The sequence below is a fragment of the Perissodus microlepis genome, chromosome 14 (genome assembly GCF_051167445.1).
Source record: "Perissodus microlepis isolate ML-2025 ecotype Zambia chromosome 14, ASM5116744v1, whole genome shotgun sequence".
Taxonomy (NCBI): Eukaryota; Metazoa; Chordata; class Actinopteri; order Cichliformes; family Cichlidae; genus Perissodus; species Perissodus microlepis.
Window position 1 is genome coordinate 8,980,749 of NC_140474.1, and position 142,320 is coordinate 9,123,068.

The 142,320-nt window shown below is 38.8% G+C and overlaps 6 protein-coding genes across 21 annotated transcripts; 5 read left to right on the top strand and 1 right to left on the bottom strand.

Annotated features, from left to right (window-relative positions):
• Nucleotides 1-222: 222 nt before the first annotated feature.
• LOC146373399 (arfaptin-2-like) lies at nt 223-8,568 on the top strand. 6 transcript variants are annotated; one of them, XM_084951325.1, is made up of 10 exons: nt 223-328; nt 675-783; nt 1,462-1,570; nt 2,032-2,094; nt 3,026-3,112; nt 3,251-3,351; nt 3,483-3,704; nt 3,778-3,935; nt 4,024-4,198; nt 7,785-8,568. In XM_084951325.1, exons 2-10 carry the CDS (start codon nt 685-687, stop codon nt 7,938-7,940), a joined length of 1,170 nt encoding a protein of 389 aa, XP_084807451.1. In that variant the 5' UTR covers nt 223-328; nt 675-684; the 3' UTR covers nt 7,941-8,568. The 6 variants fall into 6 exon arrangements, with proteins under 6 accessions (XP_084807451.1, XP_084807448.1, XP_084807450.1 ...); XM_084951322.1 differs by having other exon boundaries at nt 287-587; XM_084951324.1 differs by having other exon boundaries at nt 287-524.
• A 3,055-nt stretch (nt 8,569-11,623) lies between these two features.
• On the top strand, nt 11,624-19,652 carry LOC146373400 (uncharacterized). Its single transcript, XM_084951843.1, has 12 exons — nt 11,624-11,774; nt 12,161-12,701; nt 13,580-13,641; nt 14,321-14,423; nt 14,545-14,630; nt 14,712-14,812; nt 14,911-14,981; nt 15,073-15,180; nt 15,276-15,346; nt 15,458-15,575; nt 15,660-15,824; nt 15,916-19,652. Exons 2-12 carry the CDS (start codon nt 12,354-12,356, stop codon nt 17,143-17,145), a joined length of 2,463 nt encoding a protein of 820 aa, XP_084807969.1. The 5' UTR covers nt 11,624-11,774; nt 12,161-12,353; the 3' UTR covers nt 17,146-19,652.
• A 1,161-nt stretch (nt 19,653-20,813) lies between these two features.
• On the top strand, nt 20,814-38,448 carry LOC146373401 (tripartite motif-containing protein 3-like). 2 transcript variants are annotated; one of them, XM_084949989.1, is made up of 13 exons: nt 20,815-20,994; nt 29,629-29,801; nt 30,293-30,533; nt 30,728-30,879; nt 31,002-31,182; nt 31,282-32,011; nt 32,202-32,305; nt 32,381-32,548; nt 32,655-32,823; nt 33,404-33,463; nt 33,691-33,761; nt 35,757-35,897; nt 35,988-38,448. In XM_084949989.1, exons 2-13 carry the CDS (start codon nt 29,656-29,658, stop codon nt 36,138-36,140), a joined length of 2,316 nt encoding a protein of 771 aa, XP_084806115.1. In that variant the 5' UTR covers nt 20,815-20,994; nt 29,629-29,655; the 3' UTR covers nt 36,141-38,448. The 2 variants fall into 2 exon arrangements, with proteins under 2 accessions (XP_084806116.1, XP_084806115.1); XM_084949990.1 differs by lacking the exon at nt 33,404-33,463 and having other exon boundaries at nt 20,814-20,994.
• A 253-nt stretch (nt 38,449-38,701) lies between these two features.
• frem2b (FRAS1 related extracellular matrix 2b) lies at nt 38,702-89,388 on the bottom strand. 2 transcript variants are annotated; one of them, XM_084949988.1, is made up of 24 exons: nt 84,192-89,388; nt 83,000-83,089; nt 66,104-66,250; nt 62,537-62,767; nt 60,251-60,376; nt 59,475-59,726; nt 51,721-51,870; nt 50,614-50,823; nt 50,332-50,529; nt 49,992-50,156; nt 49,619-49,801; nt 49,393-49,523; nt 49,114-49,269; nt 48,561-48,864; nt 48,297-48,428; nt 47,788-48,119; nt 46,012-46,204; nt 45,783-45,887; nt 45,426-45,553; nt 45,196-45,330; nt 42,751-42,877; nt 41,946-42,133; nt 41,709-41,855; nt 38,702-40,880 (listed from the first exon to the last, which is right to left on the bottom strand). In XM_084949988.1, the coding sequence occupies exons 1-24, from the start codon at nt 89,200-89,202 to the stop codon at nt 40,383-40,385; spliced, it is 9,339 nt and encodes a 3,112-aa protein (XP_084806114.1). In that variant the 5' UTR covers nt 89,203-89,388; the 3' UTR covers nt 38,702-40,382. The 2 variants fall into 2 exon arrangements, with proteins under 2 accessions (XP_084806114.1, XP_084806113.1); XM_084949987.1 differs by having other exon boundaries at nt 49,114-49,272.
• Nucleotides 89,389-101,361: 11,973 nt separating this feature from the next.
• trpc4b (transient receptor potential cation channel, subfamily C, member 4b) lies at nt 101,362-111,514 on the top strand. Of its 8 annotated transcripts, none has more exons than XM_084951238.1 (12): nt 101,362-101,840; nt 102,233-102,646; nt 103,523-104,041; nt 107,418-107,760; nt 107,943-108,082; nt 108,228-108,541; nt 108,646-108,841; nt 108,943-109,137; nt 109,394-109,435; nt 109,568-109,657; nt 109,760-109,832; nt 110,051-110,242. In XM_084951238.1, the coding sequence occupies exons 2-12, from the start codon at nt 102,269-102,271 to the stop codon at nt 110,128-110,130; spliced, it is 2,370 nt and encodes a 789-aa protein (XP_084807364.1). In that variant the 5' UTR covers nt 101,362-101,840; nt 102,233-102,268; the 3' UTR covers nt 110,131-110,242. The 8 variants fall into 8 exon arrangements, 6 of the variants coding, with proteins under 6 accessions (XP_084807364.1, XP_084807365.1, XP_084807366.1 ...); XM_084951239.1 differs by having other exon boundaries at nt 109,760-109,814; XR_014802230.1 differs by having other exon boundaries at nt 101,363-101,840; nt 109,742-109,814; nt 110,046-110,107.
• A 5,563-nt stretch (nt 111,515-117,077) lies between these two features.
• Nucleotides 117,078-129,655, top strand: postnb (periostin, osteoblast specific factor b). Of its 2 annotated transcripts, XM_084951308.1 has the most exons (21): nt 117,078-117,249; nt 117,651-117,749; nt 120,763-120,827; nt 121,027-121,184; nt 121,263-121,427; nt 121,507-121,653; nt 121,850-121,991; nt 122,689-122,901; nt 123,029-123,163; nt 123,821-123,969; nt 124,114-124,250; nt 124,440-124,570; nt 124,678-124,808; nt 125,129-125,231; nt 125,328-125,395; nt 125,685-125,730; nt 126,634-126,810; nt 126,884-126,931; nt 127,244-127,318; nt 127,413-127,451; nt 128,417-129,655. In XM_084951308.1, exons 1-21 carry the CDS (start codon nt 117,131-117,133, stop codon nt 128,443-128,445), a joined length of 2,376 nt encoding a protein of 791 aa, XP_084807434.1. In that variant the 5' UTR covers nt 117,078-117,130; the 3' UTR covers nt 128,446-129,655. The 2 variants fall into 2 exon arrangements, with proteins under 2 accessions (XP_084807434.1, XP_084807435.1); XM_084951309.1 differs by lacking the exon at nt 127,413-127,451 and having other exon boundaries at nt 117,079-117,249.
• The last annotated feature ends 12,665 nt before the right edge of the window (nt 129,656-142,320 follow it).

Here is a 142,320-nt window from a genome sequence, read left to right on the forward strand (position 1 = left end):
AAATCAGGTACTGCAGGTCAGAGGAAAACGCTACGTCAGCACCGCACGACGTGGAAGATGGGGGAGGCTTGACGACGATGATACGTTATTATTCTTCAAAATAAGAGCATCAAATTACAATATTCCTCTCAGCCTGCTTTTTGACCCATAAAATACATTTAAAAAACATACATTGTGCATTTCACTTGAAGCACAGTGCTTTTAAATGGAACCTAATGTGACGCACAACAAAAATAAAAATCACGAAAACCTTTATTCCGAAGTCGTACTATTAAAGCTGCGACCTGGCTGGATGCAGGGATTTTCTGTCTGAATTCTATGGAAGCAGGTAGATGATCATGTGAACGATTCAGGATGAGTAATCATGGATGTAGTATGGAATACTAAGTAAAAACAGCGGTGCCTCCGTTTAATTTATGTTATATTTCAAGTCTACTGCCCGCGCGACTTGTTTAGTCTTTCTGGCGACTGAAACTTGGCTCCAGTCTCAGCTACAGTGGTGAGGATTTGAAGCTAGCTGTCAGGTAGTAGCCCACTAGCAAGCCACATCAGCACCGTTGCTATTGGTCAATCACGTTAGCATCAGTGTAAGCCAGCTGTTATTCTGTGTCGATGTAGGCTAGCATTGTTCTGTTTTTCTCCCCCAGCTTTATGTGCTATTGTCTTTCTTGCAGAGATTTCATTATGGCAGACAGTATCATGAGCAAGGCTGCAACCATGGAGATCCCCATTAACAGCAATGGAGACACAGGCACTCTCCCAGAGGATGACAGTCTGGAGCAGGTCAGTGATGCTTCATCTCACCTCACTCACTGTGGAAATGAATAATGCTATTTTGCTTATAACAGTATCTGGTTTTCCTAAATTTTGCGCGATTGTACAGTCCAGGGCTGGTTAGGCCAAATGTTACCTAACCATGTAAAGGCCTGTAGCTAGGGACAGTAGATGTGTACCTCCAACCCGATAACGTTGAATCGTTCAGAGCACCTACAGGAGGAAACTGTGACATAAATGAGCGTTTGCATGACAAACTGTCAGTAAAATTAAAAGGTTGGTGCACCATTTGTAAAGCCCATTGGGATTAAGAAAGCTACACCAGCAATGACATTAGTAGCATTAGAATAAGCAATACTGAGGCCTCTATAATGAAATATACGACTACTACAAGTAATATTATTATTATTATTATTATTATTATTAGCTCATAATCAAATGTTTTGTATGTTATCTGTCTGCAGGTCAGCTTTACAAAAAATAGATTCTGTTCATTTTAACTAAAAGTTATGGATGACATACATTTATGTTTATGTTTAAGATTACAGCTTTGTGGGTCTGACCAAGATAAATAAAATTACATTGTTTCATAAAATTATCAAGTGTGCTCAGCATTTTTGTGCACCTTAACATCCATGCAGATACTTTGAAAAAGCTAATAAATTGTGTTTATCTGTTTTAACTCAGGATCTGCAGCAGGTGATGGTGTCTGGACCCAACCTGAATGAAACCAGTATTGTCTCTGGAGGTTATGGAGGACCTGCAGGGGGCATCATCCCGACCAGCAGTATCAAAGGTACTTTTAGCAAACCATGCTTCCATTCTCTGCAGGTATTGCTTTGTTGTTTATTCTTCTTAGTAATATCTGCAGGGATATTACAAATTTAAAGGTGCATTAAGTACAAGTTGCTGTTCAGTAAGTAATTTTCATGCTAAAACGCATTCATCAGTTGAACAGGATTTTTAATAAGTACAGTTGACCCGGCAACTCCTTTTCCAGGGGCTGACAGACACAAATACCCTTAAAGAGTTCAAAGAGATAAAGAGTTAAAGAGATTTTGTTTCACGATGTTCTGGCTGTTGTCAGGTAAAGGCTGTGTCAGAGATCAGTGCTTGTACTGTCTTTCAGTTACTGAAAGAGGTTGATACTTAGTGCACCTTTTAAGAAACAATAGCAGGAGCTTTTCTTTGTGTGTCACAAGAGAGCTGCTGACCTGCAGTCTGCTGGTTTATGTCACAAACATCCATATTCCTTAGGACCTGCAGTTTACTTCAACCCTGAGTATCTGGACAGAAGACAAGCCCCTGCACCAGGACCAGGTGGCTGTGTATTCTAATAACCCCTTTCTTTCTTATTTAACCTTGATATGTTGGTCTTATTTGGCCCCTTGTAAGAGGTTTTGAGGCTTGATGAGCGGACTTGTATGTAACCTTGCTTGTACCTACCGAACTCTGCCACTGAACAGCTTCAGCAAGAAGTAATGTTTTGGCACCTTTCAAAAATAGGAATGAACTAACCAGATATTACATTCAATGTTGTGTTGATGTCTAAAAAATCTGTTCTGTTCTGTACTTTGAAATGCACTTTGACCATTTTGCCAGTATTTGGTACTTGCATCTCATCCCATGAATTCCATTTTCATCTTCTTTTTTTAATGCTTTTATTGTGCATGTGAAGCCTGCCTGGTGGATTATTATTTACTTCAAAACCCCTCTAACCCTGCTCTTTATGTGTCCTCCACTGCAGAGCATAACAGTTTTTAAGCTCCTTTTGGACTTTCACTCCTTTCCCTTAACATGGGTGGCTTCATGTCTGAATGCACAGCGTATAGCCGCGCACTTTCTCCATGATCATTTACAAATCAAAGAAAGTGCACACATTTACACATGTTGTGTGAATGCAGTATGTCACATTTCATGACTTCAGTACCACTGACACAGGATTGATCTGGATATAAGAGCATTGTGTAACATAATATCCAGTCCAGTTACCATGGTTATTTCTACAAATATTGTGGGAATGCTTGAAGATTCACACAGAAGCTACCTATTTCTGAATGACTGAATTACTTCAACAGATTAATGAAGCCAGCAATTGTACAAATCCCATGTCAGAAAGGGGCTTCGGTCTTCATGCTCTGCTGTTCTGCGGCATATCTCACTCCCACGCTGCTCTGGCATGTTTCACTACAGTCATTTTTACATGTCTTCCTCTCATTCTTACTCTATATCACCGGCATGTTCATTTCAGACATTCGCATGAAATCCAGGGGTGTTAACTTGCCTAAAAGTCAATCTGCAGCAAGTCGACTTGCCCACCACACAGAGCAGCATCCAGGTATCACCATGCTCATCACCATGTCCGCACTGTCCTCACTTATTTTCTGTAAACCACGGCCTTAAAAACTTCTCTTCATAGAAGAAGCTCCAGTACTGTGTACACTGTGTTTATTTCTATCTTTTATGTTCTTTTTAGGGTCGTCGAACCATAACACAAATTCAACTGAAGAAGTTTCTCGTGGTGTAGCAGTGGAGAAACTGGACAGTGTGAAGAAATGGGGCATAAACACATACAAGGTATTCTGCACTAAGTGTGCATGCTGTGTTTTTAAAATGGAATAGATATGCTTGGATATGTCTATGTTCCAAAGACTACATCAGGTTGCGTTGACACTGTGTGCTAATCTCTGTTCATATTCATTGCGCAGTGTACAAAGCAGATGTTCTCAGAAAAGTTTGGCCGAGGCTCACGGACAGTAGACCTGGAACTTGAGGCTCAGATTGACGTGTTAAGAGACACGAAGAGCAAGTATGAAAACATCCTAAGACTGGCCACCGCTCTCACCGATCACTTTCAAAGAATTGTGCAGACGCAGCAGGCTCTAGGAGATGCCTTCACTGACCTCAGCCAGAAGTCCCCAGAGTTGCAGGTATAGTATTGCAGAATCTCCCCATATGACATGTCATGACATTGGCAGGTAAAACCTCTGTATTTCTCTGCAGGATGAGTTTGGGTATAATGCAGAAACACAAAAGCTGTTGTGTAAGAATGGCGAGGCTCTGCTCGGTGCCATCAACTTCTTCGTATCCAGTGTCAACACACTGGTCAACAAAACAATGGAAGATACTTTGATGACGATTAAGCAGTATGAAAATGCAAGGTATTGAACTAATAAGATGTACAACCATTAAGTGGTTAAACTTAATGGTTGCCAAGAAAATAACTCACAGTCTTGTGTTTGTGTTCAGACTTGAGTTTGATGCCTATCGCTCTGATCTGGAGGAACTGAGTTTGGGACCAAGGGATGCAGCTGGCGTGGTTCGCATTGAGATGGCTCAGCATGAGTACCAGATCCACAGAGACAAATATGAAAGGCTGCGTAGTGATGTCACCATCAAGCTTAAATTCCTGGAAGAAAACAAGGTTCAGATTACAGTCTAGTTTTATTCTTGAAATCCCTGCATGTTTAAAGAGTGCAGTCCTCTGAATTATTCTTTTTAGCTCTAGTAGTGAAAGATAGTGATATAAGTATAACTTCTTCACTTTTTTGGGCAAAGTTGGCACTTTTTTCCCCCTCAGATTTCCTCGTTACACTGCACATGCTGGTTCTATGTCCCAGACCATTTCAATTAATTTGGGTATTTTTTAAGTCATTATCTAAAGAAGTGCTTGAAGCATTTCAAGATCGCTGCTGAATAGCAAGCCTTGCTTCTAGGAGATAATCCCAGTGTCCACACTCAGAGACTTACCAACTTTGTGGCACATTTGTGCTAAAGCCTTTGAGGGCTTAAGGCTGCCCCACTGTCAAATCAAGCGCACGAGGGCTCTCTGGCAGATTTCTTGAGGTCTTATGCATACTTTCTGAATTTCTGCAGACTATACCTAAGGGTACCTTTAGGTTAAACTTAAAAAGAAAAGTATGAGGAAGCAACAAACAGACACACAGGACCAGGCAACCCAAAGGTTGCAATAATATTTAGATTTAAATCGGGGCAGTACAACCTCTCCTTTATTGCACACAAATTTAATTCATTAATCTTTTTTATAGTGTTTAAAATGCTGTCCCATTCCTTTTTTCATACCATTTTTATTCCTTGTGAAATTACACACTCAGGCTCTGCAGTTTTGCTTGCAGGTGATGACATTTACATTTTTGAGGGTTGAATACTTAGGAAGGGTACAGGGACTGATTTTGGCTCCAGTGATTTTTTTTTTTTACCTCCAATCATGCAGCATTGGTAACCACATGACATCAGTGTTGTTGACATCATTGTGGTTTCACATGAAGCAAAGCCTAGATTAAACCACACCCAAAGTCAGGGTTCATTCATGGAGGATGTGGTTTTGAAACAGGCTAGGCACTTGCAAACATTAAGGGCACAAACAACTGCCAGTATGATATGCCTCCTTAAAAACAGCTGCTCGTAATACTTTTGAGATGGTCATTCTGAACGTGGGAAAAAAAACACAAAAAAAAACCCCAATCATATTTAAAATATTTGGTACGGTACTGTGTCCTGCCAATGCCTCTTCTAACTTGCTTGAAGGATACCCATGTTACTGTGTTTAGTGAGCACAGTGTTGAATGTAACTGCTATCATTATACAGCAAAAAGAAAGAATCTTTTGCATTTCTGCTACTTTCAAGGTAAAACCTCAATTAGAACTTATATTAGCAGAAAAAAGAGCTGCCCTTACCGAGAGACTTAATCTCTCTAGTGTGTGCCTGCATCTGCCCAGGGGTCTCCTCTTGACAGGAATGACCAAAGCATCTCAACTATGAGATGTCCTAGTTGGATGCCCAAACGTCCTTAACTGGCTCCTTACTTGGAGGAGTGAAAGTAAAGCAAAGTAAAATTGAATATATAGCACCTTTAAAGATAAATATCACAAAGTGCTTCATCACAAAAACATAAAGTAAGTTTAAAAATTAGTTTTTAGCTGCTTTTTAAAAGAGACCGCAGAGTCCACAGATCTTAAGCTCAGTGAGAGAGTTCCCAGTGTCTGGGGAACACTGCTGAAAAACCTGAGTCACCTTTAGTTCTCAGTCTTTTGTGAAGCAAAACCAATAGACCCTGATCACATGACCTCAGAGACCTGCTGGTGATGTATGAATGTAAAATTTGACTCATGTACACTGATGCTTGATCATGCAGAGCTCTAAAAGTCAGCGCTAGAATCTTAAAGTGCACTCTGAAGGTTAATGGCGAGCCAGTATAACTGAATTAGTATCAGTGTGACGTTTGAGTACTTGGAAGACTCAGTCAGCAGTGTCGTAGCTGCATGCTGAGCAAGCTGCAGACATCTCCGGGAAGATTTGTTGAAACAAGTAAACACCGAATTGCAAAAATCTAAAAGTGATGAAATAAAGGCATGAGTATGAATTTCCAGTTTAGAGCCTGAAAGACTGAAACTCACCTGGGAAATTTTTCTCAACCGGTAAAAGCAAGAGCGAACCACGTCAGCTTCCAGGGACAAAGCTGAGTCAAAAATGACCTCAAGGTTCCTGATGGAAGATTTATCAGATGTGACAAGGGGACCTAGAATCTCCATTACCTTAAGCACAGATCTGACAGGGGCACAAACAAGGACTTCTGTTTCCTCTTCAGTAAGCTGGAGAAAATTGCCATCCATCCAACCTTTAATACAGTCTAATCATTTATGCAAGATGTCTAAGTTACAGTAGAAACATCTTGGGCTTAGAAGAGATATTTAACTGAAAGTCATCTGTGTAGCAGTGGTAATAAATGTCATTTAAAAGTGCTCAAAATATGCTGAAGATGGAACAGATAGACAAAATAAGAGCCCCATAACAGAACCTCGTGACACACAGCAGGCAAGAGAAGTGGAGAATCATGTCATGGTCAGCAGTATCAAAGGCAGAGGTCAGGTCCAGCATCAGCAAAACAACATTCTCCTGCATCGCTTTGCATAGAAATGTCACTGGAGACTAAAGAGAGCTGTTTTGGTGGAATGAGCTCTATGAAAGCCAGATTTAAATGTACCAAGAATGCTGCATTTGTCTAAAAGAGATGTATGCTACTTAGTCTCAACCTTTTCTAAACTGCTACCAATAAACAGTCATTTTTAGATTGGTGTATAACTTTGAGGATGAGAAGAGTCAAGTTTGTTTTTTTGTTTTTTTTAAGTGATTGAATGGCATCTTTCTTAAAATAAGCAGGGACTTGGCCGTGGAGCACTAGTTATATAGAGCACACGGGGGCCGATAGACTGAAAGACAGTTTTGAACAAAGATGCAGGTAAAATGTTGAGGATGCTTCGAATCAACTACTATAAATAGTGGCTCAAATTAGTGACCCATATTTTAGAACCCAGCAACTCTCCAGAAGAAGCTAATTTCTGCTACTTGTATTCACAGTCTCCTTCTTTCAGTCAATACTCCAAGGTTGGGTCCCTAGGTAAGGGTGGAAATGCACATCGATAGCTTTGCTTTCACACTTAGATCTCTCTTTACCACAACAGACTAGTACAGCGTCAATCTCCTGCACTACTCTTTCCTCACTCATGAACAAGACTCCCAGATACTTAAAACCACAGGGCCTGGATGGGCACAGCCCAAAAGCAGTACATCAGCAATCCCTCCTGTGGGGCCATCACTTGCAGAAAGGGGCTGTAGGAGTTCGGTGTTTTGTGGATCAGACAGTAGTTGTGGTGAAGGTCCTGGCACTCTGATCCCTGGTTAATAAATCTGGCTTTAGGAAAATGAAATGTCACTCATGACAAGAACTGTTAAAAAAAACATGGAAATTCTTGCCAGATAAATGTAAAATAGCAAATAAATTCAAGTTAAACTTAAGATGGTATTTTCTGAGATCTTTAAAACGGCCTGCTTGACTCCTGAGAATAGGCTTCAGAGGAATGTGCAAGTTATTTTTAGGAATGTATTCCGAGCAGTTAGTGATCCAAATAAATGTCTGCAGGCTTTGCTTTCATGTAAACACCTGAAACCATGTTTGTAATGTCATTTTCTCTCCTCTCTTTTCTTCTAGGTGAAGGTGATGCACAAGCAGCTGCTTCTCTTCCATAATGCCATCTCCGCTTATTTTGCTGGCAACCAGCAGCAGTTAGAACAAACTCTTATACAGTTCAATGTAAAGTTAAAGCCCCCAGGATCAGATAAGCCATCGTGGCTGGAGGAGCAGTAATATGCATCCAGGGTTCAGCATTTTGACATGTACAGTTTCATGCTGGCATTGTGGTTAGATGGCGAGGAATTTAAATGGATAAAGGAGTATATTGTAGAATAAGTAGCAGCCAGATATAGCTCTTTTGTAATGTTTTTCAGTATGATTTATTACATAGATGGACAACTTTTTAAGTTGTTCTTATGTTGTTTTATGTTAAATCACAAAATTACCCTATGTTATTTTCTTACTCTTTAGTTAGCACAATCATTTCCATCTCTTATATATGTACAGGATAGTCAACTATTGTCGAGATTCTCCTTTGCAGTTTGCACATGCATTATTTTGATGTATTTGTATTGTTGTGTAAGGTTCCCTTTTAATATTTCAGTGTACATCAAATAGGAGGAATTCTTAAAATCAGAATAGCAAGTCAGCAGGATACTGCTACAATGTTCAGAAATTATATTTATTTTCCTTATGCACATGTGATCATGAGATCAATTTTAACACTTTTGAGTCAAACACATCAGAATATAGATTCATTTTTAAAATTGCCCCACTATGTTTCTACTGTCACTGTTAAAATCCCTGCCTGAATGGTCAGTTTACAGTTTCCGTAGAGGGGGAATATATATATATATATATATATATATATATATATATATATATATATATATATATATATATATATATATATATATATATATATATATATATATATATATATATATATATATATATATATATATATATATATATATATATATAGCAAACGTGATTTTTCTCTAACCTAATATACAGTCATAATTATTTTACACCTAAATTTTGGATACAGTGTTAGATCAAGTCCAGCACCATTGCAACTATCTGTCTTTTTTACTCTGGAGTTTACACATGGAAACAAGCCTGAACAAACATGACATTTGTGTTTAACAGCAAATCCTCATCAATTCCTAATGATAAGATCTCAACAATCATAAAGAAATCCGTATCAAAACATGGCACGCAGCCAGTGTTGCAGTGACTGTAGGAGCTGGCATTGTGCAATTGCAAAACTTCCTTTTGAAATACTGAATGGGAATAGTGGATCAAGGTGCACTTTAGGTTACAGTACAAGTGTCAGCATCTTCAAAAACAGAATGTATGAGTGCATTTGTTATAGTTTGCATTATTTATTTACCTGTTTGTAACATAATTTGTATGTTACTTAGATTGTTTTAGTCAGCTGATTGTCTTTATCTTCTGCAAATCCAATAAAGTCTGCTGGATGTTTTGTTTCACTTAGATGTGCTTTCGACACGGGCTGTCAGTTTCGTATGGTTACAGTTCACAGTATGTATGTAAAGAAAACTCACAATATTCAGTATGTAATTTTAATTATGTACATGATAAAATATATCTGCAACATGCTTTCAGTGGATTACCTTATTTCTTATTCCTTAAAATACACTTTTTTTCTGAAAATGCGCTTAAGGTTTTTGATGTTGTTGGCTTGAAAGAATGAGACAGGGCGACAAGAAGTAGCCTAAAGAAACTGAATGTTTTCTTTGAGGTGGTATATCAGAATCAGAATCAGAATACTTTATTAATCCCGAAGGAAATTAGGGTTACAGCAGGCAGCACGCTAATGGCGCATGCGCACTTACAAAGGAACTTTCTGACCAACTTTACACAAACATCACATTGGGGAGACATGTCAGAAAGGTAGGCTGATAGGAAAAAACAACGAAAATACATAACATGAGGTAAGAGGAGGAGAAAAAAAACTCCACTCAGACTGAGCTCCTAGTGGGAGAACAGTTTGATAACAGAAAAAACACCTCAGCACAAAAAGCACATGACTATAAATACACCATAGAAACACAAGACAAGCAACAGGGGCGGGTAAAGGGTAAGAGAGAGCCGGTGTAGACAGCGCATCAGGTCCTGCAGCATGTCTGCGCTGGTCCAGTTGACTGCCATCTTCCCCGGTAGGGCACAAGCATCGAAGGCGTTTGGAAAGGGAGGGGGGATCACTGTGTGCATATCAGTGTATGTGTGTGTGTGTGTGTCCAGAGTTAAGCTGAGACAGTGTCCTTCGCCCCGTGAGGCTAAGTAAACAGTCTTCCAGCCAACCCAGGTGGCCTTGCATGGAATGGGGGGAACAGTCTAAACACAGTTGTTATCAGGGTGTTTTGTTCAGCTCCGGCCTTGAGGCCGCAGCTGGCGCCGAAGGGGTCTCCGCATGAAGTGATGATAGTTTTTACTTTAGTGCGAACAACTCATATGAATTTCCAAGCTGTTCTAACAGTCCAACACTGGTCATATGCAGTGAATAAAGCCATCAATCTGTCAATATTAGAATCACAGACATGATTGCTTTTTCAAGCTTCTCTGCCATTAATACAAATAGATTTTTAATGGTCACAGTGCTCTCAGATAAAATCAGAATAAGAGATTAAGGTTAAGAGATTAGATTATAACACACTCTTATCTAATCTTACCTTTATAAGTTATATAATATGATAGTTTGTTGTGGTCACACATTTGGTCTTGTAATTAAGTCTTAAATTTATTCTTTACTGTCAGTACCTTCAGACTTCCCTCAGTATAGCTTTCACTTCCTGCTTAAAATCTTATTTTATCCCAAAGGTAATTTTCCATTGGAAAAGGCAAACAACATGCAAGTTTTCCTCAGTATCTGAGAAAATCCCATGGCTTGCATACTAACACTGTTTAACGCATTGCAGACAATTTGCGGGATGATTTGAAGTATCGATCTTGAAAAATGTTTATGTCAATCATAATATGACTTGCAGTCCTGTTTTATTAATGGGACTAAAGTTTTTAAGTACCGAGTCCCCAGCTCAGGGGTCCGATTGCGTTGTACGGATTTCCTTATATGGTCATCAGAGCTCAAACTGAGGCATTTATTCGGAGGCGAAATCCTGTGGGATTTTGATAGATATACACCACGTAGAAAAAACAGTCGACTTAATTTGTATTACTGGTGTATTACTGGTGTGTTATTACACAAAAACAAATACACATTCTGGGCTTGTGACTGGTGAGCAATCCGTTATCGTTATCTGATAACGAGCATCTACGGAGCAAGGTTCAAGCAGTTTACCAAGAAGAAATGTTGGTGCTGGTCTCGGTCAAAATATGTACAGACAAATGTGAGAATTTAAGTTTTTCTTGTGCATTATAATGTGAAATTATGCTAAAAAAAAATGGAGGGGGTGGGACGGGGGTTGCGACGCCATCAAAGCGGCAAGTTATGTTTGCGGAAGTCAAACGACACGCAGCCAATCAGAGCTGGACTTATTATACAGCTTACCTTTGTGAGAGAACTCCCAATAATATAGAGTTAAAGCCTGAATATTAGTTGAAAATTAATCTATATAATGAATTCAAATCAATGACGGTCTCACCGCAGGAATATTTACTAAAGTATATAACATTTTTTTTAAGTTAATTTATTTTTAATTAAGTTGATAATGTATTTATTACATTTTAAATATGTTCAATGGGTTTTCTCTCTGAGTCAGAATATTTGTCATTCCAGTTGACCGCTTACTCACGCAACTCATTGACAGATGGATAGAAACGCAGCGCCTGCCCAAACTCCAAAGGGAAAAGAAAGAGAGAGAGAGAGAAAGAAAAAAGCCAATCCCAGAGTGCCTGGGAAGGTGTGGGCTGTCATGGATTTTAAGTGAGTTCACCTGGGCGTGTCATTTACACACAGGTAGTTTCGACACTCTATCCAGGCTGATGTCACTCTTTACTTTTGAAATTTCAGCAAGAGGACCATAAGAAAAGAAACAAAAAGGGAAGCGGAATGATGGGACTTATGCTGAGTCCAACACAAAGGTGAGTTGACTTTTAATTTCTTTAACTAAAAATAATGCTAAGTGTTTGAACAAACATTGGTTTTAGTAGTTTACCGATCACGGAGGACGAGCATAGCGCTGTACTGGATAAAACACCAGGAGCGTATAGATCTCCTAAAGTGACTGTTATGGCAGATTTAAAGTAGCCTCTATGTGTTTCCAAAGTGGATCATGAATTATTATAGTGTTTGCACAAGTTTTAGGAAACTTTTTATGAAAATAATCGGCGGCATCACTCCCATAATTAATCTTATGTACAGTAAAGAAAGTAAATTCTGTACTCTGTGCTAAACAAAGCTGCTCACTGTTGTAGAGTGTATGAAGATCTATAGCTTATGTGTCCCCACCCTGCTTTGTTTCTTTCAGTCGGAATGCATCATCCTAACTGACAACATTTTGAACAAGTCACTCCAGGACTGACTGTTGCACCACATTCCTGTAAAAACGACCAGAATCGCTTCTACATTCACTGCATTCCAATATATGCTGAAATTCAGCTTTTATGCATGAATATGAGTGTGGATGCATTCAAAACCTGCTGAGAGGTTCTTATTAAAAGATGCAGCCAGGAGGTCCTCCTGCACCCCCACCTCCACCCCCACCACCTCCACCTCCGCTTCCTCCGCCACCACCTCCTCCACCTCCATCCCTACATGGCCTGGGTCCAATTTCAAGGTTGGAGCGCCGGCGCTCCAAGATGCGCAACTTCAACTGGGAGACCCTACCCAAACACACAGTTATAGGAAAGCACAATATCTGGACAGCAGATAAGACTGATGGGGAATATGAGCTGGACACTGATCATATGGAGGAGCTGTTCAGCCACAAGCAGGCCCAGCAGCAAATCAAAGCTCTGAACCGTCAGAGTCTGAGGGGCCTGCCAAGTTCTGCCACAGCAGGGGAAATGGTGAGTGCAGCTAGCCAGACTATAAATGTGTCACTATCACCCGTTCATGTAGTGGAACTTTGACCCCCAAGGTTTGTACAATAGATTGAAAGGTTTTATATTCTTTCCTGTTTATTGCTGAGGTATGGAAGTTCTTTTGACCTGAATTGATCCCCCCCAAGCTTACATTTAAGAAAAAACAGACGTCCCTGCAATGTTTTCCTCTCCTAACATTTAAAACCAGAGTGACCGAAGTGGTGATTTTATGAACTGGGAATATAGTGATACTATAGGAACTTTATTACCCTTTATGTGGAACTCAAAATTGCAATTTACATTTGCTTATTTTACAATTTACATTTTATAGGCCCAACTTTGCAATATATAAATACAATAAATGACAACAATAGTATAATGTTTCTGTCAGAAACATTATGTATTGATGTAAAATCACTCAGTACAAGGGTGGAGTATTGTTATTTTCATTTGTTTGCTGAAGGAAGGTCTAATTGTGTTCTCACTGACATCACTCTGTTGTCCATGCTCTGTATTTAAGCTACCGTCCATAATAAACACCAGTAGATACATTTACTTAATGAAGTGTAGATCAATCATGGTTTGACTAACAACACATTTTAACTTTTTACTTTGACCTTTCACCTAGAATTTCGTAAGAGAAATGGTGAAAAGGTGCAAAAACTGCATCTTTGCCTGGAATGTTCAATACAATCAACTCAAAGAATTCTTAACCTTTGGATTCGACTGTCTCTTCGGAAAGTTGAGATGTCTGTGATACGAAAGACAGAGCTCAAGTCAACAATGAAACCATTTTAGCAGCTGACAAGCAGATTTTAATCCGGTCTCTGTTCTCCTTTTTTTTTTTTTTTTTTCCCCCACAGATTTCTGTCCTCAGCTCCAAGAGGAGCATGAACATTGGAATTTTCCTAAAGCAATTCAAGCGGTGAGTCAGTGGTAGCACTGTGAAGGTGTGAGTATTTTGCACAATAATCTTTCCATGTTACACTGTACTGAGGACAAGGTGAGGCAGGCAGATTTGTATGCAATAATACTGCATCATACTCACAAAATCTCTGAAAGCCGACATGTCCTGGCAGGTCTGATCTATACTAGACTGTTCTACAGCTCTAACAGGTTATCTCCCTGATGTAACTTACAGACACACTTTTGCGAGGTATTGTAAATCTATTGCCTAAAGCTAGTTGTCATAAACAACAGATCTTAAAAGGAATGAAAACAATCCTGTTACTGTTAACATCCCTAAAATGTTTGTGATCAAACTGCTGTGTCACCAGCAAAACAAGAGAACAACATATGGATACATTAATCTAACTACTTTTTTCTTTCTCATTCTGTTACCAAATATGTTTTTCTGCAATCTGAGCACATTTCCATTCCATCATTTTCATGTCCTGCACAGCATGTATTTTTCTGAGGGTTGAAATAAAGTGATTAGAGCAGGTAGAGGCTTGTACATGTCAGCAGCTTTTTTTTTTTTTCCAAGTTTTTCCAAGCATAGAAAAGTGTGATATGAAAGCAGACACCCAGAACTAATGAGATGTTTCAAAGCAACAGTAAAAACATAATTAAAGATAACTGATTCGCTTGACCTCTATTTACAGGTCTATAAAGGACATGATTGAGGATATCAAATCAGGAAATGGCCTGGGCTTTGGTACTGGAAAACTGCAGGAATTATGCAAGATGCTTCCGGATGAAGGGGAGGTACTTTAGTTGCTTTTTTTTTTTTTTTTTTTTTTTTTTTTTTTAAACATGTCTATTGCGTAATGTGACTCTAAACCTTTGTTTAAATACATAATCAGATTTTCTGATTTCACAAATGCAGGTAAAGCAGCTGGTTAATTTCACAGGTGACATGTCTGCTCTCCCTGAAGCAGATCAATTTATGTTACTGTTGGTCAAGATCCCCAGGTAAGCCACCTAAATGTAATTCAATGAAAAGCACATGTTAAATGTCAGTGGTGATAATGATGGAAACGTTTTGTCTTTTAGCTATGAAGAGCGTTTGAGCTGCTTGGTGCTGAAGGAGGAATTTTTTCCCCTTATGAATGAAGTAAAAGAATTCATCTGTACTTTGACCACTGCTGGAAGGGGTAATGTCTGCGTTCCTTGAGTTTGAAACATGAGACCCATTAAAGCAGAGTTGTACGCCCATTTGGAGTTGGAGTTAACAATATATGTTTTCTTTTAGAGCTGCTAGATTGCGATAATCTTCATGCTGTCATTCGCCTGGTCCTTAAGACTGGAAATTACATGAATGCTGTGAGTATATAATGATTGTGTTTGTGGAGTCTTGGATGACTTTTCTTTGTATTTATATTTGTTTGATCTAAATATGTTTATCTGATCATAGGGCGGCTACGCAGGCAATGCAGTTGGCTTCAAAATGTCTTCTCTGTTGAAACTAGTGGATACCAAAGCAAACAAACCTGGAATGAATCTTATGCACTATGTTGTGATGGCAAGTGGCTTTTACTTGTTTGAGAAGTCTGTGTTGCTCACCTTAAGATGAAATTGCATAATTAGATTTTCAACAAACTTTCTAATTCATCACAGCAAGCTCAGAAGGTGGACACAGCACTGCTTAAATTTCCAGAACAGCTCAAACACATTGAAGCTGCAGCAAGGTAAGCAATACCTTTTTAAAAGCCATATAGAAGTGTCTTGTATGCCTTTTTTCTTCTTGTATTGCTGTATCATCAGAATAAGAGAAGAAATGCTTTCAAAAATTCTTTTAGAATACATCAAGGTGACATTGAAGGGGAGTATCGAAAGCAAGTAAAGAAAGTGCAAGATGCCAATGCAAACACTTTAAAGCAGGAAGACCTAAAGGCACAGATGGAGGATTTTCTAATGGTGGGTGATTCGTTACTTGGTCCAGTTTGTGTGAATTTTAATAGAGAGTATATGCTCTAATGTTTTGGTTTTGGCTCCAATTAGGAAGTGGAGGTTTGCTTGAAAGAAGTAGAAACTGATCTTCAGGAGTTGCAGTCTGTAAGTGACAGAGTGGCACAGTACTTCTGTGAGGATGCCAAGAATTTTAAACTGGAGGAGTGTTGCTCCATTTTCAACTCCTTTTGTGAAAGATTTTTGCGAGCTATGCAGGTAATATACGCGCTATATGTGCTGGCATATTCCTTTACTGAGATAAAAGAAAACATTAAAGGGTTTGAACTGGGATTTTTTTTTCCTGCAGGAAAACAAAGCTAGAGAGACTACAGAGGTGAAACGGAGACACAGAGACAGACTGGAAATTGCAGCCAAGCGGAGATCCACAGCTACCTGCTCCAGTAGAGATAAGGAAATGGATAGTGTTGCATTAGAATCTGTGCTGCAAAACTTTGTCACCAAACGTGGTTCTAGGAGAAGAGCAGAAAAGCCCTCATCGACTCGTGGAAGCCCAACTAATGGTAGTCCCAATAACGGGAGCCTTTCAGAAATTACTTCTCAGGCAAACCTTCCCCCAGTAAATCAAAAGATTCAAGCCTCAATTAGAGCTAAGGACATGGGCAGAAAAGAGTGGAGTTCAGCAGTTGAACTCACTGCGAACTTGCACAAAGCCCAGTCAGACATCGAGGACACAATGGCAGAGAGTGAAAATTCTAATGAAGAAGAGATGAAAACTTCCAAAGAAGAGGACTCTAGAGGACTTAGGAACCCTTTCAAAAGGACTGTTAGACTTATGACCACAGTTAGATCTTTTGATGATAATGAGGAAGATCTGCAAGATAATAATGAGGAGGAGGCCCAAAAGCTGCGTGAAGCATCTAAAAAAGTTTTGCGTTTTCAGAACAGTTGTGGCAGCGTCTCATCTGGGGACTACTCTCTGGAAAATCAGAAGTCTCCTCCTCCAAATGCGCCCATACGCCGTCAGCTCACATTTGATGAGGAAGCGGATAGGTATCCTGATGACCCCAGCAATGAGGATTTGCTTCAAGTTTTGCTCAAACCTCAACCTTCCCCTAAACGTAACCTTGGACGCCGCCATACGCTGCCTACTAAAGTCCCAAAAACCGAGGCAGGGGAAAGTAATCGGTGGACTGAACTGCCCGTCAGAACTCCAAATCATGTGGCTAAAGAAAAAGGGACGATGCCAGAGCGAGAGGGCGCTGGACACCCTCCCTCCAAACCAGTGTTTGATTATACTGACATTTCTCACAACTTAAAACAATTAGGTGCTCAAGACACAAATGACACATCAGCAGAAAACACAATCAAGCCACCTGTTTCCTCAGCTCCTGTCATGCAGCCCACAGACAACGATGTACAGATAACTAGTGACACTGTTCCAGCAAGCAGCAAGCCTGTGGTGTTCAAAACTGAGACCACTGGACTATTTTTTAGTTTTTTAAAACGCCTCGGCGATATGAGCAAACTACAGAGCAGCAAGGACACTGTAAATAAGCCCACAGGCTCTGGTGTTTAGCCTTTGGGATATATTTTTACATGTATAAAAGATAATTTATGTAATTTAATGTTAATTGCAATTAATTCATGATGACAACAAAGTGTTAAGATTGTTCTATTTTGGTAGTTTTTCCTAAATTGTGAATATATTCAAGAAAGCTTTAAGCAAGTGAGGAAGGTTTCTTTGTTTAGGAGAAGGCATTTTGTATGTTGTACCACTAGATGGCAAAATATAGTTGGCTTAAAGTGGAGGTTTTCTGGTTGATGTAGAAAGATGGGCACATTCATTGTATTTGCATTTATATCCATATCCAATAAGACTATTTTGACTAAACTGTTCTCAAAAATGGGATAAATGGTTTAATGCCTACAGTGTGTGAACTTTGGAAGGATTGACGTGCAAAACGTGCAGAAGGTACTGAGAAGGTGTAGAGAGACAGAAAGAGAGAGAGACAGAGACACCAATGACTGTTTTCTACAGTCATTGAGAGAGAGAGAGAGAGAGACAGAGAGAGAGAATAAAATGGCTAAGAGGCTGTATTTAAATCCTGGTTAGATGTTTTTGTTTTTGAACTACGCGTGCTTGTAATGCATGCTTAAATACAGTATTTCCTTTTTTTGTTTTGTTTTTAACTGAGTATATTTGTATTGCTCTGTTTTCAACTCTTTTTGTGAAACATTCTTGTAATTTTTTTCCACATTATCACAGAAGTATGTCAAAAATGCAGAAGAGTGTGGTTGCTTTGAGGGTCTTACTCAATTCAACCATTGTTTGATCTTAAATGGGTCAGTGTTACAAAGGCAGCCTGTATTTGAGCAGAGCTGAACTATGGAAAGTCCAAATGAAGGGCGTTGATCCCAAATTAACTTAAGACATTACCACAGTTGAAGGCTCAGTACCTGGTGGCTGACAATGGTGGTACATTTCACTTATGGAAGACCCTCAGTACTTTCATTTTGTGGGAGCAGAGGCATTGGGTCACAGCTTGTACCATAACATTAGAGCTTGTTTATTCAACTACCGGCAACCAGTGCTCTGCATTTGATGCCAGAGTTGCATTAATTAGGTTTTTGGTACTCTGTCAGGCTGTCTGACTTGAAATAATGAAGTAATAAAAACAGCCTCTTCTATATACACAGACTGGTGTATTTCAAATGTTTTTGTTTTTTATAATTCTCTATGATAAAATATTTATAAGGCTAGCATGCATGGATATGGTAAAGGGTCAGTGATAAATATGTTTCAGTACAAGACTCAAACCAGGCAACTATATTTATACTCCATTTATGTTTACAAACAAATAATCAATAGCAATTCAAAATGCTAATCTGCTCAAGCCCTTAAAAGCTTGTGTTTGGGTATATAATAACAATCTGAAATGGACAGCTAATCTTTGATCACATTAAGTCCATATGTGTTTAGGCAATGACAACATTTTTGTAATTTTGCCTCTCACAGCACTAGTTGTAGATTTTAAATCAAAGAGCTTGATTTAAAGCGTGAGCTTGAACCGCTTTTGAATTTAAGCATTTTTTTTTAAACAAACATAGTCCCTCATTTTCACCAAAAGGACTGAAAGAACATGGTAGTCAGCTAGATTTTTCCCTTTTTTAATAAAGCCTTTCCCAACATCTAAGCTAGTCAAAAAACTCTCATTGAGGTAGGCGTACTATTGTCAAAGTCTGTCATTAGATGCCTTCAAAGATACAAAAACAGGGAATTTACAACAAGAACAAAAGACCAAACTGGATTTCTTTAGAAAACAAAAGTGCCTGCAGATTTCTGAAGAACAAAAATCTCTGGACAGAACCACCATGAACCAGAACAGTAAGGAAAGTGTGTAGAGAAATAGAGAAACAGCTCATGATCCAAGAAATTCCACATTATTTGTCAAGTAAACAGTAAATGCAATGTTATGGCATTAGCGTGTATGGTTGCCTAATTGGGTCACTAGTGTTTAATGATGATGTGCCTGCTGATACAAGCAGCAGGATGAGTTTTGAAGTGTGCATGGCTATATTCTCATTTTCAGCCACATTCTCCACTGAGAATGATCAGACTGTGCTTCCCAGGGCAAATGGATAACGACCCAAATCATTTTGCAAGACCCCAGAGTTTCTCAAGACAAAGGCATGAGAGATTCTTCATCAGGCAAGTCAGTCGTCTGATCTCAACACAACAGAGCTTTTCAGTTGTTAAATAACAAACTGAAAACAGACAGACCCACAAACAAGCATCAACTGAAGGCAGCTGCATTAAAGGCTTCTCAAGGGAGAAAATGCAGCATTTGGTGATGTTCATGGATTCTAGACTTCAGTCGGCCATTGACTGTAAATGATTTTCATCATCATTTTCATGAAAAACAATCCTTATTTAAACTTCTTATGCTGAACAGTGAAAAGGTCATAAAAACAGCGTCTGATGTGAAGAGCGGATGCACGGATAGATCTCTATTTATTATGCATTGAACCTGCTTTAAAGTTCTAGTGCAGTAATGGCTGTGTGATGGCTGCCTTGTTATTGTTGTTTTCATTGTTACATCATCCCTTCAAAGGGGAAGGGAAGTCATGCTGTTTATCATTTGACAGCATAATATTGACCTAGATTTCTCTTACTAAGTCAGTCATAAACAAATAAAAATACAGATCAGTTCAATGAAAATAAATCATTATTTATTTAAATGTTTGTAATAGATTACTTTAGGGTTGTGTTATTTTTTGTTGAATTATCTATTTTAAACCATGTTGAGAAAAGCACTGTCAGTGTTGTCAGTCTGACCTACATTATGTATATCTGTTATAATCACTGCTGCTGCCAGACTGCTGCAGCCATCTTGACTCAACTGGAAGCAGTCTCCATGGCAACTCCACCTTGCAGAATAAAACCAAGAGACAATTGTTTGCCCCTCACCCCCAAGCCCCCCCCAACAAACTCCTTATAGCCTGCAACACAACAGCCACCTAACACTGACGGCCTCCAGCATTTTATTATACAGTGACATCATTTTGTATTCAAAATTCTCAACCTGCATGAACACATACTCTCATTTCAAATAACCCCCCAAAGTGAAAGCTGTTGAATTCACTAGGAAAAAGCCCGAGTCTTTCTTTGTTCTCAAAAGCCTCTTCTAAGTGAAAACACACAGCATATCCCATTACATTTTCCATACTATACCACCACCTGGCCTCTAGAGTGCTGTATTACTAAAACTAGCAGGACTTCTGTTACTAAATGAACACACCCATCCCCTTCCATTCTCTAAAAAACAAACAAAAACAAAACAAAAAACCTCGTCAGCTTTCGGGCAGCATACTCTTTATAATAATTAGCATTTTACATGTTTAGCGATTTTTACAAAAGTCTCTGGAAGGAAGGTTTAGGGAAATGTAATATAATTAAATCACTATATTGCCGTCAGTTTTGTGCTTTTTCGTTTTACTCTGATCATTTTTGTGTTTACATCCCCAAAATTCAAAGGGTAAAGAAATAAACGTTGTGCTTTTAAAGGAAATGGGTGGTACCCAAGGAAGCCAAACCCCTTTGCAGTAGTCAGATTTATCCCTCAGTCAGTTCTCGAGATTTTCCACGTCTTTTGCATATCCCCTGCCTCCTCCATATGCTATTGGGTTCTTTAACTCCTCCCATTAGTCCTCTGACCAATGCTGCGCATAAACCACTCCCCTAATCTCCCCCTTTCCCTTGTCCTCTTCCTTACTGTCCCCTTCTTCTCCCAGACAGACCCTGCCCTTTCCTTTCTGTCGCCCTGTCTGTGGATTCTGTATTGGAGAGGTTTGGGACACTGACAATGGGAAGCTTTCTTTACGGCCTGCAATGCTGACACTCCTGTTCCTCCTGTTGGGAATTTATGTGAGTACAATGTAACCATTCACTTCTTTTTTATGGTGTCGAATTTCTGCTTTCTCATCCTGCTTGTTCCGTTATCCGGAGTCCTCAGAGATACAATGACTGGGCTATAAGCAGATGAATAATTGATTACTTCATCCCAGCAGCATCTGTGCACGGATAAATCATATCAGAGGGGGCTGTGCTTTAAAAAAACAAACAAAAAAACATGATGTCCCCCTCTTTTGTGCTTTTTTAAATTGCAACAATCAACCAACTTAAAGTCAACGCAATTAATTCCAGCACCGTTTAAGACAAACTGTTGCACAGAAATTCTCCATTGCTCTGATTTTTTTTAAAGCATTTTTTTTCATTGCTTCCTCTTTCAGCCCACACACTTCTCCATTTTAGCTCCTAGCTGGCTGCCGGCTGGCTGCCGGCTCAGTAGCAGGTGGGCATCTCTGCTGCAGTCTGAGGGCTGGGCTCTTTTAACCAAGCATACATGCTCGTTTGTTAGAGGATTAGTGATCTTCCGTTGGTTTTTCTCCTCTGAATATGTATGGAGTGTGCTGCTGAGAAGTTTTGTGAGCCACATGTGAATCGACATGCTGTTTTCTTGTGCCACTCTGTGGCTCCTTGTGTTGCACTGTACTGCAGCAACAGCAGCAGGCAATGCATCATTTTTGAAGACATTTTTTTTTTTTTAGTCTTCAGGCCTAGACTGTGAGCAGATGGTCCAGTGGTTTTGGTATTGATTGTCTTTGTTCTGAAAGGCTCGTTTTATATTTCTCATTTTAGGCTAAAAGTAATTTTTAAAATGAGTGCAGGTGATAGAGATGTTTGGCTCTGTTGGCTGCTTGCACTGGGTCACAGGGAGGGTGCAGGATGCTGCGCCAGAGGGCAGATTGTTAGCAGAGCTTAGAGAGTCAAATTATATCTGTGTTCTTAAGGTATACAGGACAGGGAACATGTGCAAGAGAACCAGGGGACCAACAAGGGCGTTGTGTGGGGTATACAGTACTACTCTGCAAATATTGAGCAACAGAGATTAAACTGTAGCTTAGAAGTGGCCAGAAACAGCAACAGCTTTTGAATACTAATTCGATCAAAGGCAGACATGTAGCATATATGCTATAGGCTATAGCCCTTACCTGCTAACAAAATCAGCCCCCAGTGCACCAACACAAGTGAGAGGATAGGGAACTTGATAAATATATTATAAAAAGATAGATTGCAGGATAATTCGATTTTTTGATGTTTCATATTCAATGATTTATTGACCTGCTTTCCATATTATTATATCAGTATTTAAATGAGACCCATGGCAGTGAGTCAGTTCTCCTGGGTTTATTTTTTTTAACCTAATTTGTGTAACAACATCAAATGGAAACGATCTAATGTAATATAATGCAATATCAGTTTATCTGGCTCCACTGTTAATTGCTAATCAGTGTATGATTAACCTGATTTAATATAATACACAAGTTGGATCGTTCGCCCTTTCTAATCTCTCCTAGTTGTCATCATGAGGTTTGTGGAAACCCCAATTCAGAATAAATAGATTACTGTAGGTAATAACTATAATAATTATAATTATGGTTTATAGCTCTAGCCAATTAGAAAGCACTTATTTTGGAGTTTAGGACAAAATATTTGAAGGTTTAATCTCCATGAAAATGATTGTGCATATTTTGTGTTATTAATTCATTTATTGGATCAGATTATTGCTCACTGATCAACAGAAGAATGACTGTAGATGAGCCAGAGTTTTGACTTGAGTCTAATTGTCAGCTGGTGTCCCTGGTCAGTTCCTGAAACGGCAATCTAAAATTAGAATATAATGACTTATCACAGCCGGTGCATGCTGATAGTACACAGGCTACAGATGACCATCAACCAGTACAAGGCACATCCACCAAACTACCAATACAACAACCACAATGAGGTCGACTACTTACAAAACAAAAGAAGGTAAAATGCTTGTGATTGGATCCTCTAATTCTGTACTTACGTTTGATCAGTCGGTCCTCCTTTGAATAGCACTTTTATTTTTTTTTATTTCTGTTTAGTGGTTTATGAGGCATCGTCAGCCTTTCATAAGACATCATCAAGAGGGATGCAGTCACATCAAGATTACTCGCTATAGATAATAAATATTAGATGAGACTTTCTGAAGCAGCAGAGTGGTTTATTTCAACTAAAAAAATAATCAATATTTTCTGGAAAATACCTTTACCAGTGGACATCTTTAAACCTTCAGCTACTGAACTAAAGTGCTGTTGTTTCTTTTATTGAACAACAGTGCAAAGTTCAGAGATGAACAAAATTTATAGATTACAGACTGAGGCATTCACCCTGTAAAACACGTGACAGCACAAAATAGTTAAGTCAATAAAAGTAAATATAGCACAATAAAGTCACAGTTTTTTTCTTTACCTATTATGATAACATAGCAGCTGAGCACTGGTACTGTTCATTTTATCAAACCAACATTTGTGCCGCTCGGCAAACTGCCAAGCCAAAACCACATTCAGTTTCTTAAATATTCTGAACACGAACTACATTTTCTTAACAAAGAGTAACCCCACTAATGCTTCACAGTGTCTGTGTATCTGCAAAGTACAGCGTGTATGAGACCGTATTTGAACTACTGAGTCATAGTATGAGACATCTCAGTCTTCTTACTGCAGGTGAATAAGCATTGCAGGCACCGCTTGTGCGCCGATCTACCTTTTGTTAAATCTGCAGTGCGTGTTGTGCCTGCAGACAGGCTGCCCTGCGTGCCGCATTGTCTTCTGACAATGTTTAGGAGTGTGGGCTCACAAGGCGAGACAAAAATCTGCTGCTGTCAGATCTTATCAATCTAAACACAAAACAAAATGATGAAAAACTGCCACAGTGTTAGTTTTTAGTAGTTCAGTGTCTAATTGCAATCAGTAAGTGTCTATGCTAGGCCATTATTAGGCATGCAAATGTGTCCCACTCTTATGCTGAGTGTATCATTCTCAATAGCCTTACATATAATATACAGACACTATTTTTCTTTTATGTAAAGCCCAGCGTTCCATGCTGTGACTGTTCTGTCAGAGATTGATGCATCGAGACAGATTTCTTCATCTGATGGAGTGTAAGGGGGGTGGGGTGGTGGTGGTGGTGGTGGTGGGGGGGGTGTATTAGTCTTAAGAAGTTTGTGTGAATAATGATTGATGAGTCATCACGGAGCCGGCATCTTTTCTGTCCCTAAAAACATATAAAACAGACCCTGTGCTTAGATCCAGCTGCCTGAGTATCTCATTCTTAGGTCCACATTAACTTTGGTGTTGTAAAGAGTGTAATTGCTCCACATTGTTATTCCTAGTGCAGATATAACTGTGTGAATAGTTATTCTTGACCTGTGTTCACCTGAAAGTGCTACAAATTGAGACAATGATCACAAATGTCTTCTGAACAAAGTTACAAACAATGAGACATTCGCTGTGATGTAGACAATAGTTCAGATGCTTTGTGATTATGTAATTTATGCTGTGTCTCTGGAGCATATGTTTTTCTCACTTCTACTCTTACTTGTCTTTTCTCTCTTTATATCTGAGTCAAGCATACAGATATTCCTTTGTAACAATCTACCTTGTTCCTCATAACCCAGAAAAATCTTTCAACAGTGTGTTGGGTTCATTCAAAATTACATTTCGGGTAATTCTGCTCAGCCTGTGAACAATTACTGTGTGTTGGCACATGAGGAAGGACACAACAGATGTAGCAGAAAACATAAACTACAGTCTATATTTAAACACAATCTGGAGAGCACATCACTGAGGGCCAACACTTCTCTCTTCAGGTCAGTGAGGCTTTCACCAGTGTTTGCTGGTCTAGTACATAAACAACTGCTGAAGACTCCTCTCTGCTGTGTCTCTTAAAACTGATATCACAAGATGGTAACACGGATACAAAGTCCGTTTTCCAAGAGATGCTGTATGCAATTGTAGTTCAATAATACTGAGCTGGCTAAGATAGTAATGCTTAAAATAGATTTGAAATATTGGATACCATTGGAGAAAAAGATACTTGTCTGTTACTCAAATAAGGAAAGAGGAAGGGAAGAGGAAAATACTTTATATGGCCACTGAAGCACAAACATCCTGGAATCCTGAATAGTCACTGTTAAGGAATGGTATTAACAATCTGTAAATTACAGCCTTCTTAAAGGGCCAGTTTCTGATTTCTCATTATGTAGATTGTAGTAAAAATTTGATTTGAACATCAACATCAGTCTTTCATTTTATTTATCATGAAAGTATCATTAATGGGATCTATGCTCTTATTTGCTCTTATATTCTCTATCCTACATATACTGTTAAAATAGTGCATGGTCATATTAAATATGGCCAAAACTTCAAATATTATTTATGTATAAGAAATAGAAATCGCCCAAAAGCTCCAGGCTGCTCTAAATGCTCAGAAGTTCAGAAAGGTTTTCTTCTACTTGGCTCATTATGATGTTAGTGGTGCCAGATATTTCTATGCAGTCATCTCAGACACGCAGCTGAGGCTGTGAGTACAATAGCTCCACCCATCCGCTGTCTAAACCTTCTGTTTGGGAGGGGCAGCCTATCAGAATAATCGATTGATCGGTAGGAGAGGTGAGGGGCTGTACCAAGGTACAGTATGGTTAGCATACCCAGTCCAAGCATTTGGTCATGTGACAGTTCCATTTTATTGGGCCAAATTCATTAGCTTATCATCTCCTGTATAAAAGAGTTTTTTTTTGTTTAACTGTGTCTCTCTTAGTCTGCATAGTCCAGAGATATTTGAATGAAACGTCTCCACCAAATACTTTTTCTAAGTTAACAACAGTTAAATGAATAAATTTCAGCCTGTTTGTAATGAATGACCGACTTTATGATCCGTTCATTTCTTTAATCAAAAGTCTTATTCAGTGTTGCACGAAGGCTGGAGCACATCCAGCTGTAACCAGGTGAGAGGCAGGGGTACACCCTGAGTACGTCACCAGTCTACTACAAGGCAATAGTTCACTATTCATTTGGAATCACGATTTAACTTAACGAGTATATATTGTGATTGTCGGAAATGGAGTACCTCGAGGAAATGCTTGTAAGCACACGTGGAACATGCAGACTCAACAGAGAAAGGCCTCGGGCATGTTTGAAACAAGAATTTTCTGCTGTTGGGAGGTAACGGTGCTAATCACTCCACCACAGGGCCGCTCTGTACTTGAAAATCACATGTTGACATGCTGACACTGATAGTTTTATCCTGGAAGCAAGCTGATTTATAACCATTAACTGAAATTCGACAAGTAAAGTTTAATAACTTTAGGGGCTTATTTTGAGTTATTATTTTTAAGGACTTTAACTTGCTCTCTGTCTCATTGACTATAACCAAGAGATGACATTTTGCATTAAATGTAATAATAGTTGGTCACATAACTGTGGGTCAAAGAAGAATAACATTATATTTTCCTCTATAACTGGAATTTTCCGTCTCATAAAAAAGTTGAAATTGCTCTTTCCACCCATTAAGCAAAACATGCCTATTTATTCCAATTTATAAAGGAGCAAAAAGCCCTGGATTAGGAAGCATGTGTCATTATTTTTGTTGTTGTTGTTTCCATTATAGAGGACAGCATAACCATAGTGATTTTTTATTTTTATTTTTTTTAAAAGCATCTACAGATATAAAAAGTAGCACTTCAATCGGTGGAGCAGTGAGAGGAGAGGAACCCTTACCTGCGCAACCGATTGAAATCTAAGCAGATTAAGCTGAGGGCAATGTTTTCTCTGAAGTGAGCTCCTGTTGCTAAAATCCAATTAAATCATTCATATTACATGTGCCTGTTTTCAAGAGAAAGGTTTTGAGCATACACACTTACTTCAAGCATGGAATACAGCTGTATCATCTTCAGACAGCTAGTGACTAGCCTTCATACTTTTATGTGGACATGAAGCATTTTCTTCAAAGCGAATTTGAAGTGACTGGGCATGATGGTGTCATCCGAATCTGTGAGACAGTAATCCAGATGGCAGACAGGACCTGACCCTGCAGGAGGAGATTAAGGCACTTAACAGTAATGCAGGGTGAGAGTGGCAAGTGACGTTTTGCAGTGAAACGGCTGACTTTGCAAACATTCGCGCCGTGATTTTCTGCAGTAAAAAGAGAGGAAAGGGACTATTGACCTCATCTGTATGAAGCGCTGACTGTGCACTTTTCATGACAAAGCCTTGTGATTGCTGTTTAATCACATGCTTCCTCAAACATTAGAGTAAACTGCAGATTGAAGTCTTTAGCCTGTGTTTAATTAAATATATTACTATTTATGTTGTACATTAGGTATTCTCTAAATTCACACAGGGAAAGAAGGTTTTTAATGAAAGATCTGTCTGTGGTGAGGTGAGTGGGAGTAACTGAGCCGAGGAGGGCTGCTTGAAGAACAGACAGACAGGCAGGGAGAAGGGAAGGTGGGGGAGACTGTTGCAATCCTAAAGACAGCGGCCAGACTGTCGAGAAGGGAGGAGCTTAGAGGTCTTGGCTCATCATACTTCCTCCTGATGTCACTGTTCAGCTGCTGCAATTCAGAGTCTATGTAAAGGGAGGACAGCCCAGGGAGGGGAGGGCTTTTTAGGGGAGACAAGGGAAGGGGAGGCATAGAGTTTTTTGCGAAGGGCTTGTTGTGAATGGGCTTGGCAGACCTCCTTAGTCAGTAGGCCTTCTAATCACTTGGGAAGAAACAACAATAGAGTCTGCGTGCTTGAGAAAATTCCCATCTGTCTGTGGCTGGGCTCAGGCATACTGATGTCATGAGTGCATTTATGTGGCCGAGAGAGAAAGAGAAAAATGACAGGATAATAAAAAAACAGGGAGAATGAGGGAGGGGAAGAGATGTGGGGCGCTGAGCTGTGAGCAGAGCTGAAATGCCATTGTTATTGCTCGCTGCTCTGTGTTGCAAAAAGGGACAGCTGCCGCCGAGGCCTGCTTGCTCATGTGAGGCAGAGAGCCCAGCTCACCGTGAATTTTTCCCCATCTCCCCTCAGACAGAGAGACAGGTGGTTCCTGAACTCAGCCTGCTAAGAGTCAAGGGAAGGAACTAGAAGGAATTTGGGGAGTGGCATTTCAAAGCTTCCTCTTTCCTCTCGTTTCTCTCAAAGAAAAGGGGCCTAGTTATATTTTTAAGGTGTCAGCTGAAAGACAAAGTGTTGTTTGGTGAGACATGTTATAGTGACGCAACAAGGAAACTGATAGTAAGCTCAAATAGAGTGAATCCTTCTTTTGTCCGGTCTGTGTGCATTGTTTTAAACTGCAAGGATGAGCAGGATGTTTTTACGCTCATAAACATGTTATACATTGTCAGTTACTCAGAATATGACATCTTGCATCAATGATGGTGTACTACATTCATTTACATATTTTGAACTGTAATCAGGTTTAAAATGACGGCTCAAGGTCAACTGTCAGGTTTCCCCGGCTCAAAGGTTCACTTTGATTAATAGCACCATAGCAATTAACCTTCTCATATAAGTATCAGATAGCTGTTTTAAGCTTTCTTGGGCATTAATGAAGCTATTGGGTATCCTAACTGTTCATGATCCTACATAACAAGAACATATCTTGCTAGTGTTACAAAGAAAATTGAAAGAAAAAGCAAAAGAAAATAAATTAATTGCCTTTGAGTTACTTTTCCCATGTAATTTGACATCTCAGTAGTCGTCACGGAAGTGACTTTGTCAGGGGGTAAATTCAGTTAATCTGTAATGAATTTTTTGAGCTTTAATTCAAGACGTACAATGCAGTGTCAAGGTTATTAGCGGATGGTGCATTACAGAAAATTATAAGGAGCCTAGAGTGTCAGTTACCTGACTGAAGGTGTTTTGCAGGACAGGAACTATAGAAGAAAAACTGAAAACAACAGGGCTCTTTACAGTGTTAGCCAAACCTAATGACAAAATACACCAATCCTCCTGCTGGAATTTTATTATCATATGAGTCACTCACTTTTGTAAGCGGTGTTTATTGACCAGCTTGTCTGTGTTTTTGGACTCCATGTAATCCTTTATGTGCTTATGTACACTATGACAGATGTACGGCACAACATTGGCATGCTAAGTTAATCCCTGCTTGACCCAGTGGTATAATTTCATGTAACAGCAACTCTGCCATCTGAACTGCAAGCCAGCAGGCATCTACTCATCTAGGAGTCATATTAAATAACAAAAGTGACACAATACATCGAAAAATATCACCAAGAGTAAAACATAAGCCATTTCTATTAGTGTCATGTTTTGATTGGCTTATACTGTGTATAACTTCTAACACTATAGCTGACAGCATAATTGTCTCCACTAAGAGTTCTACCCTGCGGTTTTAATCACATGTATATGTTTCTTTCCACTGTGTGAACTCAATTGGGGGTTTTCACTTATAAAGTTAAACAGCCTCTGGTGAAGGAACTCATACTACTGACATAGTTTGATAAACAAGACCATAAATTGCTCGCGGATACAGGATTTAGATGAGGTTTTATTGTGTTAGCGGGACTATGAGTCATTTCTTCCTTTGCTCAAGCAACTACACCCTGTTCACCCTGCCTGACTGTTTCCTCGAGGCTTTCTTGACCTTTCTTCTCTTTCTTTCACCTTGTTTGCACAGGTTAAGTGTTCCCAGTGTCCCCTTTGAATGTCTGTCATTATGGCGAAGCGTGAGACTGGCAGCACCAGCCCTGTGGTGAGGCAGATAGACAAGCAGTTCCTGGTCTGCAGCATCTGTTTGGACCATTATCACAACCCAAAGGTGCTACCCTGCCTGCACACCTTCTGTGAGAAGTAAGCTATGAATCACTTAGCTTTACAAGGTGATCGACACCAGGAGATCAAAGTGACAGTAAAGAGATAAGCAGACATAAAACATTTAGAAGCAAAATAAAAAGATGAGTCAGCGTTTGGCTATTATAGGATGCAGCGTGCTAGATTTTAGTGTACTTTAATGTCTTTTTTAGCAATTTCTAAATTTGGTATCACAGCTCCTCGCTTAAGCGAGCTATTCTGTCATCATCATGGTTTCTGCATGACGTAAGTCACCAGCTACTCTAAGCTTGGTCACAAGAAAAGCACTTTTTTTAGGGCACAGCTTTGGTAATAGCAAATACTGGTTTCCACAGCTGTGTTGCTACAGTAGTACTGTTTTTACATCGTTGTGCTTAGTAACCACTCAAATCACATTGTCCAGTCTTCTAATCAGGTCTCACCCTGAAATTGGTGCTTGACTGCAGCTTTATTCCTCTAACTGATTTCTTTAACATCTTATCTGATTGTAGATGTCTACAGAACTACATCCCTCCACAGTCTTTGACACTATCCTGCCCAGTGTGCAGACAGACTTCTATCTTGCCAGAGAAGGGTGTGGCAGCCCTGCAGAACAACTTCTTCATCACAAACCTAATGGAGGTGTTACAACGAGACCCAGAGTGCAGCCAGCCTGAGGCGGGCAATGTTCTTGAGTCAGCCAACGCAGCTACAACCTGTCAGCCCCTTTCTTGCCCTAATCACGAGGGCAAGGTAAGCTTAAAAAAACCAAAAAATGCTGATCAAAAATAGGTCAGAGCTATCAGACCTCATCTGCATGTTCATGACCAGGCTGCCGACTGTTATTGGATTAAAAAGAAATGCCTTCTGTATATATACATTTGAGCTTCTGAGCAATCTTGACCTCAGAAATGTGACCTTACTTGCCTCAACTGCACCATCTGCAGGTGATGGAGTTTTACTGCGAGTCATGTGAAACAGCCATGTGTCTGGAGTGTACAGAAGGAGAACACAGGGAACATGTGACGGTGCCTCTAAGGGATGTGCTCGAACAGCATAAGTCAGCCCTTAAAGGTCAGCTGGACACTGTTCGCAACAGGTACGATTTTCCACTGCTTTAACACATAATCTATTATGTGATTGCTTTTGGAAGACATTAGTAAAATTGGACGTGTAAAAGTATAAAGAGCTGTAATCTGCGTTTGTTTTTTGCTCTGGCAGACTACCTCAGCTGACAGCTGCCATTGACCTTGTGAATGACATCTCCAAGCAACTTACAGAAAGGAAAAATGACTCTGTGACAGAAATCAGTAATACTTTTGATGAGCTGGAGAAGGCCCTACACCAACGCAAGACTGCTCTCATTACTGAGGTGGAAAACATCTGCAGCACCAAGCAGAAGGTCAGCGATCTTATTCATTTTAAATGTGATGCATTAAAAAAAAAATCATGATATTTCACATTTTTTTACTAGCTCTGCTGACTTTCTCCATCTTCTTAGGTGCTTCAAACTCAGCTTACCTCTTTGCTTCAGGGCAGAGAGAACATTCAGAGTAGCTGTAACTTCACAGAGCATGCACTGAGCCATGGGAGCGCCACTGAAGTCCTTCTGGTCCAAAAACAAATGGGTGAGAGGGTGAGTGCTCTGGCAAGACACAGCTTTCCCGAGCATCCTCATGAAAACGGACATCTGGAATGCCAGGTGGAGACGGATGGATTGAGGCGCTCCATTCAGAATCTAGGAGTCCTGATCACAACGGGGGCTGTAGGCCATACCAGCGTTGCCACCGGTGAGGGTCTGCGACACGCACTAGTTGGCCAACACACCACTATCACAGTCACCACTAAAGACAAAGATGGAGAATTGGTGAAGACTGGTAACGCGGTTCTTAGGGCAGAGATCATCTCTGCGGATGGGGTGTGTACTGAAGCTGAGGTGGTGGACAACAAAAACGGCACCTACGAGGTTGGATACACCCTCCGCTCTGAGGGAGAATTCACCTTCTCTTTGCTGCTATATGAACAGCCTGTGAGGGGGAGTCCTTTCCGTTTGCGTGCTGTCAAACCGTCAGATGTCCTGCAGTCGCCAGACGATGTGAAGAGACGAGTGAAGTCCCCAAGCGGAGGAGGAGGTCATGTTCGCCAGAAGGCCGTGCGCAGGCCTTCCAGCATGTATAGCACCACCAAGAAAAAGGAAAATCCAATAGAGGACGAGCTGATATATAGAGTTGGTGAGTGAAAAAGCGTTATTTTGGATATTAATCGTACTGTTGACTGTTCTTACAATCTTCCATCCATGCATATTTTTATGCTTTTAGTGCTTTTAATTTACTTTTAGTGGCACAAAATGGTGACTTATCCTTAAAAGTTTTGATATTTTCATAGTGTTAAAAACATGGTGATGTTTTGTTGATTTGACAGGAACAAGAGGGAGAGATAAAGGAGAATTCACCAATCTTCAAGGCATCTCGGCCTCCAGTAATGGTCGGATTGTGGTAGCAGATAGCAACAACCAGTGCATACAGGTCAGTGGCTAACCTATTTAGCTTCAAAGAATTAATTTTTTGAAGTGTTTAATAATTTCTTTTCTTTTTTCATAGGTTTTCTCTAACGACGGCCAGTTTAAGATGAGGTTCGGGGTAAGAGGTCGTTCACCAGGCCAGCTGCAGCGCCCCACAGGAGTCACAGTAGACATGAACGGGGACATAATAGTAGCTGACTATGACAACAGATGGATTAGCATCTTCTCCTCGGATGGCAAGTTCAAGGTTGGCATTCCAGTCAGTAAAAGAAATGTATATTTGTTTGTTTGTTTTTAAACTGCACGATTATAAAGTGAAACTAGATTTTAAAACAAAACTTTGTTTGTAACAGAATAAGATTGGTGCTGGAAGATTAATGGGCCCCAAAGGTGTGGCTGTGGACAAGAATGGACACATTATCACGGTTGATAATAAGGCCTGCTGTGTCTTCATCTTCCAATCAAATGGGAAGTTGGTGACAAAGTTTGGCGCCAGAGGAACATCAGACAGACACTTTGCAGGTACTGAGTGATGTTAAATCAATAAATGGGATATTTTTATATATATATATATATATATATATATGATCATTTTATTAACAATGTGTCTTACAGAAAATGACAGAGATGAACACTTAATCAAGCTTCATGTATCAGGGCATGTGGTTGGGCCAGATTTACAAAATTGATTTCTGTTCCTTCACAGGAAAGTTGATTTGAACAGTGCTAGTGATCAGCATGTCTCTATGCACCCTTCATTTGTTTTAACTAATGAGTGCATGTATAGCTACTTGCTTAATTAGAGACATTAACACACAGTTAATGTTTTGGTTGTTGCACTGATTGTCCTAATTATAAATGATAAATTATACACCCTGTCATCATAGCACAGCTGGAGTCCGCAGTTCATGATGTACACTACTGCATGCCAAGTTTTGACGATCGTCCTTCCCTGTTGTTCAGATGTTGGGGGGGCGGGACTAATTTGCATGCTTTGCTGGAATCCCTCATTGATGCCGCTCCAGTTGTACAGCAATATTTAAGTTGAACTCACCCGTTCGTTCACTTTCATTTCTCACTTATAACTTTTCTTTTCTTTTAGAGAAAAGTGGTGCAAACATTGCACTGGATACAAAGATTAGTAAATCTGGCCCTGTTTTCAGTAAGTAATATATTCACTGTGACTGTGAGCTAAAAAAATGAATCTTTGTTCTCTTTTTCTACATGTTGGTGCTTCAGCCCTGTCATGTCTCAGCTCTGAGAGTTTCTCTGTGATCACTTGGTGTCTTGTTTTTGATGTCCAGAAATAGTATGCCGCTTCATCTCATACACTGTAAACGGACGGATGACTCATCTTTGCTGTTCCCTCCCCGTCTCCTCTGCTTTCAGGTCCTCACTTTGTGGCTGTAAATAACAAAAATGAGATTGTGGTAACAGACTTCCACAACCATTCAGTGAAGGTATGGCTTGTTGCAAGTATGTGCGAACATTATGTTTGAAAACCAGAAAGTGTGTTCAATAAACCTGAGTTGATTAGCTCTGAGATCAGCAAGTCTGAGTTTTCGGTTCCAGAGCAGCTGAATTAAGGGTGTACATGAGTAGAAAAAGAAAACCATCATCGGTAGTGCTCCAGTATCAGGACTCACCATGGCAACGGGTAAATAAAGAGCAAAGCCTCCATTTGAATCCAGTAAACTGAAAAATATGAACATGCGTCAGTGCTGACCATGGTATTTATCTCAAATGGATGGGCAGGAAAGAGTAACTTTAATCAGGTTGGTCTGCTCTGTCATCATCATAGGCAGACTGTGGTCATCAATATCCCAACTGGAATTTTCACTAGATAAATCTGTAATCCTGATTTTCAATTTGATTTTCAAATCTAATTATTCAGCCATAACCCGACAAGGGTAAAATATAAGTGAAAGAAACAAAAGAAAACAGACAGATTACTCATGGACCGGTGATATTAATTACCCAGATAGCAACAGACTACAGGGCAGATCTGCCTTCAGGGCATTTCGATTAATTAAATAAAAGCTGTTTTCCCTACAGGTGATGACCATTTCATTGTCTGAATGATTATTTAGTAAAAACTGAATCTCCTAATGGAGTGTAAAAAGCTTAATTTTTCATACAGAGAGTTTCATTATTTCTGAGATTACTGGATAAAAAAGTTTAATGAAATTTACAGAAAAACTCTGCTTTAATGTTCCCAGTTTAACCATTTATAATCTGATCTAATTTCAGCCTGCACTGATAGATGATGGCTTTTTTACAGTCATAGCAACGGTGTTTAGATGTTGCTGTTAATAGTAAAAGTTTAGTAATAGTTTCTAACATAATTGAAATGAATGTAAAGTTGTTGGGTTTTTTTGTAATTGCAAACAAGTTTAAATTTAAATGGCTTTTAAAAACATTATATTAGGATGAGGTGTTTTAAATAAAGGATGCAGATTATATCAGAATAAATTAAGCTGTTGAACTGATTCAGATGGATGAGCTGGGAAATGACTGGTGCCAAACTGAGTCTGGGTCTGATCCTTATCCATTTTGGATCCGTCCCGCTATGCAAGTGGACTCCAACATGGACACAGTTTGCTGATCTGTTACAGAGTATATGAATTTCAGACACTGTGCCTTTGACAGCATTTAATGACTGAAACGCAATCTGTGAACACATTTCTGAACATGAAACGCTCAGGACACAGGCTGTCTGTAGCTGCATTTAAAAACTCATGACTCAAAGGCCTAAAGAAAATAATTTCAGCCTCGTCTTCACTCAAATGTTCACATCCTCTAGAAGATCCAACTGTGACAGACATTTTTCACAGTGTGACCAATTACAGTGTGGGGAAAATGGCTGACAGTCTGACAGCTGCATTACTGTCTAGAGTGTGAGAGACAGAAAGATGGAGACTATAGATTTTAGTGTGAGCTGATTAAAAGTCCGAGTTGTAATCGCTGTCTCCATCCTTAACGGTTGACAAGGGAATGAATGAAAGTCTTTTTAACCACTGGTTGTTGTTAAGCTCAGAGTTCAAGTCAACTCTCTTTCTGGAGCCTAAAACCCAGACTTTCTCTTAATTCAGGTTTAACAAAGTCAGAGTTGTTAGCTAAACTCTCTTCCTACAATAGGACTGAAGTCACTTTAAGATACCAAAACTGAAGCAACCCTTTCCGATAGCCTCTTTATTTTGCAGGTTTTTTTAATCTTAAAATAGTGCTTAGCATTCTGATAAAGGCTGCATACCTGTTCCCCCCCATTGTTTTCAGCCATGCACTTGGACCGATTTTAAAATCAATCAGTTTCAACAGAACAAGAAAAGGCAGGCAGACTCAACCAAATATCACACACTGCTGTGCTTCTCATGCTGTGAGGATGTGACTGGCATTTTTCTTTACTTATCAGCATCATTCACCCATTTTCTTTTATGCTTAATCTTACCTGACAGGTGTACAATGCAGATGGGGAGTTCTTGTTTAAATTTGGCTCACACGGAGAGGGGAACGGCCAGTTTAATGCTCCAACGGGTGTGGCTGTGGATGCCAATGGAAATATCATTGTTGCTGATTGGGGAAACAGTCGGATCCAGGTTAGTTTGAGGAAATGAATAATTGGAACTGCGTTACACTTGCAGTAGTCACTCATCTAATCTGTCCTTCAATTCTCCATACCCATCCAGGTGTTTGACAGCTCAGGGTCTTTCCTCTCCTATATCAACACATCAGCGGACCCGCTTTATGGCCCCCAGGGCTTGGCTCTCACATCTGATGGCCACGTGGCGGTGGCAGACTCTGGGAACCACTGCTTCAAGGTCTACCGTTACCTACAGTAGATACCCGAGATAGCCATCTTAAACACCGCAAGCACTGACGACACAACCAATGTATTCCACAAGGTGCAATGATTTTTCCAGTACAGCCTTTTGTGTGTCGCCTCACCTTACCTTTATGATGTGAATTGACCATAGACAGCATAAAAGGTGGACGTCGCTACCGTGACATCATCAATCTCATTTCAAAATACCAGATGTGATGAGGAGGGGTGGGTTTAAATCTGAAACTGCTTGCTCATTGGCTAATGACTTACAAGTGGTTAGCCAATGATTGGGATAATCATAGCACATTAATCAACAGATAATGATCCTTTTTAAAACATTGTATGACCAAGATTTACAAAATAGACTTAATTTTTTATTCAGTGTGCCCCAAAATGAGTGACTAAGTCATAAGGGAAGGGTTTACAGAGGTCAAGACAGAAAGCCATTTTCCCATAAACTTCTATAGGGTCAAAGTCTTTTTGCAATTACATCTATTGCATTCTGATGGCCTTTAAGCTGCTGCTTGCACTGGCTTCCTTTTTGCTTACCTGGAAACTACGTCCATGTTTTATCCTGTCTGTGGAACTGACGGTTAACTTTAAAATTGAGTGACGTAGCGTAACTCGGAACAAGCGATGACTTGAAGCTATGGACTGGTTTTTGAAAATCTGCAAATACTGACGTGGATGGTATTCTTAAACAACACTTTGTGTGAGAGCAGACAGGGTAGGAGATAGTTGGAACTATTTAATCAGCCATAACTCGTCCAGATGCATGAAACTTTACTTTATCTTGATACCTAGACAACAACACAGTGCACCCATTAGTTGCTTTCTCATGAACTAGTTAATGCTTACAGTGAAATAAACAGCGCTATGCTTCTCCAGCAATGAAATGTAAAACTTCTCATTTACTGACATCTCACATAAGTGTCACCACCATCTGTGCATTGATTTGCTGTATGTACTGTATATACATGAATGTATATTGTGTATATTAGATCACTCCCTATGTATGTGCTATGATTTTTTTTTTTTTTTAAACACTCAGCCTTGTGGCAGTCCAGATCACAGGAGTCAAGGATTCCCGGATTTTAAACATGTGTATGGCAGCTGTTAAAGAGTGTGCTTTCAAACATACCCAGCACATGCTTAAATGAAGAATCGTCATATTTATTGCTATTGCAAGCAGCACAATGATCGTTTTTGTTATTATCTGTTATCTTGAAGGGGAAAAACAATGTAAAATGCTAATTTATTTTATTTTATACTAGCTCAGCATTTGCAAATTATTTTTCTAAATATTTTTTCTTTCTTTCAAGCTTCACACTTTCTCCCTTTCCCCAAATTAACCCCCTTAAAGCAGAATTCAGTATCCACCCGCATCTGGGAAACGTAGATCAGTGTTTGTGCACCTGGGCAGCTCTTTTCCAAAGCTACAACCCTATCTGGTTTTTATTTACAATAACAACAAAGAATATCAGTATTTAGGTTTCTGTGTTTAGGATTTGGGTTCATAGAAGCACTGGCTTGCCTTTAACAATTCAATAGCTTTTATTCAAGTGCTACCACCTGGATAGAAATAATACAGATATCTCAGGAAATCCATCCAAATTTCACAATATCAGTGGAAGAATATTAAATAGTTGTTTTTTTTTTTAAATATCATAAACTCATAGACATAGTAGTGGAACAGGCACATTGGGAGCTTTGCGAGAAAACTGTTAATTTGTGCAAATTTAATCTGAATCCAAGGTCATAGCTTATTGGGACGGAAGATGAATTCTGTTTTATTGTGTTTGTTGCTTTGTGGTTTTCATATTAGAAACTGTTACAGATGTATTACCAGAAATGACTGTTTATGAGAGGACATTGACTAGCAAGCACATTCACGCTTAAGAGTACACTATTTGTGATACTGTTCTAAGCTTTCTGTCAAATCTGAGTCTCTGCCTGGCTTCCATCATGCCATGACTCTAAATGAAGAACTCATTTGTTCATTCTATTTAATGTCAAACAAAAACATGGTGCCACGACAGAAGAAAGACCAGGTGCAAGTCTGACCTAATTAATCACAGTACCGTGCTCAACACCCAGACACTTCCATAACCTTTCAGTGTGGAGCTTTTCTGAGCTGCAGGATATGACTCAAATTCTACCAGTTAAGTCAGCTAGGAAGCTGTGGTTTTCATGCACCTCGACTCGTTGCCAAACAGGAGCAAAGACATGCTCATCTTTTTGAGATGTGTCTAAAGCATTTTATCCAACCCAGTCTTGTTTTCTCTATGAATATGCACTGGTAATAAAAGCACATGATTTACTGAGCTGCTGTGTATGTGTCTGACTAACATTTATGTTTGTTTGCTCTGCAGGGAATTTTTTTTTCTCCCCCACCATTTAAATAAAACCAAATCGTTTAACAGTAGTGAAAATGAAATTGTAATTTACACAGGCACTGAGGACACACATTTTGGGCTACAGTGGGTACAAATTTCAATTTCACTGACTTGTTATGACGCTGCTTTTCCCAATATTTCTATATTTATACAGATTTCATGAAATCATTAAGTTCAATGCTATTTTCTTGAAAAATTATTTATTTGCAGACCATGTTGTCTTCCTGGTCTATGTTACAAATACTTACAGCACATACAGTATGCATCTTTTAACAATAACTGTTCCCAAAACATCCAAATGGTATATTTATATGTAATACATATGTGTATATACATAGATACATCAATGTGCATAAAAAATGCACTCAGCGTATTAGAGTATAGTAAAAGAAGCACAGTACATTGATACAGTGTCAAACCTAGATTAGCAAGAAAAATGTGCACTGAAAAACAAAAAAATCATACTGTGGATAAACATTTCATCAAGGTATTTTATCACAGGTTGCATAGAATTGTTTTCAATTTCAAAATAAAAATAAAAAAGCAAACAAACTTGACATTTATAAAGTGATTATGAAGTTGATGGTTATTATAGGATACACAGCAGTATGAGGTAATCGGATTTTATGGCAACATAGATAACGTTTTTAGCGTTTTTTCTTTCAATGCAAACTGTTAATATCTACTGCAATATCACAATAATAAGCATGTCTTACCGTTTGAGAAAAAAAGATTTGATGAATCAAAATCAAAGGCGGAAAAGGATTGATTTGTGTCAACAGAACAATACTTGGAAAATAAATATATTTAAAACCAAAATATCAAAAAATCAAAGAGAGAATGATTGCAGATTAAACATTTCATTCCCTTTAAGTGAAATAAAGCATAAAAAAGCACAGTCAACATGTAGCCCTGTTGAGAAAGGGATTTAGCAAGCTCTACAAAGCTACAGTAGGCAACACTTACAATAGAATTTAAGCGTACCAGTTATGAATGTAGTTCCTGTTAAAAATAATGGATGTGAAACCATTACTACACTACACTGTACACTGCAGACCAGCTATCCCGAAAGCTGCTGTAACACCACAGGATCCTTTAAGAGAACTGTTTAAGTTCCCCTATCTGATTCAGTGTCATATGTTAACTAAGAGAAGAACAATAACCATTAGATAAATACAGTTTCTCATGGGATATACTGTAAAATACAAACATGTGGAAGTACAGTAGATCAGACACATTTGCCACAAGCCAGTTTAAATCAGCAGTGAGACTTTTTTAAAATCCTAAAGTACAAAAAGTAATTGCATGCAAGAACATAAGCACAAGAAAATTATATTCACTTGGATGATTTTCAATTGAGCGTTTTACTGAACACACGGGACACACATTTTACATCATAAAACCGTAAAGTCCTGTGACTTCTTAGGCACACACAGAATCGAATCATTCTCTGTAAGAACAGACAGGTTTTTCCAGTGAAAGCGTACTGTGGACAGTGTCAGCAAATGCAAAATATCCGGCCTCTAGACCTACTCAGCAAAACACCAAACACCATTCAAGGTAAGAGGCATCTTCTGTAGCACCTTTGGAAACTTAATAACATCTTTTTGGATCAAGTGGCATCAAAGGCCAATTAATAAGTGACAACTTGACAAGTGCCTTAAAACAACTACTAACACTGTCAGTTTCCTAGTGTCCAGACCACTCTCCAGCATGAGGAGTGATGCAATATTTCAAGTAGATTTCTGAATAGAATCAAAGCTCTTGTAGTTTGTGTTGTTTCACACGCAATCTTCAGTTTTTTTATGTAAATGTGAGGCACTTGCAACATAAAATAACTTTCTCGATCTTCAGTCTGTCAGTTAGACCTCTGAGCTGTCACTGATGTTTTGTGTCATCATGGGCTCTGCGCTGCTGGAGTTCCTGGGCACTTCTTTCTTCTCTTGTTTGGACCGAACTAGTAACACCACCACAATGATGACGAGAACGGTAAGTAGCAGCCCAACAAAGATACCAATCATCAAAACCAGGCTGTCGTCACCGTCCCTCTCTTTGAGCTCTCGAGGGATGTGTCCTTTGGTAAAGATCTCCCTGTCCGGGCTCGTCCTCTGTTGGCCACTGCGGTCCAGGGCGATGTGCAGGATGTTGGTGCCACGATTGTTACTCACACCAATGTCCTCTACTATATCTAGGACATCATTAGCTGATCTTCTGAGGCGATGTTGACTCTTCGGAAACAAATCAGTGTGCTGACTCATCACGTGGTACTCCAGGCTTCTCTTCCCTATGCCACGGTTAGCATTGTCCTTGGACCGGACAGTGTAGATGGTGTGTATGTACCACTCTCTTCCTGCAGCCACCTGAAATGAGCAACAGCTATTATTTTAATGTCCATCCATCCATGTGTCTCAAATTACCCAGGTAAAGAAAAGGACAGAATTGATAAAGTGGTTTTTGCCACCTCCTCCCCATATTTTAGTGGAAGGATAAAAGTATATCTATTCTCAGAGATCCTTAACTGCCAGCTTTATTAAACTATACCCATTAGAGTCAGATCTAACAGTTCTGTGCAGAGAGTAGTACGTATGTGCTATGAAACCTTTATTTTTTGACATTTTCTTGTAAGGAACAACTTCAGTTTTATTTTGTGATTAAAACAGAGCTAAACCTCACAGTCCAGTTCAGTCCAGTCACTGCATAAACTGAATAGAAAAGCACAAAACTTGTTTAACCATTGGAAAATGCCCTGCCAGTCTGCAGACTTAATGATACTGACTTTTCCTTGTTAACAAGCCAAGAAACATAGATTCCCTGACCAAAAGCAGCAATTTGGACATGGTGAAAAGTGGAGAGTGTGAGTCATACCAAAAATACATAACTCTGGTATCATAACCTCTATGAAAGCCAACCTAAGGAGCTTTTCATGAGGGCACAGACTGTGTCTGGTCATTAAGTCTTTTTCTCTATCAGCTTGTTAGGGATAAAATGTCAGCGGAATAAAAACCCATTAGTCTAGTGCTATTAGTCTGTGATCTCTACAGAGTGGGATACCATGCTCACACCATAAAGGCAGGTTAAGTTAGCTCTAAATAGTTTCAGTGTAATGTTTTCTCTGGAATGACTCATAGGTTTGTGATTTTAGATCGTATGAAGTATTTAGTGTGTGTTTTCAATTTGTTTTTACTGACCTGGAAAAGAGCTGTAGAATCCATTCTGAAACCATCTGAACCAGGTTGTCTCACCAGTGCTAAAGCACCGGGGTCATCCACTGCCAGGAAGGCATTAAAAGGTACATCACCAAATACCCGAGCCTGTGTCTCCGGCTGGGCCTTGTCCTGAAGTCAAAAAATTACACAGGAAACGATGAAGTTTGAATAGGCCCAGAGTACACGTGATACTATAAGAAATATTCTTTTATAACTTACAATGATCTTGAATCTGTAAAGCAGTGATGGAGCATCAGCCAGACAGCCGAACTCAAAATTGCTCGGGTTATATTTAGGGACGTATCCATCAGCTCCAGTGCACAGGAACACTTTTTCTATGTTACAAATAAAGGAGCTGCCCAAGTTCTGTACTGGATCCACCATCACTCTCCCATAAACTGCATCCCCTGATAAAAAAGAAATAAAGATTTCATCACGAGTAAAACATCAGTCATTACAAGCATAAATTTGATGGTTTAATGAAAAGTTAGTAAAAGTGGTTCTATTATGCCTGCAGATTCAGTTCTCTCAAATGACTGTACTTTGCTCAGCTATATAATAAGGAAAAACCACTAAAAGCCCAGCTAAAACCACTCTCACTCTCTACACTGACTCAGACAGCAGCTTCAAGGACTTTAAGTGTTTTAAGACCTTGTTGATGGACACAAAATGCAGGCATTCTCATAATTAGCCTGTTTAGGAAAAAGATGTGGAAATAGTCAGAATGGCACTTCATGAAGCCCTCATTTTCCTTTCATTTTGTTTTGTTGAGTTGTTGAGTCAGTAAATAATGGGGGACGTTTCTGCCAAATCAACAGAACCATTCATCACACAGGAATTTCTTTTTGATCTGTAGAATGAAGAGAAGTCCACGCAGCTGAGCAATGAAAACATTCACAGAAATATTTCGAGCTTGGAGCATATTTATTTCCTTTAATGTTATTTTTTCTTTTCATATTTTAATTTTTTTTTTTTTTTTTTTTTTTAAGATTTTCAAGGCGTTTTAGAAATGTTACAGTATTACCCTCTGAGAAAGCAGTGTCACTCTCCTGTCCAAAGCCCATGGAGCCGTCTGAGAGCCAGAGTGTCCGTTTAGAAAGTAAGATCATCTGTGTGTTTAGACTGAACTCAGCAGCCACTGGATCACTAACCTAAAAAGACACAGAAGACAGAAAACAAAAAACATATTTACTATTTATAGTTTAGATATTTAACTACCAAATGTGAAGATTTGAATGGTCTTCTTTTTTGTTTTTACATTCACAGGATACTTTGTTAGACTGACCCTACCAGTACCAGTAACATTTGCAGCCTTAGTTTCCTGTTCTTAGCTGACAGGAGTGGCACCTGGTGTGGTTTTCTGCTGCTGTAGCTGACAGGTTTGATGTGTTTTTGTGTTCAGAGATGATTGGCTCTTTGAGTTACTGTTGCCTTCCCATTCGTTTGGAGCAGTCTCTGACCTCTAACACCTAGAAAACTGCTGCTAACTGGATATTTTCTCATTTTTGGACCACTTTCTATAAACCCTGGAGATGTTTGTGTGGGGAAATCCCAGTACATTAATAGTTTGTGAAATATTCAAACCAGCCCATCTGACACCAACAAAGACCACGTTTATAGTCACTTAAACACCTTTCTTCCCCATTCTAACGTTAAATTTTGAGTTTCAGAAGGTCATCTTGACCATGTCTACCTGCATTAAGTTGCTGCCACATGATTGGATAGATATTTGGATCAGATATTTCTATAAATGCAGTTGACTGCAGTCAAACAGGTATACCTAATGAAGTGGCTGATCAGTGTATATTGTGAGTAAAATTGTGTTTTCATTCTGAAGATGATTATATGCTCGCATCAGCACCGGTGAAGAGATGCACTATAGCAACAGTGTGTGGACAAAATGAGAAGGTTGCTTAAAGACTTATGAGAGGAGAGTTACTGTTTTATGTGTACTTAATTAGATGGGGAGGACAGTTAAGGAATAACAGAGTCAGATATTTAACCAAGTAAGTAAATAGGATCCAAGCGACATGGCGTATATAAGTAATATAATGAGTAATGAGAAAACAGTGTAATGATCAGTGTTTAAAAATATATTTTTACTTATAATACAGTCTACATAAAAAGATATCTACATCCAAATATGGAGACTCTATAGGGGATCTAAAAGGGCAAGCTCTCTGTATGTAGTCCACTTTTAGCCCTATTGACCAATCACTCTTGCGTATACTTGGATGTATAAGTAGACAAACAGTAAATGTGGAGAGCAGAGGAGGGATTGTATTTTCTGAAATTCAATCTCCAAAACATGTGATGGTGATTAATTTTAATTTGCTTTTTTAAAAAAAAAAAAAAAAAATCTGCATTTGCAAACAATAGCCACAGAATTTAATCCAGAAACTGCAAAGACAAAATTATCCACTGGCACCATACTACCAAGTTCAGTATGCCACTTAATTAAGACATTTTTAAAAAAATAATTAGGGGTTTTGTAATAGTGTTTCATTGCTGTCACAGTAGTTAAAATGTTTATCACTTAAACAGTGTAGCCACTAAACACCAGTGTTGGTCAAGTTACTTGAAAAAAGTAATCGGTAACTAATTACTGATTACTTCCCCAAAAAAGTAATCCCGTTACTTTACTGATTACTTATTTTCAAAAGTAATTAATTACTTAGTTACTTAGTTACTTTTTAAAAACACGATTTACAACCTGAATAGGTGATAAAGCGACAGATCTTTCAGCCCAATTCTACTTTTTCTACTTAATCCATCATACAAAATGTAATCAAATGGAAAAGTCCCTTTTTAAAACTTGTTTTATTAGTTTTAATCTTTTAACTTTATGCATCAAGCAAAAATTTAATTATATGCAACATTCTCTGACTGGAAGAAATTTGTTTAATATTTAAACCTATTTTCTGCACATTCCAGCACATAAAATATTTCTTTGTGCGAGTTTCTCTGTGAATTTCCCATTACGTCATAGCGCACTCGGTGTTTGCTTGGAAGTTTAGGGGTTTTTTTCGCTGTAAAAAGAAGTTTTCTTCCCACGCACAACCGACGCTAATGTTTTTGTCACTTTTTATGGAATCAAACTCAAAGTAAGGTCAGTACTTCCACGCTTTAAATGCTGCACGCTCATACTCTCTCCCGCACTCGATATATTATCCATTGTTGACCTGCACACAGCTGTTGTCATGAAAGTCGCACTTGCTTACGTCATTGTCATGAGACATTCTCGCAAAAAAAATCACGGTTTTAGTAACGCAGTGTTCCTACGGGAAAGTAACGGTAATCTAATTACCGTTTTTGCAATAGTAATCCCTTACTTTACTCGTTACTTGAAAAAAGTAATCGGATTACAGTAACGTGTTACTGCCCATCTCTGCTAAACACAAATACATTTCATTCTGAATAAATGCTTAAATCTGATGCAGGCGTAACTTGTTAGACAAGGTGGAATTACCTGCTGAAAGCGGATATCCAGGTCGAAGGTGAGAGGCTCTCTGGGATTGCAGACAGGAGGGACTGCGTACTCCAGGCTGGGAGGGGACGTACAGGGGAGGAGCTTTACTGTGTACATGCCAGAGTAGTCACGCACCTGAGTGGAAAAATTAGATTAATTAAGAATAAAGTGTAAGAAAAATAAATGAGAAAACAAATGCGGCTGTTTTTAAAAGCAAACTCTCTCCTCACAGCAAAATCAGAGATGAATATCCACTGCTGGATAGGCTGGCTGTAAGTTGGCTCAGTCCTGACAAGGCTAAGGTTAAAGGTTAAACCAGGGTGTTCAGGACACATAACCATGGAGGTGAGTGGTGAAGCTGTTGGGAAAAAAGACATCAGTCATCAGAAGCAAACATAAAACAACCTTATTGGTTAATATCATTAGTTAAATATAAGCCACAGGTAAAATCTGCAAAGCCGTGGTCACCCTTTTTTACACTAAACATCTTCTAGAATCTGTTTATTTGACATTTTTGAAACATATTATGACGTGCTAAAGAGCAGCATTGCATTTAAACTGCATATTATATAACTGATGTGACATACCTGGATGTGAAAACACAAACAGGCCTCTGAATCGAGCTTCTGTGCGGAAGTTGACAACTAGTTGTCCTTGACTATTTATACGCATGCTGGTTGGGTAAAGGGCACCTGCAAAGACAGTGACAGACTACTTTAGGTTGCATACTTCATTAATTTACAGGGCCTTAGATTGTAGAAATGACATAAAAGTATTGTGTTAAATCTTTGTTGCAAACTGCAGCTCAAATCTTGCCTTGTAGTTCAGCTTCTGGCGGGCTACCGATTCCATCTCTCCATAAGATGGCAGTGTCGTACACAAATGTGAGCCTCAGCTCCGACTGTAAGTCAAAGTGCTGCCATCCTCCCGCTCCCACGGGGGAGTGAAAGACATATGACACATGTAATGGGACTCGTAGGGTCACAAAGGACTGGACCAGATTAAGCACCTGCAGTGACAAAGATTAAATTTAAACTTCAAAGGCGAACCTGGTCTTGTTCCTGAGGTTCAAAGACATAACAACATCACGAATACAGTGCACATAGAATAGCTCACAAAGAAAATGAGGGATAATATTCTGCCATTGTGGCTGTTTTAAGGTATATTTTGAAAATGCTTCATGTTATTGAAGTTAATAACACGCATGTAGTCATGTGTACAGTATATGTGTGTGCTGTGGACTTAAAGGACACTTTACAGGGAAATCTGACACCAACAAGTCCAGTTTAAGATCTATAGCAGTAAGATATGACTGCATTTTTATGCAGTTTTATAACTGTTATGTGGCTGCAATAATGCTCTACATATGTGATACTGCTGCTGGAGATACTGACTCACTGGAAACATTCCTGCTCTAAAAGAGCTGTCTTAAAATGGTCAAAGTGGTGAAAGTGGGAGCAGTCTCTGGTATCTGCACTTTCCTCTGACCTGTGAGCGGTACCTGCCTGCACTGGCTCTGTGTTCATGTGGAGACGTGCCTACGCCTCTGGGCATTTAGAGCTCAGGCAAACGATTTGCAGAATGGCCTTCTGACACAACCTGCTGGGCTCTAATAGATTCCTGTGGCCTGTTAGGCTGGGCACTAAGCCCTGCACTGTGACATGACAGTCGCCCCGGCCTGCACAGAGTTGTCTCCAATCAGCCAGCCTGCCCACTTAGAAGAGCACTTGGGTCACAGGGCAGCCACAAAAAAAGACTGTTCCTTTTTCCACTGATGCTCAAAGTGAACCTGTGAGGCCTGACTCTATACATTTATACACAGTACAAGTCCTGTATATAAATGTATACCAGTGAAAAAAACATCATTAATATCTTTTCCTAACTTATAAATGTATTGTTTGTTTTTTTAAATAATATCTCCAATAAATGTGGTCACTAATAAATAAAGAAATATGCAATCAAGTTTATGTTACTGGCAGCAGACTGCTTACTTGCTAAGACGTGTTTATTTCTGCTACGTTCACTTTTAGATCTCATAACTTAAGGCAACAAAGTTCCACTTGTTGAGAAAGGCTTTTATCGCCTGGGTGATGCCCTTGTTATTAAATAAACCCGGAGCTATGTAAAATAAGTATCTCCCATTATAATAGCAAACCAATATACAATTCGACATATCCTCAGAGCCAAAATATATTTGCAAGTGCTGTAGGGCATGAATTAATAATCATCAGCATGGATTGTAGAGGAGGTTTTTACCATGATTTGCCCCCCGTACGCTTCCAAACCATCTTTATCAACACTGTTTTAATTAACTGAACTTAAATTAAGAATATGTTGCCAAGGTGAAAAAAAGTGTTGATGCCTGTAAGGCATATGTGCCAATAGCAAAAAAAAGGAAAACGGGGAGACTTGCTACTTTAGCAAGACAAACCCCTGGTCCTCTCAGGAACTGAAGAGATCTCCAGACAATGTAGTCTTTATCTGCCAGGATTTACCTCATCTTCAAAGTAAAAAACAACTAGGCAAATGGACAAGGCTTGTTTTAGCCACGGGTTCAAAGGTGAGCCAGACCTCCAAGGCAGGACTGCTTACCTGTCCGTCAGTTCCGATGGTGCCTCCACAGTCGCTGAGCAGCTCAGACATGTCATAGTAGCTTGTGAATTCCCACAAACAAGCCTCCAAGTTAAGGTTTCTGTAGAATCGTAGTGTGCTGGATCCCCTGAGGGAAGTGCTGTACTGGTAAGGTGCAGTCTCGCCAATTACTTCTGGATTTTTGGTGGCATCAGAGAGGAAGCCATAGCGAGTCTTAACTTCAGTGTAGTCCAGCAAGTTGGAGCAGCGATGGTGCCCAACACGGGTACCGTCGGGGCTAAGCGTCAGCTCAAAGTTTGACAGAGGCCGTGTAGATACTACAGGCAACATACCTACAGGGACACACATGTAGCAGTTGGACAGCAGACACATTAATAATTGGTGAATAACTTAAGTAGCTTCTTATTAAAAGAATATGGTTGATCAGTGACACGAATGATGTTTCAAAACAACATTCTGTCTCTGCATGATTTCCTATTAGTCTTAATTTTTAGTCAGGAATTGCTTACCATCAATGTGAGGCATGGTGACAGTTAGTTTGATAAGATTGGGGTGGTCTGTGTCTTCTGCTCCACTGTATCGCAGCTTAGCAGAGAAGGGCTCGGCCCCCACTGTGCCTGCAACACGGGGCTGGCACATCCCTGCAACCATGACAAATACAAAGCAACATCAAATATTCTATTTCTCTAAAAAACAGTTCAAGCTTTTGTGATGGTTAACTCTTTTTATGAAAGACACTGAATGTTCAAAGTTAGCGAATGGACTAAACTCACCCTCGTCCGTGCTGATGGATACTATGGGGCTAGTGAGTTCTAGACCTTCATCTCCATTAGAGTTCACAGCTCTTGCTGCACACTGAACCCTAGAACCAGCCTGGAAATAGACTGAATCCAGAGTTATCATTTTAGACGAGGTGAAGAAGGTGTCAAAGTCAACTTCCCTCATCGGGCTGGTGACGCCGTCTGGACCAGTGGGGGCGCTGACGAGCCAACGATACCGAGTTAGGGTATTGTTGATGTTCTCGCTGACACAGATGGAGCCTGTTTTGTCGTAGTCTAGGTACTTAGGATTACAAGCCTGGAAATGGGAAAAGAAACAGTGCATTTAAGTGAAATTCACCACCAAAACCTACAGCAAAATTGTTTCTTTATGCCAGCGAGGAGCCCTGAAGGTAGCTCATAATAAACAAAGTGTGCACATCTGTTAAATACTACCTCATTAAGAGATTTCATCTGGACTTGTGAGACACAAAGCTTTGTTAAATTAACCATTAACACAGAAAATGACAACAATTATCTATTTATCATAGTATCAGTTAGAACATACAGTGACACAAATGACTGGGTATCCGGCCACAGGCAGAGAGCCCCTGGTTCCATCAGGGTCATCGTAATGCAGCAACGACACCACTCTGGGCACTGAGGGGAATGTCACATCTGCCATGCTGTTGGTCTCCTCAATATAAATTATGGCTTTACTCATCTGCTGATTGACAATAAGAGCAATTAAGAGAGGTTCTTAAACGGGAACAAATTACTGATTGCAAAGTGATAACGTGGTAATTAGATGCTTTAAAGGTAAACACTAATTTAGTTTGGCTTTCACCTTTGTCTCTGCCACCATGTTCTCATCAGGCTTCAGATGCACGGTGAACGCCTCCCTCATTTCTCTTACACCATCATATAAAATCTCCACCTCCACAAAATGGTCTCGGTCACCTTGTTTGAAAATAATTTCTGCAGAGAGAAAGGAGAGACACTTGACAAATATATTTTCGAGCAAATTTCAGAATTGTGCTAGAGGGATAAAAGTTCCTGGCAGTATTATTTACCCTCAGATATGGGATGGTAGTCCTCCCCAGAGGTAGCAGATCCATCTTTGGTGTGAACTCGGACAACAGAGACCTTGGATGTGTCTCCAGCACGCAGCACTGGGATCCTTACTACAGACACTTGGCCACTTTCCTTGGGCTCAGTCACACTGAATTTGGTCTCTCCAAAACTAATAATTGCCTCTGAAAAACCATGAAATATTGACAGTAAAGTATAACTGTGACATTTCCACATACCATATATTACAGTCACAGTGGGCACAACTTTTGTGATCTGTTAAAAACACTATTGTAGATCTAATCTAACTTTAAATGTGTTATAATGATATCAAAAGCCTTTACACTGTCTTTAGCCCAAAAAAAGGATTCTTACTGTCGCCATCATCTTTTATCTTGATCAGTGTTTCATTTTGCTCTCCAATGGATGCTCCAAATGGAGAGTCACTCTTAGGGCTTCCCAAAACAAGACGGAGCTCTTCCTCTTCCTCATGTTCAGTGTCATCAACCAAAACCAGTAAACAGGGTTTTTCAATTTCTCCTGAAAAAAAGTACAAATGAGTAATTAACCATTCCAGCTATATTTCAGAATTGAATGTTCCAATTTAATTCATTTTTTATATAGCACAAGGTGCTTTATAATACTATGGGCAGGTAAGAAATACACACACACACAAACCATGTAAGAGGACATGTGCAAGGTTTTACTACACAACCTGGTAAGAAGGTGATGATAGAAGCGTCTGTGTTAGGCCTCTCATTGAAGTCCATCATGACCTGTGCTGTTCCCTGTCTGCTATAACAGCGTACTGTGGACTTGTAACTGATATCACCGCTACGGTATACAGTGGCTGAGATCTGCCCCAAGTTCTCATTGCCCACATACGTAGCTTCACGGAACTGCACCTTTGGCACTAAATCCAAAAATCAGAAATAATACATAAAGATAAGTGTGGCCATGTTAATAAGCTCTCATTGCATCCCATATTTTCACTCACAGTCAGAAACTGAGTCGTTGATGATGATAGCAGTCTTGCTTGGCTCCCCGAGGATCCCATTCATTGGCATCCGTAGTACCAGTTCAAACTTCTCTGGCCCTTCCAGCATTGGCTGACCCAGATCATCCAGGATTGTCACACGAACTGTCTGCATTGTGACCCCTGGTGCAAAGTCTAGATTCCTGCTGATCCCCACGTAATCCACACCAGCTGCCCCACAACACAATATAGGTCAGACATGTTTCAAAGAACAGTGTTTATAAAACGTAGTGCATATAGCAAAAATCAACTACAGTACATGATCATATTTTTCTTGACAACAGCTCTCATGTTCATAATGCATTTGTGAATCTCAGGCTGCAAGCAAGTTGAAAAGTTCTATACTTCATGCTAGCAAAACGCCTGTTTCTATTTCATGTTTCATAGGCATGAACAATTGGAATTTGTTGTGATATTAAAGCAGCACTGCTAGAATCTGGACATCTCCCTGAGTGCTGACAGGTTATTCATCTGCTATTCCGTGAAGAGTCTGAGTACTGAGAGCTCAAACTTTGCCCTCAGGCTTTTTTCATGTACTTATGACCCACTTATGTGTGTAAGTGTGAGTCTGAATTTCTAACATGCTGCATATGATTAGATTTTGGTTATTTTTGCAGTTAAAAAGCAAGCAGGAGTAGAGATGTTAGGAATCTGGGCAAAGAAGAGAAGACTGCCTGGGGGAACCAGATAATAGACGCTATAGGGCAGACTTGAAGGGATAGCAACCAGTCTTACAGTCGAAAGTGGTTAGGAACAAGCAGAACAATTGGCATGCATTCCTGAAGCTCTATTCTCAGTCAGACTGTCATTATCCTCACAACAATGTGTAGATCCAGCGCGTATAAGACATGGTCCGAACAGAAAAGCCCTAGCTCCCCTCCCCCACCTTTAACCAGTGTTTACATTCCCCTAGGCCATGCACTCAACATATTCAGTGCTGAAATCTGTTTGCACAGTTGAGCTCAAAATGACTATCAATGTGACATCTTAAATCTTTTGTTTTCTGTGATTTACATTTATCTAAGAATAAACTAGACAACGGTGTTAGAGAAGGGGACCAGCAGATACCTTCAGCTGAGACAGGATCTGTCTTTCTGGAGCGCACTGTGACAGTTCCTCCTTTGGAAAGATCAGTCCCTGTCCTCCACACCTGCACCTCCACGTAGCCATCACTCTCATCCACGTGGTAGTCTGTGTTGCCAAAGTAGAAGACGGGATCTGGAAACGAGAGAAAAAAAACATGAGGAAAAGCACGTGGGAGAATGCAGACCATAATAACCTTCAACCTGAATCACAACAGGATATCTGAATGTCTGGTGTAATTGCTGAGTTGAATCTTTTAATAGGTAGCATAACCTGTAAAATTATCTCTGATTACAGGAGATTTTAAAGGAACATTTCCATTGAATAAGCAGCAGGTAGCGAACACAGTAATTGTAGACCTTAAATAGCGCTTTCTAACTTCCTGGCACGATGTTTTGGTGGCATTCCTATAACTGTGACAAGTATCCAAAGGGAAAAAAAGAAACCTGACAGCTGGTTTTGTACTGGTGGAGCTCACTTTGATAGCGATGGGTCTGAGAGCCAGACAGGAGGCCTGACAGAAGGTCTGGGGGGTTGTAAAGCTCCATACGCCAGCCCAGGCCTGCCTGACTGCAATTAGTGTTTCTATGAGCTGAGCTGAGATTCCACTGCAGCCAAACTCACCCACTGTTATTCTAGTTAACTCTTTCAGAACCAGTGTCCTCTCAATGATGTCCAGCATGTTATGCTGCAGGTGAAATGGTTGTGTAAGGGTTTGGACTTTGGTGGACATTCTCCTAAGAAAATGCTGTAAGAATTTTGGGGGGTTTAATACAGATTGCTGTAGACACTCCCTGTAGTACCGCTCACAACTGAACATACTGATAACGACATGAATGAACAAAAAGTTTTACATTTGGATTCCATAAGACCTTTTGCCACTCAGTCCAGTTCTTGTTTAACCTCCTAGGACCTGGCGTCCACATATGTGGACATAACATTTTGGGTTGTCTAGACCAAAATACAAATTTTTGCTCTACAAGGGCCTGATATCCACTTACAAGGACATTATACTGCCACTCTTCTATTAAAATTTTAAACAAATATCTTCATATGTGGCTCTCATTTTTCTTAAAAACAAAAATCAGGTAAAAAAAATTCCCCCATTTGTCCAGTTTGCTCACTGTTTTTAAGGACACACTGCACAGCATGTCAAGACATGCAATGTTTTCAGCTAATAGCTCTTTGGAAATCATCTTGTTGGTGCACAAATAATAGTTTGTTGCTGTCAAATGCCTGTGCAGACTGTTTTTGCAAAAAGGTGCTAGTAACAAAGTACCTAAAAATAAGTTTTGACAATGTAAATTGTTTCTTTGCCAAGCTGTCTGTTATGTGTAGATACAACAAAATATAAAGGAATGAGAGGTGGCTCAAGATTTTTGCACAGTACTGTAGTTAATATCACTAATGAGAGCCACAACTGAGCAGTAAAAACCTTGGGCTTTCAAAAGCTACTGTGACCAAATAATGAATAAATTAAGTGAATGTCAGTGGCCATGGGCAGAGTTGTGGTTTCCATGACAATACACCTACAAAAAGGTACTTAGCTGTTTCTCATCACACAGTATGGGGCAAAACTGAATATGTGGAACGGAGCGATAAACGCAACGAAAAAAAAAAAACCTAAACAAATCCATGCTGTTATGCGTTATGATTATGTTATCTAGTGAAACCAAAACGCAAGACCAAGGAAACAGAGAATTAGTGACAGAGATTAACTGTCAATAGTGCTGCCAGGCTCAATTACGGATCAGGGAAAAGTGTTTATTATTTTTCACCACATTATACTTCTAAGTAATCTGACTCTTAGAAGATCTTGAATATTTTGATGCAGTCTGCCTCGGCAGCAACTGCTCGATGTTAGCAAGAAAAGACAAGTTCAAAAAAGGAACGGGTCTTTTAAGCAAAGCCTGGGGTTTCATGGTTCTTAGAGAAACCATCTCTGCGATTGAAGTAATATTATTCCTAAGTGTAAGCAAAGGACATACGACTTTTATGCTTTAATCTGTTCTGAGAGCATGGCCAAGACAAAGAGTGGTGCATCAAGAGTCTTGCAGCTGCCAGAATTTCTACCCACAGAGAGAACAAACAAAGATGGTTTTGGCTGCCTGCAGTGGGACCCCAACTGGAAGAGTAATCAGATCTACTAACCTGAGGTTAGCAGCCAGCAACTCAGGCCCTGTTGTACTAGCCCAGTAATCAGATAAGGTTTGTGCAGCAGACAAACACTGAGCTTCAAAGAACTATGACTCATTAAATGAAAGGTAAGCCACCGTATCCTTGATTCACAAGCAGTAGCCTCCTATACCTCAAAGCACATCTAAGATTACATGGATGTTAGTGGTGATGATGCACATTTAGACCTATTTGTATTATGCAAAATCATGTAAACTATTGAAATCCCATATCTTTGTAAACAGAGGAACAAACTTTAAATGTGGAATAAAAGCAAAAAGCCACAGGGCTTCTTCTTTTGAAATTAAACATAAAAATGTAGATCAGAAGTAGGAGGCCCTTTGATTTAATCATTGTGCTCGTCCCATTATTGTGTAATATGCCGGAAACACAATAGCAAACAAAGAAATATCCTTACTGTTGCATATGAGTGAACATAGTATAAAAGAAGAGGCACAAGGAGAGACGCAGACATCCCTAAGGAGACTGTTTCGCTCCCACTGACTGCTTGATTTCACTTGAACTTTGCATGACATTCCCACAGCGTTAAGTGGCTTGTCTAATGGTGAGATTCAATTGAGCCCTGGCAAATGCACTTCTGCCCACTGTGTGCTAGACAAATCTCTCTGCAGCAGAAAATGCATACAAAATCAGCTCCATATTCAATACAGGAAAATCAACAACTTTAACAACGGCTGACAGCAATGCACGCTTGAAAATTCAAAGCAAGGTCTAGATTGGCCTCTTAAGGCCAACGACTGAAGTCAGCACTTCTCTGCTTAAGTGCTTTAAGACATCTGTTTATATCAGAACGAACGGGAATCCAGGTGAGACATAATGACAGGGTTTGAGAGGTCTTCCTCAATTCATCCCCATCCAGGATGTACAGCACATGCACTGAACCCGCCCATCTTTCAAACAGGTCATAATCATACCTTCAGAACCAGTGCAAAATTTACAGGCCAAGTGACACGAGATGATAAACACACCAGTCAAGTCTTGCTGTACAAGCATTCTCATGTCTTTCACTCCCAACCACCAAAATATTTTCCCGGATGCAAAGTCAATATCAAACAGCAATTACCGCTGCAAGAAAGGACAAGTTTCTCCGAACCATCACAGGAAAAGCCAGAGTGGAGTCTGTAAGGATGTGGCCGTTTATGCACAGATGGTCTACTGCTGGGAAAATAGCAGGTATTCTATGGTTTGCAGATGTTCCTGTTACTGCAGAATACCCAGACAGCTTGAAAACGTTAATCCCTTTCAGTGCTAATAATCTACAAGATTTAAATGTGTCCAGGAAAAGTAGTAATCATATATATTTATTGTAATTTATTGCTACAATCTATCTTATTGTTTAATATATGTGGTTTCCAACCAGAATATACATTTATTTTACTAATTAGCACACTTTCACCCACAGAGAGCGAGTGAGAGTAAGAGAAAACCACCAGACTAACATAGAAATATGTAAAATTGTAAAACTCCAGAGACCACCTGGGGAGACTTTAAGTGATGGATCAGTCAAATTTCCTTCAAAAACAAGAATATCAGTTTCTGTGCCGTCTCAGAGTCTGGCGGTATTGCCTTACTTTTATTCCCTCTCTGTGGGGGAAGGTGTGCTAATTAGTAAAATGAATATTTTGGTTGGAAAGAAAACATGTCTTCTCTCAGTGCCACAGGTCTTTAACAATAAGCTGACGTTTAACAATAAGCTCAGAGCCGAAAGGGATTTTTCCATTTTTTTATGACAGGGCAGTAGATCTGTAGTGTGTATTTTTTTTTTTTGCATCAGTGTGTATTTCTGTTGATGAGAAGAGAACAGAAAAGGATTGTGAAACGCTTTGCATTTAGATCTCAGTATAAGTAATAGAAACCACCTGAACCTTTCTGAGCATATGCAGGCACCGTTTCATGTTAATTACCGCGCTGCCTTTTAAATTTCTATAGAGCTTGTCAGTTTGTAGCTTCCCTTGTTGTTTACCATTTCCTTCATTGTTACGTTCTGCTGTCTTCTCTTGGCTTCAGTTTGCTAGTACAGTCTGTCCTCACTCGTTATTAGGACATTTTGGCTTCTGTTTAGCTTTTTAATTTGCTGCTCCTCAGTATCTGTTTCATTTTTATGAGTGATTTTTGTTGTTGTATTTCCACCTCTAGCCTGACAGTTTAATTGTTTCTGAAAGGGAGCCCGATGCCATTTGCACAGTACATGCATATTATATACATTGAATATATATATTTCTGTGCCATCTCTGCATCGGTGCTAATTAGTAAAATGATTTTTTTGGTCAGAAAGAAAACAGGTCTTCTCTCTGTGCCACGGGTCTTTAAACCTGGTTATTACTGCAGTAAACTTCACCTCATTTAGGCATAAAAGCTGTAGACTTAATCAATTTAGAATTCCAGAAACTGTCAGATTAATATCAGACTACTGGCAGACAATAGCAACTCCACCTTCTACAGCACATGTGGTTTCTTGCACATGCCACCGCAGTAGGTGGCCAGGATTGTGTTTGCACAGAGCAGGGAGTGCATATATTGGTGCGTGCTTCATATTTCACTGCAGCACTAAAGCTTTCCAGCTTGGAAAGAAGACAGATGCTTTTTTCCCCTCCTTTTTTTCTCTTCAGTTCTTTCTTTCTATTTTTTTTCTTTCTTTCTTTTTTTTTTGTGGAAATATCAGTAGTATATGTTTAATAACTGTCTGACCCCACAAGCTGGCGAACCTACTCTGAGCCCTCCTGGGAAGTCCTTGCGCGGACCTCTCACAGGCAGGGGCAGGTGGTTAGCCAGGATCTGACTCCTGCCTCCCTCCTATAGCACCCGCTTGACAGGCATTCCTACAAGAGGGATAACAAAGAAGGATGCGATGCTCCCATTTGCCTCAAGCTCTTATATACTGAAGCAAACCTGGATTGCATACTTGAATTTAATACCTAGCTAGAACAGCTAAATTTGAAGTGGAACTGAATCTCCCGCCGCCTCTCTGCTCTTTCAGATATTTCATTGGTCTTGTTCTGCTTGACTCAGAGCTACTTACCATTTACTTCTCCATCAATATTAAAGGCATTTAATAATCACCTCCTTCAGGCAGAAGTGAAAGGTCGACATGACCTTATTTCTCCCTGCTCTTCACGTTCCATTTATACAGTGGTTGCCGGTAACATTAGGTACCTAACCCTGAAATTATACTCGCTGTGCCTACTTTACACGTATTATGTGCATAAGCACCTTTTGTGTGTATTTGCATGTACAGGTGGTTGATCTGATGTCAGGTAATGGTATCATTGTAATAAGGTGCAAACCTGTCAGACAGCAGCTCCAGGCACTGTTTCGCTCCATGTGGCACTAAAAGATTCCACAGTAAGAACAAGATCTTAAGAATAACAGCAAAATGAACACAAAGGAACTTTCTTCAAAAGCGCGCTGTATACTGTACTCCATACAATTATGTTGTATAGGCGCACTACTGTGAGTTCATTGCTTTCTGACAACTGATATGCATAAGAATATTTTGACTGTCACAAGCCAGAGGCAAAGAGAACATGACAGCAGATAGAGCGCAGACTGTTAATTCTGGTTGTCAGTCTGAGTCGAGTTAATCCTATGATGCCCTGAGCATCCTTTTCTCCTTTTCTCTGTTTGATAATACACTGAGGACTTATAATGTAGGCAAAGGCATTGTTTTTTTGGATATTTTATAATGAGACCTCTGTTGGTGATACGAGAAAGAATTATTTAGGTAAGAGATGAGTTTGTAACAGCTAAGATAACACAAGCAAGATGGATAATTTCAAAGCCTTTCACAGCTTTCAGTAATGCACCAGCACAAACATGTTATTCATCAGTTATAAGAAGCTGTGCAGCACTAGAGAGCTTTGGTCTTTAGAGATCACTTCTAAAGCAAACTAAGTTTTCTTATCTTATCCTGTGTGATACCTGTTACAATCCAATTGCTTCATTTGCCACACAACCTGTTTTTTTATTTAAAAGACAAGCAACAGCATTATGAGACTTTTTCAGACAGTCAGTAAAAGACAGATATATTCTTTCTTGATCTCCAATCGGTAGACTCTCTGGTGGTTGTTAAGACATGTATGTCTCATACTGTTAGAGTCAAAGACGTCCACGAAGACTGTGACAGTGTAATTCAATAGCTGCAGTGAAAGAATATCCCTTTGTGAAGCAGGATGGCTGCTGTGAGGACTAACTGTTGTACATACAGTTAAAAATTTCTACCTCACAGCAAAAGGCAGTCTTGATTCAGTACCCACAAGCAGTAGAGGCCAAAATGCCTAGTGCTCACTCTCAGGTTACACCGTACACTGCTACAGTATAAAAACTTTTTAATTTAGTAACTTCCTCCATCCTCAAGGAGGTCAAAGAAACACACTTGAAGCGTGGCTGCCTCAGGTACCCTGGGAACTGAATGGGCGAAAAAGTCTTTGACACAGATTGAGGCTTTAAACTGAATTGAAAACTGCTGCTGGAGTCACCGTGACACAGGTTCATGCACTTGTTGGCAGCGATTTTTGGCCACGATCTAAAACAAAAACTACTACTTTTTTATTGTCGAGAAATGGAACACTGAATATTTCTGTGCTGCTAAACATTTGAGGTCACAGGTAATATTATTTCAGAAGCTGTCTAAACTAAAGTCAACAGCGTGAATGACAGGACTGTTATCAAACATAAAAAACATCCGGGTTTGAACGCATTTGAGGTTTCACTAATGGGAAATGAAACTAACTAAAATGAGTAGTAAAAGAAATCTCAGTGAAGCTAACTTTAGCCACACACAAAATAAAGGTTATTTCTCAATGGTTGGCTAAGAGTTTTCTGACTATTAGAATTCTGAATTGAATGTTACATCACATTTGCAATTACATGGCTTCAGATAAATTTTCATTCAAGGGAAGACCCTTCTGCAAATGTGCTGCTTTTTTTTCAGCTGCGGTGTTGCCTGCTTGGCATCTTAGAGTCTTGAATTCACAGCAGTGCTTGTGGAGATTGTTGAGCGATAGAGAACTGTGGATAAGGCCATCAGGTGTTGGGGAACAAAGAGGCGTCAGGAAGATATGGGAGACTATCAGACCTCCAGTCTGAGCCTGCAGATATGAGATAAAGGCTTTGCCTTCAGGAAGAAGGATCGCACACTCAAATGCTTTCTCTATGAGAGACTGGCAGGCAAGCACAAACACATACAGGGAAAAAAAAAAATCAAACACACGTTCACATCTATACCAGCATGTTTGCAACCTGCTTATCTGTTTGAATTTATCTTTTGGAATCAGTTTATGCAGTGAAAATTTGCATTTACAAATATTTTTTTAAATTAAAGTCCACAAATAAAAAACACACTGAAGATACAATAAAACTGAGTTAAGGAACAAATTCATGCTGACTTTTTTTTAGGCTTTAATTAGACGTGAAAAAGTGAAGATGAAAAACAGGCAGAAATTGCCTTAAACTGATTCCGCAGTCAAATTTCTCAACCTGCACTGACTATTTGAGACTGGATTGCATTCAATTGCATACTTACGACCAGTGTAATGTAATCTTACCATCATCCATATCAGGAATTATTGTGATTCTCGCCGTGGGAAACTCGGAGCCCAGACAGCCCCCCATGGGCATGCTGAGGGTGACATTGAAGCTCTCCTCGTCTTCGTACAGGGAGTCGTCGATGATGACAATGCGGCAGGATTTTTCTATCTCTCCCTTGTCAAAGCGCAGGATGCTGTGATGGTCCTCAGGCCTGGAGATGTAATCGGAGTAGGATAGCACGGTGGTGGGGATGGTGCCTGTTGCAGAAACTGAGCAGACAGAAAACAGAATTACAGGAAGAAAAATGACACAACATTGTACTTTTCGTCACATTAAAGATAATTATTTATGTATGATTTTCATAAACAATGGACCTAAGTTCAAACTAAGCTATAACAGAAGGCAGTGCCTTTCGACTTAATGTCACTGTTTAATGAAAACTTTTAATGCAACATTGATCTTCATCAAGTCAAGTCAGTGATTAAAAGCAGATCAGCATATGGCCTTTATTTTTCCTCTAATGCATTAAGTATCACATTGCACCCACTTTTGATGTGCAAGGAGGAAAGTCATTAGCACTCCAGATGTATTATCAATATGACAGCCTTCATCTTCTCCTTTAAAGATGCCATTTATAGATATTCAGCCTCAGCCTAAATTAGATTTCACCGAGAAGAGGTGATCAGACTGAGTACTGAGAACAGGGATCCTTCTGATGTGGAGGACAGCACTAACTCACTCGAGAAATGACACAATTTATCACAAACATTTCAACACAAAGTTATTGTGTTACCTTGCTGGGTGTAACATATGACCATGAGCTCCTGGCTGACATCCCCGCTTCTGCGTACAGGGATAAGCAGCTCACCTATGTCTTCCTCTATGTTGTAGACGGCGGAGGGTATAAACACTGTCGACTCTGTGTGTGAAAAAAAAAATCATCAATAAAGATATTAGATCATTACTCTGACACGGTGTTTTGTTATGATTTAAGCTAAGTAGCGTCAGAATTGATTTGAGGAAATCTCTTATGTATGATCTAAGCATGATAAGAATAATCTGAAGTGAAATAAAAATGCACTGGCGATAATGAAAGGGGAAACGCTTCAGAATATCAAAGTATGGTTTTGATTATTTGCATCAAAACCCTTCATTAGACAGACGTGTGCGCTGGGACCAACAACAGCTTTCATTACAGCTCTGCTGATGGTGCTTCCATCATGTTTTATCAGACGCTATTTGTTGTTTATCCGCAGTAAATATCTCACCTATAATTGGCTTCCACAGCATAATAAACAAACAGTTCTGTTTATTGACCTGGTAACTGATGCAGATGAATATGGAATTTGTTATGTGAAGAATTAAGCCGTTTAGAAAATAATAAGCCCGCATAAATTGGCTAGAAGACGTGAAAGTATAACCTTTTGTTTTCCTTTAAAGCATAGGTGTCAAACTCTGGCCCACGGGCCAAATTTGGCCCGCAGCCTAATGACATTTGGCCCGCGAAGCCATACCAAATTAGTATTAGAGCTGGCCTACTGGTATTATACAGCTAATATATATATTGTTTAGTATTAAGCTTTGCTTGTTCCATATTCAGTTTTTCAGCAAAACTTGTTTGAGTCCATAAGAAGAGATTCATTCTTAAATCTGGAGGAAGATTTTTTTTTCAATAAATATTAATGTTAGCCCGCGACCTTGTTCCAGTTTTGAATTTTGGCCCACTGTGTATTTGAGTTTGACACCCCTGCTTTAAAGTTTTACGGGCATCTCTCTATCTATTTCTCTCCATCTCTTAGCCATGTGTGACATTTAGTGAGGTAATGAGTTTTTATCATTTCGGCCATGAAATCCACAGACAAATGGTTTGTATTCTTCTCAGTAAGTGTCATGTTTGGCTACATTGAAAAGCTATTAGAACTTGAGCTGTCCTTTCCCTTCCTATGCAAACAGTTGCATTGGATTATGCGGTTGCTCTTCACCTCTCGTCCCTCTGAGCTATTTTAGTCAGTATGGTCTGAAATTATTTATTTTTCACCGATACAAGTGATTCAATCAGTGCCCTTGGGCTATAAAATTTTTCTGCTCTCAGTTAAAAGAAACATGAAATATAGTTTTATAAGCCCGCAGAGTATATTTGACCTTCAGAGATTAAAACACATATTAAAACTTTAGAAACCATGAACAGTGTAATGATATGATAATTGACATGGGCGTATGAAGACGAAGAAGATGTCTGTGCAAGGCATGAAGATACAAAAATAGAACTGCAGATAGATAGCTGTCAGTTTTTTGGAGGGTTTCTTCTTGTTTTTTCTTTGCTTTTTTTTGGGGGGGGGGGGGGGGGGGGGGGGGGATTGCCCTCTAGAGACACGAGTTTTGCAAAACAAGCTTCACCTAAACACGATCATTAGCTTACACTGTTGACAGCAAATGCTTTGCTTTCACTAGCTGAAGCCCTATGGGATCAGGAGAAACATTATCCATATTTATATCCACATTTGTATCATGCAGTTCTCCGTGTCATCTCTGTTACTGACAAGCTGTTTTAAGAAACATCTGTTCAGTTCTTTAGGCAGTGCCTCGCTCATATTTACAGTACGATAACGTCACATTCAGGTCAGTGCGGCCATCTCTATTTCATATCCCTCTGACACTATGTTACATCTCTAGTGGAAAGAATATACTTTTCTACTTTTTATTGTCTGCCAATCTTTATTTTTGATTCAAGATAGAGTTAGTTCATCTATAATTTCAGTGTACTTGAGATTAAATGCTACATTTAAAATGCTCTGATGTCTTTTTCCAGACCTTAAATTTCCTTTTTCATGTTCCAACCTGCAGAGAAAGGGTGCGTATTATTATGCGTTGCTATGTGGCCATCTAGTTTATCATGGGTGTGATCAACACAACCATGACAACCACGACATTATTTTTTCTCTGCAAAAATGACAGATCAGTGTTAATGTTCAGACACGTGACATCAAACACTCAGTTACATCAAACATTAATGAAAAATGTTCAGTCCCCCAAAAAAAGAAAGAAAGGAAGAATCTCTGGAAGTAAAATCAATACTGACCATCATCGGGGTCCAGGATCTCTACAGTAGCAACCTCTGGGAATTCAAGGGCTGCCATCACCGGCTCAGACAAAACAATCTGAAATGTCTCGGACACTTCATACTCCCCGTCTGACAGGATCCTGACCTTCCAGGTGGCTTTGGTCTGGCCTGGGTTAAACTGCACCTGTTTTTGAGATTTCCCCCGGAAATCTTTGTCCTTTTCTGCAGTGCCGTCCTTTGTGCCAATACCTTAGAAAGGGCATTACAAAGTTATTGTTAATTAACATTTGAAAATTCTGTAAAAATGACCTCACCATCTGCCGGCTTTTGTGTTTAATTTTAACATTTGGCTTTGTTTACTGCATGCCCATTTACAAATGTAAATATTTATGTGATTATGAATAGCTATATAAAAGCTGAAAAACCAAACAAACATACAATTAAACTGCTTTTCACCTCCCGTAACACCTGGAAAATCTCACACCCCAGTTGGTCTAACACAACAATATCTGTCCATATCCAGGGTGCAGTTTCCCGCCACCGTTCTTTGAGATGATCATGGTGGAAATAAACACCATTATCCCTCATGTCAGCCCAGCCTCAGCAGAAGTGGTTGGAGGCTGACTTGCACTGTCTGACCTTAAGCATGAGAGCTGTTTGATGGAGCTTACAGTCACTACTGCTGTGACACTGGCTGGATGCCTGTTGAGCAGGAGCGCTGAAGCTGGTGAAATGTCACACAGCCATTCCATTGTGTTTGCTAAATGGCCACACAACACACAGCAGGGTTCTGGCAATAAATGAAAAAAAAAAAAACCCTAAACAAAACAAGGAAGTCCTGCGAGCTGCTGTAAATGCAGAAAACCATATTATCACTGGAAATTGAACCTTTGGGATTACAGGAGTTTTTTTAAAAATACTGAGCAAAATAGAATTAGGAAAAATACAATTTCATGTAGTGTTTTTAAATGAAAATAATAAAGTAAAATGAGTGGATACAATGGAGAAAAAAAAGGTTTAGTGGATCCTGAAATATCGTCAACATTCAAAGAGTATGAAAAGAGACACAATGATGTACTGTTAAGTCAATCTCCTTCAAGCTGGATTGGTTGGTCCCATTCACAGCGGTCACTCTGAGCCTTCGCAGCAGCTGGGCTCACTGTAGCCTCCTAACTGGTGTGAACTGCACTGTGCACATTGGTTAGAGATGAAGCAGCCCATCCTTTGGGTTCTAAGATCAGTGTTCACTCATGCAGGGTTAGGCAAGATAAAATATGCTGTCTTCACTTGAAGGCACTGACCTAAGATCAGGTGGTATTTTATCACAATACCGAGGCAGAGAGTCTGAGGTGCCACATTGCTCTGGTGGCCTGCTTATGCCAGTTAATCCGAACAGTTTGCTACTTTTGCTCTGCAATCCTCACCACAGCAGAGGAGGCAGGAAACTACAAATGATCCCTGTAAGAATGACATGAATGCTCTGGGATTTTTTATGTTTTCCGTTATAAGGAAGGACACTACCTTTCTAAGACAGGATATTTGTTGTTACGTGTGTGCCTGGAGGCGGAATAGTGCAGAGATGTTGAAGCACCAGAATAACTGATGAATAAAATAAAAATAGATATTTTTAACCGAAAAATATAAAGTTCTAAATTGAAACCAATGGCAAGTGCGACAGCAAACCTTGTCATGGATGTTATTGTTGAGAGATGTCAATAAGGTTGTCTAAATGTCTGATGAACTTGAGGCTACCTATTTTTCTTTTTCATGGCTAGAAATTAAAAAACAGAAAATCCGTCCAGGACTATTTGATCAGACAAAAATAGAAGAGAAGATTGCAAATGTAAAGATATGGGAAACAGAGACCATAAATGATATATATTCAGTAAGAGAAACTATTGCTTTTAGTTCTCGTAATTTTTTCTGGGTATCATAAAAGCACGATGGCAAGCTTTGCCTGTACCTCTCTATAGAGAGGTACATCATCCTCTCCCGTTCATTATCATCCACCTTAATGCTGCAGCAGTAACAAGAAAACTTGTTTTTTAAAACCTTAGCACGCAATACCAATAACACAACAGCAATTTTGGACATAATGCAAGCCTTGTTTTCTTTAGGCAATGAAAACAGTGCATCCAAAGTTCAAAGGAGAACTTCTTTAATTGATAATGAAGTCATTAATAAATCAGCACCAGTGCTCCAGAAAATCAAAGCAAACAGCAACTATTTGATTGTTTGCCCAACCTCCTTATAAACACTATTTTACTTTGTTGTTTAAAATCATCCCACAGACAGATCACTATTGGGTTACCACACACACACAATCAGTTTTGCATCTTTTGTTCTGCATCTTATCAACATGAACAGGAAAATTACATTAATTCTTGTTATAAGCTTTAGATTTACTTCTTACGCTGAATCCTTATTTACCACATGTATCACATCTTCACTGCATGTTTTCTCCTCCTCCTTTTCTCACTCTACTGCACCTCTCTAATAAGCGCAAAAGGCCATAAAATAACATTACATAACATATACACATATACATTTTATGGCATTTAGCTTTATAATATAAAGATATTATATTTTTATTTCACTGAGTCCCTAAGGTAGAGCAGTTATGCCGTGCAGTGTGAGACACTGTAAAGGTCAGTAAAATTTGCATATCCCCTCAGAGATGTTTCATTAGTCTTGGGGCTCTTGAGCATACAAAGTTGCAGGGACGGTACAGTAAATGATCCTATGGGGTTTGACCTTCAGCATGAGGCCATTTAATTACACCTCATCTTTATGGACAGAATAAATGGCAGCACTAAAACAGGCTACTAGTGCCAGCTGTAAGAATTCCTGCCACTCATAAATGCTTACAGCAGCTCTTTTTTTAAAAACAGTGTTAACAGTTATTGCTCGTTTAGTTCTGTACACTAGATTGCCTCGACTAACATTTGGAGTGGCACCTCTCCATAGGCTCTAACTTCAGCTGACCTTTCTCATGAGCATGCAGAGTCCCTGAGGGAACATCCTCTGCTATTGTGTGACTGGAACATAAATACCGTCCAGAAAAGAGAGGTAAAAGGTCACAACCCGTGTGACCCTATTGGCTATCTAGGCCAGCTTTGCAATTGTCCTGAAATATAACAAAGCGCGTTCGTGTGGGCTTTTGAGTCGGTGAATGCTTGACGATATGGTGGCCTGCGACACTCAAGTAAACAGACTTAAACAAACGGGTGTTGAGAAAGTGAATATCTTCCAACAAGGGCTATATGTTTGCTTCCCTGTGTATTTGAATTTAACTGCAAAACAACTTAACAGACTCTGTGGAATTTGGTGAGTTAATCTTTAGTTAATCCTGGAGCGAAGCAGCAAGCAAATCATCAGTGGTTGACCAAAGAATGCATAAAGTATTTCACAAACACGTAACATGTTCAGCATTTATTCCTTTACTATTTTGAAAATATCCAGAATCAGAAAATGGGGAACATTTTTTGTTAAGATAAGATGAACATATTCAACTCTCATTGCTTTTTGGTAACAGTTAAGATGAATTAAGGAAATTTTAAGTGACTTGACGTAAAATCTGCTTACTGATGAATGATGTCTCTCCCAGGTAGCCCCTACGCTTCAGCACCACCTCCAGGAACTTGGCCTCCTCGTTCACCACGTAGTGTTGTTTCTCTAAGGAGATCCAAGCCCAGTTCAGACGGAACTGTTGGTTCTTCAGTTTGTTGCCGCCTGTTACAAAAAGAAAAAGTGTATTTTTTTCTTCATAAAGGACTACTGAGAAATCCTAATACAGAAACACAGAAGAAGACGAATTAAAAACCCTAACCAGGACTAAATGGTCCAAAAATGGGCACATCATTTTGATTCAGAGGTGATACAGAAATTTCAATACCCTCTATTAGGATGGGTTCTTGCATACCCCCAGGTTTTGACTTTGACTTCTAGCCTGCTCTCAGTGAGGGGTATGCGGTGTGCACAGCCCTTACGCAAAAGGAAAACAGTTTGTGCCATCTAATTGCTTCATTTCTGATTAAGATAAAAGGTGTCTGTTTCTTGTCTGAACTGGGTTTTTTCATCCATGCCTTTTGAAGCTGCACTCAAAGGGCGACGTTATAGTCCTGGAGGGCATGTCTGCAACTATTTGACCGTAAAGACTCAAAGCAGAACCGCATAGACAGGCATCAAACGCAGATACACAAACTCCGGCAGACCAAAATGGGCGCACATGCACGCACGGACTCATACAGGAACGCATTTTAATATGGTCATTTCCAGTGCGATGGCTGGGAGTCTAAATAATGAAACACAGGTTAATAAAAAATCCAAATGCATCCACCAGACTGCACAGTTAAATTGTCTGGCTGGTGCTGTAATGGTTGAGGATGGTGAGATGGAGATGCATGAGCCACAGAACATTTGGCAGTTCAGAAAGTAGTGAAATAAAAGTGAAATTGTCAGGAGGGTGCCGGGACATTGTTCAGAGATTTTAAACTGCTGCCTTTGCAGATGTTAGGCACAACTGAGAGTCTCAACTCCTCCCCATTCTTGTCGGTACAGCCAGTAAATCTGTCACGTCCAGCAGACCACTCTGCTGTGTCCATTTCCTTCCTAACTGTGAAGGGTAAAACCTATATACATTCACCCTGGGTGTTTTATTATGTGTGAGGGTGCATGCATTATGAGGTTCGGTGACTCTGTGCATGCTCGAGTGGGTGCGCGTACATATTAAATATTCTCTACACCTGTTACTTTGGGTGTTATTGTACATGTTTTCTCGCACTGAGCAACACCAGGCCTTTAATACCCATGTGTTAAATACCCATTTGACAATATGGGGCATTAACTGCTTGAAAGTATAAAAAGTCAGTGTGATGCATGAGGACAAGTAGCAAAAAATATTTCTTTTTCCCTCATCTCATAGAAAACTCGTTGTATTATTTATGTCATTAAAATATAATGAACACACTGATTTACTTTGATGTTTTCAACCAAACAGTGTGTTTAAAGTTAGATAAAGATGTCAGATAAAGAATGCAGTAAAATCCGAAAGAAGACAGAAGACAAAACAAGACAGATGCTGAGGTTCCTTAAAATTACAGATCCAGATGGAAAGGACTGAACTGTGAACCTTGAGTAGAAAGCAGATTTTCTCTGCCCATAACAGAGTATTTATTTCTCTGTTTGACAACAGGCATATCTAGTTGACACACAAGTTCAAAGCACGGCTGTTTCTCACCTCATTCTGATTCAGAATCACGTTTTAAAAGTTTATACTTTCAAATACTGTGGATTTCCCTCTGTGTTTAAATTATGCTTAAATATGAAAATTGTAGCTATCTAATATTGATCAAAAGGTCTATCTGGCAGTGTAATAACATTTAATCATTTTTTAATGCTAGCATTCACTCGTTTGTCTGCTCAGGCACCATGTCGCTGTGTCGCTTTTCTGTTTTAGTAGGCAAAGCCACCGGTGCTGATGACGAGATCAAGTAGCTCACAAGGTAAGTGCAAAACATTTGCACCACATTATGACAAAATTTCCATCACTGATCTCAAGACACAAATGACAATTCCAGAGTGAAAAGCTGTTTGGGAAGTCAATGTGGCATTAAATTTGAACTAATAAAATCAAGCTGTTCACCTCTGTTATGCTTCTCAGTACACTAGCAGTACAAAAAACAACATCATTTAAAATATAAAATTCTGTGTGCAGAGAAAACATGCTTTTAAAGAAAAATATTGCTGGCAAAATGTGTAACACATAACTTTTATTAAGTGACAGTACAACATCCTATGGGAACCTGACGCACATTCTTGAGGTCTACCACAGTGTAGGCTTTCTGCTTCCTGTGTGTTCCGCATTATTCTTCTGGAGACAGGTGACCTATGTATGACAGGGCCTCCCTACACTATTTGGATTAAAGCCAGCAGCATGTCACTCATGCCACCAATAAACACTGTGTGTGTGATCTCTGAGCTGTGGCGCCTGTGCTCCACGGAAGCAATGGAAGCAGAGGTTTTGGCTAGTCTTCTGCCACCATTTGTTTATCTGAACCTTACATTAGATAGAGTCTATGTAGGTATAGAACATGAAGGCAACAGATTATTTGCACACTAAAATATTCAGATAGAGAGTGGAACAGAATATAGTCAGATGCACACCAATTCATGTTCTGTTTTGCATAAGTATTCACATGACACTCAAAAAAGTGCCTACGCAACAAACCGAGCCTCAAGGAGGATTTTCTTCCCTTCTTTTTCAGGATCACTCACATTAAACACCTGTTCACCTTCAGCGTTATTCACAAACATGAATAAGCTCTATTAATTATTCACTTTCCCTATCCATAAGAGACCGAGGACGACACAGCACTGACCCGCACTTTCAAACATCAGAAGAAAAATATTTATGTTCACAGTTTATACCAGAGTATATTATAGGTAGAGTCCCAGAATGACATTAGACGTTAAGTTTAGCGTTCCTCAAGGTCTTGTTAAGCTTTAGTAACGGCTTCAGGGAGTGGAGGTGCTCATTTCCAGAAGACCACTTCACTCCCCTAGATTTCTTTCTAATTAAGATAAGCAGGGGTTGGACTAATTCCACTTCAAAGAGGCCCAAAGGAAAACATCCAAGTTAATCTTTAACTAGGTCTCACAGTAGTGAGACAGAATTTAGTGAATATCTGTATCACTTATGCTTGGCTCTGCTCTGCAGTGCTAGTCTTAGATTTAATATTAGACCATATTTCCACATTATCCTTATTTTTCCTGGATAATCTTAATGAATTCACCGGATTGACAAACTGCCTTTGTTCTGTCTTTGTTAGTTTCACACTATGCCTTTAAGCGCTGGCAGTGGATGTCACTCTAAATATTAGAGATAACTGTCAGACTCTGCAAACAAGCACTTAACTACAGCCAACCTCATACATGAACCATCTGACAAACCCTCTTGTACAGTTCATGTAGCTGCTGTCCGTTCACATAGTGGATGCGCGATGAAGGACAGAAGCCTTTTGAGTGGGGCCAAAGAATGTGAGCGGCTGCACTGTGCCAACTTACAAAATGGTCTCCTCCCTGCATACATGTTGCAGTCAGCCCTTATTTGGTCACTGTCAAGCATTGCAGGCCAGAGTGCCCCATGGATTCAGCCAGGCAGACAGATAGGCGGCTCTTTGCCCACAGAGTTGCACTGCACTGATTATGAAGGATAAACTGGGACTAACTGATGAATCTTTTTAGACTCAAAAGACAAAATGTATCTAAAAATACATGTACTCTAAATTCACTGTCATGTAATGGAATAGACTGGCATTTATACAGTACTTTTGAGGTGTTGCTGAGCAATTTACACTATAAGCCACATTCACCTTTTCACTCATATTCATAAGGCATTTTATTCTGTGTATTTAAGCACCAGCTGTGTCCATCTTACATGCACGTGGCTAATTTATAATCTAAGATGCAGATTTTGGAAGAAGCCAAAGGACCTGAGAGGACTCCAAAAGGGACATGAGGAACATGAAACGTCAACACAGACAGTCTGTGCTAATCAATCCTCCTTCTCTTTCATTCTGCACATTTCAGCACTGCAATGTTAATAAAAATATAGCTCGATAACTAATTGTGCACCAAACCTGCAAAATAATTTAAGTGTTTTGGTTTGCTGTGTTTCAAAGCTTTCGAGTGCAATTAGACCCCACTACAAGAAAAAGCCACAAGAGCTTTTCAATTTATTTATTTATTTTTAATTTATTAATAAATGCATGAAATAACTTGTAAAGTATAACTTCACAGCTCTGTGCAGCTATCAGAGACTGAAGGCAGAGCATGTTTAAGTGCAGAATAACATTTTATTTGACTTTTATGCATTTATATGTTGGAGAAAAGCCAAGAAATAAATATTTGAGGAATGAGTTCAAATGTATTTCATATGCAGATGTTTCCAACTACAAACTCTGCTTCAGTGTTGCACAGATAATGTTTTTCTATACTTCATTTGTTTGCGCTGATGTGGATAACAAAATGATGTTTCCGCACCTGCAGTGCGAGGCATAAAGTCTCCTGAAGCAATTTGCTAAACCAAATTCATTCATACTATTAATCAGCGCCTCTAAAACATTATCATACAGTCCTATTTTTCTTAAATCACCAGCAGCAAAAAAAAAAAGAAAGAAAAAAAAACAATAACATAAAAAACCCAACTACTGTTCGTGCCATCTTTTAATTAGCATCAAAAAATGTCGGTAAGTGTTAATCAGTCTGTCTATTCAACACGTGGATCATTAGCAAGACACCCCATCTAATGATCAGGCTGCCATCAAGCTTTGAGGTAATTGGTTACATTTGGTGAATATTCACGGTCACACTGAAAATTGCTTTGAATAATTTGGGTTGCTTTCTCAATCTTACAGCTAGGTTAAAATTTCATCAGAATCCAATGTGTCCTCAAAGATGTAATCATGCTATTTAGGGTCTCTAGTGTGTAATCGATTTTATGCATCCAGGGTTTTAGCGATTTTAGTATAATCTTCTTTAATTAATTTGCATAACGGAGGCAATGTTGCCTTTGAGAACATATAAGTCAAGAGACAAATCAATACCTAATTTTCTTTCAATGGTTAATTTCTGTGATGGAAAGCAAACATGTTATATAATCATCTCCTATAAAATGACCTTTGCTTTTAGGTCCATGGTGTGTGAGACTATACCAGCATACTTTTCACCTCTCCAATTAAGGGAAAAGGGATTTAATAATCCTGTTGAAGGAAAAAAAGCACATGGCAGAGTAGAGAAAGAGAGAGAGAGCGATATGGTCTAATCTCCCTAAGCCTTGTATGCACAGTAATGAGTGGAGAGCTGGCCATGGCTTGAAAGATTTAGAATGGTTATGATTTCACAGGTCCTAAACCCTTTTCTATAAGCACAGACTTTCAGGGAACTGGTCTGCCATAAATCTGGCCACTCCAGCAGCGTCCCTTCTGGCTGCTGTTGCCTCTGTGTCCACTCCAACACACGGTGGTCACTCTGGGGCAAGATTTGTGAATGCTGAAAGAAAGGCGAGAGGTGCTTTTGTACAAAGGTGCCAGGTCAGAGAGCCATGCAAGGCTTAAAGCAAGCAATGCTTTGCTCTCAGTAGGGAAAGTTCTTCGAGATTAACATCTGAACCCAAAGGTGATTAAATTCTCAGAGCTCTTTCCAAATTTGAAGTGTAGCAGTTAGAATTACCTGTCCTTAGTGACTAAATCCTGATTTTTTTCAAAGCTGTTTAGAAGGTCAATGTCTCCTTACTGCATTACATCTCTGCTCTGAGACTTTATGGGGTGACAACTATAACTATGTTGGCTATGATTGGATTACACTTAAAGGCATTTTTTTAGTTTCATAAAACATTTTACAAAATCAAAACAGGATCAAATTATCAGCTCCTCACAAGAATCAGAAAATTAAAAAAATGTTCTACCCAGCATCTGCAGAATGAAATTCAAAACACTTAACATCATGATTTCAATACGCTCTTCTACCCTGTTCTTGACACTAAGGATCCTTTTAAGCAGTCATCCTGTTTACACTTTTTGATTCCTAATTGCAGCACCAGGTTGTTGTGGAAACTGCACAGTGAGCCACTCGCATGTGTAAAAAGGCAATGAGCAATTCCCAGAGCTCCTATTTCAGATGAGGCTCCTTTATTCATCCCCAGGAAAGAAATGTGGCAGAGGAAGTACAGTTCAATGTGACTGTAGGGAAAGGTCACCCATTCCCTGGGAATCTTCTTCACACTCCAGTGTCTTCACACACTGCCACAAATGATGTCATTTGTGTGTGCAGATATCACAAAGACACATGAGAATAACTGGTGAGAATACATTTTTGAAATAAAAACATCCATCGTAAAACGTCTACTGTATTTCCAGTTTCAAAGTCACAAATCCGCCTGTATAAATTCAGATCATTTACACATTTATATGTTGGCAGTTATGTTGACAATTAATTAAAATCTAACATCCATCTTACAAATTTAATGTTAGCAAATTATCGCTATCATTTAAAGGTTTATTGCTCTCAAATATGTAAGTTCATAAATTATTTACCACAACATTTAAAGAGTTATCAAGTTAAGAGTATAGACTTGCACGGGCAGCTCCAATTTCCAGTTATCCTGACAATAGACAAATGTACCATTTCTAAAATTTACAAACCACTGACATCTCATACTGCAAATGAAAACATTCAGGCTTTTTATATTCAATCCTATTAGCCTTGGAAGGAAATATTAGTTCAATTAGAATATTTCCAGAAATCTTAAGAAGCAGCATGAAGCCAACTCTGCAGTGCATGTCTGCACTTTGTGATTTTACAACATGGGGCATTGTGCCAAGCACTCAAGGTGAGGACTTATTTCTATATTTTTAGAGGTACTTTTTGTGCTTAGCCATGTTGACAGGAAAGTAAAACAGACAGGAAAGTGAGGACACCCAGGCCGCTGCAGTAATCTTTTAGCATATGGGTGAGCTATACCAGTGCCCAGGACCTCTATCATGGCTTTACGGCTAATAGTTTCTATATTTTTCTTATATTTGATGAAAATACAGTACTTAACAAGATCACGATCAACATAGATTTCAAGTTATAAATTTCAATATATAAAGATTTAACAAATGTTTAAAGATTTAACCATGAAAGTTAATACACAGGGAATTTAAAGTGCATCACATTTCTGAAGGATATCTCTTTCCAAAAGAGGTATCAAAGCCTCTTCTGAGGGCCTTGTATATTTTGATTGTATAGGTGAGCTCAGACAAAGTATTCATTGATTGCCCTTGAATAGCATTCCAGCCTGTCGAAGAGGACGTGGCCTCGAGTGTCTTAATTAACAGTCAGCCACACGGTTTACGGAGCAAAAGCCTGAACTCTCAATAGCAAGGGAAGTTACAACAAAAGGCTGAATTAGCAACTACAGGGCTTTTTTTTTAACATTCACAAGTAAAGGTCACAGTGGATTTCAAATCAGGAGTTCTTTGCTCATTACCAGTCAATTATGTACAGAATGAACACCGTGGCGCATAAGCTGCTGAGGTAGATGTGCAAATCTTCTGTGACCTGCTGAAAAAGCTGCGTGAAGTGAAGCTGGTGCCAAAATTTTTTTTAGCAATCCTTTGAGTTTTGTTTGTATGGAGTTATTGGAAAAAAAAAACAACACCTTTCCAAATAGCATGCTGTAAAGAATACAAGAATAACATGCCTTTTGAGCTTATCTTAGCTAATAAATAAACATTTTTAAGTCATTTCAGAGGAAACAACCTCAGGCAGAAAAAAATGTGCCTGCCTGAGCTTACATTGTTACAGGTGCATATGCAAAATGTATCCCAATTCTCAAATACTGCTGGCGACTGAACAGAAGAACAAAGGTAGCGAAATAACAAGGAGGTACAAGGCTAAGTGCGAATATGGGAGGGAAAACAAAGAAACATAAGGATGCAGGAAGACAGGAGTTGACAAAGAGAGGGGGGACGTGCTTTTTCTTGACCCTTGAATGCTCAGTGTTTGCTCTCTTGTCAGACCGAATAATGGTGGACTGTTTGCTGAAAGCAGCAGTGTGAGACCACAGAATAAACCCCATGCCAGTCCCCCAGACTCATGCGCTCCATACTAATAAAGCCGGGCATTTCTCGAGTCTGTTGGGCCGGCCTCCATTGGCTTCGGCTATAACAACATGTTTCAGCTGCATTTCACAGTTGTTACTTGCAAATCCTCACATGTAGTAAAGCGTTTGCCTTGGAGCGAAATGCTCCCTAAAAAGCTGAAATGGTAATTCCTAAAGAAGTGTTAAATAACTGTTGGCCCTTTGTTTATGATGGATGAAAAGAAGCCATTGAGTAGAACTGCGCAAACCTGCATTTTAAAGATAAGCATGCTGTTCTGCATTCATGAAAAGAGCGAAGAAAATGTCTAAGGACTTAGTGTTGTTATTGTCTTCTCCTTTTAATATTGGACTGAAGATTAGTCTGTGCAGCAGAACAAGCCCTGGGTTCAAAAATATTTGCTGGCATGTTAAAAGAAGAGTACTTCTAAGGATGCCTGCAACATTTAATTTAGGCAATCAAATGGATTTTTCTTTTTTTTTCTGGCCTTTGAATCATTGTCAAAATAGCTTCTGGAAGTCTTTGTTGGCGACAGTGAACCTTATGATATGAAAACCGACTTCTGGTACAAAGTCAGATACACTCTTGTCGTTGCATGGATGAGTTCTGTGCTGCAAGACCTCTATTCGGAGTATACCACATTGCATAATACTATCATTTAAATTTATTCTCTTCAGAGACCACTGTGTTGTGTGCTACCACATAAAGGCACTCAGTGTTGTAGGGAGCACAATTACCTGGCATCCCATGGAATGGAATAAAGTAATGTGATGTAATGAATCTGAATATTTCTCAGACTGAAAACTATTAGACATGAAGGACAAGAGATGAATGTTGGAGTTACAAGAGAGCAGAAATGTCATTCTTACCTTCAGATTGCTTTGTTAAATTTCACACTGAATATCCTTTAAAACATTATCACCTCTTTTTAAAGTTGAAATTAAATCTGCACCTGATGTTTCGAAGCTTTAATCGCACCAAATGTTCTGCTCATACATATGACTTATTAACCACTGATCACGTTTGAAGTAATGTTTGGTGGCGAGGGTAGTGGCTTTAGCCAGTCGCCTGAAAAAATAAGCAGTAAAATGCAACCTCTTTACCAGACTGCTCAGTTGTCTCAACTTGCTTCCTTTGGCCTTTATTTCCGTCTCTTGTCCCATTTTCTTGCTAATATGTAACTCTTCACTTCACTCCAAGCTCATGTGCTGGAAAACCAAGATAAGCCCATGCATGGTCTAGTTAATTTCTGGCAGCAAGACATTCCCGAGTTTTCTTAATGGGGGGAAGGGTTCATCTGAGTGCTGGACATTTCCACGGCTGTCTTTGAATTATTTTTGTGCTTCTCAAACTGATATAAGCCAAAACAAATTTTAGAAAATGCAATGTAAGACAAATAACTAAGAATTGATTCACATATCAAATGCAACTTTTGGTGGGACATATTACTTGACCAGTAGTGGAAAAACACTGATATGCACTGCCTTCAGCTCTGTAAAAAAATATAAGAGAATAGATGAAGTGAGCAACAGGAATGTTCTCTGAATTAAATAACCATAGTTTGAGGCTGTCATATATTTCTTGAAATGGAGAGAAGCTTGATACTTACTGACTACATAACATTTCTTCACGGCTAATCAAATCTATAGCAAACTCTAAATCATTTATATTCATATGTAGATCCAGCTGAATTCATGCAGAGTTTACCTACTACATTTGCGCTCTCACACCTTGTCAACACAGGCAGTGTTTAGAGAGTGAAGTGCACATCAGCACATTCATGCCGTCGCTACAGGCGACAGGAAGCAGCTTGACGCCTTGCCCTCACCAATACAGGGACCAACAAAGCACTTCAATCTTTCATCTCCTATGACTACCCCCCCACCTCCCAATCCATTTCTCCACACGATGACTCCTCATATCCTGAGTATCAGGCTACACTTATAGAAAGGAGGTGATGGTGAGTGGGAGCTTGATCAGAATCCCCAAAGGGTTTCATCAGCACCTTTCATGAGACGAGAGCCCAGAGACACACTCCTACCATGTGTGAAAATAAAAACCTTCTCAAGTGAGTCTGTGTCTAAATGCGTATCATCTTCAGTTCCTCTCTACTGTATATATTTCCCTTGCATATTTATAGACTAAATTTCTTCTTCTTCTTCTTCTTCTTTCAGGTGATCTGCCTCCTCCTCACCCTGTCACTAATATCCTCTTCTGTCACACCAACGCTCTGCACGTCCTCCTTCTACTACATCCTTGAATCTTCTCTGTGGTCTTCCACTTTGCCTCCTGCCTGGTGGTTCCATATTCAACATATTGTGTCCAATATATTCACTATCACTCCCCTGCACCTGTCCAAACTATCTCAGCCTTGCCTCTCAAACTTTGTTTTCAAACCACTCAACCTGAGCTGTCCCTCTGATGCACTCATTTCCAAAGCTTGGCCTCCTGTCTTTTCATTAGTGCCACTGTCTCTAAACCAAACATCTATCATCAGACCAACCTTTTCACTGTTGCTTCCATCCATCACAAATCACAGCTGACACTCATCTCCAGTCACTCCACCATGCCAATACGCTCTTCTTCACCTCCCGTGTACATGGTCTGATTTGGATAGCTGACCTCACCTATTTAAACTCATCCACTTTCATTATTTCTACTCCTTGTAGCGTCACTGTTACATCCGTCTCTCTCTCTCTCATTCACACATATGTATTCTGTCTTGCGTCTACTACTTTTCATTCCTCTTCTCTCCAGAACATGCCTCCACCTCTGCAGGCTCAGTTCTACCGTGCAACTACTCTCGCTACAAATTACAATCTCATCTGCAAACAATATAGTCCAAAGAGACTCCTGCCTGACTTCATCTATTAATCTGTCTATCACCAGTGCAACCAATCCGTGATGTATTTGCACCCCTAACTTGAACCCCTCTGTCCCTCCTCAATAATATGCTGATGATATCACAATAAAAGAAGCTGGTGTTGTTTCTGCTCTACATCACAGCACTCTAATCAAAAGAGACAACAGCTTGAAATCAAAGACAAAGCCGTTATCAATTAAACTGTAGCTGATGCCAAGCATCTTGATGAAACGTTTTAGCAGCGCCAGCCTCATCTCTGATTATGAAATCAGACAGCTGGCCCAGTGATGGAAAGACGGTCAATGCTTTGTGTACGCAAATGTGAACGTGCATGAAAAATGTGTACAAAGGAGGTGCAGCATGCAAAGGGCTCCAATCATGAAACCCAAGTATAGCTGGAGAGAGTTGTGACACACTACAGCCTCGGCCCAGCTGTCAGTGGCTTATCATGCGGCAGGGCGGAGAGGAGCAGCTCTGGTCCACTGCTGGGATTCAGGGGCCAGAAACACATTATCCAGAGTGATTTTTCAAAAGTGAACAAAAGCTCTACTCCTGTGAAAAGAGAGTTGTTACAGCAGCAACTGTAGCATCACAAACACTCAGATTCCCTGCTGTTTGTCAAAACAGTCCCATCGGGCGATTTCATGAGGCCAAAAATCACACAGGACACATCACAGAGCATGAAAAGAAAGTGATATTTTATATTGTGACATAATAACGCAAAATAAATTCCTGAGTAATTTAATTTGACCTAAAGTTTATTTCCTTTTTGTTCTGCCCCTGTTATATTTATTTTAAGTATGACTCAATTTGTCTGGGGCCATCCTAAAACCCGATGACACAAACTTTAACCCTTTTTTTCCACATAATGGGGATTTTCACCAGAGGAATCTCAGTTCTGCTAGACTGATATCCTAAGGCAGTAATGACGACACACATCATCATTCGGAGAACAAGCCTGGGCCTGAGGTTTCTATACTTTTGGGAATTTGCCTTTGCTTTGTTAACCTTGGCAACATACACTTTGGCAGCACATAAAGACAGAGAGAGCAAAATCATCAAACAGGGTTTCCCTTCTGTTTTCTAATGGGAAAATTAAAGCAGATCAGAATAAATCAGTAAGTTCCCTAGATGTTTAAGCAACAAATCACCCACATTCTTTGCTGTAATCAGCACAAACACCAGAATGAAAAATAAATGTGATATTGTCACGGCTGCTCTAAATCATTATCTATCATTAATGGATTTGGTGTTCTCTTTTTCTGATGCATTTCAGGCAGCAGAATATGCCTTTTGGACTAAATATGGATTGTAAATACGGAGCTGTAATCTGCACTCAGGAGCAAAATGAACTGCAATGGAAAAAAGGAGGCACAGCACTAACAGACGGCCTGAAAGTGATCCAACAGACTTGGGCAAAGAAATCTGAACAAAAAAAAAAAGATAATTCATTGGCTTATTCAGTGCCTAAATCATTTCAGAACAATGAAACCTCTTGAAACATATTTAGGCGTTCCTGCCTCGGAGAATTCTACTATCATCTTTTCATCATCAATAAAAGCATTTTAATCTTTTTTTTTTAAGTATTTCGCTGGCTCAAGTCTGCTAGATAACAGCGAATGTTTGATCCCCTCACAGATGAGCACAGGTTTTTCATCTGTTTGGTTAGTCGCAGCAGCTCTTTGCGGATATGCTTTCATTTAAGTAGTCTCTACTCTTCACACACACATTAAAGGAAAGCAATCTTGCACATACACCTCGTTATGCTGTGCTGAATAGAGAAGGCTGCTGCTGGGTGGTAAACATTGCAAATATAACTGCAATGCAGACTAGTGAGAAAATTATAACACAAAGTTAGCTGCTGACGACATAAGGGACCGGTAAGAGACGCAAATCACTCTCCAACTAAAATGATTAGCCTAAATCCATTCTGTAATTCAGTTTTTCAGCCCCAAAGTGCAGCAGCTGTGCCTCAGGAACAGCTCTGTAATCAAAGCCCAGATGTTTTATCACTAAATGGTTTTTCCATAACAATAAAACGACTTCACCTATTTTATTGTCTGCAGCACAGCTGGACTGTGAAGAAAACCGAACACCCTGAAACCCCTTTAAACTATCACTACAACGAGACCAGCTATGTAATTTGCTGAAGCTTAAAGCATACTTTATGAATATGATTCATACCTGGTCCCAAGGACAGAGGAATGTTATACCCCACAAGAAAGTATAGAAGAGACAGTTTCATTAATAGCAGGCTAGAAACGCTGCAAAACTGCAGAGTCATCTCCTGTGTGGTGATGGGGATATTATAGCATATAGCTATACTAACCTCACAACTGCATGTGAGCGCATGTTCTACACTTACTTTTGTTGTACTCTAGCACGCAATGGGGAGTAAGATAATCCCCCCCCCAAGCCTGGAATTAGGAGGGGAGACAAAGAAGATGGAGTATGCACCCATTGTCACAAGAGATTACACACCGATAACATGGAAGTTATGTTGACAACATACATATCAGATGTTACTGCAGGTGAAAAATGGTTTGGAGGATTTATTAGGTCGAGGTATGCACGGTGACCTGAACTTATCTTGTTACACGAAGCAGAAATAACAAACAAAACATGCTTGTTGAGGTGGGCTCTGCAGACATGCACCCTATTGTCTCTTTCCATGTGAGAAAATGTGTTCCAGACAGAAAGTGATTCTATTTTTCTTTTCACTGCTGACCCATTTCACTAGAAATTATTGACTTACATACTCTATGCTTCTTACAGCGAACGAGTCTCATTAGTCAAATGAGGAAAACATGGACATTTTGTGCATGCCTGCAGAGTTTGACCTTAAAAATACATTTCTTTTCCCAAACTATTAATGATCTTTTGCTGCCTATTTGTAGCTCACTTAAATAAAAATAAAAAATAAAAATGCACTGAGCGCCTGGAATAAAAAACAAAGACTACTACATTGTGTCTGTCATTAAGAATATTTGTGAGGTTGACTGACTGGCTGGAAGCAGACAGGGAATCAGCTCCATAAACAACTGCCTGGGAATGCGAGGGCTCGTGTGTGCTCAGGTAAGCTCACCTGAATGCAACTGAATCCCTAGGAGACAAGGGGAGAGCTGGAGTCCATCAAAACACAACAATTAACCGAGTTAGAATAACAAGGGCAGCACACATACAGGCACACAGATACAAACCCCCCCCCCCCGAAAAAAATCGACATTCCATTTGGGCAACAGTTTCTTCAAAACAGCAGACACCTCTACAAGTTAAAATGTGTGAATTTAGTCATTTGGAATGATTAATTTAAAGCTCTGACAAGGATGACAAAAAATTATACACAAGCATCACTGGTAACATTCATCCTGTGGTCTCCTTTTTGGCAAAAACACCTTAAATGCAGCTTTAAAAGCCGGCAGTATCAACTTTAAGACGCTAAAGAAATTCAAGAGGAAAATAAATCAGATAAAAAAAATGCACAAATCATTTGTAGACCACTGCACATAAAATGCAGCATAATTTGGAAGTAAATTCAATATTATTCTGTTTTTTTATACACTAACAGGATTAAAAGTTGTACCTTGTAAGAAACTCTATTCACTAATTAAAAATGCTAAGCACTTTGGGATGTGGCCCAGTTGTTTTTACTTGTAGTAAAAAGCCCATCTACTCTCTTTATGTGGCCGAGATAATCAAGTGAAACCGCCTAAATTGCACAAGCATAATTAATCAAGGTAAACAAAATATCTGCCTGCTTAAAGCACAGGTCATTACTTTAGTCGATACTCTAATACAACTGTGCTATACAATGGATGAGAGCGAGTCAGGTCTAGCACAGTTTCACATTTCGGCTCTGAACTCACCATTTACAATTAGAAACATGTAGAAGTCAGCAAATACATTGTTGCAAAGAGGAACTGAAGCTCTGGCAGCTCAGATTAAAATCCAACACTGTACCCTGGTTAACAAGACAACCCATCTATTAAGAAAACTATGATGTCAGCTTCTACAATTAAAGCAAGCTTGTGGTTAGAAGTGAGACTGCCATAAGTATTTAGATGGAGCACAATGAACGGCTTTGCACTTTCCATTCATCCTCCTTTGTGAGAATACATGCCGGGAGTAAATTAGTGCCTATACTGTCAATGGAACCAGAAGAAATCCTATAGGCCTTTGTGTGGTGTACTAAAACCCAATACAAGACCTCACCTGGAAGAGGGAAAAACAGTAAATAAATAAATCCAATAGCTTTGCACATGTGCAGTTTAAACAATGACCAGAACGCTTAAGCACACAAATTATGGTAATCAGCAGTCAGCAGCAGGCACATACTCGAAACTGTGACTACATTCACAGTTCGTCACAACTATTGGCATAAACCCGTGGAATCTCACTGAACAGCTGCAACATGAAAAGCAACTTTTCACACTCATAGCATTGCCAAGTGCATTTGGTAAATTTCCCAATGAACTTGAAGCGAGAAAGAGAATGTTTTCCACTGCTGAACATGACATAGTGCAGCTGTGTGCCAGTGTACGGCATTCAGCTCCTCCACAACATGGCTGTTCAAAGAGCTGCAGGCTCTGTCTAGGGATTTAGGGCAGCCACCAGCCCAGCTTAAATCTTATTAAAAAAAAAAATCTTCACTGATTGCCTCAAAAACTGCAGTGCAGTACGTGGTGAGTCCTTATGGATCGGCCATCCAATGAGATCATTCATCAATTTGTTAAGCTCTTTAGGTGCCACTATAAAGTACAATTTTCATATCAAAGAATGACATTTTAGAGAGGTGCACTGTATCTGATAGTTGCCATTTTATGCTTTGTTTTGTTTGAGGACATAACTATGATTGAGGACGGAATAAGACAAAAGCTGTTTTGAAGTCTCGCAGTGAGCGCTGAAAGGAGTGAATCTAATTGCCAGTCTGGAAGATAAACTACCAGTATGGGGATATGTGTGTCATCAAGCATCAAGCAAGGTACACAGAGAAAGAAAGTGACAAAGAGGGAGACAGGCCCACAGAGATCCATTAAAACAAAACAAAAAAAGAAAGCCCAAGTGAGACAATAATAAGGGACTGAGCCCTCACTCAGCAACAAAAAAATCTGCATGGGCTCAACTGCTGATATTCAGTACCAGCTCCTGCATTTGAGTCATCTCTTATTAGCACCCCATCCACCTGTTGAGATTGATTTTAACCTGTCAAATATCAAACCGAAGGCACGGAAAATGAGAAATGAGAATGGGTGCTCACTGAGGTGCTTGTGGGAAAAGAGGGCCCCTATTAGAGCCGTCCTTTGTGCTCACTCATCACAGCTGAAGGATAGCAGAAAGGACACACTGTCAGGCACACTGCTTCTGCTAATCGGCAACACCGACATGATTGCCTCAAACCATTCACAGAGCCTGCATCTGATTACATATCTACAGCTCTACTAATTAGTAACTGGCTAAATCAATCATTACTTTCTAAAAAATAATGAGCGACTACGGTTAGGTGCTAAAAGACTGACCTACCTATGGCATCATTTGCAGTAGGACAAACTACTGAATATACTAATGAATATTTGAATAAAATTTTAATAGGCGTAAAAGATCTAACATTCTTTTTTTCTCCGAAATGCTGGTGGAATGAAATTCACCAGAGCATAAACAAAAGCTATCTAGAAACAGTACATCTTTCCTTCTATTTCACTGCATGCCTGTTATCTCACTTACTTAAGCTGAAATAATGGAAATCTCTGCAATCTTTGCAGATGCCTTTTGATTTGTAATTCTGCCTAATTAGGTACATTGTTGAGTGGATTCAAGTCTTTCCCTTCTTAGAGAAATCTGAATTTATTAAACAGCAACAGCGTGACAAATTCACTGTATCATCCTCAAAAGTGAGCGTGTCACAGACTCATTTCAGATTTAACGGCTATCACTCAATATAACTCCGAGAGTGGATGTTTAAATTGAGGAACTTACCGCTGTCCTCAATGGAGAAATGAAAGATGTCGTTTGTCGCGTTGTCCCCATCCCTCAGAATATAGCATATGCTCATGTCGTCAATTTCAGCTGAAAAAGAGCACATTTACATAAGTACAAGCAAAATCCTGCTCACAAAATTTTGCATCAGCTATTTGGCAAAAACAACTAACAAAATATGTTCAGTTTGTTCCTATCTACTTGTCAGTGTCTTTGTGCCTGTGTGCCTAAATGTGCACGCTGACAGCGCCAGGGGAATCCGAGCAAAAAGAACTGCCTGAAAGGGCTGTAAACAAATAAGACTCTTGAATGATGCCGGACATTAAGACCAGCTTGACTCGTGGGATGCCATCACAGCAGTCTGTCTGCTTGCCATCTTGATAGCGTGGTGCTAGACAGGCTTCCTTATAGCACTAAAAACTGCAAAGTTTCCACACTTGCTGCGTTCAATATTTTATGTCAGAATATCTCCCTTCAAAGGGACAGATGCATACAAATGTGTAGCCTAAACTTTCAAATGCCCAGGAGATAGTGTCTTTATTTACTGTCTGTTTACTCTTGTGAGAACTCTTGAAATATTGAACAGGCCTCTAGGGGAAAGCATCTCACAGTGGCTTAGTAAATAAAAGCAGGGAATACGTGGATATTGACTGTGGCTGCTATCCTGATATTTGCCATTACCAAGACACCCCTCTGGTCTGTTTGAAATGTAACTTCTGTACTGCACCATGTTATTTACAAAGCCAGTGATTTGCTGGGAGCTAGAATACCACATCTCTCTCCCTCTGACATGTTTGCATGTTCACATTATTTATCATCACGTCTGTAATTCTCTTGTCTACTGTTATATTCCTCTGGTAAAGCACAAACCACCCTAAGTTGCCTCCGAAGTGAAATGTTTTAGGCACTGTTTGAAAAATGCTCTCCTCCAGAGAGAACTAGTCAGCCTGAGGCACTAGCATACTTCTTTCTATAAACAGGCGCTCTCTAGAGTGAAAACAAAAAGTTTATGATTTTTAAGACCATTGGAGTAAGGCCATTTAAAAGTCTAAGTAAAAGCAGGGTAAGATTAAATTCACATCAGACTGCTCCGAATATTTTAAAAAGTCTTCTATGTGAGTTTTACTGCAGCAGATTGTAAATCCATCAGAATGTCACAGGACTGAAAAGTTTTAAAGAGCAGCCTTCTTACCTTGCGTGAAGCTGTTGATAGTTGCATTTCCTCTGGCATGGTTGATAAGGTAGCCATGTTCTGGTGCTACAGTAATCTTAAAGGTCACAGAGTCCTGAATGCTGTCTCTGTCCTCTGCTTTCAGGGTCTTACTAGTGATCACAAAGCCTAAGTGGCCTGTCTCCAGAACCCGCAGTGTTGGGGCACCTTTATTAACCAGAACCTGTGGTACACCATTATCCACGGAGAGGATGGTAATCTTCATCATTTGAGGCTTTCGGGTCTCAAATACAGTATCGGGGAAGACATAGAAGTCTGTGTGAGTGCCATCGGTGACAGTGAAGGAGAAACTGTCCTCTGTACTCTCTGTGCCATCGTGCCTGTAGCTGATCAAGTTCTCATTTAAGTCCTGCTTTGTGAATGAGGTGACAGGCCGGGTGTTGTTAAAGAGCAGGCGACCATGAACTGGAATCTGAGTGACTGTGAATTTCAAGAAACGGTCAACGGTGTCCCTGTCTTCAACTGTTAGCTCGAAAGGTGTGATGAGTTTGTTTTCTCCCTCAGTTACTGCCAGACTGTGTACCGTCAGTACAGGCTTTTTATTATCCACATCAGCGATGGAGATGCGGAAAGTGCGGAACACGGGATTATAGCCATCAGTCACTTCAAATTCAAAGCTATCCATTTTCACTTCGTCATCCGATGTGTGAATGTAGTAGATTTTGTTGCCAGCCAGCTGGAGCTGTGTAAAGGATGAGATGGGCATCCCAGGTGTGTCTGTGCACTCCAGGTGTCCTCTCACTGGCGCTCGGGTGATTGTGAAAACTAAGTGTTCATCTGGGCTGTTGAGGTCACTGGTACTGAGGAGGTCTGTTGTCAAAGTAACCCTGCCACCCTCTTTAAGAGATACACCTTTACTGACCACATCAGGGAAAACCATGTCTATGCTGCCGATTGTAACATAGAAGTATCTGTCAATCAAAGGGTTGATGCCATCAGTCACATCAAACTTGATGAGGTCTCGAATTCCCTCTTGTCCATTGTGGATGTACACAATCAGACCCTGATCCACCTCGCTTTGTGTAATATTCATTCCAACTGTGATATTTTGCAACGTCCCCGAAGGCGTCGCTCTTTGCAAATACCCTTGACCGGGTCCGTATCGAATTATATATGTTAGCGTGCTATCCTCAGAGTCCAGATCAGTAGCTTTTAAAACATCGCTGTTAATGACTTTCACATCACCTATCTCTATTTCAAGGCCATCATTGATTGCCATCCTTGGGGTTTCGTCGTCTACAGGGATAATCATAACAATGACTGTTTTCTCCACACTGAACTTTCCATCTGTGAGAACAATATCAAAGCTGTCCTCTGTGGTCTCTGAGTCATCATGCTCATACACGTAGCTGGAGGCCTCCCTGATCTGATCCAAGGTAAAGTTAGACACGGGGATGGTGCCAGTAGTGAGCTGATTGAGAATAAATCCATGCTTTGGGGGTTTGGTGATGATGAATGTCAGCTGATCAGAGGGGAGATCAGCATCAGCACCATTCAGAATGGGAGTGTCAATAACTATGTTCATGCCCTCCATAACCACAAACTCTCTCATGTAAATCTCTGGCTTTTCATCATTAGAGGGGATTATGGAGATGGGGAAAAAGTGCCTTTCAGAGAAATTGATGCCATCAGAGCATCTGAATGTAAACCTGTCTTCTACTGGCTCGACTCCTTTGTGAATGCTTTGAACATAATAAATGTGATTCTGTTTGATGTCCTTGATGGTGAAAGCACTAATAGCTGTTCCAGACCTGGATTTCTCTGAGCCTGGGGCTGGGGAAATATTTTCCACATACCCTGAAGTTGGCTGTACGATGATTGTACATAGAAGGTCATCGCTGGGGGTGTCGACATCATCTGCGCTTATGTGGAGAATCTGAATGACATTCTTCTCTCCCTCAACAACAGTGAACTGCGGCCCCACAAAGACCTCTGGAGCCTGGCTGTCCAGAGGAAGAATGGTGACATGCACTCTGACACCTGTGATCTTATTTCCTCCCACAGTCCACTCATCAGACATGTCTGTCAAAGTGAGATTGAAAAAGTCCTCCTTTGTGCTCGAGCCTATCTCCCCACTTGTGTGAGCATAGACCACAAAGCCATTAATAATATCAGCTTGGGTGAATGTGCCCGATGAAACACCTCTAACCAGGATTTCACCAAATGACGGCGGGTCTTCAACTATGAAGGTTAGTCTGAGGTCATCTGTGTCCTCATCTCTTCCTTGAATGACATTACTTGTGATTTCTGTTGCTCCATTTTCCAGTACATCTATGTAGGAGCCAATTGTGCCAGCAGGAAGACTTATAGTTGGAGCCTCATCATCAATTGGCTTCACATTGATCTTTATAGTAATCGGGACTATGTGCACCCCATCGCTGACATCTATTTGTATGGAATCCACTGTTGATTCATCTCCATTATGAATGTATGAAATTAGGCCATTTGCAATATCCTCTAGACTGAAAGCATTTCCTTTGGTCATATCAATGAATGTAAACTGGAGCTGACCATGCAGTGGTGGCTGAGTTAAAGTGAAAGTTATCTTTTTGTTTTCCGTGTCTGTGTCAGAGGTGTCCAGCTCAGCACTCGTAAGGATATGTCTGCCACGCTCAAGCACAGTAAATCCAGAGTTCTTTATTTGAGGCGGCTTGTTGTCCACAGGCTTTAGAAATATAGTGAAAACCCCTTCTACAGTATTCCCAGAAACATCCTCAACAGTGTATCTAAACTGCAAAACATGAGTGGTAATTCCAAGCTCAAGATCAGGTGGTTTGTAAGCTATTTTGTGGTGATTGATTTGAGCCTGAGTGAAAGTTGTGACTTCGGTGTTTGGATTTTCAGTCAATACCAAAGCTCCCAGTACAACAGGGCTGTTCTCATCTGTGTCTGTCGGTGGCTGCACGATTGTATATTTGAGATCACGATCGTCTGAATCGAGGTCAGTGTAACGGAGGAATTTCTTTCGGAAGTAAGTAAGCTGATACTCATGCACAGTCATTTGCAGCGTCGCCCCAGGGTACAGTTCAGGTGGAAGGTCGTCAACAGGGAGAATTTTGATGACAAATGAGCTTTGACCTGATTGATTTGGTGGGTCATTGTCATCTTGAACCGTAAACACAAACTGATCCATGATTGTGCTGGTACTGTGAGGTCCAATGTGCTTGTAAAACAGTTTACCATCAGTAATATCCTGCTGCAGCCATTCAGTCACTACTTTCTCATACATTTCGTCCTCTGTATTAAACTTCCAGGTTGATGGGTCTTCTGGGGCCTCAGACTGACGCAGCATCACCTGTCCCAGTGTGGAAAAAGGAGGCTCGATTGTGAATTTAATTGTGGAATCTTCTGAGTCAATGTCTGCTGCACTGAGCATAAGCGAGGTGATAGGCATCATTTGGTTTTTGAATAAAACCAAACCAGTGTTGGCATTTATAATGGGAGGCTCGTCATCTGTTGGCACAACAGTAATAGGAAACAGAAACTCCACCTCATTTGTGCCATCTGTCATTCTGAAAACAATATTATCACTGTACGTGTCACTGCCATCATGTTGATAAATTACTACACCAGCATCAAGGTCAGCTGGGGTGAAAAATTTCCTCCTGGAGCCCAGAACAGTCAATTCACCATGCCTCAGGCCATCAATAACAGTCATTTTGACTTTCTCTAAATTATCCTCATCACTGATTTCCAGATTCTGTGAACTGGACAGAGGCCTGGACTGACCCTCATACAGCAATTGTCCAGTATTCCTAGTAACCACAGGGGCCAGCGTGTTCATAGGCTTTACAACAATCATGAAAGCAAAAGGATCTGACACAGCTCCCTCTCCATCCACAACCTCAAACTCAATCTGGAAAATCCTCTCAGTGTTCGAATCCACAGCAGGGGGCTTGTAGGCAATTTTCAGCTCTTTGAGGTCTCCTTGGTAAAATGAGGTTATTGGCAAATTCCTATCATCAGTGCTTACTATGTAGCCTTCCTCAAAGGACAGGGGAGATGTAATATTGAAGATTAATTCATCGGGATTAGACTCAACATCCTCTGCAGCCAGCATATCTGTGGTTATTGCTGTCATTACAAACTGATCTACTTCCATCATCATCATGGCAACAAAGCTGGGTTTAGGAGGTATGTTGTCTTCTCCCTCTTTGATTCTGACCAGAATCTGGAAAAATTCCTGCTTGAGCAAATTGCCTTCTTTATCATGTAATTCCACAACCATCGGAATGTAATCTCTGTTAGGTGACTTCAAAGCGAAAGTGTGCTGATAACGGGTGTTCATTTTAATAAACTCATCACAGTCCACCATTGTTCCGAGGCTCTCTTCATCCACAAGTTTTCCATACCTGGGCAGCACATTGCCACTGGAGAGGGAAGCTATTTTGCACTGATGCGCACTTCTATCATAGGTGAATTCTAAAATTTTCTTATCGATGGGATTACTTGTGCCGAGCAGTTTTTCAACAGTGAGCGGCATGTTTTTCGTCAGCACCTCCAGCTGTGTAAAAATAACCTCCACCTCCATCATAAAAGGTATTATAATTGTATCCGTTTGCGTGTCGTACCTGAGTTGTAACCTCACTCTATCCTTCGGGGGACTCCGAGATCCAAAGTGAGAATACTTCACGTCATTGGGACCAAATTCACACGGAAACTTTTTCGGAGACAGGTGTCCAGGCCTTTGAGACAAAGGATCGTTGTCTAGGACTGTTATGCTGCATCTATCACCGGGCTGAACTTGGATAACCAAATCGTTGATGGGATCAATGAAGACTGATCTCCCGAAAGGCACGCGTATCCCATTATTGGCAACCAATATCGTGTCTTCTGACAGCTCAGCCCTCAAAGCGTATGATAATCCATAGCTGTCAAAAACCTGTGCAACCACATCACCTGTCAGAATCACTGCGAGCAGAATCAGAGCGGCGCCAGTCCCGTGCAGATGCGGGTGAATAATCCAAGCCATTTGTAGAGTGGAACTGCAGAGGAAACACCTTCAACTTTGTGCATGCAACCTTGTAAACCGCGTACCTCGGTTAAAGTTGCAAGAGTACAAAATCGGAGTTGGATAATATCACGCACCTGTGAGCACTGAGGTGCACCATTCTCTCACAGTAGCTGTGCACTGATAGCCCAAACTTCATACTCCTGCCTAGCTGGAGTAAGGAGAGCCACGCCCTCCACTCAGCCAATTGGTCGATATCTCTCCTCCGGAACGCGTTAGCCAGGTTTTAAATGGACGTGGTTTGTGTCATTCTGGGCGGAAAAAGAATGTCGCGTCGGATAAACGCTCAGTTTCATTTAGTAAAAGAATGTGGTGCTATTTATGTATTAGACGTGACTTTGCGTATGTCCCCAGCAGAACTTGCAATAAGATATGTGAGCAAATTACTTCGTTTAAACACGCCAAAAGCAGACTAGCAGTCTTTATTAAATATACAGTTTAATTACTCCAAAATATCCACATTAATAAGGGAATCAGAAGTCCAGCTGTATCAATGTGAGTGCAGAAGAGCTTTGTCTCCCTCTCCTGGGTTGCGCTGGAGTGAATATGCTCTGCACGTCTTCATTACCCTCCAAACTCACATTTTTTAATACTTACTGTTGTGTGCATGTTTGTTTGTTTTTAATCCATTTCGGAAAATTTGGTCTATCATTATATTAATATCTCGTGCAATTTGCAATTTGCAGGATTAACTGTTTTAATGTTTTCTGTTTTATTTAAGAAGTCACTGTTTTTGTCACTAGAGATTTAAATTATGCTTTGAAGGCAGTCCTCACTTTTTTTTTTTTTAACCCTGCTCACAATCCACTCCTAATGGGATCAAAAGTTCTATTTATCCAAATCATGTGGGAACATTGTCCTGCTTCTTGCTAGGGCAATCTAATCACAGAGGTCCTCCAGATGTCAGGTGCTTTCCCCAGCAGAGCACTTTCCTCTGACAAGCTGACAAGCCCAGTCATGAACCTCTCTCTGTACCACTTACCTGGAGAACCAGTGTTGATGAAAAGAACACCCACAAAGATACTGCACTACACAGCAGGGCAGGACAGAATGACTGAATTTTATTCCAAGTAGGGTTGATTTTGGTGCCATGAGCACTGCTGCACAGTCAGATAAGAATTACAAATCTGGTAGATTAAGAAATTTGTCTGGTAGAATCAGATATACGTCCAAAGGGGAGTGTATGGAGAAAAAAAATGCAAAATCCTGAACATGTGTGGTATTTTACTGTTCTCACATTCAATTAAAATGTCAGCAAGACAGATTTCTACAACACAGCCGTGGTATTCATTGAGCCCACCTGCAGGAATAGCTGCTCAGCTGTGTATATAGTATGTATACAGATACCTAAGATTCCCTGTAAATAGGCAGCAACTCTAGAGCTTTACAGTGCCTGGAAAAATCTGACTTCATTTGCGCTCACTCTCTTTTGATCCCCTTTAGATGATTTTTCATTCCATCCACAAGCTTGAGGACGCACACATTGTGTCTGCACTTACCAATAGTTATGCATTAATGACACACAAACCATCTTGCAGCTGGCATGTGTTGAAATCAGTACACAGTAGCTGCCATAACAAACGTTGCACTTGAGTTGCACTGGACACTGTTGACAGGGTCCAATTATAAATCTAGCCCAGCAAACTGCAAGGCAAAGCTCCCAGTCCTTGACAGCTCCCAGTTACAAGAGAAAATGAAAAAGAAGATGAATAGGACTTTCTGACAGCAGCAATGGCAGAGAAGGTACTGGATCATATCCAAACCTTCAGGCTTATTTTGGGGAAGTTTGATGATATTCTGTCATATCACATTTATATCAAATTTATTGAAAATGACCAATCATTCTTAGTAGATAGAACTGTCAGTCCATGCAGCAACTGAAGACTGATGTGTAGAGGATTTATTGCTGGGTAGTAACACATGGCCCAGGTGGGACTGAGGTTTAAAAATTGCACTTCGGCTCAATTTCACATACCACTTGTGTTTATCGAAGTAGGAGCTGATTTCAGGTTGCTCAAGTTTTCACACTGCTGACAGCTGACAACAAAAGTTTCCAGGCTCTTTGTTCGGGAGTTCATCTACTCTTTGTTTGTCGCTGTTAACACTCAAACCTTGGTTTACTTTGTTTCGAGACAACTTTGGTGACAGCTAACTACACTTCTACCAGCCGTCCAAAGACAGTGTCTATGTAGAACAAAAAGACACATATATTTACACTAGGTGGATCATATATCCAAAAATGCCATGTTTTTGCTTGTTGTTTACTGAAAACCTAGCTTCCAGTTTCCTCTCAGCTGGATGCCCTCCCAACAGGCTAAATACTGGAAGACTTGTATTCCCTCCTGTCAGTAACAACACTGTTATTTTAACCATTTTCTCAGAGATATACATCATGTAAGGCGCCTTGAGCTCTGAGAAGTGACATCAAGTCAACCTGATACTTGGATAATGAGGCGCTGCAGGATGGACCATCTGTGCCTTCAGCCTGAGCTCAAATCTGGAGCCAAACAGACTCTTCACATTGTTTTGTTATGTGTGTATTCTGTCATTATTAACATTAACCACTATGTCTGGCATTAACATCATTTGAGATTTATACCCTTTAAATGTGGGTGGAATGCAACTCTTAAAAAAAGCAATATTGTAATTAATAGACCACACAATGCATTAATTAAATCTGAATTAATTAAGCCGCTTCCCTTTCTCCCTTGTGCTCTTGATAAATGTCTCCTTTGGAACTACCGTGTTTGCTTCAGAGTTCATAAGTGACTCTGTTCCAACAATTGCCTTGACTTATCAGGACTATTTTTGCTGGTGGTCATTCAGAGACAATGCAACCCTGGACTCAGTGATCTCATTAGGGCTATTTTAGCTCATCATTTCTCTGTAACACTGAATTGAACCTCTAAACTGAAAAGATGCCAGCTTCTCTGCCCTTCCCTATAAAAGTATAACCCACAAAAGCACGATGCACAGCCTACCAGCAGCCAAATCCATCTTCTCTCGTTTATTTTACTCTTGGGATACTAAAGAACAAAAAGGCAGCTGATCTAGTGAAGTGTAATCGTATTCTTTATTTGCACTCCCAAATTCCCCAGGTGTCTGTGAACCCATGAATTAAGACTATAAAATATGGCCCGAGCACACATACTGCTTGCAAAACAAGTCAAGTATATTTATGGCATTCTTTTAAATAAATAGCTACAATGCAAAGTACTTTGCAAAAATCCAGGGATAATCAACAGATAGAACCAATTCTATGAACTGGGACATAATTTTATGTGTATGTGGAGCTACCTTCGTGTGTATAAAATATAGGTTGGCCACATTATGCTGACTTCCACTTGAATCAGGAAAACTGCAGACTATAGCATTTTAGCCTTAACAGGTTGGATACATGGGTGGAAAAGTGGTGCCAGTGTGACTGATGTGTTTGTAGAAGAACGTCATTCTCCACCGATTTCAGAATGAAGTTTGTTGAGCAATAAAAGAATTCAGAAAATTAAAGAATTATGAATGTGATCATCATTTATAAATTGTGTAACGAAAAAACAGACTTTAAATTTTCTTTTAGTCAATAGCAGTGTTTTTAATTTGCCTTTTTTTTTTAAAATTATAGCTATTCATGGATATTGATTTTTAATGAAACATGGTATTTCAGGTGACTTTAGAAAAAAATTGCATAAAAGTTAAAATTTAAGTTGAAGATGTTTGCAAATGAGGCAAATCAAGAAAGAAAAATTGTACTTTTTATTAATGATCATAACCAGGTTTGTCTATGGGGCAGGAAAAAAATCTAGTTCAGCAATGCAGTTGGTTCATTAACCAGTAATATGTCAAAAAAAAATGTGCAAAAAATCATGCAAAGAACCTGGAATAAGGAATAAGGGATAGTGGTTGAAAAATATATGCATGAGAAAAATAAGAAATGGGAAAAGGCATGAATAAAACAATCAGATGAATCACGAAAAAAACGGATATAGTATTGTTAGTGGTCATGTTAGGATAACTGTAAATGACAATATGTATGCAGTGTGGTGTGGGGAATCCTTGGCCTATGGAAAAGTCTGATGGCATGTGGCCCAGTGGAAATCCTCTGGTCTGGAACATGTGAACCAACAGAGTAAAAGAAACAGAGCTTGGATTAATAATAAAATGTCTGATCTGAGTTCACAAGTCTCCAATCTACAATAAAACCATTTCCTCTATGTGCTGCTAATTGTTTGATGTAGTTGCCCTCTTGTAAGTAACCATTTTATAATGAGATTTTAATCAAGTGTGATGTGTCAGTCTGTGTTACAAATCCTCCACAGTGCAACAATGCTAAAGCAATTGAGGGGCACCAGGTTACTGTCAAAACTGCCTTCGTTATGGCTTGGCTCGATATAGTGCCAGCTAAGGACACAAGCACATTTACCCATTCATCTGTAACTGAAAACTGTGTGCAGTCTTTTATGTGTTATTAAAACTCAAAATTATGGGCTTCCTGTAGAGATGTGGTCGCCTACAGGTCAAAGGTTACATCAGTTAATCGGATTGCTGCCGGATACCCCACAGGCCTTCCTACTCTTGATGAGTTTTCAAGCTAAGAGGCACTTAACATTTATGCCCACCGTGTGGGATGAACTCGTTTATGCTACACAAGAAGAAAGAGAAATGAGATTTCAACTGGTCAGAGTCACTGCGTGACTTCTGCACATCATTTTGTCATGAGCGGAAAAAGTTGAGCAGAGTAATCGGTGTGGGAAATTACAAATTTTAGTTCATGATCTTCTGCACTGATTTTATTTTATTTTTTTAAGTGCCAGATCTTTTTTGAAGTGGACCAAGCACTTCATTTTAGGCAGTCTTTTCAGGTTGTTAAACTTTTCAGTTTCCACTTTATGATGAGCTGAATGTGTTTTCTCTCTCGTCTCTGTTTGATCAAAGTTGGGGACTAAATCGGCGATACCATCAGGACGAAACAGAGAGCAATCACTAGATGCTCGTGAAAAAGCTGCATACACAGCACATGTGGAGATAATAACAATTTAACTCTGTCTGCATTTCAATGTTGTGATTGTTGTGATATGATCCAGATTAATCTATTTTAGAAACCGAACTAAGCACATTTTTGTTTTATTTACTCTGACATAATGATATTTACTGCCTTAGAGTGAGAGCACATATGTAGATGCCTATTGTTCCAATATGCTGGGGAATGTCTCAAATATTTCTAAGTCCCCCTGCCAAGCTGTAATTGACTTAATCTTTCCATTAGCCCCTAGCTGCCAAAGCCAGCTGTCATCTGTTAAAGTTAACTGCTGTAACAAGGTGCTTTTCATGCTTTCTGGTAGATGTGAAGACTCAAGGGGGATTTTTAACCCCCTGACCGCCGGCACAGCACACAAACACACATACTCATGCATACCTCCTCATGCGTACCTGTATGTTCCCTGCTGACAGCTCTTATAAGCACCAGCACACAAACTGACAAATTCTTCATTTTTTTCAGGTTATGGGGCACCGCTGATCTCATTGAGCTTGTTAATACTCCTGTAGACAGAAATAAACAGAACCTATAACCTACACGCATCATCACTTCTCCACAGGTAGCAAACAGAGATAACAAGTCCCTGAAGTGTGCTAGGAGACAAAACCACATATGTAAAATGAGAGAAAGCAGAACTGTTTCTTATTTTTCCCTAAATTATTTGAACATGCAAAATTAGCTTACAAAATATAAATTATTGCAGAGTTGAATATATATATATATATATATATATGCATGAATACATGTCTATTTACTTCACTGCCACTACCAGAAGATGGCAACATCACATTATACAGTAAAGCATACAGTATTGCATCAGAAATATATTATTGTGTGACAGCATGATAAAATGTTAAGAAATACAGACAAAAAAGTCTTAGTCTAGTGCAGAACTGATACAAAAATGTAGTTTATTTTTAAGTCTTGATTAATTAAAATTAAGCTGAACAAGGACATTACAACTTTGTACTAACTATGTTTTACAGCACAATTTCATCCACATGCATACAGTGAAAACGTACATGCATGGATCTTTCAATAATTACATGGGAACCGTGCTACAATGAAATTTTCAGACGTGTTCATTTTGGTTCAGCTTGTCAGTCGCGCTATTTTCCATAGTTGTGTTTTCTCACTACTGAAAGACTGCCGGGCTTAATTATTTCAAGATCTCATCAAGTGACTTTGAACTTCTATTGCTAGCTTGACTATTGCATCAGTGTTCAATTCTAGAAGCAGGGTCAGAACCTGGCCAGTACATACCACATCTAATTGACAGAAGCTGGACTGCAATGCCAAATGAGTTCTACACCCACAGGCAGAGCAAATGCCCTGAGGTCCTGTTAAAAGTGAGCATACATAATGCACAATAATGGGAAACGGTGTACCTATAACTATGTATACTTTGTTTATTTCAGTTTTTCTTTTATTTAATCATTTATTTTTGTTCTTATTGTTATTATTTAATTCAGTCATGACTTTTAAACAGACTGAGGAAACATCCACCAAATAGTGACTGACTAATGTGAGGTAGAAGGAGGGCTTATATATGTCTGGCCTTCTGTACCAGGCAAAGTTCATTCAATTTATCAAGTAATGACTAAATAGAAGTAGGGTCAAAACCTGGTCATACAGTAGCTTTCTCATTAAAGCAACCAACAACAAAATCAACAACTGTAACCCTTAAAACAGATACAAAAAATCTATTGATATATTGTTAATACATTTGTCTTGAATGACGAAAGCACAATTTATCATAGTGGTACAATTTCACAGTGATACAGCAATGTGTGTATCAATATTCCTGACATACTTAATACAATCTCATAACTTTAGAAATATCTGCTGATGGCTGGTGCACCAGAAACCTGATCAAAAGTTTACTACTGAGACCTTTTTCTGTAAGTGCACAGCAGTTCTTGTTATTAATTATGTGCAGATTAAACACATAAATCCCAAGTGCTGGCACAGAAAATAAGAGTCATTGCATACTTGAGAAAAGTGAAAATAGTAATCAACAAGCCGAACTGGGTCGCAGGAGTCTTAGAGGAACAACAAACATCATTAACAAACGTTTGACCTAGAATTTCTAACTCTCATTGAACGTTCTCCTCTTAAGGAAGTTTGTATACTCCTGAAAAGCCTTTCTGTAATTCACTGGTTGGAAACTGTCTTATAATGATCTTGTAAGTAAATTCAGTGCTTAACAATTTGACCACAAGTCAGTGAAAGGCTTATATCAGATTTACCCTAAATTGCAATTTTAGTAATTACCAAAATTATTTTTCATATTTCTGTTATGCTTAATCCATCAGTATCCACAAGCACTTTAATCAAAATGATTAAAGAGCTTGCTAATGATATTTTCAATGAATTTCAATGAACTTTCAAATTCACTGTTTTACAAAAACAAATACAAAACAGTAAAGCACATTAAGATTTTGTAAACTAAACTACCAAGTGGAACTTATTTACTTGCATTTCTGAACAAATAAATTAGTCAAATACATTTGGCAGATTTCTAAAATATTTGTGTTTTCTTGTTTTAATGACAAGTGGTCTAATACATTTTGGACACTGTATATACATATGAATAAAAATAAAAAACTGTAGTAGCCTGGTGGTGTAAAAAGAAAGAAAGAAAGAAAGAAAGAAAGAAAGAAAGACATTATTTAAGAGGTCACTAGGATTTCTGAAGAGAAGGCAACATCCCTCTGCCCTCTAGTGGCAAATGCATTAAGTGACTTGGTGAGGGTTGTTTAACTCTAAATCACAATTTCTATCCAGTAAAATCCCACATAATTAAAGGGTGTGGCTTATAAATTTAAAAGAATGTACATCTGGGCACCAGGTGAGCAGGCGCCTATATGCCTAAGTGCAGCCCAGGTTTGAGTCTGTGACCTGCTGCATATCTTCCTCTGTTCTCTCGCCCCCTTTTCCTGTCTACTCTTCCATGTTTGACTGTCAAATAAAAGCAAAATTTCCTAAAATAAATCTAAAAAAATGTGGGCCCATTTCACTGATGTGCTTGCAAACACTGCCACGAAGAACATTCATAGGCTTCTGTTGTGTTTAGCATTAGTGATAAAAGAAATTGTGATAATAGTTTCCAATACCAAGCTTTAAATTTTTATGATGTTGATAGTTTTTTCTTTGAATATGGTATTGGGATCATGTCTCTTAAACATCTCTGATTATGAGCTTGCCCTCAAAACCAGGTGTCCAGGTCTGTGACTTTATCAAGCTTTTTAAAAAGCTCCCAGCTTTACCACGTTGACATATTATACCATATTGCAAAGTTTTCTGATGCCACTGCTAATGTTAGTTTACTCACAGGTAACTCAGATATTAACAGCCATAAAGCAGGATTGGACAGGACAGGCTGATATACAGAAAATGAAAGAAATTACTGTAGTAATCCCAGATCTGGTGGAGATCAGACCTCTCCACCAGAGAAGCCAATGCACTTAGCGAGCAGAAATATTAGGGGAACACGGTGACAATGTACTTATTTGGCAAATATGGTGACATGAAAATGTATTTCTTAGCTTCTGTTTTCTTAGTTGTTTTTTTGCAATTTGTTCATCAAACACATTTTGATATTAGATTAAGCCAACCAAGTAAATACAAAATGCTGTTTTTAAATAATTATGTCATTTATTAAGGGGGGAAAAAGCTATCTAAACCTGTCTAGCTCTTTGTAAAAAGGTGATTGCTGCCTTTGTTAAATGATGATTTGATTAACAACTTGGAAATCTGAAGTCAATCTCACAAGCCACACCCAGCACTCATTACTGCCAGACTTGTTGAATCAAGAAATCACTTAAATAGAACCCCTCTGAAGTGAAGCAGGATAAAAGAGCTCAAAAAGCAGCACATTATGCCACAATCGAAAGACACAGCTGGTTTGAGTCCTATTACGTCTAGCATAAAACTAACACAGCATTTCATGAAAAGAACACCACACCCACAATCATACATGGTAGTGGTAGTGTATGCTGCTTTACAACCTGAATGCCTTGCTGTCTTTGATGAAACCATGAATTCTGCTCTCGACCAGAAAATTGCTTGATTTAAAACACTTCGGAACAGAGCAGATTAATGACAACAATAACAATAATCACCAGTTCTGCAAATTCCTCTGCACTGATGTAAAAACACTCACTGCTAGATATTTGCAAATGCTTGTTGTAGCTCTTGCTACAAATATTGGCACAAACAGTTATTAAGTTTAAAGGGCAATTATTTTTTCACATAGAGTGAGGTAGGTTTGGATAGCTTTGTTAATAAGTGAAACGATCATTTAAAAACTGCATTTGATCGTTGTCTAATATTCAGATTTGTTTGATAATCTAAAACAAACACATGACAAATATGCATCTAAGAAATCAAGAAAGAGGCCAATACTTGTTCATACTAAGGTGTGTATACCAGAGGCCATCTGGGTTTTCATATTCCACTGAGAAAATGTTATGCAGTGCTGCTACATCTGTTGTATAACAGCTAAGTATAAAGTTCAAATTTCTAGCTTGGTTAAAACACAAGGAAAGATCATAAGAACAGACACAAAACTTCTCATTCCCCAAAAAAGTTGTGTACAGTCCACAGTTTGGCTGATGAATTCTGGTTGGAGATCCTTTTGTGTAAATATATCTGATAAATTAGAGTATTTATTCCTCCTTCCGTTGGTTAAATTGATGAATGGACAGCTCATGACCTAATGACAGTGTAAAGAGGTTTTGAAATATTTGTTTATGAAATTATTTATTAAGTTTTTACTTGTTATGTGATCTGTATTTACTAAAAGTTTTAGTAATTTTAGGTTTTTGTCTTGATTTTTGTTGTCTGATTTTCAATGCAGCAGTTGCCTGATCCAGGATGATTTTCTCCTATGGGAGACAATAATCTTATCTTCCACCCATCTATTTTCTTCCACTTATCCAATTTCAGAGTCATGGTTGGTCTGGAGCCTATACCAGCTGCCAAAGGGTAATAGGCAGAGTATGCTGTTCCTAGTCCGTTGCAGGACTGACGCAGGGAGACAGATAACCATGCACATCTAGAGTCAATTTAGAATCACCAGTTAACCTAACAAGCATGTCTTTGGACTCTGGGAGAAAGCCAGATTAAGCAGAAGGAACCCATACAGACAAACTCCACTCAAACAGACCATAGCCAGCAAAGTAGATTCGTACTCAGAACCTTCTTGCTGTGACACTACAGTGCAAACCACCATTCCACCCTTCCTCTGTCTCAGTTTGTCTTAAATAAAATGTACCAAAACAACATATATAAGTGCATTACAGTTTGGTTGTAGGATATAAAGGGCTGTAATATAAAGAAGGCCAGCTTGCATCCATGTATCAGCTCTCTCTGTTAGCTAATCTCCACCAAAAATGCATCATAATAAAATATGGGACATGAGCTGATCATACAGGACGTTATTATGGCAAGCAAGTTAACCGGAAATTGTTTTTGTCTAAATGTATCCTGGTTATATTTGCTCATTAGTGTTGGAAATCATGCTATACAGACTGCTTGCAGTAAAAGCTGTACTCCTGCGGCCCCAGCCACACTGTTTATTACTTGAGAGCAACAGGACGCAAAAAGGAAAGCTACACCATCTGCATATACTGTAATAAATCTTTCTTTGCACTGTTATAATTGCATTAGTAAATGCACAAAACAGCAGGCTGTTTTGCAGATGTCTTGCAGGTGCAATGTAATAACAGCTGGAGTTATAACAATAACAGTGATCACAAGTCCTGTAAGTGAGATATTCCAAAGCAGGGGAAATTTGACAGATCATACACGGTGTTCTCTCACACACATACAGTATCTGTTAAAATCACACAAGACTCTTACACATGCAAGTTGCAACAACTACAAAGAAAAGGAGGAAATACTAAATGTGAGTGCATGATTCATAGAACATCACTTGATGAAGTCCATTATCTCAAGACTGTCCTCTCACGATGCCTGCAACTGATTAATGTCAGCAATTACCTTCGGAGCAAAACCAAAAGGCTGAAAAAAGATGAGTAAAAGGAATTTACAAGTATGCACCTCACAAAAGTACAGAAGTACCTCATGCAAAGTCATCCCACATAGCTGTATTTCAAAAGGAGGAAGCACCTACGATGGCTGTGGAAGAAAAGGTGGTTTTGAAAGAATGTTTTAAGCCACTTCTGTGTTTGCATTAGCCAACAAAAGACTCATATTAACCATCTTACATCATTTGGCTGTTGTTCACATAACTCAAACAGCAATCCTTTAACAGCCCAGTGGATATTGGGGATAAAGAGAATTCACAAGATCTCTTGAACAGCAATTTTTACTGGTAAAGTAGATTCTTGTGAACATTTATTAAATAACCAAAAACTTTGCAATACAAAAAAGACACTCTTATAGTAGTCTGTGGTTGCGAGATGTCTGTAAAACCCTTGAGTCTACAAAGACGAAAGTGGGAGGCTAGGGTGTTGCACAGATCCAAATCTATGCTTTTTAAAGTGATGTTACTAAAGGGCAAATTTTGCATGAGTTGGTAATTCCAGGGAAATCAAAGATCTTTGGTATCTGCTCCGCAGTGATGTATATCTATTCCTTGTGGTTTCCAAGAAACATCGTTAGCAGACAGTGGGTGTCACTTCTGTCGGCTAAGAGCAGGAAATTGAGGCGATCGTTTTTACCAACCCCTAACAATATTGTGTGGTTTGATGACTTTTGGTTTCTCCAACAAAACTACAAGGTAGAGTCTTAAATTTGGCATAAGCAATATGAAAGCGTGGATCCATTGTGCCTTTTTTCCAACTGTTCAGGCTAGTGATGGTGGTGTAGTGGTGTGGGGGATTGTCAGTCTGATCACAGTGTACTCGTATTCTGAAGATTAATTCCAGTAGGATAAGGCGCCTATAGTCACAAAGCTCAATTCATCTAAAACTGGTTTCTTGCACATGACAATCAATTCACGCTGCTCAAATGGTCGCCACAGCTACCAAAAACAAAATCTCTGCGGGAGGCAATTCTGAAGGCAAAAGAGGGTCCAAACGAGTAGCAATGTTTATCTAATGATTTGGCCGTTATCTAATAATAACAGTTACAATTTGTTCGTGTGGGCGTATAGCTCACATAAACAAATTTTAACTGTTATTATTTTTTTTAATTTATTTATTTTGTATGATTTTAATCTCGCCCTTAGGAGACTAGTGATTTTTGTTTTCTAGGCAATGTTATTCCTCGTTTTGTTCCTTCGTTTATTTAGCATTATCCCCGACACCTGTTACACCAGTGTTAATGTCCTTAAATCAAACAAAGTTACCGTGTATAGAAATTGCGCCTGGATGAACGTCACGTGCTGTTTTGTTACGTGTATTTTACAGAGAAATATGCGGTAAACTGAAGGAAAGGGGTGGGCAGGGGACCTGACATGCCATTAAGTTGCAGACTCTTTGGTGGAGACTTCAGAGATTAAAAACAATCAGAGCACGCAGCTTCCCTTTCCGACTGCAGCTGTGCGCGGAGCTTCGTCGACTGATTCATGTGATTTACAACCGGAAAACATCAGGAGGTAAAGTTTGTATTCCTTCGTGTATTATTAAAGCCACAATTAAACAAGTACTAGGGTACTTTAAACGAAAACTAAAGATTTTAGTCGCTTGTTTTCGTGCATTTTTAAGCGAAAAACAACTTTAATCATCGTTTAGATGACGATGATATGTTATTGTTATTCGTTGTGTTAGTATGGGTGATTAATTATATATTTTACAATGTTTTAAAGGCAAACATACGTGTTTTTATTTGTTTTTTTATTTGTTTTATTTGTTTTTGGTTATGCACTGGCATCTCAAATGTGTCATGTGAGCAGAAATGTGTCTTTTTCGTGTATAGAAGTATAACACGGTCAGTCTTTGTCAGTAGTTGACAGTTGACTTGGTATTTTTTCTTGTCTTTATTTTTCAGTAATTCTCCGTGAAGACTGAGACAGTTTGGGCAGCAATGTCTCAGCTGTACTATAAGAAAGCTGACAGCTCCACGTACAGGGACCGCATCCCTCTGCGGATCGTGCGGGCAGAATCGGAGCTCTCTGCTCTGGAGCGGGCCTACCTGGGGGCTGTAGACAAGGGGGACTACGCCAGCGTGAAGCAAGCTCTGGAAGAGGCTGAGATCTACTTCAGGATCAATATCAACTGCGTTGACCCCCTGGGACGCACAGCTCTGCTCATTGCTATTGAAAACGAGAACCTGGAGATTATTGAGCTGCTCCTCAGCTATAATGTGCACGTGGGTGATGCCCTGCTACATGCCATCCGTAAAGAGGTAGTGGGGGCCGTTGAGCTGCTGCTCAACCACAAGAAGCCACGTGGGGAAAAGCAGGTACCATCTGATTTGCAGTTATTGCTGACCTTTGAACATACTGATTTCTTTTTATTAATTTATTTGTTCAGCCTGGCATTGAGAAAATCTGCGAGCCTCATGTGGTTAATGTACATTATATTATATTATATTTTGTAATATTTGTATAAAGACATGTTTTGGCAATGAGTTTACTATACAAGGTTACATTTGAGCAGAAGTGTCTCAATGTCTTACTACAAGTTACTTATTATTATATGGTTATATTTATATACAGAAATATATTGTTAAATATTTGTATATAAACTCCTCATATGTTTAAGTAGGAGCAGTGAGAAAAATCATTTTATTTTCTAGTCTGACTCTGAAAGAGATAAGATGCAAATAAGTGTGTTCTTTGCCCTTGTATTCTAGCTATGACTGGATGATTTAGGGAATAAAGCTATTATCTTCTCTCATAAGTTACCGAACCCCTACTTCTGTGGGCCTTTCTGCTACAGCTTTTACAACAAATTAGCCATTCTCCACAGTCTGTTTATCAGACTCTTAGAGAAAGGCCCCGCTTTTGTTCAGCTTCTTGACATCTTTGTAAATTAGGTCTTCCAGTACTGCTTGCTTCTCTCTATGTATTCTGTGAAAAGGGAAAAACAGGGTGTTGCTTCCAACCAGGAAGCCACTTTGAGGCCAGCTGAACCACAAGCCATTAGTTGTGTGCTCGCTGTTAGACAAGATGGTTAGAGACTGAAGACAAATGAAATTAGATCCAGTCAAAGAGTTGTTTCAGTTCCTGCAAGAGGTTTAAAAGCATTGTACTTTTGTGATAAAATGTTTGTGTACCGTAAATGCATTATTTTATGTCTATTCATTTGTGTGTTGCTCTGCTGGTTTCTTCAAAAGGTTCCATCGGCTCTGCTGGACAAACAGTTTTCAGACTTCACCCCAGACATTACTCCGATCATCCTGGCAGCTCAAACTAACAACTATGAGATCATCAAACTGCTCTTGCAGCGAGGGGTTTCTATACCCCAGCCACACGCTATACGTTGCAACTGTATGGAGTGTGTGTCCAGTTCAGACGTGGATGTCCTGCGTCACTCCCGTTCTCGTCTAAACATCTACAAGGCCCTTGCCAGCCCGTCACTCATTGCCCTCTCAAGCGAGGATCCTTTCCTCACGGCATTTCAGCTTAGCTGGGAGCTGAAGGAGCTCAGCACGGTGGAGAACGAATTTAAATCAGAGTATGAAGAGCTGTCCCGTATATGTAAACAATTTGCAAAGGACCTCTTGGACCAGACTCGTAGTTCCAGAGAGCTGGAAGTAATCCTCAATTACCGTGACGACATCAACCCGTTGCTGGATGAGAACATTAATGAGCTGGCCCGACTGAAACTGGCTATCAAATATTCCCAGAAAGAGGTGAGCTTTTATTTGATTTTGATGTGGTCTTTGTCACATTGGAACAAAAACTTTTTTTCTGGATATATTTAAGGTGAAAAAGACATGAATACAGGAATTTGTCTACACCAGTGCACATGCAGATAGGCAACAAGTAATAAGAATCACCCTATTTGAAGATGACAAGAAATGCGCCAAGATGAGCTGTAAATGGCCTGGGTGGAGATGTCCTGTGGGAGTTTAGAGCAATATGTAATTGCCAGGCTGGCTCTTAGCGATGCATTACAGTAACCCTCTTAGAGAATCCCACGATAATTGGATAATTGAGAATAATGATGGGAGAAGTAATGACCATTTCCCTGAAATACAAACTCATAATATTTTAAACTGGGTGGGGACCTTTTAGTGTCTTTTAACATATTCTCTGGATATATATCAATTACATACCAGTTTTGTATTATTTGCTGCAAATGAAAGAAAGCCTACTAATAATTAGATACTGTGGCATTCACACAAAGATCTGTGTCATTCATAATTATATGTATATTTAATTTATATTGGAGTATAACAGTACATTGCATGAATATCAACTTAACACAGAGCAGGTGACAACAAGTTTTTAAAAGGTGGTGCTTTTGGTGTCAGGTCACAACATGTAACTTTTTTTCACACCTAAACGGCGGATAGTGTTGGGAGAATCCAGTCACCCTCAGACTCTGTTTTGTTTTGCTAAGGGTGGTGTCTCTGTAGAGCATGTATAGAGGCAGAGGCAGGTCACCTGACCCCACCCGCTCCCTGTGAATTCACCTGACAGTAACCAGTGCTATTGTCACATCGGTGCATCACACGGCGTTTATATCAGGAAGCTGTTAGAGTAAACACCAGTTAATGTCCAATCCACCTGGCATTCATGTTTTCACGTGCAGCTCTTTCTGGTATATGGTTTAACTCGACTTACACTGTTACAAATTCAGGATTGCTTTGTTTGTTTTGGTGTTTCCTGGATAACAGACTGGAATATAAAGTACACATTGCGTGCACTCAGCGGGTGTCTTTCATTTATTCCACTCATTAAAGAGGCTGTGTGGAGCTTTTGGGTCTTGTTTGTGTACAGCAGTTGTATAGTATTTGCAGAGTTAATGGCTCATACCACCCATGTAGTCTTAGAATTGAGGCTTTAAGAGTCAGCAGAGTATTTTGATGACACAGTTGGTGACATGAATAAGAAAGATCAGTATGACTGCCAACAGTTCTGTGTGCTACAATTTATCTCCATGGAAAAGGCTTTAGACAGGCCTTCCTACTAATTGTGTTTATCTAATCATTTGGCCTAAATGAACTCCAGTGAGCCTGAAGTGAGAACAATGATCTTGGTAAGAAAAAGAAAAATATTTTTTTCTTTCTTTTTTTAAAAACATTTTTGACATTTGATTTTCAGCTTATGTGATTATTTGTAAATTCTACATCAGCACATTTAAAAAAAAAAAAAAAAAAAAAAAAGCATTAGCATTATATTTAATGGGCCTTACAGAAAACTGAACCGATGATAAAAAGTAGTTCCCATTACCCCCAACCATGGTGTCTCCCTCTGGAACCTGGTTCTGCCCGAGGTTTCTTCCTGTTAAAAGGTAGTTTTTGCTTCCACTGTTTATTGCTCATAGGGGGTCTCTGTATTATTTTGTATTATGTTACCTTGTCATGAGACAAAGTAACATTTTTCCAATATTCTGGTGACTTGATTTTAACTTTGTGACATGCAGAGTTATCCTGATGGAAGGAATCATCAAAAAATGGGTACACTGTGGTCATAAAGGGATGAACATGGTCAGCAACAACACTGAAGTACACTGTGGTGTTTAAATGCTGATCGCCCACACCATACACCACTTTCACTAACCTGGACTGTTGAAAAGCTATGCTTTCATGTTGCTTATGCCAGATTCTGACCCCACCATGTCTAGTCTATCACTTCAAAGCCGTTTGGCCATTCTCCTCAGCCAACTGTATCAGAAAATTGCTTCTTACTGGATATTTTGCTTCTTTTTTTTTTGCATCAGTCTCTGTGCACAGTAGAAGAGTCTGTGTGGGAAAATCCCAGTAGATCAGGAGTTTTCTCAGACCACCCTGTCTGACACCAACAGCCATGTAATATTCAACGTCACTTAAATCATCTCTCTTTCTAATTCTTGTGCGCATTTGAACCTCAGCAAGTTGTTCTGGCCATGTCTGCATGCCATGAGTTGTTGCCATGTTTGCCATCATTAGAAATCTTTGTTGTAACATGTTGTACACATGTACCTAATAGAGTGGCTCATGAGTGTAGAATATCATTGTTTATTAATAACAATAATAGCAATTATCATAACAATTCAGATTAAAAACACATACACAGAGCCATGTGAGTCAAGGATTTAAAAAAATTATTCACTTAAATATTAATTGGACTACACAAACAAGAACTTGTTTGATGTCAGCAATATTAGGATCATGAAAGTCTTCTTTCTTGTATTCTTTGGAGATTTCTCTGGAGGTTTCTTTTCTTGCTACTTGCTGTGCTCACTCTGCTTTTGCACATTTTCCTCTAAACCTGAGCTCAAACTCCAAATCCAAAGTGTTAAGTGTTTAAAAAGTACAAAATATATTTAACTGATTTAGAATTTTGGATTCTCAGTAACTATTAAAAATAGTGGTAGTGTTATCTGTGAATTTTTAGATAATAGAGTGAATATCAATGTTCTATATGATGTAATTTGTAATATATTGTGAAATAGAAGTAAGAACACTAATTGATGTAGGAGTCTAGCGTGAGATCTGTGTAGGGTCATTTTCACCTTCAAAAAATGTCCCCATACAAAATCTGTTCCTTCCAGATGCCACCATTTGCCTCCAGTCATTTTATGTCAAGTTCAAATCTGTCCAGGACAGTTACTGAAGGAAACTTTGAAAAGGCAGATTCTGCACTGATAGATGACCTCATCACCCGCAACAAAATGCTTTTTAGTACCATAATTGGGATCCATTTAGCCATAACTGGGTTACGCTGAAATTGAATTCCATCACCATCTGCAGATGTCCAACAGACTTTTATATCAAATCCCATAGAGCAGAGAAAATGTGCATGAGGAAAAGATTTGGCAATCATTTCTTAACAGAGCGTTGAACATCACTTTAGAAATACCTTTTTGAAACTCTTTGTCTTGAATGAATGTTTCTAGACGTTTTGCAGTTCTTGATCTTTTGTGGCAAAAAACTTGCACATCTTTTGTGTACCATTAATTACCTTTTTTTCTGTTTAGTCAGTTTTTGGTTGGACCTGAGAGACAGATGGGTAAATAAAAAACAATTTATTTCATGTAAACATCTTTAATCTTTATTTGTCTCTCTCTTTGTCTCCTAGTTTGTTGCTCAGCCCAACTGCCAGCAGCTGCTGGCGTCTCGCTGGTATGATGAATTCCCAGGCTGGAGGAGGCGTCACTGGGCAGTAAAGCTCATCACTTGTATCTTCATTGGCCTTATGTTTCCACTGTTATCCATCTTCTACCTGATCGCTCCAAAGAGCCGCTATGGCTTATTCATCCGTAAGCCTTTCATCAAGTTCATCTGTCACACTGCTTCCTACCTGACCTTCCTCTTCCTGCTCTTCTTGGCCTCGCAGCATCTACAGAGTGATGATCGGTTGGAACACCGTCAGGGCCCACCACCCACCATTGTGGAATGGATAATCCTGCCCTGGGTGCTTGGTAATAATACACACACATATTGCAGACTCTTTTTTAGACTGCACTCCTGTGTACATGAACACTGTAGTCTAAGCAGAGGTTTGTCACATGATTTCATTCATTGTGTCTCATGTGTGTTTGCCTCTGGACAAATACCTGAGCAAAAATACAACAATGACCCATCTTATTTTCAATCCTTGAAGGCTTTTTATGGGCTGAGATCAAACAGATGTGGGATAGTGGTTTTGAGGACTACATAGATGACTGGTGGAACCTGATGGATTTCATAATGAACTCTTTGTATCTTGCAACAATTTCACTGAAGATTGTTGCCTATATTAAGGTAATTTATATTAAAGGCTTCTATCTGTCTGTCTGTCTGTTTTATTTATTACTTCGTGCTGGAGCAAGCATCATGCCGGAAAAATTGACATTGTGTGCTATCAATATTGAGCATGTTTGACTATTGTTCTTTTTTTTTTCAACAGTACAGTGCAAAGTGCCAGTTGAGAGACACCTGGGAAACGTGGCACCCAACGTTGGTGGCAGAGGCATTGTTTTCCATCGCCAACATTTTCAGCTCCTTGCGTCTCATTAGTCTTTTCACTGCCAACTCCCATTTGGGGCCTTTACAGATTTCATTGGGCCGCATGCTTCTGGACATACTTAAATTTCTCTTCATCTACTGTCTAGTGCTGCTAGCATTTGCCAATGGCCTCAACCAGCTCTATTTTTACTACGAAACAAATAACGGGACTTGCAAGGGTATCCGCTGTAATCAGCAAAACAACGCTTTCTCCACGCAAGTTGAAATTCTTACATAAATTACCCCTGAAAATCTGACTTGATTAATATGTTTGCTTTTCCAACAGTGCATGCTGTGATGTATGGTTGTGTTCTTTTCAGGCTATTTGAAACACTGCAGTCATTATTTTGGTCTATCTTTGGGCTGATTAACCTGTACGTGACGAACGTGGAGCCGGACCATACATTCACAGAATTTGTCGGCTCTACCATGTTTGGCACCTATAATATCATCTCCCTGGTAGTGCTTCTAAACATGCTAATTGCAATGATGAACAACTCATATCAGCACATTGCTGTAAGTAGCAAAATAAAGATTACACAATTATTTATTTTCCATTAGAGTTATCAAAATAATCTGCCTAATCTGCTCTATGAATTGTTTGTGTTTCTTTTCAGGATCATGCAGACATAGAGTGGAAATTTGCACGAACAAAATTATGGATGAGCTATTTTGAAGAAGGGGGAACTTTGCCATCTCCATTCAATTTAATACCCAGTCCAAAGTCAGTGTATTATCTAATTGGATGGATAAAAACACATTTGTTTAGGAGACCAAGCACAAAACGTCTTGAAACCTTTGAAACTTTGGGGGTAAAGTGTTTCCAGAGATTTTCTCTGACCTGTACTGTCACCACTGTATGTCATACATTTTCATGCATGCCTGTTTATACCCTGTCTACTATTACAGCCTCTAAGTGGCTTCGAAAATGAATTCATCCATGTTAATGTGTGTCAAACGATTACCTATTGAAAAAGGGCAAGTAAGAAAAAAAAATCACCTAATCAGTGAAAATGGAAATAACCTGGTGCTGTCTTAATGAGCCTTTTGTTTTTCTTGTAATTGCAGAGACGTGCAGCTGAAAATGTAAAATTAAGCCATGAGTATCAGGTAATAATTTGTATTATATTGTACTGTATTGTTTATTATTTTTGTTGTTTTTTTTACTATCCTATTTCGATTAAATGTAAATGGTTAAATATAAACATAACTCTTCGCTTGTTTAAAAATAATGTGTTTTAGGAGGTTTTGAAGAACCTCATGAAACGATATGTGGCTGCAATGATTAGAGATGCCAAGACAGAGCAGGGGTTGACAGAAGAAAATTTCAAGGTAGCATAAAATTCTTTATCATTTAAGCTTAAATACCCAGTTGTATTATGTTTTCCATATATTTTTTCCACTGTTTAATCTCAGATTCCCAATAATTGATAGGAGCTCAAACAGGATATCTCCAGCTTTCGCTTTGAAGTTCTGGGAATGATGAAAGGTAAACCCGGGCTAGCAGGTAATATTGCAAGTACCACCTTGGCTTACCCTGGAAATCCATTCAAATATTCTCCTAAATTCCCTACTGATGAGTCTCAACAGAACCAGGACATCTTTGATATGTTCACTGCCACTACCAACACTACCAACACCACCCTACAACCTGCCAAAATCACCAGGTCTGCTTGCTTTAATAGCCAAACCAGTGGTTCAGTTATTTTGTCTACTGCAGGACAGACTCAAAAAGAAGCTGCCAAAGAAGATTCAAACACTGGATCCCTTCACAAAAGGAAAAAACTCCCTTCTCTGAAATGTGATGAAATATGTTCATTGCCAGAGGAAGAAATGTTGGGTACTGATGAAGAAATGCAAGGAAAACATCAGACTGAGGACATAATTGTGGACGTTTCACAGACTGATGAGAAGGAATTCAAGGACATTAAACCTTCTTGCAAAGAACTTGATAAGGATGGGCCGACAAAATATAACAATTAATCTGCCAGCAAGTAAAACTTAAAATAGTTTATTGAAATAAGTTTGCTTGTGATAAACTGTACTGTAGTAAATTACCTATTCTGCTTAATCATGAATTCTATCCAGTGTATAATGGTATTAGAAAATCACAAATTATATGACATGCATACAACCACAAAAATATGTGGTGAGGACAGGCGTCAGTGCCGACTTGATGCTCAAGCAATTGCCAAACATATTACTAATTTATGTTTTAAACTGAGCAATTCATTCCAAAGAATCCTTACAACCCACTGCCTATCTTCTACTCTTTTATTGCCTACTTACTATGCTATGCAAAAATACTGTATCTTATCCAGTTATTTGTACGAAAGAAATAATCAACAGTTTTAAAACTGATATTGTATTCAGTACTGGAGGTAATTTGAAATTTAATCATTCTATCAAGTACAAAAGCACCTTCTCTCCTACACTGGGAGGTGTAAGGGAAAGCTTTTTTCTTATTTTTGCAGTTGTAGCAGAGGATGTAATCTAGATGATGTAATCTAGATTTGGTCCTGTAGTAACCGTTGTAACCTTGCAGGCAGTGTTGCGGACTAGTGAACTACATTTAACTTAATTTATAGTTTAACTTATTTTGCAATAACTTTCAGTTGATCCACAATAATGTAAGCACTTCATTTTTATGTTTTTGTGGGTGCTTAGCTGTTAAAGCTATAACTTTGACCTATTTATTTAAACAGTTTTACGATGGCAGTCAATCAGCTTTTAAACTAGGTATAGCAGGGTGGTATTGCCCAGCGTTCACTAAGCAACATCGTCAGTGATAAAAGTGATGTTTTTTTTTTTCAAAAGAGTTTTACATGCTGTTTCATCCCTACCTGGAGTTCCTAGGCAACTGTGTGATGGCCAGTGTGCCAGTGTGTGCAATGATTTTTTTTTTTTAAATATTTTGTTAAAATTTCATATCATATGCAGATTGCCAGTTTAATCTTCTTTTTTTAAGAAAAAATCTGTTTGAAGTTATATTTAAAAGGGGCTCTATACAAATTTCTTCATGTGTTGATTTAGGTGTAGTTCTTCCAGTTCTTTCAGTATGATTTACATTTTCATAACACTGCTTGCAAGGTTAAAGGCGTTCTAGAAATATGTGATAACTCTTCAGTTTAGTAACTTGTCACATGTATTTAAATTGCTCTGAATAAATAAAATCAAATGCTAATGTAAGTGTTATCTTGTCTTGCTACCACATCATGTACCTCTCTTCAGTTAGAAGTCCTCCAGTTGTTTGGTTGTCTTTTGGTAAGCAATGACATTTCTGTGTGTTTGGTCTACATTAGGGCCTTCTAAACTACTGAGAAAAGGATTAATGATAGGACACATAAATACTGTAGAAATAGAAACATATTCTAGAAAATAGAATACGTAACTTATTTCTTATTAGAAATCAGCTAAAACTAAATTTTTCTCAGATAATCAGAGACACATCTTGATTTTACATTTGAGAATGAATGGTTCAATGGTACAGTATCTTGAGCAAGGGTGAGGAATGTGTAAATTCGCTTTTGGTTGATTTTTGTTTTTATGTTTTAGCTTCTCCCTGAAACACTTTTTGATTTTATCTTGAAAGGTGCTATACAAATAAAATTTTACTTACTTACTTTACTGTGGAATGCCCATATTTGTAGTAATGCTGGCTAAAGTTCCATCACTAATCCTGACACACTGGCTGAGGGAAAGGTTGAAGATGAAGAAGAGAACATCAGCTAACTCGCTGGCATGCTCTGAGAGTTCTGCTGCCTTATGGGGGTTGAGCTTCCTCGCTGCTGTGTGTACCTGAGCTCATGAGATTGTTAGGTGAGGTGATGAGGGGCAGGTGGTCCTATGTGTATGTTTCCTCTCTGTGTTATAACTGAAGGTCTCAAAACAGGTGTAGAAGGTATTGAGGTCATTGGACACGCTGTCTATGGAGCTGGTGATGCTGGTAGTGCTTGTGTAGTCTGCGATGTGTTGTAGGCCTAGCCACATGTGCCTGGACTCAGCAGTAGAATAGAAGCCATCCAGCTTCTCTCTGTATTATTAAGGACGGAGTTGTTTAAGTAACAGGAAATAGGACATGCTTAGATGTCAGGGCTTTTAAGTGTGTAATGGCCCAAGAAAGGTGTCTTGGCCCATTGTTGTATGTTATCTTTCCTAATGGCATAACAGTCATCCTTAATAAGGCTATTATTTCTATGTATGCAAATTATTCATCAATATATATATTAGTTACCACTAAGAAAGAGTTAAAATGTCATTTAGATTTCTGAGTTGAGGTCAGTAGTTAAGTGGAAAAGGAGCAATAAAGTGATTTTGAATGTCTGTAAATCAAATAGCATTATAATTGGTTCTAACCTTTCTATTTGAAAAACAATTTAAAGGTTTCTATTAATGGTGTGTTTGTTGACCAAGTTCATGAGACCATTGTACTGTGTATAATCTTAGTAAATTATCCTGGACAGAACATATCAAGATAGTTGCTAAAATAGGAAATGGGATTTCTGGGTTTAAAAGACCAGGCTCAACCAGGCCAGTTAATCCAGGCTTTGACATTTCATGATTTTAATTATTGCCAATTAATATTGATGAGATTTTTTTTTTTTTTTTTTTTAAAAACCTCTCTAAATGTTATAAAACAGTTAACTTTTATTATGATGTTTTACATCTGTGTGAAGAGTGTAATAGTGCACTGTTAAAGTTTAAAGACCCTTGACCCCAGGAAGAATAGCTGCTTTAGCTACTGAGGAACTTAATAAACCAAACCTAATTGCTGAAATCTTGTTTGTGCTTGGAGAAAAGACTTTAGTAAATAGTTTACCTTTTCTCTACTTGTATATACAGTCGTTCTTTTGTTATGAACTATAAATTCTTACATTTGGAGCTCTTCTTATAAATAAATACCTTTTAAAGTACTTTTGGCCATTTTTGTAATTGTTATTTTAACCAAAGACCAAGAACAGTTGAGCTGAACAGTCATTCATTTTAAATTAAATCAAATGGCTTTTTTACCCAGATATGTTTTCTTCTTATCACAACTATAAATATGACATGTTGTAGATTTAAATGTGAATCGACTTGTAAAATGAGGTCTGCCTTGAAGAACTACAGAAAAGAACAACTGTTTGAATGTTAGTGCGTTAGTATGAATGCTCTAGTAATAAAACTGCCCAGACCTCTACATTGGAGAGACCAAACAGCCACTTCACAAGTGCATGGCACAACACAGAAGAGCCACCTCCACAGGACAAGACTCAGCAGTCCATCTGCATCTTAAGGATAAAGGACACTCTTTCGAGGATGCCAATGTTCACATTTTGGACAGAGAGGACAGATGGTTTGAAAGAGGAGTGAAAGAAGCCATCTATGTCCACTGTGAGCGACCATCTTTGAACAGAGGCGGGGGTTTACGACACCAACTCTCTGCCATCTATAATCCAGTTTTGAGATCCCTTCCCAGACGCCTTAACGCCCACTCACATCCTGGGCCATCTGACCTCAGGAATTCGCATGATAAGGTGGGGCCAGGTTTCACAATGAACACACCCGAAACTCTGGCTGATTGGGACCCACACCCAGTTTCACACCTTGGCTCAGGCGATTAGAGGATCATCAGGGGGTCCTTTTGTCCCTCTGTGGGGGGACACTCCCACTAGGTTTATATCTGGGACTCTCCACCATTTGACCTTAGAACTGAAGAAGCTTCTCGGATGAGAGGTGAAACGTCTTCAAGTAACTTAAAGAAGTCCAGACGTTTTTCTTTGCAAGCTCCTTTGACTACGATGACCTGGATGACTGAGAACCTTCACAGACTTATTATAAGTCATTTTTAATTAGCTGTTAAGCCCAGTATATCTTTTGTCAACCTTGACCTAAATGGAAGAGAAACCTGTATGGTTTTACAGTATTGATCACTGAAACTGGTGCAGTAAAACTACAGGCTGTTGGTACATTTGAGAGCTTCACCACTATTAATAATTTAGCACTCAGCACTGATATTTCCGGTTCTCTCTTATGATTTAGAGATTCTGTGGTTAGAAGAAAACTGAGCTTGTAATATGGTTTATTTCCAAATAGGAGATGAAGCACCATTTAGTGATCTGTGAGGATATTAAAAAAAACAAGCGTAGTTGGCTAATGACAATACTATGGTACCTCTGTGTAGTGACTATGTAACTAATCATTCTATTTAAAGTAGAAAACCTGCGAAAAACATGCCATGATGGTACCTTTCAGGTACACAGAGGCCTATCTTGTTGCTACTTTTAACCTGTAGTCAACAACACAGTGCTTAATAGAGGTAAGATACTACATTGATTAATTGAGCTAATGGGTGCCTGTGAATCAGTGCTACTGGTGCTTGGTTACTCATAGTTTGTATTTTCACAGACCGTTTCACACCTCCATGGATTGAAGCTTGCAGGCAACCTTAGGTGCTGGATGAAATTGATGTCAGTTTCTGTTACCATAGCAGCCCTTCTATCTTTAGAAACCAATCAACAAAGTGTTTGGGTCGTTGTACTATATCTGAAAAGCTCACTCAGTTAAGATTACTGTTGCACCTTTTCCTTTAATTTCCACTTAAAAGTAAAACGAGAGGAGCCCGTACTTGGGATCAAGACTTACTTTATTCTTTGTGGCACATGAAATGTTTGTGTCGGTGCCAGCGTGTGTGTCAAGGACTGATTCAGAGAGAGCGTGCTCTGATTCAAAGTGCAAAAGCCACACTGCATTTGATTATCACTGCAACGAGTGTGTGGCGATTCCATTATCTCTCACTGGCTGTTTAATAGGATGATGGGACTGCATAGTAACTGTATTTCAGTGTTTTGGATTTTAGAGGATTAAGGGGCTTTCTAAATGCATTAAATAAAGGTGATAAGAAGCTTGGGCCTTCAAACTGTCACTTTTTAAATGTGATTGGCTGATTTTTTCATTTCAGGCTTACAACTTGAAAATACAAAGTCAGTCCACTGATTTTCAGCTCCAGATGTCTGTCTGTTTGCTTTTCTTTGCCATCCTCCCTTTCTAACCCCTCAACCAGTCACAGCAGATGGCTGCCTCTCCCCGAACAGGGTTCTTCCAGAGGTCTCGTTCTGTTAAGACTGAGCTCTTTTTCCCTAAGTGCTTGCTAAAAGGGGAACTTTTAGCTTTTCTCTCTAATATTTACCTACATCTTTACCTACAATATGAAGCTCACTAAGATAACTGCAGTTTTGAACTGATGTTACGTAAATAAAACTAAACTGAGTTCAATGTCTGCACAGTATTGGGTCTTAGGGTCTTTAAAAAAAAAAATCCGCTGACTTGGCTGGTTAAGACAATCTTTTCCTTATCCTATTTAGAGCATCTGGTTAAAACCAGATTGGTTTCACAACATGTGCAAAACAGAACTCTATAACTAAAACCTTTGGTTAAGGTACAAATAACAATTACAATTCCAGAACTGTTGATATTTGCAAAGTGAAAACAAATAATGATCATTAACCAGCACCATGAGTCATTTAGCTTATTAATAGTCAAGAGAGCTGCAACTTTTGGAAATAACAAAAGATGACATATACATTGCTTTCATATGCTTGGCACATGGGTTCCTGCTGTTCATCTTCAAGTTACAGCCTGTTATCATTTCCTTGTAACAGTTGTGGGATTTTACATTTTCCACATCTGAGACATTTCCCAGACAATCGTTTCCTGTGCTCTGTTATATATGTGAAGTTGTTTTTAAGACGCTTCTGTTAACATGCCAGTGCGAGTTTCTATGTCCTGTTACTACTTGTGTTACAGCACTTAAGTGTTGCCTCGAGACTCCATTCTTTGTAGCCTTAAAAAATACCACGGCTCCACTATGAAAACATCTGACAAGTGAATAGTAGGTACAAAGACCTGAAAACACCAGCTGAACTTCAAAGACTACAAACAGAGTTTTCTGCTAAACAGGAAGATACTTTCAGATACTTCTGTATCTCAATATTTACTCCTCCTCAAATGTAAAAGTAATCATGGGCAATATTATCCATGTCCAACAGCACTGTGAGCCTCGGTGCTTGTACTCCCACAGCCACAAGGTGGAGCAAATAGCATTCTGAAAGATTTACACAATCCTAGTTCTGGCATTTGTTCAGAGCAGGGATTATGTAATGTCCCTTCGTTTGTACTCCAAATAAAGGACACTTTTATAGGCAAGATACATTTGAACTATTCATCCCAAGTATCCCATCTGTTCAATATCTATATCTATCATGCATCACTCAGCTTCAAAGCACTAGACACAAACTGAAATATTTTGCATCTGTGTACTGAGAATGTGTGCTGAGCCTTCAAATCTTTGTTTGAATCAGTGTGCAGATGCAATACAACACAACAGATTTTTAGGTACAACTTTTTCCATAAAGTGAAAGCATAAACTCATAAAAGGACTTTTAGAATCACTCTTATATGGCTAAAACGTGTTTATAGAAATTATTTTGTGGCAAATGTGCACATTCAGACAAGACAAGGAATCAAAAAGGTTAATTTAAAAAAATGGTAAAACTGCTAACAATCAAAAATTGTCTCGCTACTTTAAAAATGCTTTTCTCAGATCAGTTAATATAGAAAAAAAGATTGCAATCCTTGATTATAAATGGTAAAGCCCAGTGTATGTTTTAAGTCATATGGGGTTTTTTTTAAGTGCTGGGTGGTCCATGCATGTACAAAAAAAAATTGCCATCCTCCTAGGGTGGGTGAGACTTGTGGAATATAAACTCCTGCTCTCCGTCTGCTCCCACTACTCTGGGTCTGGGTGGGCTAGCGAAGGAATCAGGGATGAAGCTCCTTTTTGTGGTCGCCTGTGCACTTTTTGTGCTCTGTACATTTGATAATGCTGACTCCTCAGCTTATGACAAAATTGTTGCCCACAGCAGGATCAGAGCAAGAAAAGAAGGGTAAGCTCATCTATATATATTGTTTTGCTCTTTTTTGTGCATGCATGAACATTGAACAGTTGTTATCATTTCTGCACATTTGTATATTGTATAACTCTATAAGTCCCAACTATTTCAACAATATTAATTGTGTATTTTTTTGAAGGGTATCTAAAATCTTGCATTTCACTTAGGACATGTTTAAACCAGCATGTGTCGTTATCACTATTCATATTTAACTGTCTGGCTTCAAAAGCAGCAGTAGTATTTGCCAAATAATTATTCATGCTTGATGGCCTGATGTCTTATCCATCTGGGCTGTTAAATAATCCTTTACACGTGAATAATTTCATAGATTCCTACTGATGTTTTACTTGCTGACTAATTCTTCATCACATTTTGTGGTATAAATTCTCATTTAGACCCAATGTCTGCGCCCTCCAGCAAGTCATGGGAACCAAGAAGAAATACTTTAGCACTTGCCGTAACTGGTACAGAGGGTCCATCTGTGGAAAGAAAGCGTAAGTGCTTGTTTTGTGTATCCAACAGGAAAAACTGTACCTCCAGTTCAAACAAATACATTCACTCAGCAGTTATGTGGGCTTACTGTTCTCTTTATTTTCTTTTCCCATTTCTTCTACTCCACCCCCACCCCACCCCCTCCAACATGCGCACGCAAACACACACACACACACACACACACATCACCCCCTGCCCTCATTTTTCATGGAAACTCGGATGTTTCCACAGAGATAGACATCTGTTATCTTACTTTGAATTACATTACCACTTAAAATGAAAAACACATTTATAGATCCAGCCTTTAAACTCTTTGTATAGAAAACAGTCCAGTTTGATCCTATAAACTAAAAGTTAGGGTTCTCATAACTTGAGCAGTCTGGTTGATGTTGGATGCCACAGTGGTGAACCACTGATTCCAGGATATGATGTGGCTGCAAAATGTTGACTGTATTCTTGAATGGAAAAGCGTTTAGCTCAGCCATTATAAGAAACCTCTTTATTGGTTTTATTCCAGCAATCTCAGCAGTTTTAGTTTAAACATGAATCAGGTTTGTGGCTATTAACAGACCCTTTTACTCTTTTTCTTCCTGTCACACACATATACATACATACAGCACTCACACTGAGTTTGCCCTCAGCGCTTGACTGAGTCATGCTTCGCACTCTAAATAGGCTTAGTTCTTCATGATGAATACCCTCTGCTCACTGAAATTGGCAAATGATAAGGTTGAAAACAGCCAAAATATTGTGTTTGTTTTAGCGGAAGTCTGACAAGAAACTATATAATCAATGAAAAGTTGGCTGGGCTAAAGCTGCAGTTACAGCTGACTGATTTAAACCTGTTACAGTCTTCTAAATTAAATAAGTCAACTTCAGTTTGAGTTAGACTTTTCTCCCATAGAAGAGCTGCACTGAGAGCAGAGATGGTCATATTTGTCAGTGAAGTTCAACTAGATAATCTGGTTGAATATAAATAAATTGAGCTTCTTCTTTTTTTTAAAGTACGAGTTACATGATTGAGGAGGCCAAGTCTCCTGGATCCATTAACTGCATCAGATTATATTACCTTCTCCAACCAAGCCTGTTGCTCCTCCCATCATTCCTCCTACCCTGTCTTCCATAAATCCCCCAGATGTGAGTAGTCCTCCAGCATTAGAGCAAAACATTTCTTTCAGTTATAACTTTCAGAAGTGCTTTATTAAAACTGCAAAATGATTTTTTTTACCAGCTCTAAATTTTGCTTGTAGGTGAGAACATGTGCATTTTAAGCTAAAATGTCACCAGTGCCTTTTGTGATCATTTGAAGAACTTCAGGGCCAAGATAATCAAAGACAGTGAGACCTGAATAGAACTTTTCCATTTATGGCAGTTGGTGCTCAGCCTGACTTTATCTAGCCAGTCAAAGTGTTTGTCTTCACCCTCTGAGAGAATATTCTCTGCCAGAGCAGGTCCGCCTCTAAAGAAGCTTTATATTAACAAACCTTCAGAATCCAGGCTGAAATTTTTTTGATGGGTTTAATTGAAATTACGCTTCATACACGATACAAAACAACAAAGTTTTGTGTCGTCAATGAAGTACTTACAGTACTTTTGAAGAGATGCTGATAAATCAAAAGTTTCCAATTCCGTAGCCAGACACATTTCCACAGTGTGGGAAAGCAATGTTACGAGGTTTTTGCTGACTCTGCCTCAATGGGGCTCGTGTGATCTCATCCCAATCCCTGCAACTCTGATGCAGACCAAGAAGCATTGGTCTGTACTCTGGCTGAAACATAATAATCAGATAAGAGCAACAGTAAAGTAAAGTCCAGACTATAAATCATCATCTTACATGCAATTCATCTTGTCACCATGTTGTATAATGTTTCTCACATGTATCCCTTAAAAGCCATAAAACTTGTGTAAATTCAGTCTTTATTGTCTAAACTTGCCTAAACTGTTCTAAACTATTAATGGCAGATTTGACATGCATTTGTCACAGGAATACTGTTGATAGAAATGAACTGCTAAACTTTTGTACTTTAACATCCTTTTTCCTTTAGTTTATTTTTCTTGTATTTGGAATTGGTATATGCATTGCCAAAAGCAATACTACTTGTTACTATAAACTAACTGCCATGACTTGGAAAAGAAGCAGTTTTCCTGCTGTTAGTGTTTATTTTTTCTGACAATTAAAACTGGGCAGTTTACCTCAATAATCTCCCCTGCCAACTCTTGGTGCATATGGCATTGTTTATTCCTCATAGCTATGTCTCTGATGTTTTCATCATCTTGGGAGTCTTTTTACTGTTGAATACTCATTAGGTATTTGCGGAAAAGTAGATATATTCAAATGTCCAGTTTTCCCACAGGAAGAGATAATCCTATAGCTTCAGCATGGTCGAACCTGCTGATGTAAGACATTTTTACATTGTGCAGCTGCACTTTGAATTTTACTGGTCTCTTCAGGCTATGATCTCAGGCATTTTGGAGAACATGCCGCTGCTCTTCATATGTGTGTCCAACAGCAAATAAAAATGTGTCAAAACATAAATCAAAATGACTAGTCTCTCAGTATAAAAGTCTGTTTCAAAAACGTCTATGCTGGCGTCCAGATTAGCTAAACTAAGTCCATCAAATCCATTTTTTATGTTAACCAACATTTTGTAAACTCAGATATAATTACTGATCAGACTTTCAAGACAGACATCTTAATATAAATGTCACATAGAGTTCAGACTAATTCTGTAGCTTAAAAGAGGAGGCCTTGGTGATATAAATCTACTACTGTAATGCTAGCATGAAAACAATTAGGTTTTGGCAAAAGCCTTTGGATCACATGGTCTGTTAGGGTAATGCAGAGAATAATGGGTAACATCTGGAAACACTGAAGAAAACAGAAAATCACAGAATGATGATTCAACTAAAAACATAGCAGCAAGAAAAAATACTTTTTTACATGTATTCTTATGACTGGTATCTCAAACGTATTTGCAAATCCATATTTTTGATGTGTGTATTTTTTTCCTGCAGGACTGTGATTTATGAGTGCTGCCCAGGGTATATGAAAATGGATGGCATGCTTGGCTGCCCTGCAGGTATGGTCTGTACTGTTTTGTAGAACAGTTGTAGAACAGCTGTGTTTTAGCTTTGAGATCAGACCAAATAAACTAGAAGCAAGTGCCACAGCATATTGTTGACACATTTTTTTCCCATCGATCAGTTCAAAGATTGTGTCTTATTTCTGTTTTCAAAAACAACGCTCGACCCTTATTGTGATTTTTTTTTCTTTCTTAGTTGCCCCGATTGACCACGTGTATGGCAGTTTGTCTATAGTGAAGGCCTCATCAACCCAAAACTACGCTGACATTTCCAAGCTAAGACCTGAGATTGAGGGACCAGGATCTTTCACCTTCTTTGCTCCCAGCAATGAGGCTTGGGATAATTTGGATACGGTGAGTCAGTACAAAACAAAAAGCTCTGGAAGATCTCCGTCTTTGAGATTTTAACAACTAATTTTTTTCATCTAACAGACAGTGAGGGATGCGCTGGTCAGCAACGTCAATATTGAACTATACAACGCTCTTCATTATCATATGGTCAACAAGCGCCTCCTGACCAAAGACTTAAAGGATGGAATAAAAGTCACCTCCATGTACAACGACCTTGATCTCCATATTAACCATTACTCCAATGGGGTGTGTACTCAGTGTTATTTTAACATGTTACATTAACCATTTGTCAGGGGTATTACACTGAAACAGATGTTGTGTACAGATAGTGACTGTGAACTGCGCCAGGATCATCTACGCCAACCAGATCGCCACAAATGGAGTCGTGCATGTCATCGACCGCGTCATCAGTACTATTGGAAACACTATTCAAGATGTCATTGAAGTTAACGATGACTTGACAACCCTGAGTGTGAGTACAAGCTTTGGTAGGAGAAAAATGATTAACAACTAAAACTGCAAACCCTGCTGTAAACGCCTTTTTGATGTAATACAAGACACTTACAATTACTATTATACAATTATAATGTGAATATTTTCTTTGTATGCTGCTTTGCAGTATAATGAAGTTCACTAAATATAATATTGATGGTGAAATAATCTTCTAGGATCTATTTCAAAATTCTGAGCTTTTGGAGAAACTGGGTCAGCCAGGACATTACACTCTTTTTGCCCCGACCAATGAAGCCTTTGAGCAGCTCGGCGTCGATGTGCTGGAAAGAATTCAGAGTGACAAGCAGGCCCTCAAAGGTAAATCAGACTTCTTCAAAGGCTTATTTTTAGTGTTAAGTTAATTGTAGCAGAACGATGTTTACTGATGGAAGTACTGGAAAAGAAATGTAGTGGTTGCTGGGAGTATGGCTGCGCATTGAGCTTCTTCCAATTCAAAACAGATGAAGCCACAATAGATCTGGAGCTTATTTAGCTTTAAAAACTAACTTGAACCAAAAAAAAACTTTCTTCTTTCAAGCCAAGCATTAAATTGTGAGTCTGAAAACATATGATGTAACACATCACATCACACGCCTTTTTTTTTACTGCTGTTCACCTATATGTATCTTCATAAAATATACTCGTATAATTATCAGTAATATTTGTTGTTGTTTAAAGTGTTGAGATATACATTGTGATTTCTTAAAGAATCTGAATTTCTAAAAGGCTTTCAAGATAATTATCAATCTAAGCACCAAGAGATAGTAAAAAGTTATACTTCATCTGTATTTCCTCATGTATATTTGCTGTGCCGTGCTCAGATCAGAACAGTTCCCCACACTAGAGGACCACTGGGATCTAAAGGATATGCAGGTTTCTTGGATATAACCTCCTTGGCTTTGGTATAACAAAGGAAAAAACATTAATGTCCCAGTGTATCAGACAAACATCTACTTACACAACTAAATCATATATTAACTCAAATATTTTATTTATTTATTTATTGTTGTTTCAGCTCTTCTGTCTTTCCACCTTCTGGACTCAATCCAGTGCTCTGAGGGTATCCTGGCTGGCACCTCTTATGAGACACTGGAGGGCAACAACATTGAAATTGGCTGTGATGGCGAAAGCTTGACAGTCAATGGCATTAAAATGGTGCGCCAGAAGGACATTGTCACCACCAATGGTGTCATCCACATTATTGACAAAGCACTTGTTCCAGACTCAGGTTAGAGCACCTCTTTGCTTCCTATTCAGGCATGCCTTGTTTATTGTAATGTATATCGAAGAATATGTAAATATTTTTTCTATAGTTCATATTCTAAAACTGTCAGGATTTCCTTTACCTCTTTAAGCTAAGCAGGTAATGGAACTGTTGGGAAGTTCCCAGTCAACCTTCAGTGACATGGTGTCCGAGCTGGGCCTTTCTGGTGGCATGAGGTCAGATGCAGAGTACACTTTACTGGCTCCATTCAACAGTGTCTTTAGTGGTGAGTCATATACTCCTCATTATACCGCTTGCACTCCTCTCTTTTCCACTCAGCAGGTGGCAATGTCGATTTTTTAAAAATGCTTCAGGGAATTCATGCAAAATCTTAATGTCATATGTGGAAAAAGTAGCCGCTATGCTTCTCATGTTTTAAGAAACAATTAATTGTAGTCAGCTAGGGAAAAATTGTATCTTATTTATATTGATAATCTTTTGTCAGTGGATGTAAAGAATTCCACAATAAGAAAATCTAAAAGTGACTGTTATCAATGAATGTTGTCACATTTATTCTGTGCATTTATCTATTTATTGTCTATCTTGGCATAAGACACGTCCAAGAAAATCAGGAAAACTGTGACAGATGATGATGTTTCTTGCTCAATCCATAAACTTTCCCTCTGTCTGTCTGTGAACATGGACCTACAGAGCATTTATCGTCATTTGTAGGATACTATTTGTGGTTTATCTGCAAAACTGCCAGGTCAATGAGTACAGAGTTGACTTTGGTCAAAATATGTCTGTTGCTGCTTTAGGGTAATGGTAGTCAAAGTAGTAAGAATATAGTTTTTTGAAGCCAGTGCTTTAAATTTAAATGTATTTTTTTCCTGGTGTAATTAATTTTAAATGAGAATCATAAAACAGTTTCTTTCCTCTGCAGATGAAATAATGTCCATGGATCAGGACTTACTCAGAATTATCCTGGAGAACCACATCTTGAAGAATAAGATTGTTCTGGGACAGCTGTACAATGGCCAGCAGCTGGAGACCATCGGAGGGAAACTTCTTCGGGTCTTCATCTATCGTTCAGTGAGTACTCTTCTCTAAAGATTTGCCCAGTAGTTATAGCTGGAGGCCATTAAAGACTTGTTATAGGCAATAGCCTCAATCAATCTTCAAATCTTTGAGACTTCAAGTTTATTCTCTTTTATTCAACTTGTTTCACATCTGCAGGCTGTGTGCATCGAGAATTCCTGCCTGATACGAGGCAGTAAAGAAGGAAGCAATGGGGCCCTTCATCTCATGAGGACTCTGTTGAAACCTGCAGAAAAAACTATGTACGAGATTCTGACAGAAAACGGAGGGTTCAAGTAAGTACAATGGTAATGAAAATGGACTGTGGTCTTAAAAACCAGTATAATACTCGAACCACATCTTGACTATCATTACATTAAATCCACATGGCACATATGGGAATGGGAAAGTGCTGTTGCTGCAATATGTCATCCCTTAGAGGCGTCTACAACAGCCAAGTTACAGTTTTCTTCTCTGCTCTTTAGGATCTTTTTGTCTCTGATGGAAGCTGCTGGCTTGACTGACGTGCTTCGACAGGAGGGAGGCTTTACTCTGTTTGCCCCAAGCGACAAGGCTTTTGCAGGTTTAAGTGAAAGAGACATGGCTGTGTTGAAGAGTAAGTTTACAAGACATTTTTGTCTATTTATTTGTTGGGCAGTAAAAGTCTAGTTAGAAATGCAAAATACAATAATAACTTATGTGTGTGTCTTTGCTTTATTTCAGAGGACATAAATGCACTCAGAACCATCCTTCTGTATCACATCAATAATGGTATCTTCATTGGCGGTGGTTTGGAGCCTGGGGTGACAAACCTTCTCAAGTCCCTCCAGGGCAGCAACCTTAAAATTGTAGTTGTAGGTATTTTGTGCATCCAGATGGAAACTATATATCTTAATCTATTAAACCTTATACTTCAGATAAATCCCTTTTTTTTTCTTTTTTTTAAATTTAATCGTAAAGAGCTAAGTATTCAGTAAAACTGTTTTATATGGTAGTGTCCATGAATATTGTCTGATTAAAAGTCATTGTCCACTTTGAAACTCAGTGACTCCAGTAAGCTAATGATATTTAATGTGGGACAGAGATTATTCTTCATATTTTAGTATGTGGTTTCATTCACACCCAACACTTTGTGGTTTTCTTGTCTGTAACTGTTTTAAATGGTTGTCCTCAGGCAAACAACACTGTGAAGGTTAATTCTGTTCAAGTTCCTGAGGCTGATATGATGGCCACAAATGGAGTCATTCACTTTGTCAACAAGCTGTTGTATCCTGAAGGTAAAACTTTCATCCAGTTATTGTCTTATAAATCTGTCAAGAAACGTGATAACTGTAAATACCTAACTGCGGTCAACGCCCTGTGCTGTCTTGTAGAAATCCCTATTGGATCCCAGGAACTCCAGATGGTTCTGACGAAGCTCATCTCTTATATTCAATTTAAGGTTAATTTGTTTTTTGTTTTTAAAGTTCCCGAGATGTTGGGTTGGGTCTAGTTTGCAGTTTTTTATTCTTTATTTAAGTCGTAAAAAAAATTGTTATAATTCCATGTAAAGTATAAGAAATAGAACATAAAATGAAGATTATGCTAGTGGTTATTTTAGTAAAATGGTTCTGATTGAACATTATTGTTGTTAATTATTTTTATTTTTCAGCTGAGCTGAGCAATTATATGCTTTATTATACAGCATAGACATTTAATATGCTTTAACAATTGTATTTACTTTTTTACAGTACATTTCTGGATTCAGATATCAGGAAATTCCCCTTACATTTTTGAGTAAGTAGTTTGCATGTTTCACTGTCATTAATAACTCTGTATTTCCTGTTGTTATTATAGAGGACTGTCACTTGTGTCATTCAGGAAAGTATAGTAATGGTGATTAAAGAATATCAACATCATGTGATTCCTAATCAGTGAAGTATGACCAGTTATATTTAATAAAACTGTTGCAAGCACAAAACTGAGGAATTTCAAATGACCAGTGGAAAAAATAAAAACAATATATTCCTCATCTAATGACAACCGTAATATTTGATTATGACTGCTGATCTAGCTACCACATTCTGCTAACTGTTCAAGGCCCCATCCTGAGGCACTCACACAATACCTGTCACTGCCTGAGAAGAAAAAAAAACATTAGGCAGTTAGCTAAGATTAGCATTCATTCATTCATTCATTTCTTCTTTCCACTTGCCAAAAATTGTTTGGTATCGCTCCATTTCCATTAAGGTAGTCAAGATGGTGAACAGTGAGGGCAGGGAGGGTACAGTGTACATTAAAAACTATGGGAAGCCTTATGAGATTACCATCCAGGAATTCACGGTGCACTTTATGTAGCCAAACTTGTCAGTTTACATGCAGTCATTCACTGAAAGCTAGTTAATTACAAATTTTGAAACACAGTATTTAGATATCACTGATGTAATAGTCACATGTATTTAAAATAAAGCTGTGCTAAAGCAAATCATAAAGCTGTAGAAAATTATATCACAATTATATTAGTAGATATCCTTTGATTAGGAATTGCCTTTTCTTTCATGGAAATTTTTGGATCCACTGAAACTATTTTTTGTGTGTGTTGGCTGTACAGAAGTTGATCAGTATACAATGCTGTGCACTCTTGATTTCGGTGTAGTAAAACATGGCTTCTTTGCTTTTTTACACTTCCTGGGGTAAAAGAAGTGACAAGGGTCATTCAAAGGGAACCCGTCGTCAAAACGGTTACCAGGGTGATTGAAAAGCAGAAACCCATCCAAAAGGTTACCAGGGTGATTGAAACGCAGAACCCCGTCCAAAAGGTTACCAGGGTGATTGAAAGGCAGAACCCCGTCCAAAAGGTTACCAGGGTTGTCTCTGGTAAGTATTTCTTAAGTGTAAAACACAATCATATGACTTCATATTCAGAACTCACAAATGCTGTTGTTTCCAGGGCCTCAATACTCAGTCAGCACTGGTACCAGCAACATTGATCTGGAAGGTCAGTGAAATGCTTTGGAAACTTAAAAATAAGGATTGTTTGTGTGATTATTAATTAATAATATTAATAAATTATTAGATTTGATTTTAGATTAGATTAGATCTCTCTGAATTTAGCTATCACAAATAAAATAATATAGAATATAATAAAGAGAATTTATACACACATCATAGGTGACTTTTAAATACATATAATAGACTTTAAATCTCATTAAACAGTATTTAGTTAGAATTTATGTGTTATCACGCTTATCTGATATTTTTTGCCAAATATTCTAGCATCACTTTAAAGATACTTTCATTTTTCCATCAGGAGTTGATCTTTCAGAAGTTTCCACCATTGAAGCGAGCGATTTTGACACATCAAGGCTTACCAAAATAATCCAAAGTGAGTTTTTTTTCCCAAGTCTCTAGGAAGTGGAAAGCAGGAAAATAATTCATAAATAATGTGTGTGATTTGTGTGTTTGTTTTGCCTTTATAGAAGGCAGTTCCAGAGGAAATAATCCCAGAAGAGTTATAGGTAAAAAATAAAGAAAGAAAGAAGAAGAACAAGGAAAAAGAAATAGAAAGAAAGACAGAAAGAAAGAAATGAGACCTGGAATTGTAATTAATGCAGCACAGTGTGAGATAGTTTAGACTGTCACTTTAAGACTTTGGCTTCAATTATGCTCCATTCTCTTCCTGTACCATATGTCCAACACATCCCTGCAATCACTTTGGTACCTACAGGAATAGCTTGACATTTTGGGAAATCTGCTTACACTACTCACTCTTTGTTGAGAGTTTGATAAGAAAACTGATAACACTCTCATTTATGGATTGAGAGGGCCAGCAGCCCATTAGCTTAGTTTAACACAGAAAGAAGAGATAGCTGGCAATCACACTGTAATGCCAAGAAAATATAGTCCTGCACAAAGCCTTCTGTAAAACCACGTGCTGTTTCAGAATTCCGATTTTGTACAGATTAAACAGATGACAAGTCATTAACTGGTGCTGGTACAGACCCAGGCTAGTTATTTCCGGGTTTGTGCTTAGTTAAGCCAGCTGCTATAGCTTCATTTTTGTCTTGTGCATACAGTAATGGTATCAGTCTTCTCATCTAACTTTCAACAAGAAAGATGCAAATACAATTCCCCAAAAATCAACATTCCTTTATTCCAGCTGCAGTCTCTTTGCTCATCTGCTGTCATGCTTGCTGCCACAATGCTCTCCTCAAAAGCTATGCAGAAATGTGTTGCTTCAGTGGCTGTTATACAACATTTTGTGAGACCCACATCCAGTCGGCATCCATCTGTATAGTTTCTGAGACTATACACTTCCCAAGAGGGGAAGTCATCATCATCACTCCTGCTCCATGTGCTTGGTGTTTCCATCTGGGCAGTGATGAGAGTTTGGATGCCAAACTTCAGCACAGTATATCTTTTAGACTTAGACAACAATCTAATCCACATGACTGACAAATATTTATTGTTCTCTTTTTTCCAGCTGGCGGCAGGAGGAGGGGAAGGGACTGAGCACAAGCCGATGAGAACACCTCCTGGCTAAAAGCAGAAAGAGACGTCAAACCCAGATTTTAAAGTTGGTGTTTTAATACAAGGGCTGTGCCTAAAATTCATACTGTAATAGGTATACCTGACAAAAAAACTACTCTCATAAACACTTTAATGGTGCTTTGAATGTATATAAAGCAAGTTCACATGAATATTTCAGCATGATTTTAAATACACAGAAAGTCAAAGCAGCTATAGGATAGTCTGAATGCATTCATTCATTAGATTTACAATAAAATACTTCAATTTTGAGCTTCTCTATGACTTTGCTTAACGCAAAGAGGTTAAAAGCTGCCTGGAAAATTTCAAAATCTAAGCATGATAAAGATTAAAAAAAAACATGTTTTCTGACTTTAACTGTATTTTTTTTTCTCTGTGTATTGTTTAAATTGTAATGTAAATTTGTCTCTCTTTCTATCATTTGGAATGATGTAGCTGAATGCTTTTGGCTTTGCCTTCTATTTTCCAAACATCTTCCAATAAAGTGCTTTTGTTGAGATAAATATGCCTGTTTGAACAGGGCATTAGTGGAGATTGTGTCATTTTGAAGTCTTTGCAAAATTCTTAAATGGTAAGTTTTGTTTCATTGAGATGTTAAAACTAAATTTGTTCTTGGAAAAAAATTCTTTACTCCACAAAAGTTTGACCATAAAATTAAAGTGAAAACAGTACACAAACAACATAACTTTTTTTAAAGTATGCTAATTCTGCTTTTGTTAGCCTGTTAAATGTTTAACATTATGATGGTCCTGCTCAGAGAAAAATGTATAGTTTTGAAAATGTTTTGCCACTTGATATAGGATTTTATCTAGTGAGTAACTGCAAGCTTCTTTTGTTATTTTAATTTTATAATGTGCCAGCTGTTTTCAATGAGTGACATATCCAGACACAGGACCAACAGATTAGCACCTTTATTAGAGTCATGCTCCTCTATATGCTTGGATTATGGCAGTATGGGTAGCAGCATTTCTTCTACCAAAATTTGATTGTTGTTCAGCTTTAATGCTTTTCATACATTTTGGAAATGCTACTAAGCAGCGATTTCAAAATTATTTACACAAATTATGCCATAATGTAATGTACTCAATTCTAGCCATTTGATGGCATTTTTCACATTTGTGACTGTTGCTGACCCTTTGCCAAATTAACTTTATTAAAAGTGAGATTGCCTGTGGATGTGTGCTTTATATTTACTTAACTTTTCCAGTATTTCAAAAATATTTTGCTCACTATAAATTCATAGTAGTATTTTTTAGTTTAATAGTGACCTAAAAGAGGGTTTGAAAGAGTTGTAAAGTCTAAACAGCAGTCCAACTTATTGGAAACAGAACTGTAGATACTAAAACCTATGAGTCATTCCTTTCAGTGGTTTAGCCATGCATCTGCCAGTTTAAAAGGATCCAGGCAGTTTGGATTCTGTACAAAATAAACATCAATATTGGTTTAAAAAATAACTGCATTATCCTCATTTTCAAGAAGAGTCAAATGCCTTTACTCATAAAAAAAAGTCTAACTAAAAAACTACAAATAATTTATGAAAACTACAAAATATGATGAAAAAATAAATTGTAACATTGGCATCAATTGCAAATTACTTACATTTCATTTCAAAATGCATTGCCGAATTTCATTTGTCAAAAGAATATGTAAGTAACATGTGTTTTTTTGTGTGAATGCAGCTGAGATACTTCCCTGAGGTTACAGGGACATTATGTTTGCTGTTATGTACAGATATTTGGGTCAGCACCAGCTTCTGCATTATTGTTTCATGAGAAAAATTCCTCAGTGCAGTTTATGGCTTCTTGGATGCACTAAAACGGTTTAAAACCTCAAGCAGCCAAGAAACTTTCGCAACACACAAAACAGACATGGCAAAATATAAAACGTTTTTTTTTTCTTATCTGTTATTTCACATCAGAAATCATTTACAGGAATCGTCAACAAGCTTTGGTGATCCAGGCAGCTGGTTCACATGGCCTGATATGATGAAATCATACAAATAATCAGTGTTTTGCCATTTATATGTTGTTTTCCCAAAAACATCCCTAATGACAGCCCAAGTGACGCATCACAACTGCTCATGCAGTCAGTAGCTTGTGGAAAATCAAAAATAATATTTGTCTACCAAGCAAAGAAGCACAAATAATATCTTAGTATTTTCTGTAGAGCAAGACCTGCACCATATGGCCTAAAACCTGCTCACATCTGTACTCTGTGGCTGTTTTAACAAGTAATGAACTGTCAAAAGCTCATTTGCATTGAAGTAGAACTGTGAGACAACTTTTTATACCTCTAATTATAGATGACAGGTTTCATTACTGAATATTTGACATGATTGCTTGCACTATAGAAGCTGCTCACTTGTGTCGGCTTGCTACATTTTTCTTACTTACCTAATAGAAATTAAACACATTTTAGTTCACATTGTTGATGCTGTTTCTTTCAGCATATTGAAAGAAATACAAAGCACCTTCATTTTCTGTTTGATAAGTGTGTGTTCTTTACAAGGGGATTAAAACTGAATGTCTCAAATTCAGCAGTGCTGAAACATACCTCTGCAGCACATTTTAGGTACCGTGTGGGATTATGTTGATATTATCTTCATGGATTTGAGCCATAAAAAAGAAACCATTTATTTTTTACATCTAAAATAAAAAACATAAAAAAACATTTTATCTATTTCTATTTTATCTAGAAAGTGTAACCTACAGTAACATGCAAACCTAGCTACAGATAAAGTTTAATACATTCTGCAGTCAGACTCACAGTGGGCACTATTTTATACATTTACAACTTCTTCTGAAAACATCTGGTGCGGGATCATGTTACTTTTCCATTTGCCTTGTGATTTTCCATGCTCTCTTCAGCAGCGATCTACCAATCAATTATTTGGTCATTTATAAGACCGTTCTTGTCAATAACAACAGTCTCCAATTTCACTTGACTTAGTACAACAGTTTCCACTGCTCATCACCAAAAAGCAACTGTCTTCTCATCCATAAACAAAACAACAGAGTTGGCAAATTCATGTGCAGCATCCCTTTAATAAGCTTTCAGACACTTGTACCTAGTTTTGTTGTGTTGACTTTTGTCAGATTCTCCTAATAACATGGGTCATCTGTGCTTGAAATAAACCAGCATTTGAAGGTGCATCAGGCTACAAATTTTGAACACCATTTTTAAACTTTTTTCTTTTTCTGTTGTTTAAAAGTTTTTTCTTTGGCTGTTATTATCACATTTTACTTTACTAATCAGGGCTTATCAATTTTTAATGATTGCAGAACTGCAGGGACATTAGTATTTAAGATGTAACAATAATACAATGAAATGTATATGGCAAACCCTATCTGACCAATAAATGTAGAATCTAATGGAAAGTTTCTCTCAGTTTTAACTGATCCCCATCAGCCACTCTACCAAAATAACACTCCAGTCCAGCAAATGTGCATATCAGAGGTTGCCTGGATGCAGCTGCATGAAAGCAGCACTGGCTCCAACAAGCTGTCATATTTCTGGAACACTGGATGTGTTTGATGAAGTTCAACTGCAGCCCCATCGTGTATAGACTTGGCCCTCACAAAGTACAATTTAAAGGTATTCACATGAGATTCCAAGTACAGGTGAGCATTATGTACAAAATACAATCATAGTTTCTTCATTGTTTTTTGCATTTTATTTTATTTTTACCTTGTATGGTCACAAAACTAAGACTATTAAACCCAACAGTAATGTAGGTCATCTAAGGCTTAGCGCACAGTGACTTATTTTCCATCTTTGCGGTATATTTCATAAAGAAAAGCAGATTCAGAAGTTACATAATCATTCATTCTCTGACAGACAACCAGGAATAATTGCCAAAACAACATAAATTGAGCACAGTTATAATTTTCTGTAAATTTAAATCAGACGGTTTTGTGAGAATCTTTTTCCAAGAGTTTTATTTGCTCTCTTGCTTCACAAGATAGTGTTTTTCTCAAAATGTATGCTACATAAGTATGCTTTTGAGAACTTCCAAACCCACATGTCTTTAATTAGAACTTAGTTTTAATTATCCATAAATTTAAAAACAAAAACAGCTTTAATTTACACAACAACATAGTTATCAGTGTTAATGACATTTCGATGGATCCAATCTTATATTCATGTCTGTTCACAAGCAGATTGTGTTTGATGATAAATGCCAAGGTTTCACATAATACACTGTCTGGCCAAAAGATGCATAAGAATAACATTATAGTGCATTGTAAAAGAACAGATTTCACATAGAATGAACACTTCAAACTTCGATGAATGCCATTGTTTTGTTTCTTTCTCCAGACTTTAATGTAATTCAGCTGCACGAGTCAGTTCTAAAAGCTGTATCTGCTCATAATTAAATAGCAGACACGCACAGACTAATGAACATAGTTGAATATGTACCACAAGACTTTTAACAATTAGATTCTTAAAGATTTTTTTAAAGAACTAAATACATTTTAAGAGCTAAGTAATAATGTTAATAAGAAAAAGCCCACAAAAAAGTTTGATATAACTATATCAAATATCAGATGTATAACTATAAGGTAAGGCTATGGTAATGCTAAGTGTCCACAAAATCTGGATATTTATTAAGTGCAAAGCAGTAGCTATTTACATTGTATAACATGAGTTCAAGGAAATATTGTTTCTGGGGAATTACTCATGTTACTAAGGGTGTGCTTTGAAATGTTAAAACTGGATACAAAATGGGCCAATGTCATTCCAAATAGCAACATAATTTTCACTTGGCCCAAAGACATTGCACTTTTGAACTGAATGAGGAAAAATCTGGCACTGAACACTCACAGATGTCTTGGTTAAAGAAATCCCCTCGAATATAATTACACAAATCTCTTTACACAGAGGCAATAACATTAGAATTTGGCTACAGATGAACCATATACGCACTATACCTGCTTTTATATTTTATTACTGCAAAACACTGCAGTAAAGAGAAAGACTTTAGAAAACTTGAATAAAACATAAAAAAGCAATGAAGGCATAAAAAATTGTTGCCACTGTGGTATCACTCAGCTTTGAGTTTGGCAGTTTGGCTGAAAAGTGTTGATTGCTGTTATCGTTGTTGTCATTTTTAAAGGACATTGACATATGGTAAGATGACAGCTCTCTTGCGGATAAGAAAGAGATCTAAAGAGACTCATAAAAACTGCACAAAACATTAACAAAAACACAGCTGCCTGCTCTTGATGATGCATACATATCGAGCTGCCTGCAGAAAGTAGACTGAAACCTAAAGGCTACAACTCACCATGCCTATCATCTGTTTAAATGCTTGCCCTCAGGCAAATGTTCTAGGTCCAAAGCAAGCACTACACAATCAAGAAATATTTTTTATGCCAAATTCATCTGGGAACTCTGACATGAAACAAAATAAATTAATAACACGCTATGTCAATCTAAACCTGGTGCAATACTATTCATTTTTAATTCTATACAAATTTTGGTACACAAGTGCAATATTTTTAAGAAACAACTCTGACCAGTTTCACTTTCTTAAGCACATGTGAATGTCTAGCTGTGTATGTATGTATGTGTATTTTTTAAAATAAGTTATCTGTATGTACCTAAGTTCTGTTTCTCAGTAGTTCTATCAATAGTTCTGACTAGCTAGCTTGATTTGCAAGGTATACCCATAATCCATTAGACGCTAAGTCAGATGCTAATTCAGGCTAGCAAAAACAGGCTTAAACAAAAATTCAGGTTACTTACCAGAAAACCTGAACAGCCAGCTCTTTGGAGCTTTTCTCAGTACAGCTGAAGACTATCCACAAAATAATTCTCAACTGTTTAATATTACTGGCATGTAAATTGATCCTGAAAGGTGAAAAGCAAGCGGCAACTGGTTGCACAGAAGTCTGGGAAAACAGCCTTTGGTTCCCTTGCTCTATAATCTCAACACTGACCAGAAAATCATAAACTATTGCTGACTTTTTTGGTATTAGTCCCTAATATTAAATCTTATTGAAGACATCGCAAGTAAAAACAGATGCAGCCAAATTAGCCAACATGATAGCAGCTGCTGCACCAAAAACTGTAGTACCAGCAATAACTAGTAACCAGGCCTTACAGTCATAGGAGGCTGCAGCTGTGGAGAAGTCAGGAAGAGATTGAGGAAGATGAAATTGACATGGTAGGCAAATTATTATAAGCTCAAGTATTACAGAAAAAAAGCAGACTTCTGGTCTTTAACAACATTAATATTTCACCATGTTTATTATTCAAATGGTTGTAGATCAGTATTTCTTGAAATGTATTCATTATTTTACTCCAGAAATAAATATGCCTTCATGTTTTCAATTACTCCTCAGTGCAGATAATTCCTCAAATGAAAAGCACATGTGGATTATCTTCCTTCTGACAGTCACTGACAATAACTGTGACTGACAATACCGACAAATCACTCCATATTCCCTTAAGGACCCCAAGCTGCAAAAGCCAACTTTGAAACAACTGCAGCACAATGCAGAAAAACAAAAATAGCTATTATCATGTGCTTATCTCAGTAATTCCCAAATATTCAATGGAGACTGAGTGGCATAGTTTCTGCAACAGATGCTAAATTCCTTAGAGTGTTGTACTTGAAAGCAATAACTTACTTCAAAAATAAGCTATTACAGGACATTTATGGTACTGGATTAAAGACCTAAATCACATAATAGAGGTATTTGATGCTTGACTAAATACAGTTGGGTCTGAATGACACGTCTTTCTTTCTTTTTTTTCTTTTTTAAAAATGTTGCCTCTTTACACAACCACAGTGGATTTTAAATGGCAGTCAAGATTAGACTGAAGTGAAAACTTCCAGCTTTATTCAAGGATTTGTATTAACTGATGTGACTGCTTATAATAACTGACTGGAAGCCACTTCGCAGTGTAAATGGATAATGACCCACAAATATACTGGAAAAGCGAAAAATTTCTCAAGGCAAAGAAGGCAATGCCAAAGATTTCAACCCAGCAGGTCATAATCTATAGTTACTCAAGACACAACTGAAGGTAGACATCTAGCAACAGCTGGAGATGAAGTCCTAAGAAAGCATCTCAAGAGAGAAATCATTAGATTTTTGATGCCCATGGATTCTGGACTGGACTGGACTTATATTTGTTTGTCCAATTAATTTTGAGCCTTTGAAAATGAGGGACTATGTATACATAAAAATGGATGTAATTGCTAAACAATAAATTGAAATTAAACTGAAAGTCTGCTTGTCAGGCGCATCTTGGCTGTTTGATTTATAATACACTGAGGTGGCGTATGGAGACCAACTGAGAAAATATTGTTGTTGTTAAAAAATGTATGGGCTTAACTATATAAGAAATGGTCTTCAGTTCAGTGGTCTGTAACTATACTAGTTTTTCAAAAATCTTTCTAGTTAGCGAGACAGATATTATATTTTATGCACATTTTGGCTGTTTTCATTGTTTTCATTATGCCTTAATCAGTTTCATGTGTGTGACTGAATATTTATAGTAGAATTACTAACTAGGCATGCAAATCATTGTAAAGATTAGGTGGCAATTACACAACCTGAGGATATACAAGTATTTCACACACAAAAACACACACAGTTCCTTGGAATTGCAAATTAAGTGTGTTTATAGGCAGTTCATTTTGTCCTATTCAGAGAAAAATCTGGATTTTTTTTTTCTAAATTTCAATGCACTTCACTTTTTCCCAAACTACTTTCCAACTCAAGGCTGCTATGTAAGAAATATTTTTCAGAGATGTCGTTGTGACATTCATAGATTCTTTTAGCACTGAATTGGCATTTAGTATCTACACGTGAAAAAGAAAAAGTAAAACAAAACTTTTTGACTTGTTTGACCAAAGGCAGCTGTAATCTCATGGGTTTTTTTTCTCCAAATGTCATAGTTGGCTTTGTGCACAAGGATCAAAAGAATGAACCACTTTCTGCATAGTTTATCCAACACTGGCAGGTGGACAGGGGAGATCTGGTAAACAAGAACTCTGACATCCGGTGATTAGTTTAATCTCTTCGTTTTACTGAAACATCACTGAAAAACGTTGTCAGTACATTTTGTTTCTGGAGGGGTTTCAGCAGTGCATGAACTCACTATACATTTGACCTCGTTCATTGTTTCTGATTTACAACCTGACAGCAGACCTGAGGATATTCATCATTCTTCTTCAAAGCAGCTCATCACATTGAAGTCCAGCACCTTTCATTACCTGGGCCAACCCAAATATTGTGAAATGCCCTAGTTTTCATGAGCCTTGGCTTGCAGAAGAGCTTCCATGCATGATAAAACAAGGATATTAACTCGTTCATACTGACTACATTGTGAATGGGATAACACTTTTAGCCTATACTGTACAATAGGAAATTTTACATTTCACAAAATTAAAAGGAAGCGTCTTTCCTCCATGTAACACTAAGCATTGTTTCTGTATTTTTGGAACCTACAAACCTAGGGACAGTGTGAACTTACAAACACATTAAAATGTTTTATACTGCTACTTTAAATACCAAGAACAAATTGTCTTAATAGAAGTTTATAAAATCTGTTATGACTGATGCTACAATTGTGTTTTCCTGTGGAACACAAGCTCTAAACACTGCACAGCTGTTTAACACTCTTTGTTTTATTTCTCTTGGCGTTAGTGACAGCTTTGAGCTTTAAGGCTTTCCTGCTATGAGGCAAACTCAAAATGCAGACTATAACCCTGACCAGGTTTGCACAGTGGTCTTGAGATCTTAAAGTACAGCAAATTAAGATACCATTCAACAATTATACCTCCTTCCAGACTGTATTTTGGATTGGATTATATTAGACGCTTGACCAAAAATTCCTGAACCCACTTTGAATGCTATCAGTGCATTGCATGGGCATTTAAGATAAGGATGAAATTTAATGTGTAAAGGTGATAATATTTTATTTAGTTCAGATTAGTCTGTGATGTCTCCAAATTTTCTTACTTCATTTCTATTTTATGCATTTTTTATGATGCAAAATATGCATTTTCTCTGGCATGCTATGATGAGGAATCTTCCCAAAAAATCCTGCATTCAGATCCACATATGAATTTACTTCAAAAGTTAATGACTTCCAAGATCATCATTGAATGCAAATAATGAGATTAAGCATTCCCCAGTGATAACTCAAACCAGTTTTTTAGAAATGCGTGCTAAACATTAACTGTGTGATGATGCCAGGTTTATCTTGTCTTGGACTTGGCACTTAAAATTCATTAATGAAACTAGGGTTAAAACTTTGATAAAAAACTTTATTTAGCATGCCCATAACTGGAGGAAATGCAGGATTCTGTATGCTTGTACTTAATTCACAAACATTACATATAGGAGTTATCCTTGTGTGGCCAGTAATAGGAGTGTAAAGGCACTATTTCACTCTTTTCCGTCATTAGCTTTTGACCAACAGCTCTCCCCTCCCCCAGCAGTTTCTGAGAGTCATGAGCCACGTCGATGGGATTCCCTGTGCTTTTGTGGTCCAGATTTTCAGTCTGTTATTTCCTCTCTGCTCAGTGGTAGTGCTCTTAGCATGGTGTGTTTCCTTGCCAAAAGCAGATAAAGTTCACAGCTATACAATATGACCTGTCAGAAATCATAAAGCAAAATCTCATGTGAGATGTTTTCTTTGGCGGAATGTTGTAAATGAAAAAGAAGCTAATTGTTCATATGCACTATAAATTTCATATACAGAAAAAAAAATGTTTCATTAAGGCAATGGCTGATCTTACCTCATCTTCCCCGTGGACTGCAGCAAGTACATCATTAGTCATGTTTCTAGGCACGGTTCAAACCCACAGAAGTTTGTTTTGAATTCAAGACAGGGTCTCCAAAGAAGCTCAAAGTGTCAGGCTAAATTAGGAAAATGTGTGTAAAATGATGCCAAGATTTTGTTTTTCTCCAGATGATGTAATAGCAAAGTGCAAAATATAACTCTGAAATTAATGTTTCACTCAGCGAAACAAGTGGATGTTACTTTAATGCACAAAATTTCTGCCTGTGTACTTGATTGTTTTTTTGAAAAAATCTGAAGTTCAGCAGTCAAACTTGGCACACAGGTACATCTTAGGCTACGTTCACACTGCAAGCGAAAGCGCATCAAATCCGATTTTTTTTGACCCTATGTGACCCATATCTGATCATGGTATGACAGTGTGAACGGCACACATTTTCAAATCCGATCTGGGTCACTTTCGTATGTGGTACTGAATCCGATACATATCCGATGTTTTAGAAAGCAACTGCTGTTTGAACGGTCATGAATCCGTCTTTTACGTCACTGACACAAGACAGACGCCAATTATCAGCGCTGGAGAAGCCATCGTGAACGCTTCCTGGCCATCCAGTGTAGATGTCAGTGAAACTGTTGGGAAGACAACGTGAACATTTTATTTGTACTGTATAATCTGCAGATTCTGACAGAAATCTGCAACTATCCTTTGAAGCACCGCTCCTCTCTAAAACAGCAATAAGGATAATTATCAGGTTATTTACATTATTATGTAAATAACAAAATAAATTAAAGCAAAAATTGGGAAACGTAAAGTCCGAAGTCTTTATATTAAGGGCCATCAGTCAAACAATATTGTTTGCTCTGGGTCTAAACAGTGCGCGTTGTGTGTGACATCTTCTTTTGCGCATGCGGGCCGCTTTGAGCGTTCACGCTAGAGCGTGTTTGCTGTCACATTTTGTTTGTAGTGTGAACAAGTAGACAAAGAAATCGGATTTGATCAAAAAATCGGAATTAAGCATTAACACCTGCAGTGTGAACGTAGCCTAAAAGTACTTTTCTACACCAGATATGTCATCACATTGCCCAGGACCCACCTAGCAATGGGATAAAAAGACTCATTTTTAGCATTCATTAACCGAAAACACCTTTTGTTGAAGTTGAAATATGCATGATGTATTATGATATTTCCACAAAGGTTTAATAATACATGCCTATAATTTACTTTGCAAGGTGCTAAATTGTCCCCTTTTTTTCATATAAATTAGTGCCGTCATCATTAATCTCGTTAAAATGACATTAACGCCATAACCGCATTAACGCGGCAATCCTCCGTTAGCGAGTTAACGCAGAACACCCCGTGCAGGGGCTGCGCGCAGTTAGCTTGTTAACGCATTAGCACCGTTCATGTACTAACTGCCTTGTTTTGTGCTGTATACTCTAAGGGTCTGGACGTACCAAGGTTTAACTTTTATTAACAATGTTGGGAGTCATTACAGTGACTCTTGGGCAGTGGTTTGCTTCCTGCAATACTTATCCCATAGTGCACTGGGGTCCGGTTACCAAAAAGGATAAAGGACTAATCCAAATCCAATACTGAATTATAGCAATGAGCTACGTTCAGGATCAACATGTTATACATATTACAGAATATTACAGTAATAGCTGAAAGAAGATACTAAATATGTAAAGAGTGTTTGAAAGCACATTTTAGGACACTGAAAATACTGCAATACTGTACCTTAAAATTCCAGTGAAAATGCAAAATATGGGGTTAAATAATCTTAAAACCACAAATGAGTCCTAATCCTTTAAAAAAAAAAAATGCTTCATGCATTTTAAAATATTTAACTCCTGAATAAAGTCACTCCCTGCATCACTCATCAGTCTAGTCAGTGTTGTGCATACATCCTGAAAGTTTTTCATTTTCATAACAACCTTCCAGAATTTTGCATTTTGGCACGCAAACAAGTGTCATTAATCATACTTGTAAGTGCATGCCTCAAACTCAGAATTAAGGTGAGCAGAAAACCTCACCAGAGAAAAACTTTACCCCTTTGGCAGAATTAATAAAAGCATCTTTCTGCTGTCAGACACTATACATTCATCAATCTATACATATAGAAAAGGTAAAACATTGAAGTGATGACATACATACTTTTTTTTTTTTTGCCTAGAGATGAGCTTCATTCTGCCTTTGGTGTTTTAGAAGTTAGGTAAATGTTGCATTTTAGAAGGTTCATCTTGAACTAAACTGTATTATTATTGATGGTAAAGAAAACTATTTTACAACCTTTTCATGGGTTTGTGCGTTCCTGCAGCTTGTGGGTGTGTTTAGGTTACAGCTAAAAAATTATGCCTTCTGACTTAAAATATGTATATTTTTACTGAACTTTACACAATGACTGGTGGTTCATAGGATTGTCGGGAAGGTTAGACATGCACTGCTGCTAATTGTAAATACTATGTTTTCCAAACCCTGATATGAAAACGGATTGTTTCAGTTCTCAAACTGAGATAAGGCTAAATACCAGAGCCACACCTTGATGTACCTAATGAATACCTTCATGTGCTCTGGCATGCTGAACACATTAGTAGTCATCCAAGTCATGGTAATCTAAGGAGCTCGGAAAGAAAAGCGAGTGGACTTCTTTAAGTTTCTTGACGACGCTTCACCTCTCATCAGAGAAGCTTATTCCAATTAGACCAAATGGTGGAGAGTCCCAGGTATTTAAACCCTAATGGGAGTTGTCCCTTAAGAGGACTGTTGACCTACTATGGTCATGTGCCTCATCATATGAGCCATGGTGTGAAAAAGGTGTGGGTCATTATCTTCAGAGGTTTCAGATGAAACCATTGTGCAACCTTGCCTCACCCTATCATGTGACTTACTGAGATCAACTGATGCAAGTTGTGAGTGGGCATTAAGGCTTTAACCTAAGATGAAGACAAAGCAGACAGACAAGAGTTTGCAAATTGGATCCATGGTCAGGGGACATAGAACAAAGTTGATTCCAAATGGTCCATTTGGTAAAGTAAATCCATTGGGCATCTTTCTTGGCCTTTAGACAATAATTCTGATGGCAAAGAACCACACGGGACAGGTGAAAAAAAAAAAAAAAGAACAAAGTTGATTCTATGGAGAGCACACACCGACTTCTAAGTGAATGGATAAGACAGGTCCATTTCACTATCGATACACTCCAGAATAAGATCAATCAAAGTCTGGGATTCAAAACACTCCTACCCTCCCTGATTTAAGAAGAAGTTTCAAAGTTTGTGGAAAGGCTCAGCAGGCCCAACAAATTATACAAAAAGACAGACAATTTCATAAATTCCGTACATTGCGAACAAAAACATATCATCCCGAGTCGATACATAGACCGTACAGACAAAAACAGGAGGACACCACAACGGAAGACAGTCAGGAAAAGTAGATGAAGAAATTATCAGACATATTGTACATATTGGGCTTGTGAACTGTAAATAAACCTTCACTGAACTGAGTCCTGCATTTGAGTCTGGCCATGTGAGGTCTGGTACACAAGTACATCCATTACTAAAATTTGACTATTATTTTTATCATGTCAGAAACAGAAAGTGGCCAAAATACACGTTATTAATCAGGCTTGCCAGTCATTCCCCTAAATCACAGCTTTTCTTCACTGAATCTGAAAAGAAAAAGTTGCTAGCCAAATGACTTAATTTTGCAATTTCTCCACAACAGCGACCCATGGTGGACGTCATCACAGCCACGAAAACAGCAATAAGGAGTAATTAACTGCATACCACTGTCTGTACCCAGGGGATACAATACCCTGTATATATGGACTTCCAAAGATCCACAAGAAGAGTCCCACTCAGACCCATTGTTAGCAGTATAAACTCAGCCACCTACAATATTTCCAAGCACCTCACCACTGTCCGAGCTCCCCTTTTGGGTAACACATGCCATCACATCAAATACTGACTTCACTGCAATGGCAGATGAAACCATAGTGTACTTTGATGTGGTTTCTCTCTTCAGTTGCATACCTACAACTGAGGCAGTGGAGACTGTGAGAACATCACTACAGCAAG

What these genes read in the sequence shown, in the direction of transcription:
- LOC146373399 (XM_084951325.1), top strand. Translation starts at nt 685, where the DNA reads ATGGCAGACAGTATCATGAGCAAGGCTGCAACCATGGAGATCCCCATT. An exon ending in AGCCCCTGCACCAGGACCAG is followed by an intron (nt 2,095 to 3,025) that starts GTGGCTGTGTAT and finishes TGTTCATTTCAG; the next exon opens with ACATTCGCATGAAATCCAGG. An exon ending in AGAAGTCCCCAGAGTTGCAG is followed by an intron (nt 3,705 to 3,777) that starts GTATAGTATTGC and finishes ATTTCTCTGCAG; the next exon opens with GATGAGTTTGGGTATAATGC.
- LOC146373400 (XM_084951843.1), top strand. Translation starts at nt 12,354, where the DNA reads ATGCAGCCAGGAGGTCCTCCTGCACCCCCACCTCCACCCCCACCACCT. An exon ending in CTGTTGGTCAAGATCCCCAG is followed by an intron (nt 14,631 to 14,711) that starts GTAAGCCACCTA and finishes TTTGTCTTTTAG; the next exon opens with CTATGAAGAGCGTTTGAGCT. An exon ending in CTGGAAATTACATGAATGCT is followed by an intron (nt 14,982 to 15,072) that starts GTGAGTATATAA and finishes ATCTGATCATAG; the next exon opens with GGCGGCTACGCAGGCAATGC.
- LOC146373401 (XM_084949989.1), top strand. Translation starts at nt 29,656, where the DNA reads ATGTCTGTCATTATGGCGAAGCGTGAGACTGGCAGCACCAGCCCTGTG. An exon ending in CGAGCTGATATATAGAGTTG is followed by an intron (nt 32,012 to 32,201) that starts GTGAGTGAAAAA and finishes TTGATTTGACAG; the next exon opens with GAACAAGAGGGAGAGATAAA. An exon ending in ATCAGACAGACACTTTGCAG is followed by an intron (nt 32,824 to 33,403) that starts GTACTGAGTGAT and finishes CTTTTCTTTTAG; the next exon opens with AGAAAAGTGGTGCAAACATT.
- frem2b (XM_084949987.1), bottom strand. Translation starts at nt 89,202, where the DNA reads ATGGCTTGGATTATTCACCCGCATCTGCACGGGACTGGCGCCGCTCTG. An exon ending in CTACCATCCCATATCTGAGG is followed by an intron (nt 49,524 to 49,618) that starts GTAAATAATACT and finishes TTCTCTCTGCAG; the next exon opens with AAATTATTTTCAAACAAGGT. An exon ending in CACCATGCCTCACATTGATG is followed by an intron (nt 48,120 to 48,296) that starts GTAAGCAATTCC and finishes GTGTCCCTGTAG; the next exon opens with GTATGTTGCCTGTAGTATCT.
- trpc4b (XM_084951234.1), top strand. Translation starts at nt 102,269, where the DNA reads ATGTCTCAGCTGTACTATAAGAAAGCTGACAGCTCCACGTACAGGGAC. An exon ending in AGCCACGTGGGGAAAAGCAG is followed by an intron (nt 102,647 to 103,522) that starts GTACCATCTGAT and finishes TTTCTTCAAAAG; the next exon opens with GTTCCATCGGCTCTGCTGGA. An exon ending in TGACAGAAGAAAATTTCAAG is followed by an intron (nt 109,658 to 109,759) that starts GTAGCATAAAAT and finishes AATAATTGATAG; the next exon opens with GAGCTCAAACAGGATATCTC.
- postnb (XM_084951308.1), top strand. Translation starts at nt 117,131, where the DNA reads ATGAAGCTCCTTTTTGTGGTCGCCTGTGCACTTTTTGTGCTCTGTACA. An exon ending in TGACAAGCAGGCCCTCAAAG is followed by an intron (nt 121,992 to 122,688) that starts GTAAATCAGACT and finishes TTGTTGTTTCAG; the next exon opens with CTCTTCTGTCTTTCCACCTT. An exon ending in CAGCAACATTGATCTGGAAG is followed by an intron (nt 126,932 to 127,243) that starts GTCAGTGAAATG and finishes TTTTTCCATCAG; the next exon opens with GAGTTGATCTTTCAGAAGTT.